This window comes from Mauremys mutica, chromosome 4 (genome assembly GCF_020497125.1).
Source record: "Mauremys mutica isolate MM-2020 ecotype Southern chromosome 4, ASM2049712v1, whole genome shotgun sequence".
NCBI classification, from domain to species: Eukaryota; Metazoa; Chordata; order Testudines; family Geoemydidae; genus Mauremys; species Mauremys mutica.
In genome coordinates, this window is record NC_059075.1 from 8814893 (window position 1) to 8959071 (window position 144179).

The 144179-nt window shown below is 42.7% G+C and overlaps 1 protein-coding gene across 3 annotated transcripts; it reads right to left on the reverse strand.

The window, feature by feature from the left end:
- Positions 1-4243: 4243 nt before the first annotated feature.
- DDHD1 (DDHD domain containing 1) lies at positions 4244-92942 on the reverse strand. 3 transcript variants are annotated; one of them, XM_045016363.1, is made up of 13 exons: positions 92270-92942; positions 77424-77597; positions 69834-69935; positions 63505-63633; positions 59512-59659; positions 39826-39932; positions 39438-39544; positions 25690-25952; positions 20788-20863; positions 15162-15311; positions 10176-10428; positions 8486-8680; positions 4244-5533 (listed from the first exon to the last, which is right to left on the reverse strand). In XM_045016363.1, exons 1-13 carry the CDS (start codon positions 92901-92903, stop codon positions 5352-5354), a joined length of 2520 nt encoding a protein of 839 aa, XP_044872298.1. In that variant the 5' UTR covers positions 92904-92942; the 3' UTR covers positions 4244-5351. The 3 variants fall into 3 exon arrangements, with proteins under 3 accessions (XP_044872298.1, XP_044872300.1, XP_044872299.1); XM_045016365.1 differs by lacking the exon at positions 92270-92942 and adding an exon at positions 87561-87606; XM_045016364.1 differs by lacking the exon at positions 69834-69935 and having other exon boundaries at positions 92270-92934.
- Positions 92943-144179: the final 51237 nt, after the last annotated feature.

Sequence of the window (144179 nt, forward strand, 5' to 3'; positions counted from 1 at the left end):
TTCAACAAAATCAATTTTAGGAAAGAAGAAATCTGGCACATAGGTAGCCATGAAGTATTTGAGTCCATGAATTTTGAAGACACAGGACATCCTCGAAGATACCACCATAATGCAAGCTACAATTCCAAGGCGCAAGCAGCCGCCAAAGGCACCAGGAGAGATTAATTTAAGAACCACAGGTCAGAGAGAACTTGTACTGGAGAATATACGTTGAAGACGGAGAGAGAAACTAAAAGGTTTAGTGTTGAGGAAAAAGAAGAGCTTTTTACAAACTCATCAAGTGAAGGGTGGGGCGGGGAGAAAAAGAAACAAGAGAAAGTAGGTCTGTTCAATAAGCTGGAACACAAAGATTCTAACATGGATGAGATTGTGAATTGCTTAAAAATCCTTTCACAAGAAAGAGAGAGGACAGGTATAGGAAAGAACGAAAATCTGCTCAGTATAGTTGTTGAAGAGTGCAGTTGGTAGGGTAATACCTGGAAAAATAATTCAGAAGCTCTAGATACAGCTCCCTGGGGTCTTAAGGCAAGTATGTAGCGAGCTTACTGAACTAGTGTCAGTTTTTGAAAAATCAGGGAAATACAGCAACCGAAGGGAGAGAATGGGAAGATGATTTTGTAAATTACCATCAGACAAATTAATGTCAATCCTAGTTAAATAAAGCAATGAAGAGGGGAGGTAAAAAAAAAGTGTCTAGCAATTAATGGAACCATGAGAATAAACAAAGAATAAATTTTGAGAGAAACTTGACTGCTTGTTTGAAAGTCACAAATTCAGTGGAAAAAAGACATTAAATAAATACGTTATTATACCTGACTTTAGTAAAACATTTCATATGGTGTCTCATCAATTCTTACTTGGCAAATAAATTCAAATTGACTTGGATTTGGGCAGTTACACTGACTGATGACTGGCTGAAGGAACAAATGGACAACAATAAATCGCAAGTGAGAAAGAGAGGCAGACCAGGAGAGTAATAAAAATATGAGAGCTAGGCCCAGTTTTGTCTAACCTCTTCATTAATGGAACCAGAAAAAGGACTAAACTAATCGGATGGTTTTGCAAGTAACAGGAAAGTGAAATAAAATAAAGGGATTTTGAGGTTAGACATATAGGCAGTAAAACCAGAAAGTAACAAAAGAAGAGCAATTGCCTAGTGTGGCCCAAGGAGGTAGAACTAGGAGAAAGGGATGGAATAGAGCAGTGGTCCCCAACCTTTTCACCTGGCGGGCACCAGACGAAGGGCCGTGGTGGTGGTAGAGCATCCGCCGAAATGCTGCCGAAATTCAGCGGCATTTCGGCGGATGCTCAACCTCTGGCCAGGACTGCGCCCACAGGTACTGTGTTGGGGACCCCTGGAATAGAGTAAAATAATATTTAAGCTGAATACCGGGAAAAATGACTTAACAGCAATGACAGTAGTGAAAGTCCTGTGGCCAGAGTAATTTAAAACTGACAGAGCTCTCCAGGACAGATTGCTGGAAACAGTCATGGATTGTTAGGGAGCTAGACATGACATGACATGTTAGTCAGAACAGGGCTTAAAACCTGCGGACTGGGGCATGCCTCACCTGAGACAAAGTCCCTACCAGGACAATAACTTACTAACTACACTACTTACTAACTACTGTAAACAAACTATTTACAAGACACTTAAAACTCAAAGAAAAGAGAGAAAGTTGCTAGGCAAGGGAAAAAGGTGCTCCGACCAATTGCCATGGGCAGTAAGAAGGAACTTATACCGATGCATGAGCACAGCACTCCGGATGGCACCACCGCCGACCCTACGGATACCGCTAAGGCAAAAATCTCTGAAGATTGTGTGCACACCCACGTGCACAGATTCCCAGCAGGTGAGGCAGCGCTTGAATCTCAGAGATCCTGGCATACCCCAGCAATGCCAGCAATGAGCCCCAAGGACAACCCCAGACAAAGGGGGAAAGGAGGAAGAGAAAAGATTAACAGAGGAATAAAAAAACATTGAATGACGTAAAAGAACTATAAAACTATACATAAAAGAGGAAATTCTAAATAACTAGAAGTAACAAATACTAGAGAAACCTAAGGCTAAGTTAAAGGTTAAGTTAGAAGTAGGCATGCTAGACACTCCATCTCAGGTCAAAGCAGCTGAGATGAAATTGAGGGCGGCTTGCCTGCACAGCTCTACGTATCCTTGGTGTGGGGCATGAGGATGTCTGGAGCGCATGCATGGGTTGAAAAGGCACTGCTACCAAATATCTGACTAAAGCCACGTGGACACATCTGGACATGGAGTACCCATAAGGACACTACTCGAAGACATGGTCTTCCAGAACAATGATGCCAGAGACAAATGCCTTTGAGGGCATAATTCCATTTTTAATTATGGTCCATGGGCCAGGGTAAAAATTTAGGATTATAAAACATCCTCAATCCACTGAGATAAATGGAAGGTTTTCACAAAGATCAAAATTAGAGCATAGCCTTTTGTAGGTATGATATCAATGGGAGACTACACCTCCTTTAAGACTCTTCTATTTCTGCCTCCCCATCCTCCATTTTCACCATCTTTTCTGTCTTTGTGTCTCTTCTCCTTTCTTCTCTCTAGCTATTACCAAATTCTTAGTCCCAATCTGTGGGCTTCCTTTCCAAATTCCACCAATAATATAAGCAATGAAATAGCTAATGCTCACATTAAAGTGTCTTCAGATTTAACACCCCAAGGGATGCACATCTCTCAGATGTCGTTTCATAGAATCAAAGGACTAGAAGGGACCTTGAGAGGTCATCTAGTCCAGTCCTCTGCTCTCATGGCAGGACTAAGTATTATTAAGACCATCCCTGACGGGTGTTTGTCTAACCTGCTATTAAAAATCTCCAATGATGGAGATTCCACAACCTCCCTAGACAACTTATTCCAGTGTTTTACCACCCTGACAGTTAGGAAGTTTTTCCTAATGTCCAACCTAAACTGCCCTTGATGCAATGTAAGCCCACTGTTTCTTTTCCTATCCTCAGAGGTTAAGGAGAACAATTTTTCATCCCCCTCCTTGTAACAACCTTTTATGTACTTGAAAACTGTTATCATGCCCCCTCTTAGTCTTTTCTCCGCACTAAACAAAACACAATTTTTTCAATCATCCCTTATAGGTCATGTTTTCTAGACCTTTAATCATTTTTTTTTGTTCTTATCTGGACTTTCCCCAATTTGTCCATATCTTTCCTGAAATGTGGCACCCAGAACTGGACACAATACTCCAGTTGAGGCCTAATCAGTGCAGAGTAGAGCAGAAGAATTACTTCTCATGTCTTACTTACAATAATCCTGCTAATATATCCCAGAATAATAATATATATTGGCAATAGTGTTATACTGTTGACTCTCATTTAGCTTATGATCTACTATGACCCCCAGATCCCTTTCTGCACTACTCCTTCCTAGGCAGTCATTTCCCATTTTGTATGTGTGCAACTAGTTGTTCCTTCCTAAGTGGAGCACTTTGCAGTTGCCCTTATAGAATTTCATCCTATTTACTTCAGACCATTTCTCCAGTTTGTCCAGATCATTTAAAATGTTAATCCTATCCTCCAATGCACTTCCAGCCTCTCCCAGCTTGATATCGTCCACAAACTTTATAAGTGTACTCTCTACGTCATTATCTAAATCATTGATGAAAATATTGAACAGAACTGGACCCTGAACTAATCCCTGCAGGACCCCACTTGGTGGCGTCCTTCCAACTTGACTGTGAACCACTGATAACTGGTCTCTGGGAACAGTTTTCCAACCAGTTATGCACTCACCTATAGTAGCTCCATCTAGGTTGTATTTCTCTAGTTTATGAGAAGGTCATATGAGACAGTATCAAAAGACTTATTAAAGTCAAGATATCTACCTCTTCAGGTTGTCTCCAGCCTCACGAAGACATTACTGCATTTGTTTACACTGGGTTTGCATCTGTTCGCAACCACCAAGGACCATTTTAAAAAAAAATATGCCATGTAGGTCACATGAACACATCATCTGGGTCCAGCACACAGGTCGTGTATTTGACACTTCTGCTCCAGAGCCTTAAAATTCTGTTTTATGATCCCAGAATTGACTAAGTGATTAATTTGAAGATTATTTCCTTTCTTCATAACGGTCCTCTTCTGGCTCCTTGGGAATTTGATCCAGCTACAACTGCAATCCTTTTACTGAAATCACATGATGAGGTCTGATTTTCATAAAATGAAACACTGAAAGAACTCTTTTGTTTGGCTTTTAATAAAAAGTATCACACTGTTTGCTTCTGAAATCAATTATGCAAATGCTTCTGAGCTCACCAAATTCATTTTAAGTTGCACTCTTTCTTCTCAATACATTATTGCACATATTTTCAGTAGCAGTAAATGGAATACACTTGGCTACTGCAAATTAAGTCTAATGAGAGGCCCAAAATAAGCCTTCAGTCATTTGAGAGACATGTGACCAAAAAGGCAGGGGGCCTATGAAAGAGGTTACTTACCTTTGAGAAGAATGTAACTAGTGTCATTTGTGTGAAACCACAAAGATTTATTTTTAATGAAAAAAATACTGAAAGTGTGCCACAGTGTCCATATATTCATTTGAATAGTACAAAGATATGTATATCTGAGAAAAAGTCTTAACACTGTAGAAAATAAATGTGGTTCTTAAATTAAGCCAAAAGAAACCAGTAAAAAAGTAATGTTTTGTACACTGGAATAAATGAAGCAATTAGTCAGAGGTAATAATAAATTATAATTACAGTATTTCAAATATTTGTTTCATGCTTTTTCAGCAGTTTCTAAACAAGTTATGTGTAATACACCCTTGAAGTCAGCAGTAAGAATGGTCTTTCAATGGAACTGTGGGTAATATCCTGTAGATTTCAATGAAGTCTTAGAAAAATGACACCAATGTTTATTATTTACTGGTACATAAAACATAGGAACATGGCAGTTTTAGGTTTGCATCTAACATATGTTTTGTTAATGAAAGTTAATTTAGTTTCAGTTGACTAATCTTTATATTTTAATGAACTAAACAGCAATTACGGTCATTAGCACATATGTCACCCAAACATATTGCACCAACAATGCTTATGTGATGCTACATGTTCTGGCTTGTTTATACAATCAAAATCATGAGAATTTGGAATAATTTTAGGTCTGCAAATGTGTAAAACGAAATGTTTTTAAATACAAATCATTTTTACTCTTTAAAAATGGGAAAAAATCCAAACATGCACTTAAACCTGAAACTTCCATGCCTTTGACACTACGTTTTAACAGTAAAATATCAGTTTTGTGCCATTTGTTGTAAAATTCCCACCCTCCTCAAAATAAAAAATAAAAAAAACCCCAAAAATTCAAACAGGGTCTAAATTTGATTTGTCAGCATCTTCTTGGTCCTGTTTATACATGAAGGTAAGAAGAAAGAGAGCAATATCCATAGATGACCAATATGCAGTGTGCGATGTTACTGCAGACCAGTATCTGCTCTCCACAAGACCTTCCCTGAGCTCAAAATCAATCCTGTGCTCCAGTTCCACTAGAAATGAAACAAAACAAAAACAGGAAGAGTTACTAGATCCATACTTTGACAAAAGGAAAACCACATGCTAATTCTTCTATCATTTGGTTTTGTTTCTACTTGCCTGTATATAAAAAGTACCCAATATTATTCCTGTGCTGAGGGTTTAGAGTGTTCTCTTGTTTTGTAATTTATATATATAAAATAACATTTATAATGTATGAAATTTCATCTATATATGCAATTACTACAAATAACACAATACTAATGGATAGACCACACAGAAAACACTGAAGATGTTGGAAAGAACAGTTTAACAACCTTATTCTTCATGTAACTAGCGGGAATTACTTGGCAAGTATCCTGATCTTTTCTTCTAAAAACAGGCTTAGGCCTAGATTTTCAACAGAGACTAGAGAGATACCGATAACTTAATTTTTAGGGGCCCAACTTAAGACACCTGGAAGGTTCTCAGATTTTCAGAAAGTATGGTGCATCCGCCCTTTGAAAATAAGGCTCCTTTAGGATGTCTCAAGTTAGGCACTGAAACAAATAAAGGAATCTGACAATTGCTGATGTCTGAAAATGTTCGCTTTAGTCCTAGTTTCTACACAGAAAGTCAGTCCTTTTAAGTTTCCAGATTTTTCCAAAATGTTTCAGCAGCTGCCCTTTTATTTCAACAACTGCTACTGTAATACCACATACATCAAAGCAGCCTTTACTGCACATTTAACTGGCTTAGTTGCTACTACAATTAACACAACTCATTTGTAGAGATTTTCTTAGCTCTAAAAGAGCAACCGCATGAAATGGATAAACTAAAATCCTAGTTAGCCACAAATGCCAAAAAACATACTGGGAAAAAATAGAATTGCTTGTCAAAGTCATTGGCTCAATGTTAAAAACTATATCACTCAAAATCTCCACAATCATGATGATGACGACAACGTTCAGGTAGGTATAGGGCAGTGGCTCAAACTTTTTTCTTTTACTGATGACCCCTTTCACATAGCAAGCCTCTGAGTGCGACCCCCCCCTTATAAATTAAAACCTTTTTTATATATTGAACACCATTATAAATGCTGGAGGCAAAGTGGGATTTGGGGTGGAGGTTGACAGATTGCAACCCCCCATGTAATAACCTCCCGACCCCCAGTTTGAGAGCCCCTGGTATAGGGCTTAATATTTTCAAACCAACATCTAACTGGTTTCCAAATACAGTAAAATCAGACGACTCTGGTTTCTCTGCAAGCAAACTGCTAAAACACTTCTATCTCTCGGTGATCCCACTATAGAACCTTGGGATACAAGCAAGATTCACACATATCCATGTAGCAGGCCTTTCAGAAGTTAACACTTCAGCCATGGATTGAGTCAGCCTGGCTGGGCTAAGGTGTGGGATCTCCATCTATGGAACACAACAGAGAGATACTGGGATTGGGTGGCAAGGCTGGAGTTGCTGAGTTTCCTGAAAAGAACCCCCCACTAGGATTTAACCACAATTACTGTTACTCCTCCATATTTTCCCTACGTTTAAAATTAAACCTCTGCCCTATATGATGAATGAGTCACTCAGATTATCTGTTGAAGCTAGCTCTTATCTAGAGCTAGAACTGTGATGTATCATGTGGATGCTACCATAAGATGCAGCACTGCTTATATTCTTGACTCAACTGTTACTACAGAGATAATTTAAGTTGCACCAGCCCAATTCAAAGACCATGTTGACCACAACACTTACATTTTTCAGAACAGGAAAAACAAAACTTCAGCTTTATCTTAATTCCAACATTAAAATTGTCAGAGTGAAACAACTGACTGCACATACAGAACTTGGACTTCCTATGATTACTTAAAGTCATCTCTTTGAACTTGACTGATTGGGCAGTACTGGGTATATGCATCTAGGGAAAACACCTTTGAGAAAGTGTGAAGTCAAAAAAGATGAAATAAGGAGTCACTGAAATTGTTGATTTCAGATTAGATTAAATCAGATTTTTTGACAGTAAATGCCTTGACAATAGAGTGATTGAAAAGTTTTGAAATTAATTTTATCAACATTTTGAATTTTGGCATAGGAAGTGCTGTCATTTTCATTAAAATGTTTGCTACATTTTTGTCCTGTATTTGGACCAGTTCTGCTAGGGACAAGGACTGTTTCTTTCTCTGTACTTTGTACATCACCAAACAGTATGTCTTAGTGCCAGACATATACTGGAGAATTTAAGAAAAAAATGCATTCTATTATAAATGAAACTAGATTTCTGAGGCAATTATGTTGATTTTTTCCAATGATATTTTAGAGAACATTGTAGCAGAGGATGGACAGTAGAACCTCAGCATTATGAACACCAGAGTTACGGACTGACCAGTCAACCACACACTCATTTGGAACCAGAAGTATGCAATCAGGCAGCAGCAGAGAAAAAATAAAAAGCAAGAAAACAAATACAGTACAGTACCGTGCTAAATGTAAACTACTAAAAAGATAAAGGGAAAGCAGCATTTTTCTCCTGCATAGTAAAGTTTCAAAGCTGTATTAAGTCAATGTTCAGTTGAAGTTTTGAAAGAACAACCATAAATGTTTTGTTCAGAGTTACGAACATTTCACAGTTACAATCTCCATTCCCAACGTGTTCGTAACTCTGAGGTTCTACTATACTAGCTAAAGTTCTGTGAAATATATGTACCATTTAAAGAGCAAATAAAAAAAAACAGATCAAAGAAATGTAAGTCTCTGGAAATAATTGAAAAATATTTAATGAATGGGAATGAACCCAGTTTTTATCATTATAATGCTACCCAGGAAACAATTTAAACAGGAGCATATGTGTTTTGTTATAACACACACATTTCCATGTCCCCCGCCCCCACAAGAAATGCATCGAAAGTCAACTTAAAAAATAGTCTCCATTTCCAAAAGAGAAGCCAGAAGATACAGCGAGCTGCTGTATGTAAAGGTACACTAACATGTGGGGTCAAGGAAGCCGGAGCTGCTGTGTGGGAAGGTCGGCGTTCCAACAGTAGAATGAATGGCAGCTGGCTTCTTGTCTTCGCCTTCTGTTCCCTCTTTTCCAGTCTCAGATGTTTGTGAAGTGGGTGCACTAGATCGGCCAAATCTTGAGAACAACATCCCTCCAAGGCCTTTCCCAATGCTAGCAGCTCCTGCATTCAGCACAAAACAGGACAGGCACCATGACTGTTAAATCATACCACAAATTAAAGTGGCTGTAACACCCATCAATTACAGCCGAATGACAGAGAAAGAAAAACACTACTCATGTTTTTCCAGGGTGGGAAAAACAGCTTATTTAAATTAACTCTACATTTTTTATCATATGACTCAAGTCTAGTGTACAATCAAGGCTATAATTCAGAAACTGTAGTCAGGGAAACAAAAATATGCAAGAACAGTTTTGGACCAATAAAATAAAATAAAATCCAATACTGAAAAGGTCTATTTTAATTCCTGTTTTACAGACAAATTCTTTTAAGATCTCATTCATTTTGCTACACAGTAGGTTTGGGTACTTCACAATAATTACAATCTAGTGAAAGAAGAATCACATTAGCATCTTTAATGAGAGGACACTCCTTTCATCAACTTCTAAGTCTCTCTAGAAATGGTGCAAGCATAAGAAGTGCTATATTATCATTGAAAGGGGATGATTATTGTTTGAGAATCACTGCATGAAAGTTTAAGATAATTTACAGATTCATAACCTTAAGAGTGAGAACATTTTCTCCTGACTTTGCTGCCATCCTGTGGCTATGTTAAAAAGCTACTTTCACAGTAAAATGAAGTTAAATACAAAGATCTTACATGGGAGGAAAACAAAAGCTGTGTAGTGAGATCTGTAAGATCTTGCTTAGAAGTATTATATAAATCAGACTAACTCCTTAAGAAGATAGGAAATAAAGATTTACTTGCTCACTAGGGAAGAAACTTAACAGCAGGTTACCTTGTTTAAACTTTGTTCAAGTTTTTTAGTATAAAACCCAAACAGCGTAGGCCCACACTGAGCAACGCTCTTAGGCACATACTTAACTTTAAGCACAAGAGTAACCGCATCAAAAGCAAAGAGACTGCTCATATGTTTAAAGTTAAGCTAGTGCTTAAGCTGGGTCAGGATGCTAAAGGACAATGAAGGGGACAGAAAAAAATTTCAGGTTAGAATTTTGCATCTGGAAATTCATGTTATATTAAGTTAAATGGAATCCGAACAGTTCTCATTACTAACCAAGGACCTTGCTGCCACTCACCAATACTGTGAAATGTGATTTTAATGCAAACATTTTAATTCTTCATGCTTCAAACTGACATTTGATTATTGGATACTGACTGACCCATCAGGATGTTAAATTAAACACGCAACAAATAAGATAGCAGTAGCAAAAAAATAACATTGGCTGAAGTATATATAAACATCCCATTCCCTTAAGTAAAAGTTTATTTGGATTTAAATTAGCACTGCACTTATGTTGTGGAAGTACAGGAAAGATACCATTACAGCACATTTATTGTTATGCCTTCAATATCACAAAGGAAAAAAATGAAGCTTTGTATGAAAATAGGGCTCTATTAACAATCAAAATGTTATTGCATGAAACCTAATTGCAAAATGTTATGTACATATGAAAAGACTTAATTAGCAGTTACCTAAAATACTTGCTTTGCCTATATTTGTTATTGACTCCCCATAATGGCGTCGAACCATGACTGGTGAAGTAGCTGGGCTTGGTATGGTTGGTATACTTTCACTCTCGGTGACTGAGGTAGGTTCTTTTGTTGGGTTGAGAAAGCTTGGCTTCATGTGCTCATAAGGTAGAGGGTTTGCAGTGTTGTACCAGTGGATCTGGACAGGTGAAATGTTGCTGTAGTGTTTCAAAATTAAAGGTTCTAGTCTATAGGCCTGCAAGAGAAATTCAAGAGAAGAAAATTCTGAGCAGTGAGACACTGAAAATTAAAATTTACTTACCAATATATAGCGCTCTTCATCCTCAAATTACTGAACAAACACTGATGATTCAGCCTCACAGTCCCCTGGGGATGAATGGATAAACGGCAGCAACCCCATTTTACAGGATAGATGCATACAAAAATTAAAATAACTTGCCCAAGACAATAGAGTGAGTCAGTGGGATAGTCAGAATTAGAACTCAGGAGTTCCTTGCTCCCAATCCCTGTCACTCTGTTAAGAACAGAAATCTTGCTACTTTGAAATAGTTGCAGCAAATTAATAGCCAGAAATTGACTAATGTTGAAAATACACTATGGTCATGTTTATTTTCATTTTCCTGGAAAACTGACTAGTTTCTTCACTGCTTATGCACATATCCTTGTATATTCCTCTGCAACACTGCTACTGCTATAGTCTTTCATCAGAAGTGAAAAGTACTGTTAATAGTAGGCTATTACAGTACAGCAAAAGACTTATCCTTTCTATATGGATAAACTGATTCTGCATTTCACAGCAAATCGTTAAAACTGGCTATTTAATTTTGCTCGCACAATCTGAACAAACCTGTTTATTATGCAAATGTGGAAACTGTAGATACAATTTAGGTAGTGAGCTTTGAAAGTCTGATGAGTAAGATAGAAGTTTTATTATACTTATTTTCAACAGAAGCCATTACTGGACAGTATAGGTGACAGCAAGTTTTACCACTTTTCTGGCATCTCCTTGTCACTCACCACTGAGACCTGGACTACACTGGGGAGAGGAAAGAGGGGCGACCTAAGTCGGTCTAAGTTACGCAACTTCAGCTATGAAAATAGCGTAGCTGAAGTCGACGTACTTAGAGCTACTTACTGTGGTGTCTTCACCGCAGTAGGTCGACTGTTGACCCTCCCCCTTCGACTCTGCCTACGTGTCTTGCTCCGGCGGAGTACCGGAGTCGACAGGAGAGCGCTTGGTGGTTGATTTATCAAGTCTACAGTAGATGTGATAAATTGACCCCTGCTGGATCAATCGCTCCAGAGGTAAGTGTAGACACGCCCTGAACAAAATCTAGGTAATTTTTAGGATAAAGAACAAATGATTGTAGGCTGGATCAAATGTGTGGGGAGTGGCCACACTAGCCTTTGAATTGGCACTCAATTAACTCAAGGTAAAAAAAAGTGTATTGTAGACATACTCAATGAGCAGCTTTTCTGTAGATGGGCTGAGGTGGGGAGAGAGAAATAAAAACTATGGCCCTAATTCAGCAAACCATTGAAATGTGTGATTAGTTCAACTGAACTTGAATTAGACCATTCCTGAGCTTACATGCTTTACTGAATTGGGGCCTATAGTGAGATAAAAGTAGTAGACTGGCATGGAGGGGTAAGTCGCAGTCCCATGACATTTTTTATAGTCAGACAATTCCAATATTCTTAACTCTTTCAGGGAGCAGAGATCTTGTCCTCCCTTTTGGGATATGTATTTGGCTAGGGCCAGATGACAGGATGGCATGTCCGTTCTCTAGGGCCCCTGTCACCAGGAGTTAAACAGCAGCTTTCTTTAAAATAAATCCTTCTTATATGGGTCACTCTGCAGCAGCAGTCAAATAAGCTAACAGAATGTTAGGAATGGCTAGCAAAGGGATAGTAAGACAGTAAATATAACGCCCCTATATAAATCCATGGTATGCCCACACCTTGAATACTGTGTGCAGTTCCTGTCTCCCCATCTCAAAAAATATACATTAAAATTGGAAAAGATACACAGAAGGGTAACAAAAATGATGAAGGGTAGAGAACGGCTTCCATATGAGGAGAGATTAAAAAGACTGGGACTGTTCAGCTTGGAAAAAAGACGACTAAGGGAGGATATGATAGATGTCTATAAAATCATGCATGGCATGGAGACAGTGAAAAGGGAAGTGTTGTTTAATCCCTCACATAACACAAGAACTAGGGGTCACCCAATGAATTTAATAGGCAGCAAGTTTAAAACAAACAAAAGGAAGTATTTCTTCACATGACACACTTGTTCCCAGGGAATGCTGCAAAGGCCAAAACTATAACTGTGATTAAAAAAGAATTTGGTAAGTTCATGGAGGATAGGTCCATCAATGGCTATAACCCAAGATAATTGGGGATGCAACCCCATGCTCTGGGTGTCCCTCAGCCTTTGACTGCCAGATCCTGGGACTAGATGACAGAGGATGGATCACTTGATAATTGCCCTGTTCTGTTCCGTTCATTCCCTTTGAAGCCTCTGGCATTGGCCACTGTCAGAAGACAGGATACTGGGCTAGATGGACCACTGGTCTGACCCAGCGTGGCCGTTCTTATGTTCTTACATAAAAAGATATTAGCTCATTAAAGCCTGTAACATACATGCGGCTAATGGAAAATTTCCAACTGAAATGATATGCAGTGTTATTGTAACCATTCTGCTGGAGGAGAAACAAGCTTTCAAGTCACATCGAGCCTTGATGTGCACTACATATTTACTTTGGTAGAACTACGTTGTCGCTCAGGGGTGTGGAAAAATCCACACCCCTAAGCAACATAGTTATACTCACCATAACCCCTCCTGGAGAGGTGGAGTTATTAAGCCGATGGCAGAGCTTTCTGCATCGGTGCAGCTGCACTGATGTAAATTTGTAGTGCAAACCTGTCCTCAGAGTATCCCAGCAATGAGGCAGTGAGTGGGAAGACTGCCTAGGATTGCTGAAGGAAGCACAACACCTGGAAGGAGCTAATCCCCAGGGCAGCCAGGAGAAGTGGACCTTGTGAGTGGACCCGTGACAATGAGGTACGTTACATGTTGTAGGACTTCCGGATCTTGAAAGGTGCGTTGTGGGGGATATTGATCATTGTAGCAGTGGAGCTATGTCTGCAAGTTTTGCATCTGTTCTGGCAGGGTCTGGTGCCGCTTTGAGTTGGCATGTCTTGGTCTGTGAGGAGCTTGTTTCTGATGATGAGCTTCGAGAGATTGGAGGGGAGGGGGTTGTTTGAAGAAAAATGGGTTCGGGAAAGATTTCATTCAAGATGGGGTCCCCATTGAGTCTGGATTGTAGTTTGAGGATACCCCCATATGGATTCCAGGATGGGGTGGTAGGTGACAACCAAGGGTGTGCAGTAGGAGGGGGTTTTATTTCTGTATTGAAACAGGTTCTCTTGGGTATTTGGGTGGCTCATTACCATGATGTGATCTACTTCTCTACAAGGACACTCCACCCTTTTTGTCCTATGACTACAGGGGCATTAACGGGCCATTTCACCTTGAATGGTCCCTTAGAATATGGGTTAACCACTTATGCTAAACAATCTGTTTAATCTTGTATTTAGCTGTGACACTGAGTACGTTTCCCAGCCCTGAAGAAGAACTCTATGTAGCTCGAAAGCTGGTCTCTCTCTCTCTCAACAGAAGTTAGTCCAATAAAAGATTACTTCACCCACCTTCTCTCTCCCCAACTGAAATTGTACTTTTGCATGCTAGTGGAAATATACTTTTGTATGCTGGTAGAATTCTCAGACTGTCTTAATAAATAACTCAGTTATTGTACATGGATAAAAGACTAGTTTTCAAAAAAGTCATTACCTATTGATCTGTGGGCATATCGATTTTTATTAAGGAGTTATATTCAGTATGACCCTTTCAGTTTTCTGTGCTTTCATAAAGTAGGAAAGTATTTTGCACCTTCTGAGTCCATGTAAAGAACGTTTCAATTTGTGAGAGGGTCAGAGTCAATTACAAATCTGATTGACCTCTTTTGAAAATAAAATGCCTAACGGAATTTGTACTGTCTGGCAAGTTAGAGATGTTGGACAGATTCTTAGAGGATGTAAATCAGCAACGCTCCATTGCAGTCAGATAATATTTGGCGCCAGGCTAAGTTAAAAAACGGCTAGCAACACTTCAATGATGTGGAAATAGAAGTTTTATCACAGAAGTCTTGAAGCTTTTAACTGGAAAGCGCAGCTTCTTTGTGAATGCAACATTGTATCATTAGTAGGCTTGGCAGTATTCAATTTTTTTCTACTTCTGACAATTAATATTTATTTTTTATTTTTAAGATGTTTTCTATTTTTAACCATTTTTATTTTTACAGTTGCTAGAAATGAAAGGGGGAAGGGATGGAGTTAGGGTAGCATTGATAGCAGGGCTACAGTGGGTTCCTAGTATTGACAGCTGGGCTGCAGAGGACTCCCTACATAGCTAAGGGGCCCCAGACACCCTGGCACAAGATGCAGGGGAGGATGCAAGGCCAGTGACACCCGATCCTTGCAGATATGCTGTTACTGACATTTTTTTCATCAATTTCATTTTCAGCTGAAATGAACATTTACCTAACCTTTACCAATTGAAATTGAATCCTACCAAGATTAATCATTAGTGATTAGTAGTGTTCAATTATGCATAAAAAAATCACTCTGTTACTGAGTAAACTATTTCCAAAGGAAGGATAAGAACTGCATAGGACATTATTGCATTTTCTAGTGATCATTTATTTTGCAATTACAAAACCTAAGACACTGGAAGATGACTGGCAGAAAGCTGTTCTGCAAAACCATGTTGCATGCAGAAACATACCTATGTTGATGCAAGTACTTTGAAGATCACTTCTTACATATTGTCTTTTATTGTCCTTCAGCACACTTTATTTAAAAATACTCTTGAGGTAAAAGCTTGTAACTGCAATAAAAACTCACCACTGGATCTGTTGGATGAAAAATGTTTAGCAACCGGTTACAAATAGTTCTGGGCAGAATGTGATCTTGACTTCCACTGTTTCCTGGACGGATGCCACGCAATGCCAAGAACACTGCTAATGGAGATCCCATACAGAAGAAATTCTCAACCTAAGGAGACATTTCATTTTATATTAATAGCTGGAGGAAATGTAGCTTTCTAACACACAGTGGGGTTTGGTTTAAATCTCAATGTCTCAACAGAGGGACTTCAGAAACATGTTATGAAGAACTAGTAGTAAGAGTGAAGAAGTCCACAATACATTACAGGTAAACTTTCCATCTCCCTTAAAGGTGATAAGAAATTTACATGTTATTGCACAATGTAAGACAAATTTTGGAAATCTGCAAACACTGTCTCAGTTCGATACTTCAACTGAAGGAGGCATATAAGTGTTACAGGGAGTGGGGTGAGGGAGCTGATTTTGAAGGATATTAAAGAAAAAATTATGAAGTTCATAATGCTGAAGTCTGATTTCTCATGAAATTGCAGGAAGCTTACCACAACTACTAAACTTCACTTTAAAGAAGTGCTCTGTGGCTGTTTCTGATACATAGACCATCAAGGAAGCAGAAAAGCAAGTTATATTGAAAATCAAGAACTACCTACATTACATTTGTAGTACTCACACACGCACACACACCAGTGTTATGCACAACCTCTTAAAAACATCTTAGGTTGAGTGAATGGTTTGGTACTTGTGAAAAGGTGCCAGTATCACACAGACTGGGAACTGTTACACACAGAATAGGTACAGTACAGTGGTAGTTTTGCAAGCTCCCCTCATATGGACCCAATCTACTGCAATCTTGTTCTGGAGGGACTGCCTCTGACATTGAGAGGGTAGTTCAGTCTCCACTGGCGATTTAAACTTGCAAACCTGTCCCCTGAGAACTGGGCTGAGACCACTAACTTGTCTGACATAAGGTCACTGAACATGCATCAGTGGTAACGACTTTTGGTCACTACCAACCTGGGCCGGGATTCAACATTGACCTAGAGGTGAATGGCTTCGTATCCCATTACCAATCCTCAGACTTCCAGTCCCCTAGAAACATCAAATGTAAAACTCTGTAGTCAAATATATTTTCACAAGTCAAAATTACTTTTCAACCTTTAGTATATTTTCTAATAAGAAAAATTCATTCTATCATTATCAGAACTTCATTGTAACTTTCCCGATAAGCTGGCAGTGCATTACAACAGAATCATTACTAGGGCAATACCATTTTGCGGACAAAAGAAATGGCTGCATTTTTATTAATCAAATATGCTGAATGCTTGGATTCTTGAAGCAACTGTTATATATCAGGCAGCATATGGAGCAAGACAGGGGAAATAATGGTCCATTTCATTCACCAGACTCCAGTGCTGCTTAAGAAATTCTTCCTCCTCTAAATTGGCCTTGGTAACACACTTCTGAGCAAGATTCTTTCTTCAACAGGAATGTTCTTTTCAAACTCCATTTTAATACAAGGACTTTATTTCTACAGCAACGCCAGCCATCTTGCAAGCCACAAAACATTATCTATATTACTGCTCCAGTCAATTACAGAGCAGATCTTCTCTTTTATAACCGAGCTTTGCATAGAATCCTGTATTTTCCTAATTGGATGAAAGCTTCATTTTATCTTCAATAGCAACAATAAAAATGCGGTGACCATTAAATACAGGAAGATTATCATTGCATAATCCTTTAAATCATACAAGTAGCTTCAACCCTGCCAATCTGACACACCTGCATTCAGGGTCTGTGCAATTCCTGTTTCAGAAAGGGGTATCATGAAAGCTACTGTGGCTGCCATGTGATACTTGATAGCTGATACTTAAAAAGGAGATTTCTCAGCTTAGGTGAAATGCAGACTAGACAAGTATTTGAAAAGGTAAATGGATCCAGTGATTACAAGACAGGAGGGTTTTTCCTGCTCCTTCAGGCCCATTGATAATGCATCACTGACAATGTCCAGGTGGACAAGGGCTTCCTTCTTGGGTCAGTGTTCTTTACTATATATTCTCCTATAGGAAGAAGTCTTTTGATGTGGTGTTCCGGCTAGGTAGATTGAAGACTTAATCAATTGTAGAGTGTATCCCATCTAATGGTTCTGATTAATACCAAAAAGTGAATCTCCACAGAATCAAGAGAGCCTTTCAGAAATGAAGTCCTTCAAACTGAGGAACTGCAGCCATTAGACTCTCGGCATTATCAAGCAGGTAGTTTATTTGGAAAGTTGCCATAAGATGATCTATTGAGGTCAGGAGGCCACAGTCTTTAAAAACTAGGTAACATTCATTTGGATAGGTCAGATATTGAAGCAGCGGTGGGGAATATTACCTATTTGTGTGAAACACAGCAGCAAGTTGTCAATGGCACAGTTTAATAACAGAAGCAACATTTATTTTTAATGTTGTGCTCCAAAGATAGATTATGATGACAGCTATGATTCAGAAGACAAACTGAATTACTGGGGAGGAATGATGCACAGGAAGCAGAGCTAAGCTACTTTAGCAACAAAACCCAAATCACCAACAATACCATTCAAGACTTTCTGTAATTCTTCCAGACTAGAAGAGCAGCTGAATGAGAGAATGAATGTGTGACAATGCACCTTTCAATGAGACAATGTCTGCAAGTGAAGGGGACACATGGGCATATTTACAGGTGAAATTCAAATGGGAGGGCAATGAAGATAACTGCAGCATATGTTTATATATTGCCTTTCATCCAGAAGGATTGCAAAGAACTTTACTGACTGAGGAAATACTCCAGTTGAGCACAAAACTGCAGCCACCTCTAGACTGTAGCTCATAGCCCTTTAACTGCATCAGAAACACCATGCAACTTTTGAGGACAAGAAATGAAGGGACAAAGCTAGCAGATTAGCATTACATGGGGAATTTAACTAGGCAGTTCTTGTAGCAACACTCTGCAGCAATTCAGAACAGAAGTCTGAAGACCTCCTTTTCTCTCAGATATGGCTGCATTTCAGTTGTACTCCTGGTAATTCATCAGTGTCTTTTCAACACCATTAACAGCTTTGGATAGATAGAGGATGCTGCTATACAAAAGTAGGAGTTCTAATATGTTGTAATTTGCCCAGGAAACCAGGGTTAACTGACCTTAAGAATCTTTGTGAAAAAAGTGTCACAGAATCCTGAAATAGCTTGGGTGATTGTGTTGACAAATACAGAGTTAAATAAACTAATCACTAGCTTTAGTATCAGGAAGTAATTGTGGTATGCCCCTCCTCTCTTCCACTTCTTAAAGGAAAATCCGTCTATCATGCTGTTATCTTTGACCACTGAAGCAAAAATGACAACTGACATGCCCCAATGCCATAGAGCGTCTAGCTTTCCCAGCATTTTTACATTCTTCAGATAAGAAACAGAATTCTTCCTTAGCCTCTTCTTCCTTTTCCACAGCTGTTGTCCCACAGAAAAGGCCAAAACGAGACTGCATCCCTAAACTTTACATGTCTGGTGAGATACTAGTAGAGTTCTGGCATTCAACTCCTGGTCCCCTCAGTGAGACCTACCATTCCTAGCCCTGAGAGTTTTAGCGAATCCTTCATTAGGGCTATCAGTGAGGAGGAAGTCTAAAGTCCTTAACTCCAAAGATCCTATTTTGGTGGCCATAATCTTGGCCGGGATGATGAGTTAGGAGCACTGACCAAAGACCCTCCAAATCTTCAGATTCTCGCCCCGCCCCCAAGAAGGAGCAGTTATATGCACCGCTTCCTTTCACATTAAATCACCAGGCAATGTAGTTTCTGGATTTCTTCCTGAACTTATCTTGACAGAGAAATGTGTCTATTTGCTCAAGGTCAAGCAACCATTTAAGTCTCACTTAAATAGGACTAGTGACTTTCCCTGATCTTAGGCACACTGGTGACCACAGTAGTGAGCACATTTTCCCATCAAAGTAGTACAGGCCCATTCAATCATATATGAAGGCCATATGTGACCACTATGACCATCTACTCTGATTGCCTGCCGGTCTTTTTTGGACAGGCCAAAGAATTTCATTCAGCAATTACTGCATCAAGCCCAATAACTCCTGGTTAAACTAGAGCATGATTAAAGGAATAGCTCTGTCTGTGTAGAAAGAGCCAAGACTTTGGTGGATGATATCTACAAAGCAGTTACTTGTCGCCACGTTAGTCACATACAACCAGCTGGACTAATATGCCGCTGTGAAGTTGTCCTTCAGTGGAAGCATCCTGTGAACTCTTCCTTTAGTAGAAGCATCTAGCTCTCATATATTTAAGGTAAGCCTCTCCTCCTCTTGAACTGCTCTCCATCAGAATGAAGGTACTCAGAAACTACAGTGACAGGCAACAATAGAAAACCCTTTGATACACTATTTAAGTCTATGGAAGATTTAGCAGGATGAGGAAGAGAGAGGATGTATGACAAGGGAAAATTACCTATGAGTAATTTGGTTTGTCATAGTTCTCTCCTCTTTCCCCACCCTACTTCCCTTGCTTTGTGCCCCTTCGTAGGGCTCTTGTTCTGAAAACATTCAGACTGAATGCAAGTGGATGAAGGACAAGTCTCAGAATTGAGGGGCGAAGGGTATCAGTCTATCTCCTGCTTCCCAACCGGTAGAGATAAAAGCATGATGTAGATTATGTTTTTTTAAAATGATAGTGAAGAGAAGAGGGTTAGGACAAACTGAATTACTAGTAAGTAATTTTTCCATTTGTCTATCATTTGATATTAACTTTAGTTACTAAGGCCCAGATTTTTAAAGCTATTTAGGCACGGCTCTGCTCAATGACGCAACGCTTCACTGAGATTTAGTCTTAAGTGTCTAAATCCCTTTAGAAAATGAGATTTAGGCTCCTAAATCTGCTACACATTGCATCGCTGAGCACAGCAATGCCTAAATACCTTTAAAAATCTGGGCCTATGAGTACAAAAGCAGTGACATCAGGAGGAAAAAATGATAATTTTAAAAACTCTGAACATTATAGGACTGTTAGCAAGTCTTGTGCAACCAACTGGAAAGCTGGGAATCACCTCTTTCCAATGGCATAAAGCTCCAGTAATTGGCTCTATTGGCTTATAAAATATCAGTCTAAACCTATCACTAAAAACTGCTTGTCCCGTGTCTCAGCAGGCCAGTGTAATCTGGGGGAAAATTCCACATTTGGAGGAAGTTCAGCCAGGTTTGAAGCTGTTCAGAGGTTTGGCATGTTAGAAGCAGTCCCAGGGCAAGATGGATTAGTGGGCAGAGTAGAGGTGAGACTGTCAAAGGTGCATGATAAATGCAAATTTACAAAATGGATTTCACCACCACATGTGGTATAAACAAAAATGTAATTAATATAATTCATATAAATAATATATAATATATATTTTAGATATAAATATATATTATAAATTTTAAATTAAAGAGCAACAATTAAATATATGAATGTATATTAATCCTTTTATATACATATGCGAATATTTTAAAAAAATCTATAAAAATTACCTCAGTACAATCAGAAAAAGAAGCTTGGGTAGAGCGTATTGAAAGCAAACTTTTATAGCAAACACAATAAATATTCATTCATTTAATAAAAATCCACTGAACATACATACCTTAAATTTTAAGGCAGGTGTTTTCGATATGGTTGATGCCTTTAATTCATGTAACCTTTCTTCTATCTCTCTCAATCTAGAAAAAAGGGGTGTCTTCATTAGGCATGGTGCATACAAAAAGCAGTTAGCCAATTTTTGAGGCTGTATGTTGTTTCTGTTCAGAGAAGGAATTGATGCAGGAGTCAGATATTTGTTTGACGCAGTCCTATTTATTTACAAAGAACATACACAAAGTTCTGTTTCCCTGAGCGCAGCAGGAATCAAGCAGCAGGAGAGTTTCTTCGCTCACAGTCCCAACCCTTTCTCAGCCAGAACTTTACCCCAAACCTCTCTCTCTCTCAGCTTTTCTCAGGGTCATGGAACACGTGCATCCCCGATTGTATCTTGGCTTCCTTCTCTATCTGCTTCTGTGGTTGTTTTGCTGCTTCTCCTCCCTCCCTGCCCCCAACTCACAGCTGCTATCAAAACGATCCCTCATTCCTGTGGTTATCAGACCCCAAGGAAACCTCTTGGACTGCATGGCCCAGCCACTGCCTGTATTTGAATGCAGTCTAGTCCATTGCTTCAGCTATCACTGGGGGCATTTAACTGTTGGCTTGTTTTGCATGAATGTAAGGTGGCTATCGTGGCCGCCAGATTTGCTCAATCCACAGCAGAACAATAGTATTACAAATTCTTTACAGAATAGAAGAAATGACTTTATTCAGTTTTCAAAATGTGTTTTATGAATCATAGAATTCAAGATCAGAAGGGACCATTATGATCATCTAGTCTGACCTCCTGCAAGATGCAGGCCACATAAGCCGATCCACCCACTCCTTAAGCAAGCGACCCCTGCCCCATGCTTCGGAGGAAGGCGAAAAACTTCCAGGGCCACTGCCAATCTACCCTGGAGGAAAATTCCTTCCCGACCCCAAATATGGCGGTCAGCTGAACCCCGAGCATGCGGGCAAGACTCTCCAGCCATACCCTCTGGAAAAAGGCTAACAATATCCTATCATTGACCCATTGTACTAATTACCAGTGTGGCACTTAATTGACCTATTGACTAAGCCCGTTATCCTATCATACCATCTCCTCCATAAACTTATCTAGCTTAATCTTAAAGTCATGGAGGTCCTTCGCCCCCACTGTTTCCTTCGGTAGGCTGTTCCAGAATTGCACTCCTCTGATGGTTAGAAACCTTGGTCTAATTTCAAGCCTAAATTTCCTGACTGACAATTTATATCCGTTTGTTCTCGTGTCCACATTAGCACTGAGCTGAAATAATTCCTCTCCTTCCCTGGTATTTATCCCTCTGATATATTTAAAGAGTGCAATCATATCTCCTCTTATCCTTCTTTTGGTTAAGGAAAACAAACCGAGCTCCTCAAGTCTCCTTTCATTCGACAGGCTTTCCATTCCTCGGATCATTCTAGTGGCCCTTCTTTGTACCCGTTCCAGTTTGAATTCATCCTTCTTAAACATGGGAGACCAAAACTGCATACAATACTCCAAATGAGGTCTTACCAACGCCTTATATAACGGGACTAGCACCTCCTTATCCCTACTAGAAATACCTTGCCTAATGCATCCCAAGACCGCATTAGCTTTTTTAACGGCCACATCACATTGCCTACTCATAGTCATCCTACGATCAACCAGGACTCCTAGGTCCGTCTCCTCCTCCGTTACTTCCAACTGGTTCTATAAAACATAGAACATATCTATTCTGCTGTGTATCAGTCTAACTAGCACCAAATGGGTTTTGGGGACTGGCGTTTACTGAAAAGTAGCGTTTTCAACAGTCCACATGTGTTCAAGAGTATGACTCAGTCATAGCAAAGAAATTGAATATTTATCTCCACCCATTACATATTAAGAGGTATCATATCCTGTAACCACACATGCCACTTATAGAACATTATACAGGTAAGTACAATTTAAAACATTTAAAAAAAAATCAATAGAAAAAACTATCAAACTACTCCGGGCACAAAAATTTTCACAAGCCCAATATTGCTTCAGAAAGATTAAAAACTTTGAAATCCTGCAGTTACAGAATGTACTTGTATGTTTTATAGAAGCATACATATTAGAGTCATACTGAACTGCATTAATAAAATTTAAAAATGGCTGTTTTCATTTATAAATGCATATGTTGCGTAACATTAGGATTAATAAAAGCAGCAAAGAGTCCTGTGGCACCTTATAGACTAACAGATGTATTGGAGCATGAGCTTTCATGGGTGAATACCCACTTTGTCGGAGCCATGCATCTCCAGTTACAGGTAAGTACTTTGAGATGTGTGGTCCCTATCTGTATTCCATTGAGGGTTACACAGGCACACCATGCGTCCAGAATTGGAGAAAGTAGCGTCTGCTGGAACTTGTTTAACTCTCTCAGATCTAAAACAGGCCTGAGACCCCACCTCCCTTTCCTTTCGGGATCAGGAAGTAACGGGAGTAAAACCACTTTCCTCTGAGCAACTGAAGGACTTCCTCTATAGCCCCCACAAGAAGAAGCTATTGTATCTCTCGCAAATAACACAGCTTTGAGAGAGAGGTCCCTGAAGAGGGATGGGGGAGGGGGGCTGGGAGGGGGGCTAGAAAGAAATTGAAGGGTGTATTCCACTTCCACCATGCTTAGAACACACTGAGCCATGGTGATGTGGACCCAAGCATGAAGGAAGTGGGATAGGCAATTTGCAAAAATCAGAGAAGGCAAAGATGGCACTCTTGGAACTGATACTCTGCTCTTGACCTATTCAACAAAATGCGTGCTAGGAGGATGCAGTCTGCCTTGATGAACCAGCAGCTGCAGGGGCAGAAGGTGAGGGTGGACTTTTTTTTTTTTTTTTTTAAAACGCCTATATCTTTTCTCCTTGGTGTGAGCTACAACTTCCAGAAATTGCTGGGTCTGATAAGGACAGAAGGACTTCCTCTTTGCCCTTGGAATATAAATCCTTAGGAATTTCAGAGTTACTCCGGAGTCCCTGAGACTATGCAGAGTGTCACCAATTTTTTTCCCGAGAAGAGTGATGACCCCTCAATGGGGAGGTCCTGGATTGTTTGTTGACGCTCTGAGAGGAGAACAAAGGATAGCATCCATGAGGACCATCACATGGTGATGATGGAGACCAGGCAACGAGTTGCAGAGTCAGATGCATCATGACCAGCCTGCAGAGCTGTTCTAGAAACTAACTTGCTCTCCTCCACCATCACCTGAAATTCTTGTTTCATATTGTCTGGGAGCTCACCCTTAAACTTCAAAATTGTATCCCACTGAGTAAAATCATAGTGCCCTAGCAGAGCTTGCTGGTTCACAACACAAAGGTGTAACGCTTCCATGGAATAAAGCTTCCTTCCAAACAAGTCTAGTTTTTTTGTGTCAATGCCTGGTGACCTTGCCTCTCCCTTATATTAACGGCAGATACTACCAGCAAGCCCTGAGAGGCAGGACTGTAAAAATGTTAAAACGCATGAGAGGGGATGTAGTATCTCCTCTCCGCTATCTTTGCAGTAGGTGGCAGGGACGATGGGGTCTGCCAAAAAACCTGAGTAGGCTCCAGAACAGACTCATTAATAGGCAGAGCTATCCTTGACAGATTCAACAAACGCCTCAAGAGTGGATGGTACCGGGAAAGTATTCTGGTCTTGTGGCACTGGAACCTGAGATGACAATAGTAAAGCTGGTACTGAACTGGGCTCTGGAGCCAACAAACTCCCATTCTGAGGCTTGTTCTGGAGAATGCCTCCTTTTTAAGCACACCTTTGAGTCCTTAGCAGAGGCTCAACTTCTGCACCTCTGATCTTGAGGTGCCCAGTACCAAGTCCTTAGATGACTTGTGTTACCTCTTCTTTGGCACCAGTGAAATTGATTTGTCTCTCAGTACAACCAAGGCCGGAGGAGCACTGCTGCCCGATACAGAGGCACTTTGTACCCAGATTGTGCAAGAAGGCTCCAATAAAGGATGTCCTTTTGGGATCGGGGCTTAAATGCCTTAGAGATACTGCATCTGTCACTAACATGAGCCTCCCCCAAGTACTTAAGGCAGCTGGACTGCAGGTCACTAATTAGTATTAGTTTTCCACAAGAGCAGCAGGGTTTCAAGCCCAAAGAATGAGGCATAACTCCAGTACACAGATAGGAGCTGGTGTCAAACCCCAACCCCAACCCCCCACCCCAAGTTAAGCTAAACTAAACACAAACTGCCCTATAAAAACAATGGGTGCTAATGACAGTAACCATGCCACCCCACAGGTACCGATAAGGGAAAACTCTCCCAACAACTGCACTAGACTGCACATACACCTATAATGGAAAGGACGTGTGCAATTCCTCAAAGGAGAACCTTTATTCCTCCTCCTCTCCCCAAACCTGAATAGGTTCAGAATACTTATTGTTCTTAAAAAAATAAAAAAACGTAAGTGCTAGAAACTCAGGAAATTCACAGCTAACATTCCAACACCAACTATAACTCCACCCTGCATCACTGCTCATTTCCCACCCATGGGCAGGTGCAGCCACAGATCTAGTTACTTTATAGGGGTAGAGTATTGTCAATAATGTCTTTGGAGGGCCTTGCATTATTGTCCCTTGCTGGAAGTGGTTCCCAAATTGATCTGCTGGCAATGAACAGACGATTCCTGCTGGCCAGTTGTTTGATTCTGGTACAGCATGCAGGATACGGGCTCAGAATTCCAGTCACTGATCCCAGCTCCCCTTACCTTTGACAGCTTCACTAATGTGTTTGTCCTGTGGTTAGAGAATTCCATGTACCATTGTTATTCAATGCCAGCACTGGCGCAACAGTGCCAGGCATTTCTGATAAAAGTAATGGTAAGCTCTGGAAAACTCCTAAAGAGTTTCATTTAGGGATGCAGATTTCTCCTTAATAATGAGAATGTGGAATACATTACCGTTGTTTAGTTATGTAAAGTTCTTCAAGCAAATGTTGCTCCTCATAGCTCATCCAACGGTCTTCAAGATCCTCCTCTTCCTTCTGCAGCAATTGTTCATACAGTCTTACTGGATTCCAGCCAGTCATTATGTCGTAAGTGATTACACATCCAAGGGAATGTGACACAATTGAGACTTTCCCTCCTTTTTCTTCAAACTCTGGATTCCGAGAACAGAACAGCATATATAACCGGTTCAGCTCCTGTTGAAGGCCTTTTACTAGCTGTTTTAAGAAAGAAAACATTGTGTTAAGATTTCATCATTATCTATTTAATCTCCCTGTTCCTGTTCTTACTACGAGTTCAAAGATGGGACTGCTTCATGGCAGTGTATGTGGCCATTCTAGTATGCACTAAATGTGACTCGAGAATTTTGCTTTATCAACGAGTAACTTAAAACTGTCCAAAAGGTAACCATTTATAAAAGAGAACTAATTAACCATGACTCTAAATCTCCTGTTTAAAAAAAAAGTTCTAAGGATTTTATTCTTAAATTTCTGACGTACTCTCTATCTTAACTCCATTTTAACTCAGTCCTCTGTCTGGGAATTTAGAGGGCTTTAGACATGTTTATGGGCATGTGCTAACAGTCAGGGAGCAGGGTCTCTATGGTGCTTTGGAACTCCAAATGGTCCCTGGGTCCACAAGATGCCATTCACGAGTTGTCCTACTTATCTACAGTTTGATTCATGTGTACCCTCTCAGCACAGGGCCCCAAGATACCTAAGGATTTGTTAAGATATGCAGCTTGTCCTGAAAATGTACAAGAGTCAGCAGAGAGGCACCCTTGACTGGGAACAGGAATTAAAGTATGGAATCTGTGAGAGGCCAAGAAGCAAGGAGAACAGCAGGATTCACTAAGGTTAGGGGAAATGTGGAGAGCTTAGTTATGTAGGCACTCTGACCTGGCAATAAGACACACTCTGTGCTCCTTAGGAGCTCTGTAAGACTACAGGAGTCATCCAGGTTCAGAACTGCCTTTGCTGGTGGACTGATGGTGATTCATGTGTACCCAGGGCATCACAACATAAATCCCCAAAGCACCCAAGTTTCGTATTAGCTGTAAGAAAGTAATTTTATAACAGTGCTCACAGAAACCGTGACTTCCAGAGACCTGTGTGACATTTCTGCCCTAGGTCTGGAGCTGTCAGCAGGCAGCACCGCAGCTCTCAGCCGCCAGGCAACAGGGGAGTCTCAGAGCTCTTAGCCGCTGGGCAACAGGGGGATCCTGCAGGCAGTGGGAGTCCCCTGCAGTTCCCAGCCACCCAGGGCAGTGCGGGACCCGCAGCAGCCAAGCTGTGGCGGGCAGACCCCACAGCTGCCCAGCCACTGTGGGTGCTGGACCCTCCACCCTCCCCATTTTGTCAGGGGTATTTTTAGTAAAAATCACGGACAGGTCACGGGCTTTTGTGAATTTTTGTTTATTTGCCCATGACTGGTCTCTGATTTTTCCTAAAAATATCCATGACAAAATCTGAGCCTTAAATCATGAATCTTTTGATTCTTCTCTCTCTGTGATCATCAAGACTTTCCCTTACTCCCCAAAATTGGGACCAATAAGTGCCATCGGCAAGGGGATGCTGTGCCACTTCATGTCCGTTTTGTGGAAGTGAAAAAAAGTGAAAATTTTGCCGCCTGCCTGTGGTTAGATGATAGACAGTGAGTACCATGCACAAACCAACTCAGATGGGACCCGGAAGTATTAACTACGATTCCCATGAGCATTCAATTGGTGTAAGAGTTTGAGATGCACCCAGCATATAGAAGAGACAAATATCTGAACACATCTCTTAAGAGGTTGGAGATGAGGAATTACAGCAGGCTCATAATCACCCATAAAACCAATACTGGTCCTTTTGGTGAGTGGGGGTTTAAAGGTTGACAGCAGCAGCAGAAGCATCCTAGGCTTCTGATTAAATATTTCCCAGTAGTGTCACTCATCTCAGTTCACGTATTTTGGTGAGTGGGGGTTTAAAGGTTGACAGCAGCAGCAGAAGCATCCTAGGCTTCTGATTAAATATTTCCCAGTAGTGTCACTCATCTCAGTTCACGTATTTTTCCAAAATCTGCTTGCAACATTTAGATTCCTTCATACACAATGTGATATTAAAGGACCAATTAAGACTGCATTAAAATTTTGCATGTTAGTAATGTGCCTCAATCATTTAACTATAACAGCTTTATTATGTAATCAATGCTTGTATAAAGATGTGTCACAGAAAAGTGCATTTACAACCACACCTGAGGCTGAGACTGTTTATTATTCTTTATATGGATTAATGACATATATGGTTATGGATTATTTAGAGCTCCTTGTGTTCAATAGTACTGATCAGCTTCAAGGGGTTTATGAAGATATTGTGTAAAAATCCAGAAAACATTTCTCCAAAATTGCTTCTAAGTTGCTGTAAGTATTACCTGATCTGATCAAAACTTTACTATTCTGCTCACTGCTTGGTTAAACTATGCCATAAATAACTCCTCTGAACACTGCTCTGTCACATTTCTCCTGCTACTGGGCATCTCTGCAATTAGCGTCATTTTCCTATTTTACCAAAAAGAATGAATAAAAAGCCCCACAAAAGGCAGAAAGAAGCTGTTTGGAAGAAAAGCACAAATGAGATAGGTGGAGCTGGCATCCACTGAATTTGAAATCCTCAAGGAGAGGATCAAAATTTTAACAATAATGCAGTATAGTCTACAAGCATGTATTGCAGTAGACTAATCCTTTGGTATTCCTAAAATGATGGTATATTCTTAATATGCTAGTTCAACTTATTACTTCTAGTCTGCTCTCAAATCCTATTTCCTAAGACAAGATGCATGGAGAAAACTTACCTTAGCAGAAATACTGACAACCACAGAGGTTAAGGAATGAGATCAAAATAAAAGCAGTTCTACATGTAAAACCCAACCCAGTCAGTAACTGAAGTGATGTTTCCAGAATTTGGCATAAGGGGTGGCCAAGAACATGCTTTCATTGAGGAGCAAGCACAGTAACACTCCCCATTCAGGGATGGCCTGGTATTTACCAGATGTAGGTTTTGCCAGGTAAAATCAAGGATTTTACGGCTCTGGGAAAAACTAGGTACTTCCAGTTTAAAGCATATTCCATTTTAAAAACTGTTGGTTAATGCACACCACATTACACTTAGTTTTAGTTACATATTCAAATTGTGGTTACATAAGGCAGTAGATTTGTAGATTAATTCAGGGCTGCACAAATAAAAAGTAAAACTGCACTGGGTGTAATACTAATATATGTAATTAGAATACTGAACACCAGAATGCCTGTATACATTTTGGTTTGGTATTTTCTCAAGGACTCATATTTCAGTTTTCAATATTATATAAACAAAAAGTCAAAAACATTTGATTATATGAAAACAACAACAATGCAGAGTTGTGGGCTTGAAGCATGCAGGAACCAGAAGCATGCGGAGTTGCAGATTACCACTCTAGGTCCATTTGGCCATGCAGCATTCTATAGCAGAAGACCAGCTTTGATGTAGTGGATAGACCGAGCCCAATCCCATTTTGAATGGATGTTTTCAAAATTTGAAAAAAGACTCGTTCTACACTCGCTCAACTTGCTGCATATTGATGCAATTATATTTCTCCGTTTCCTCGTTTAAACCTGGTGTAAGCCAGTATTTACCAGCATTCTGTCCTAAACTAGTTTTTCTCGAAGGAAACACCAATCCTGCCCATGCCCCCAAGATTGCTACTGGAATTTTAATTTAAAAAACAAAAGAGATGAAGAATTCATTTTTAACTTGCATTTTTCAAAATGCTGTTTTCTATGAATCGATACTGCATATAAATATGAATGGCAGCTGTGGTTACAAATGTTGGCAGAATGTTTCACTGCCAGACAGTAATCATTTAACATCCTCAGCTTCAAAACATTTAAAAAACATTAATGAATCCTTACAACAGCCTTGTGAAATAGGCAAGCATTATCTCAATTTCAAAGTAAGTTCTTTGAGGCTGGGACACTGCCTACTTTAATGTTTGTACTGAGTCGAATGCATTTTGGGTACTACTGAAAACAAAATAAATAACACTACAGATAAAGAAACTGATTCAGAGAGGGTTACCCAAGGGCACAGGAAAAAAAAATCAGCGTCAGAGATGGAATTAGAACTCAAGACTTCCCGCCTAACAATCCTGTGCTCAGATCACACCATTCCTACATGTTACATTTTTACTGGGATGGAAGAGACCTTCTGTGGAAGAAGAAAAACATAATTGGAACCCCCCCTTCATTTCAGGGACATCTGCATCGATTTTTGGGCATTTATGGCATTATATTATGAATTTCTCATTTTCTACAGATTTTGGGGTAGAAGAGGGTATGTTCCTGCCAAGCACATCTGAAGTATCCAGTTATCCACCTGACAGGATGCTTCTATCTAGTCTTTAAAATCATACTGTTATCAGAGAGTTAAACTAACACACCAAAATGTATGTATGATAGGAAAGAAACTCTGCACATGGACTTCTCAGCAGCTGTAACTTCAGAAGCAAAAGAGAGGCCTGATGACCAGATTACAAGGCTGTAATTCAACCTGATCAGCTGACAGAGACTGTTTCTAAACCCTAAATCACTGAATACCTAACCTATCTGCACAGTATAATTTACTACTATAGCTAAGATTTCCGGTCACCATTATCATTAAAGTGTCATGAATTAACTGAGTACCCAAATATTTTGCAGTTATAGTAAAACAAACAAACAAACTCACTCTCATTGCAGCTGTAAAGCACCATTTCTTTCCTCTAACTACACGGGTCTATAGCAGCATTAGGATTATATAACTGAATCTTTTGGTATTTAGTAAGAAAAAAAAGAAAAGAAAAAGCGGCTTACATTCTAAGTCCCAGCAAAGATATGATTTGGGTAATCAGTGTATGTCACAAAATTAAGATAATATTATTTAACCTTCAATAGCTTTCTCAATCTTAAAAGGACGAAATATTCTGGCCAGCAAAAGGAGAGCTTGGTCTGAGAAAATTCTTCATCTGGTTAAAGGTATTTTAACCCCACCAAATCAGTTTTGTCATTTTATCCTGTTATAAACCTCATCTCCTCTCTATAAAATGCATTCACTACAAACTCCTTTATGCTTCTTAAATCAATGGCCTTATTTTTTCATAGGCAATATCAAAAGTACTGCTTTAATTCTCCATTGACTTTCCTTTCCTAGACTGCTTTTTTAAAAATTCAGATACAAACAATTCATTAGCTACAACTACTAATAAATAACTGAATATTGGCCTGTGTTATACAGATCAGACTAAATGACCATAGTGTTCCTTCTGGCCGTGGAATCTATAAATGTTTCCAGCTAGGTTACTTCAAAATATTCTCTTCTCTACGAAGGTTAAATAAACCCAACTTTTTACCTTTTCCCTCACTAATGATTTAAAAAAAACCCCAATTTTAAAGACACTTAGATTTGGGGGTAATATTAACTCCCATGAGAATGGGAACAAAATTGAACACTGTTCTGTATGCTGCAGGCTTTATCAGTCTTTGTATCATCACTTTTTATATTTACAAAAGAGAGGTTAAAGCCTAGTGGTTTTCTTTGCTGACTTCTCGATTTTTTAAGCAATATATTTTTTGAAGTGCTGCTCTCCCTCTTCAATCACTGAAAAGTTAAATTAATATTTAGTGGCACAAAAATCTCAAATTGATGTTTCTTAAAAAATTAAACCCCAGGTTGTTTCAAATGTAACTGTAAGCTCTTCAAGGGCAAGAACCATGTATTCCTGTATTTATCCTAGCATAACGAAGCCCTGATTTTGATTGGGGCCTTTGAGTGTTACTGTAACACACACAAAAAAAAAATTAAAATACTTCAGTTGTTTGGGTTTCTTCCTTAGAGGGAATCCCTATCTTTCTTGTTTCTAGACAGAGTCAGCATAAACTCTCCAAGCACTTCATGGGTTATGCAGACCTGCAAGTGGCAAGGTCTGGGGGGCTGACGAGAAACTGTAAGCTGGGGGCTGGTGCAAGGTGGAATAAGGATTTACTCATTCAGGAAGTTACTGGGATTGCAGCAGGGGGTGCAAACAGCTAGCGTGCCTCAGTTTCCCTAGTGTGTCACAAAAGTATCTAGGTGGTGGGACAAGGGTGTATGATTGCTGCAGAGACCCCGAGAGGGCAGGTGTGACTGCCATATATCAGCCTGGACCTAGAAAGCCTGGACACTTTGTAACTTAGCAACTGATGGCCCAGAGGCTCACCCAATCTTGGGAGCCAGCCAGTTTTGACCAGCGGGAGAACCAAGGGCTGAAGAAAGAGTCCAGGTGATCCGTTTGCCCAGGAAAGAAACAAAGGACAGAGGAGGGGCAACTGAGCATGACAGAGGGTGGGCTGCTGGAAGCTGGTGAGTCTCCTGGGTTGGGACTCAGGAGGGAGAGCCCAGGGCTCTGGATCCCCTCCCACAAGATGGACTTTCCTGAAACTACTTTCTACTGACTGCCTACTTTCTGTGCTAACAAGCACTGTTCTACACTTCGTTCCAGACGACTAATAAACTGTTGCTTTACAATGCTGGCTGAGAATCTCTGCTGATTGTGAAGTTGGGGTGCATGGTCCCTTTGGGGGGCGTGTAAGGCCTCCCCAGGCATCCTATCCAGGTGGAATCACAGCAGGGAGCTCATGGTGTGAACAAGAGTGCTGAATGCTCTGAGGTCAGACCCAAGGAGGCCTGCCCTAGTGAGAGTGTGCCCTGAGAGGTAGTCACATTACAAGAGGGTCCTGTCTGAACTTCATTCAGAGCAGTTCTAGAGTACCGAGACTGTTCTCTGGTGACACTTACCAATGCAGAAGTGCATAAAGATGTCATTTGAAGCACCACAAAGGGCTTCCTCTGGCCCTGAAGCAAAGAATAGACCAAAAAGGCTAAGAGTGGGGACACATCCATGCTTCACCCTGCGTGTGATTGGAAATGGATCTGTTAGATCACTATCGACGCTAATTCTTCCAGCCATGCCTCCATGGAACTGCCAAATCAAGTTAATAAATTTGTCTGGACACCCAAATTTAGTGAGGAATTTCCAGAGGGCAGTGAGGTTGACTGCACTGAATACCTTGGTTAGATCTAGAAACATAATGTACAAAGGTTGGTGCTTTTTGCAACTTTTTCCCTGTAACTGCCGAATGATGAAAATCATGTCAGCAGTGCTCCGCTGAGCACAAAAGCCACACTGTGATGGAGATAGAATGTTGTTGATTTGGGTCACAAGACAGGTCAAGAGAAGCCATGCAAGAATCTTGCTGGCCACAGAGAGCAAAGATACACCGTGGTAGTTACCACAATTGCTTTCAGAGTCTTTACACTCTGAGATGTTGGCATCTTTCAGTTGCTGCAGAATAACTGCTTGAAGCTAGATGTAAGAAAAATTCAAAGAGCTTGTCAATGCAAAGATTTCCTCCATGTCTGAAAACCTTTGCTGGAATGGCATCAGGACTAGGGGATTTATTATTTTTCATTACTTGAACACATCGGCTCATGTGGGTGGATCGGCAAGTGCAGCAGATGCCGACAGTTTATAGATATTATTCAGAGACTCAACAGAAACGATTAAGTAGTCCAATAAGATGTTCAAGCCACTGTTGCTGTATAGCAGTATGATCTCTGATGAGAGATTCACCATCGGAACTTGTTAGCAGTGTCAAGGCATATCAGGCAGGGCCATACACATCTCTGACCACATCATAGAAACCGTTGGAGTCACCTTTATCAGCAAGGGCCTGTAGTCCCTCTGCTTTATGGTTAAACCACATATTTTGCATTTGAGTTTGTGTTGGCGTGTATTGCAAGCTGCCTTATATCTGGCCTTTTTCAACTCAGAGAACAGGTCAGCTAAAAGCACAGCATGTGCTCGTCGCTTTACATCTGAAAAATTCAATACATCAGGATCATTACTGTCAAACCAGTCTTCATGACAGCATCTCACATACCCAACACAATCCACAATGTTGTTATAGTGTCACGCAAGGATACCCATTCAGCAGATACATCATCACTGATTGTTGGAAAAGATGCAATGGTTTAGAAAAAACAGTAGTTAGCTGCGTTGAAAATTGTTCGATGATTGCCAGATCATTCAGCCAGGCAACACTTACATACTTGACAGAATTTTATGCATTTTCAACCAGATAGAGAGGGAGAGCTTTGCTCAAACAAGACCATGGTAAGTCCAACAATAAGCTCTGCGTAATACCCAAGTTATGTGCACATCTCGTAGATCCCACTGTCAGACAAATACACAGTCAATCAGATGCCAGTGAGCATCCAGGTCGTTTTATATTTGTTGAAGAGTCAGAAGACAGTATTTGTAATAACTAGATGGTGCTCGGTTAGTTTGCAAACTAAGGACAGAAAATAAAGTTCCAAGTTTTTCCCCATATATGGTTGCAACTGACATCCAAAATCTAGGTACATTTACAAACAAGCAAGAAACTTGACCTCACAGGATCAAGTTGCTAAAAGGTCATCAGCTTATATCTCATGACTGAGAGGGTAAATGCACTATGACCTTCATGAACCTGATTAAGGGCTTTCTACGTGCTCATGGAAAGCCATAATGACAGTCAGATAAAATTCAAGGGGAAAATATCTATAAACCAGACTGACAATCAAGCAGCTTGAATAGGTCCTGAGAAGCACATTAACACTCACACTGTGGTGTAGCCCCTTGAATCTGAATTGGAGGAATAAAGGCTGAGAGGATGTCACAAAGATAACTACAGGGCTTATCACATTGGACTAAAGTCTACACTGCCATTCAAGTCTCTCGACTTCTGACAGGGACATTCTATTCTGCTGCCCCTGTTTCACGGCCTTCTGATCCAACTTCAAGCCAGAGTTTTTTTTGCTCCCCCCCGCATCTAAATAGCACAGCTCCCTAAAGTACCACTGTTCTACTCCTCTCACCTCAAAAGAGCTGCTCTCTGCTGCGGAACACCTCATTCGGTTGAAATGTTGAGGCTGGCCAACTGAAAAATTCATTTTCAGAATCTTACTGTCTGCTACAGTCATTTGGGACTAAATTTAAGTATTTTGGTACAGGCACACCCAGTATACTGGCATATTACAAAGTTGAGAAGACATTCAAGGACAAGCAGATAAATTAAGTAGAAACGAAAAACCTGCATAGCAGTTCTTTAACTATTCGGTTCAGCAGACTAAGCAAACACAACATTGCATCAATCTCAGTTATCAGTATAAGTTAGAGCTTCTGGCTTCACAAACCTCTCACTTTTAAACACACAAAAACAAGTGCAAACTCTTGCTGCCAGATAGGCTGTGCAGTGTCAGGAGGCTTCAAAGGTAAACTTGACATCAGGAGGGCACTACAGAGAAGATATAGTCTAGACATCGAAAAGATTGGAAAATGGGTTCCTTTTCAGCATAGCCTCTTTAGGTACTCCAAGAACTACCTGTTAAAGATTATGCTATTGGTGTGATGTAGTTGGGAAATATTTCCTGAATACTCGAGGTTTCAAGTTCCAAAAATAACACAGAAGTTTCTCCCATTCAGGTCCATACGCTGAAATATTGATAACACTTAATCTTCATTTGAATAACCCCTTAAAATACAAAAGGATGTTAAAAAAAGAATATTAGCTATGAAGCCTGTCAAGACTTGTGCTAAACCATTGCATCTTTATAAACAGGGTTTTAATACAGTAATTTGCAAGATATTAATAATGCAAAGGTTGTTAATTTTTTCTTTGTTCAAAATTGCAAGAGTATAGCTATTAAATAATTATTACTGAATATTTAGATATGAAAATATCAAGTAATTTCAAGGAAGACTAGGGAATACCTGCACAAGGAATCTCCTGGATATGCAATCTGTGCATTTTAGTTTATTAATTGGCCTAGTAAAGCACATTATCTTCCATTTTCTATATAGTCTGCAGTCATCTTCCTCAGATCTCACTAAATACAGGCTGGAACGGCCAGACAGGAGACCTTCGAGAAAAACTTAGCTGGTCATCTGTCAGTAGGTGGCACATTTCCTTAAATACTGAACCAATGCCTAATATAGTGATAGGGGACACTTTCTTTGAAACATAACACAGATGTCTTAAACACGTAGTCAAATGGAGGTTTCATGAAATGTTCTGTTAGAATAGAGTTGTTAATCATGATATCCTGGCCAAATTTTAATTTGTTCAATTCTTCTGTAGTTTCAACTGGTTACAGTATTTTTCACTTCCTGGCCTAAGCTATTGGGAAATGTTGCTTTATGGTTTTGTTAAATAGCTGCAGCATTCAATCCTAGCAGTGGCTGCATTTCAATAGTGGGCAAAGTGATCCATATGCAGCTCCTACCAACTGTGGGTAGGTGTTGCAAGGCTTAATATAGAGAAAACGTTTTGATATCCCTGAATGAAATGTGCAAATTACTATTTATACTGTATTCAGAGGACATTTTTTGCCAAGAAAAATACATATAAATAATGTACAGATTACAATCAGCTTGGATAGTTTAAGTATAGTGCAGATCACTGAAATGAGCGTTTAACAAGAGAAGTTAGGTGACAAAATGCTAAATTTATATTGTGTCAATTAGTTTTTTTAATCTCTGTCAAAACCGTTTATTAAAGAAACACAAAGCTACTGTTACATGGTTGTGAAACTTAGAAACCCATTGAAATAATCTTCACACAAAGTCATACTACCATAAATGGACACCAAAGAGGAGAGTATTAAGGTAAGTGATGACTGTTCACATATTTGTAGGAGATACCTGCATATCACAACAAATTTTATCATAGTTTCCCACTATTTTCTACCTAATTTAAAACATTAATATATGCGAATAATATGCTACATGACTTATTCATACCAGCCAGCTATCCAGATAAAATCAGAAGCAACTTTTGGAGTTCTGCCACTGTGTTACAGAAAAATGCCAACTAATGTTGGAGGTGGAGGTCTTCTACCATGTTGTCATAGTATTCAACACCGCAATCCATCTACATTAGCAGTGTGTTTGTGTGCTGCTTCCTGATTGGGACTGAAGGTATGTTTATAGTGCAATTTGTGGGTGGGTGGGAGGGTGGGTAGGTATGTGTATGGGGCACATATAGACATAACCAAGCTAGCTTTAATCTAGCTAGCTTGGGTATCAATACCAGTGACATTGTGGCAGTGCAGGCTTCAGCCTGTGCTTGCCTATCGGAGTAACTACACAGGATCTGGGGTGGGCTTGTATAGTTTGCACCGAAGCCCATGTCTATGCATGCAGTAATTAATTCCCCTGTGTGCCCATGCCCCCAACCCCTCCACACTCTGCAGTGCAGACGTACCCTAAGTGACATGACTCCTCAATAAGTGAGAGGAGAGTGGAAATAAAATGGTGGCTACTGTTCATGAATCCATACGGTCAGTTTGCTTACAAGAAGGGTCAAAAGTTGGAAAGCAGCAGTTACACTAGTTCTACTCTGTTCTAAATGATGATGTAGATTTGCTAGGTAAAATAGCTGCTGCTTTCCTCCGCAGATAGGGCTGAACTGATCACTACTCATTGCTTAATCTACCTCACAGGGGCATAATGAGGTTTAATTAGTTGCTTGTAAAGTACCTTGAGATATTTGGATGAAAAGCATTAGAAGTGTGAGCTGCTTGAAGAGAAACCTCAGCAAACAGGAATGCTAATTCCAAACAGGAAGTGACCAAATGAATACAATGAAAACAGAAATATACAGCAAGGAGGCTAATTTAAGTTAGAATAAGTGCTCTGAACAAGGTATCACAAAACAGTGATATAGTAAAACATTTGCCAAAATACAGTTCTTTCAACAAGGTGCTCTGCTTGATAATATGCATCACAAGCTTACTGAAAACGAGCTAAAAGGATGAGACGGAACTAAAACACAAGGATCTTTCCTGTCATTATAGGTAAAGTGCAGTGTAATAAGTCAGGAAAGTAACAAATACTTTCCTCATGGATTATATTTTCTAAATGGACAACCAACCTAATTCTCAATTACTGAGGGACAACCTCCACTCATTGATACATTTTGCTTTCCATAACCAAATCTCTGTACAACTTTCCATGAGTGATGCACCCGAGTATTAGGATTCTAATATCTAAACTGTATTGTTAAATCTATTCACCTAAATTTGGGCTATTGCTGATTATGTACTCTTTGTATCTCATGACTTTTAAAAACTAACTTTATATATGTGGCTAATTTAAACCCTATACCCAGATGTAAAGACACTCTTTTCCCAACCTATGTATTATATATATTTTTAACATTAGCTTTAATAAAATTTTTAAAATTTGTTAAAAAATTAAGAGAGCTACAGAGTTTCTTAAAAAAATAATACTTTAAATATAACAAAAAGAATCAATCAAGAAGCTACGTTCTTCAGTGCCTAATGATATAGCCTACGGCAAAGCTCAACATGAGAATGTATAACAAAGTACAGAAATGTTTCTCCCCCAAATGTTTTTGTTTTGTTAAGAGTGGTTTAAAATAAAAGACATTTCAACATAGACAAGTGACAACTGATTACCTTTCTGACTCTTTTCCTGGGACAAAGAAAAGAATCTATACATTCTAATACTAAAAAGTGAAATCAGACAGAAGCAAGCGGCTCATAAATGGTGTTGATTAAAAATGGTCAGATACAAATTTCAGTACTGTTATTGGGATATATAATATAAACCACACTCAGCATATTACAAGGTTTGGAATTTTTAAAGATTATTTAGATGTTTGTCTTTACCATGCAGACAACTTTTTGTAGTACTCATAGAATCATAGAAGATTAGGGTTGAAGAGACCACTGGAGGTCATCTAGTCCAACTCCCTGCTCAAAGCAGGATCAACCTTAACTAAATCATCCCAGCCAGGGCTTTGTCAAGCTGGGCCTTAAAAACCAATAAGGAAGGAGATTCCACCACCTCCCTAGGTAACCCATTCCAGTGCTTCACCACCCTCCTAGTGAAATAGTTTTTCCTAATATCCAACCTAGACCTCCCCCACTGCAATTTGAGACCATTGGTCCTTGTTTGGTCATCTGCCACCACTGAGAACAGCCGAGCTCCATCCTCTTTGGAACCCCTGTTCAGGTAGTACTATCATGTTTGTCACTGAAAACCTACATTGCCACATCACAGACCACAGCGCACTGTGAAAGAACTCATCATATAAATGATTTTGCCATAATACAGGCCTTTTGTAAGTCTAACTAGTAGCTTCTTTTGTAAAACAATGGAATATCGAGTTTGAAGATATTCAAAGCAACTGTACACCTACAAAAATGACCTAAAAAAAATGCATCAAGGTTTCTGCCTTACCACACAGTGCAAGAGCCAGAGCTAGATGCCACAACCTTATTGCTGGAACCCATCCTTACCACCCTCCCTTTATTGTTTTGCTACCCCAGTGTTGCACCATGTCTGAAACTGCATTCTGCGCTCTAGGACAGAAACCCATTTGTGTTGTACAGGACCTAGCAAAATTCTGGGAGCTATTAATATTAACTAAACTGAACACAAAGATCGCCATATTTAACAAGTTTTTTTTATAGTGCATAGACACCCCAGAATGAGCCTTCCCTTTTTAGAAGAGGGTGTAAAATTTTGTTTAAATTCTGAAGTGCAGTTTCATTTCAGCCATTATTTGCCTTGCTCTAGAGCAAAAATACAAAAAACACACTTACTTCATCTCTATAAAGAGGACTTGTATAATACATTATATCCATTGCACTGCTGTTCAACATATCCCTTAAACCACGTACTTTATCAGGAGTAATGGAATCAACGGTGTCTAGAAAAAAGCGAGACTCAAGTGTTAGATTCAATGTCTTACAAGGTATATTGATGAATAAAATGTGGGAAAAAAATCCAGAATATAGCTACATACTTCTGAGAACACAATTACAAAATTATGATCAACTTAAAAGGAGTTAAGTACTGAAATTAACACTTCAAGTCAACCTAAGTGTCCACTTTTCTCATATTTGTCCCAAAGAGAAGAACTTTCTAATATAAATCACTATTTTGTTAACATTTGTGCATGCCTAAAAATGATATTTTCAGTGACTGTACCTCCATCAAGAGCAAGTTTTGATCTCCATTCAACAGGCAGAAACTCAACATGTGTTGCAAGATTGCAAAAGTACTTCTCTTCTATTTTTCTTGCAGTATCTCGCATCCTGAAAGAATTAAAATTGCTGTTAGCTAAGATTCAAGTTCCATCAAACAAAATTACAATATTTAAATTTAAAAGTTACCTTACGCACACAAATCAAACTTCTCAGTTACTTTTCAATTATTACAGTACACATTAATAAAAATATCATGCTTACTGTTACTTCTAAATAACATGTGACCTTAAAATGTACTGTACTAAGGTACTTAATTCTCATATAATGGAAAACTTTGTATATTAATTAACCAAGAGATAAACTCTTTGAAATTGCTATTGAATTCTATTAAAGCCGTGACCCAAAACCCATTAAAGCCAAAGGGAATCTTCCCATTAACTTCAATGGGTTTTGAATCAGGCCCAATGGTGCAATCCTGGCCTCAACTGAAGTCCAAGCTATTGATTTCAATGGGCTCTGGATTTCACCCAAGTGATTCGTCTTGTACATAAAGCAGCTAATTTAGATTTTTAAAATATGGCCATGAAAACAATTATCAGTTTGACTACATGTAGTCCAAAGAGGTAGACTGACGCTTTAGAAGTGAGATAGCTCTCAAGGGAGAGGTCAGAAGGCTTGAAAGACCTCAAAGCAAGCAATAGGAGCGTTTATTAGTATTCAACCTGGTGGCAACGGCTGCAAATAAACTAACTGTCCTTTAAAGCTTTCTTTTCTTTTTTTAAAGCACATTTGAGCATAGGCATTCATTGGCCTTATTTGAATTTCATTAATTTAAAAAAAAAATTCAAGTATTGAATGTGTCTCTGACTCCATATGTCATTTTTAGAGCTTTTTTAATCATTTCCCTTATTTAAAAAGGTCTCCCTCCTCTGCTGCTGTGTGAAAGACTCAAAAAACAAGGGAAGCTGGCTAACCACCTATAAAAAGGAGACAGTAAAAATATATAAAAATGCTATATAAGTAAAGGAAGTTATGTTTTTCTCTACTCTCTTTCAGTTATAGTAATCTTGGGTGTTCCTGACAACACTAGCAGGTAACAATTTTCAGAAAGATGTGTGATTTCTGTTGATGGTGTTACATTTTTTTTTAAAAGGAAAAACACACAAAAACTGGTTTTAAAAAGGCAGTAGTCCAGAGCTAAGAAGAGCCATTTCCAAAATGACTATTCCCCAATTACAGGCATCAGAGTTTATTCTGAAAAGAGGAAATGAGACTTAGTCCAGTGCCCCAACATGCATATCTCTTTTTTTAAAGCAAAGTCCTTTTACTGCCGTTAGCTGGAGTAGTATTATTACAGACTTGCTTTCAACTAGGCAATTTTAGGAAAAACATCCCATTGGTATTGAAGCTAGTGTAGAGAAGTCTGTCAATTTCCAGGTTCCCTCCCCCAGTTTTTTCTTTTTAAATCATCATATCAATTAACTAACGGTGAGACAGCCAGAAGTGGCTGGAATCCTGTCTACACTAGGGTACCCACACAGGAAATAGTGTTTCAGATGAACTGGTGGAAGTTGGTGAGAGATTTTTCTCCTCCTTAGGTTCTCTGGTGTACATATATTGTCTACCCTGGACACAACTTTACAATGGGAGTTTGTCATCTCTGCTTTGCAGGCATGCCTACAGATTTATGGGTAAGCTGCACTTGTGGAGTTAGAAGCAACTGCATCTAGTGGAACGAACATGCAGCAGGAAACCAGGTAATCCCAAATTCTATCCCAGCTCTGCCACTCGTTCACTATACACTGCCTGATTCAAAGCTCATTGAATTTGATGGAGAGATTCGAGGTGGCTTTGGGCAAGTCACTTCCATGTCTCTGTTTTAGTTTCCCCACTTCTAAAATACGAATCATACTCACCTCTCTCACTGGGAGGTTGTGAGGAGAAAGTAGGTGATGTTTGTGAGTGCTTTGAAAAATATATTCTCTACCAACATATTAATATTTGGACATTGTTTTTAAAAACAATTCCCTCCTCAAAAAGTACACATTATATCCCTCAGAAATCAAAGCTTTTAATCTTTTAGGCAGTTGAAGCTAACTATTCCATAAAATAGATATAAAACTTTATTTCATTTTGACTGAAAGGATTTTGATTTTTGAGGGAGGGAATGAAAGGAAGGGAAATGGCCCTTTTCATATTCATGTTAAAACTGCTGGGATGACCAAACGGCCCCCATTTTTAAAATCTGGGTTTGGTTGTACTCCTAGCCTCTTGATCCCCAGACCTATGGGATGGTAAGTGATTAAGAAGTACAGCAGCATGCTCAGCCCACATGAGAAGGAAATGGAGGAGTCTACTCAGCAAGAAAGTTCATTCAAAGGATAAAGAAGTGGTACTGACTGGCTTTGAAGGAAACCCCATTAGTCCTCCTCAGAAGGATGGTTCGGATATGAGTAGGGCTGCCAACTTTCTAATTGCACAGAACTGAACACCCCTGCCCCGCCTCTTCTCCAAGGCCCCTTCCCCACCCTCCACTGCTCGCTCTCCCCCACCCTCACTCACTTTCACCAGGCAGAGACAGGAGATTGGGGTTCGGGCTCCGGCTGAGGTTGTGGGCTCTGGGATGGGGCCAGACATGAGGGGCTCTGGGTTGGGGTGTGGGAGGTAGTTCAGGCTCTGGCTAGGGGTGTGGGCTCTGGGGTGGGGCAGAGGGTTGGGATGCAGGATGAGGTGCAGAGTGCGGGCTTTGGGAGGGAGTTTGGGTGCAGGAGGGGGCTCAGGGTTGGGGCAGGGTGCAGGCTTGGGGAGGGAGTTAGGGATGGGAGGGGGCTCTGGGCTGGGGCAGGGGGTTTGGGCTCCAGCTGGGGGTGTGGTCTCTGGGCTGGGGGGGGCAGGAGGGGACTCAGGGCTAGGGCAGGGGGTTGGGATGTGGGAAGGGGTTCAGGGTATGGGCTCCAGTTGGGTGGTGCTGACCTCAGGCGGCTCCCAAGTAGGCAGCGCAGTAGGGCTAAAGGCAGGCTCCCTGTGGAGGAGGGTGGAAACTGCCGGCATCCCCCTCTGGAGGGGCCAGGGCGCTCGTGGTGGGGGCAGTGCACGGAGCCCCCATGGCTGCCCCTGCACCTATGAGCTGGACAACTGCTACTGGTGGGAAAATGTGCCAGTTGCAGTTTTGCCACTATCCCGGCTGCTTCCGGGAGCCACAGGGAGCCTGCCTTAGCCCTGCTGCGCCGTCAGCTGGACTTTTAGCTGCCCAGTCAGCTGTGCTGATCTGAGCCACCAGGCTCCCCTTTTGATCAGGTGTTCCGGTCGAAAACTGGACACCTGGCAACCCTAGATATGAGGCCAAAAGAATAATGTGGTGGGGGTAAATAGAGCAACAGAAGAAAGAAAATCCTCAGATTTCCTGGGGACATCCTTAAGGGAAGGAGAAAGGCGGAGATACAGAATGACCACACAGAACAATACAAACACCTCAACCACAAACTGACCTAATGCTGGCAGGTAAAGAATCTACTATGACATTTATTACAAGATGGTACCAGAGAAACTCATTTGAGAGCCTAACTTTACCCCCATAGAATCTCCATTTTAGAGATTATCAAGAAGATAATGCAGGAAATTCAGTAAATATATTTATAACACCACCCTTAGCGAGCCACATGCGTAGCAAAACAAAACACTTGACTGAATAAAATAAGTTCACCATATAGTACAAGACACAGGAAAAGTTAAAAACTTTAAAATCTAAAGAGAAGTTCTTGGAAATACTAACACTCCTTAGGCAGAGACTAGGAAAATTCTTGCCTCTTCTAAGAAAAAGAGGCCAGTTTGTGGCGTACTACTAACATAAGTTCGAAAATACTAACATCAATATTGAACAGATTGCATCCTATAAGCTCCTAGCTTCAAACAACTGGTAAAAGCACAGAAGCACCAGACACGCAGAATGCACAGAATTCCACACAATAAGTACAAGAAGTTAGGATAGCAGAGAAACACCTTTGTGAAATAACTGGGTCCTAACAGTAGCCAGAGAAGGTAAAGGATTCATACAACGGTGGAAGTTGTAAATATAAAAAACAATACAATACAAATTATAAACAGGAATAAAATATTAACTGAAACAGTACATCAGAGTCCTTTCAGATTGGGATGATATGTCGTCAGATACTGCAGCCTTCTTTCTATCAATTAAGTTACTAACCTTTGTTGGGTTTTTAAAGATGTTTAGTTGTCTGATAAAATTCACCCAAAGCTTGGAAGGTTATGGGGCCACAAAAGTCAATCTCATCTCATCTCATGTATCCGTGGATCTCTTCTTTCTTTTCAGAAGCAATGGGGTATAGTCTAGGCAAATTGGAACCTTCACGTCATGGAATACTGAGTTCCCAGAGGCCCAGGCAGTGCGCAGGATTCTATTCCTGTTTGGAAGGGTTTGGCATATTACTAAAACCACCCTTGGGCAAGCTGATGAAGAGGATTTCCTGGTTAGTCTCCATTACAATCAATCATCGAAATTTGGAGAAGCAGCAGTCCACCCTAGCAACTCTATCAGCACTTCACCAAAAAAAATCCAACACCCCCACACTACTACTTTTTTTCATTTTTCTCAGGGACACCAACCAAGCACATTTTCTAGTTTGATATTTATTTCCGGATTTTTTTTTATTAAAACCTCTTTAAGACTGTGGAGACATTGCCCAGTTGCTAACAGCACAAGTCCAAACCTTTTGTCACAGTGGATTAAAGGTAAAATTTACAAAAGCAACTAAGTCCCATTTTCAAAAGAGACTTAGGCCTGGTCTACATTTAAAGACTAGATCGACCTAGCTAGGTCACTTTAAGGCTGTGAAAAATTCCATGCCCTGAACTCCATAGTAGGTCGACTTAACCCCCAGGGTGTAGACAGCTAAGTTGGCAGAAGAATTCTTCCATCGACCTAGCTACTGCATCTTGGAGAAACTGATTAACTACGTTGATGAAAAAACCCTTCTATTGATGTAGGAAGGGTCTACTCTGCAGTGCTACAGTAGCAGATGTAGCGTAGATATGCCTTCCAAGACTTTGGAGCCTAAGTCTCACTGAAAGTCGATAGGATTTATGCACATTTGTAATCATCATAAGTCAGTGGTCCACCTAACTCTCATTCTGGGTAATGAGGGCCAGTCCCTCAGTCACTGTAGAAGAGTTGGCTTAACATTTAAGAATGATAAACAAAGAAGGTACAACAATATCCTGTCAGTTTTAAGAAAATATTTACAGAAAGAATATGAAAAACTGACAAAATCAAAGCAAAACTACAATCTATTTATGTTATTACTTCCTCATATCTCTCATTTTGTATAAGGGCAGGTCCATACTCACCGCGCGAGTCGATGTGGTGAGTTCATCTTCTCGGAGTTCAAACTATCACGTCTAATCAAGACGCGATAGTTCGAACTCCCCCACACTCCGGTCGACTCCGGAACTCCACCATCGCGAACGGCGGTGGCGGAGTCGACCTTGGAGCCGCGGAGTTCGACCCGGCCGCGTCTGGACGGGTAAGTCAGTCGAACTAGGGTACTTCGAGTTCAGCTACGCTATTCGCGTAGCTGAACTTGCGTACCCTAGTTCGACCCCCACCCCCTTAGTGTAGACCAGGCCTAAGAGTATCCTGAATTTCTAGTTGGCAGTTTTTTAAATTTCCACTCTGCACATTTCAAATCATATTTGCAATCAAGTTCCTCAAAATGGGTTTAAGTATTTTCCAGTCAGATTATACACTGGCCATATCTGACTAAACATATTCATAAGTCACTAAAAATATTGCAAGCCAACTTATAAATACTGTTTTATTATTTTTTTCCATCCAGTAAGCATTCCTGTGCTATCCATCTCAATGTTTACAATACTAGGGCAAATACAGTCACACCTACAGGGAATCAAAAGGTCCTGCAATTGGACCCGGTCCCTACTCCCACTATCCCACAGCAGCAGCGTCACATAAGGTTTCTTCTGGCTATACAGTTCTCTCATACATTGAAACCACTTAGCAAACAGCTTATGCAATCAACACAAGGGTCCAATGGATAAAGAGGTTCATCTGCACAAACATCAATATACAGTGGCTTCCTGCTTTTTTGATCAATTTCATCCCTTTAATTTTGACCAAAATAAAAACGTTTGAGTTTCCTTACAGATAATCAGGGGTGTACATCAGGATGCATAACACAGGGTTTATAAAATTAACATATGAATAACTTTTGGGGATAGTCCTTTTATCATAAGGCTTCTTTGTGCTCCTCTGGTTCAATTTACTTAAGAATTTTAAGCTACTTTATTAGATAGCACCTCTCTGTAGCAAGGGACTGAATTAATAATACCAGACTGAAGTGATAAAAACTGATCCAAAACAACAGCAAGTGGAAATTTGTCTTCTTCCAATTACAAATAATCCGGTTACTGAAATTTTGATCATATTAAAGGGATAGCCTTCTTGTAAATCAAATTAGTGCAAGTGACTGTAGTTCTGCTATTTTAGGATTTATATAAAAAGAGAAAAGAATATTAAAAATGGATGCAATGCAGACCTTAAGAGACATTTTGTTACACAGATATCATTTTATGTATATAGAATGGTGTAATGAAAATAAATGTTTTGGGACAAGTCATGAATAAAATTACAATGCACTTTCATTCTGCTGCCTTTATTTCTGTGACTAAAATAATGAAATTATGATCCCTTAATTTAGCTGATGTGCATTAGTGACTTAAAAAATCTTTACCATTATCACTATGACTTTCTCTTTCATTACATTGTATTACAATTAGCTTCAGAGTTAGTATAGCCAGTTTACAGATACAATTTAATAGCTGATAACATAGAAAAAGTATAGTATCTGAAGAGCTGAAAACATCCAGAGTCATTAGTATCTACTCTTCTCTGCTAGTGCTTCAGTCTGAGATCATCTATAACTGAGAGAATAAATGGGTCCTTAACCCAACTCTCTCCAGATCAGAAAATATTAACACAGCAGTCAACTTCCCAGAGACTAGCCTGGTCTCTTAAAAACTTAAGAGACAGTGCAATGAAAGAATGGTCTCTTAGACACAGGAATGGGACAGAAGGCTAACATTGTATTCCTGGCTCTGCCACATGGTGACAGGGATGAATTAAGCTCTCAATACTTCATTTTACAAATCTGTACATTGGGAATAATACACTCTTTGTAAGATGTTGTTCTTGGGGGCAGGAGCTGCCTGTTTGTAATATGTGACTGGCACAGCTGGGGGCGTGGACTCTAGGCACTACCACAATACAAACAATAAATACTGCTACTAATACAAATAAACTTGTTATAAAAACTCAGGTGAACTACTTTTATAGTTCTTGTTCTACCATCTGAAGAATTCTTTACTGGTTGCCAGATGCAATTTTCAATTATTTTTTAATGGAAGGGATTCCAAAAAAAAGTCTTTTTAGCTGACACATCAATAAGCATTTACTTTGCTGGAGACATAGGTCCAAGTAATTTTCAGAATGATAAAAGTGGCAACACATACATCTTTGATCCCACCAGTCTTTAAAAGTCTCCTTCACTAATAGGTCACTCAACCACCTCAATTTGCAGAGATGAAATTTAACATCCTGAAACCTGAAGGCATAAGACTTCAGCAATACAGATATTCTAGAGACCCTAATCAACTTGTAATTTCCAGAAAAGCTTCTATTCACTAAGCACAACAAGTGAATGTGGAGGACTTGGCTCATCTGGTGCAGAGAGCACAATCTGAATCCTATTCAAGTGACCTTCCAAGGCATCCTGGAATTTTCTGATGGCAGGCTTCCACAAGGGATTGAACTGTAACTCTCCAAGTGACAGCATTACAGGCATTCAGTCCACAACTGGAAACAAAGGGAGAGCTGAAATTGACTATATCCAGTTTTACATGTATTAGGTTTTTTTTATTAGTAATTTTTCTCCCCACAGGTATTTTGGTCTCTTGGTAACTAAGACGTCCGGATTTACCATCTAAGATGCATCCCATATTTGCATATACAATTCTAACATATCTAGTTCTTGTCTCCTCCCCCTCCCCCCACTCGGGGAAATTATCCTTAATATACACTCTTCCCAGAAGTGGAGTCCAGATTAACAGATGTTTTCATTATGAGAAATTAAATTACAGACCAGGAGTACTTTTTCACTTTTTGGCAGCTGTTTTAAAATCAAAACATTAAAAAGCAGAGTTTGCACAGAAAGCTCCACTTACCAAAAAGTTTGAGCCCTACCCATTACCTAATTTTTTTTTATCAAGTAAGTTTGCTTCAATGCCACCTCCGAGATTCTTAGCATAGTACATTAGGTTCCTCTCATACAGCAGTTAAAGAGTACTTTTCAATTGTGGACACAAACTGACAGTGCAGGATAAACTGAACTTATGTGGCTAAAATTTAATGGGAAAATATATGTAACCTAAAATGCACCTGTTCATTCTTGATTTAATACATGGAGTTATGCATTAGATGTCTATAAAATAAAATCTACAATGCAAAATTTTAGGAAAACATTTAAAATTGTGGGAAACACTGTTCAGCACCAGCTGCAGTAGACATTCTAAGATGAACAGAATTTTTTATTAGTTACGTTAAGAGACTTTATTCAACTGTTATCATTTTTTCCCTCATTGCTACCAATTAGATCCTGCTAAGCTCTAGTAAAGCTAAAGTACTGAACGTTTCACTTAATTTACCCTGCAAGACCATCCCCAGTTGAGAACGTTAAAACAGCATTAGCCATTTGAATTCCTCAGGTAAAGATGAAAATTTAAGTGTAGCCACCAATGACAAACTATAAATAGGCAGTTAGCTGTGCCCTTATCAAAGCCAGACTACTGTCTATCAAAACCCCTTTCAAATCAGAGTCAAATAGGTAAAAGGAAAACTTAAAACTGCAACAGCAACTTTAATGCATTAAAGTTGTTTCAAGGATAGAAGAAACATATATGAGGTTCAAGATATCCCTTGGATCTAAGTAATTAACTGCTATCTACACTTGAACATTTACCAAAATAACAATTCCAGAAAATTTATTCTAGAATAGCTATTTCAGTAAAATTTCTGAACATAGACAAAAAAGGCCAGCAAAACTTTGATAAAGTTAAATTCAGGAATGAAGGTAATCTAGAGAGATTAGAAATATGGACAGAAAATATTTCAACTGAGAAAAAAATGCCAACTAGTATGCCAAGGAAAAATAATGCTTTAGACGAGCAAGAATAATTGTTTGCTTCAACAAAACTGAACAACACTATGAACAGGCATTAATCTAAAAGAACAAAACACAAAAACATCCATCCAAAGAGGCCCCAAAAAGCATGTAGGCAAATTAACAGGATATCAGAGATGCATTTTCTTCATTTAGGATTGTTCAAGATTCAAATCCCCAAAACAGTAAGGTTGGGTCACGGGGAATGCTGGGAGATCCAAAACCAGGTGGGATGCATTTTCCAGAAAGACAGTACTGAAGAATGGCTTTCCATTCTTACATTGTAAAGCTGCGTTAAACTGCAAATCAAAATGACCAATAAAATAAACTATGCCAGTGGTTCTCAAACTTCACTGCACCGTAACCCCCTTCTGACAACACAAATTACTACGTGACCCCAGGAGGGGGTAGTGAAGCCTGAGCTCACCCACACCGGGGGGACAAAAGCCAGAGTTCCACCACCTTGGGTGGACGAGCCAGCCCTGGGCGGCGGGCCTGTAACCGGAGCCCAGCTTCCCAGGACTGAAGAACTTGGGCTTGGGCCTGGGCCCTGGGCCCCAGCAAATCTAACGCCAACCCTGGCGACCCCATTAAAATGGGGTCGCAACCCACTTTGGGGTCCTGACCCACAGTTTGAGAACCACTGAACCATGCCAATACTCATCTATATGAGATTAGAAACCTAAGACATTTTCCTCCGTAAGCAATAAAGATCCACTCTGCTATGCTATCCAGACAGAACATAGTGCAGTATTTTGTTTATGTTAAGTAAGGTGAATAATTGTTCTAGCTGAGCAGGAAGTACTGTCCCTTCTTAAGATTAGTTTTGTAGCTAATATCAGCTTTGACAGGAACAGCTTGTGCCAGCTGCCACGCTACATTTAGACTATGGCTACACTTGCAAATTTGCAGCGCTGCAGCAGGGTGTGAAAAAACACCCTCTGCAGCGCTGCAAATTGCGGCGCTACAAAGCGCCAGTGTAGTCAAAGCCCCAGCGCTGGGAGCGCGGCTCCCAGCGCTGTCCGTTATTCCCCACAGGGAGCTGGAGTACGGACAGCGCTGGGAGAGCTTTCTCCCAGCGCTGGGGCTTTGACTACACTTAGCGCTTCAAAGCGCTGCCGCGGGAGAGCTTTGAAGCGCTAATGTAGCCATAGCCTCAGATAGGAAATGCGTTTAAATACTACAGTGAGGAAACAAAGTTAACAGATACATTATGCCACATCGTTCAGAAGTCTATTTCATTTGGAACTGCATTCCACTGACAGATCTATAGATCCTATCTACTTACAGGAAGACTCCCATCAGCAATGTATCTGAGCACCTCACAAACCACGACGAGATTGCACTGCATATTTTTATGCAATTAACAGATAAAGTTTAAAACCATACTTCATAAAGTAGAATTTTGTTTTGACCTTTGCAATGAACAGCACCTAACCAATGGTGATTTCTGTCAGAGCCTGTGACTTGAAGATAGAGCACGCTACAGGAGCCTTGGGCCAGGTCACTAGCCCATCCATAATGTCCTCCAACTGGGTCAGTGTGAGAACTGTGAAATTTTTAAAACGGAAATAAAAAAAAAATCTGTGCAGTAAGGCTGCATTTTTTTGCCATGAGCAGAGGTGTAGATTGTACATGACTTGGAAATAAATATACGAGATTCATAGAGAGGCACACCAGATACAGGCAAAAGTTACAGTTTATGCTTATGCCCAGATCACCCTCACAAAAGGTCAAACCCATAGGAGGGTACTCTAGGGCAGTAGTTCTCAACCAGGGGTCCAGGGCCCTCCAGCAGGTTTCGGGGGGCCTCCAAGCAGGGCCAGCATTAGACTCACTAGGGCCCGGGGCAGAAAGCCGAAGCCCAACTGCATGGAGCTGAAGCCCAGGTCTCTGAGCCCTGCCACCCAGGATGAAGCTGAAGCCTGAGCAGTGTAGCTTCGTGGAGGCCCCTGTGGCGTGAGGCCCCAGGCAGTTGCCCTGCTTGCTACCCCCTAATGCCAGCCCTGGCTTTTATATGCAGAAAACCAGTTATTGTGGCACAGGTGGGCCGTGGAGTTTTTATAGCATCGGAGGGGAGGGGGGAACCTCAGAAAGGAAAAGGTTGAGAACCTCTGCTCTAGGGGAAGAAATCCCCTTGTGGAGATCCCCAACATCAACCCATTCAAAAGAGGATGGTGTGGTACCTTTTCCCCCGACACTCCAAAAAACCCAAAAACAAAGAACACCTGTGGGGAACCACAAGGTTTGTGGCGCATCCAAGGAACAACTCCTCCCCAGCTTCACTGGAACCAGGCCCCCAGGGACATTTTATAGCTGCAGCAAATTCCTGATGCCCTGTTGGAAAATTTGTGGGAAATTATACAGTCTAAGTCTGTATTAGGCTCTCTGGTGATTTTCTGTAGGGCTGGAGAGAAAGAAAGAGACAGTGCATGTTTACACTCCCTTAAAAGTCTGGCCACTGACCTGCCCGTTTCTTCCCTGCACCCTCTCCCCAAACATACCCCAAACTCTACAGAGAGGCCTTCACCAGGTCTGGCGATGGATGGTGCCATGGAGGCCAATGAGCTCCCCATTCCATGCAGAAAGGGAAGATCAGCACATAGAGGTCCGATCCTCTATGCTGATCTAAGGGGCCTGATTTCTCCCTAAAGTAAGCATCGAGTATGGCTGCAGACACAGATTCCTTATTAAACCACACGTATTTAAAAGGAAAGGACACTGAACTATTTCTCCTCTACCCCCACCACACAGCTTGTTTTGGTCTTTAAAACTTGGAGAGCCTTAAAAATATTTCCTTTTCCATTCTATGTTTTTCCAACGGGCAACTTCTGATTTTCCCTACCCTCGTGTTTCTAATAGAGCACAAACCAAGGTAACTTATTTTGTTTATTTCCCTATTTGTGCAAAAGTATCAGCACAAAAGTGCACTGTGCTGCTAATATAGTTTGTGAAGTTAACTGTCATGCTGGTGTGGCAGATATTTCTTGAAGAAGTCACTACTTTGTTTTAAAAAAAAGTCTTTTCCCTGGAACATATCTGATAATACCCCACTGATAAATTTTAATCTACAGAAAAAAAGATTAAGCGACCCTTTAATTGCATATTGTCCAGGACAGACAGACTTTATCAACATGCAGTGTTATTGTAGCTGTGTCAGTCAGAGGATTTTAGAGAGACAATGTGGGTTAGGTAATTTATTTTATTGGACCAACTTCCATTAGTGAGAGAGACAAGCTTTTGAGCTACACAGAGCTCTTCTTCAAGTTTGGGAAAGGTACTCAGTGTCACAGCCAAATACAAGATTGAACAGATAGTTCAGCCTAAGTAGTTAGCACATATTGTAAGGGACCATTCAAGATGAAGTGGCCTATTAGCACCCCTCCAGTCACAGGACAAAAAGGACGCTTAGTGGGTTACAAATTGTTGTAACAAGACACAAATCCATATGGCTTTGTCTACACTACACAGCTTTTAGCAACATGGCTGTGTTGCTACAGCGCTGCTGCTAAAAGTTGTGCAGTGTAGTTGCTCTATGTCGGCTCTCCTGCTGACAAAAAACTTCCACCCTCAACAAGAGGAGTTAGCTTTGTTGGCAGGAGTGCACCATTCATGTTGGCATTTGCTGCGGCAAAACTTTTGTCTTTTTGGGGGAGGGGTTAACACCTCTGAAAGACAAAAGTTTTGTCAGTCAATTGCCAGTGGAGACATAGCCTAAGATTTTTAGACTCTAGCAAAGTTATGAATTTAAGCTCCCAGACTTGTTTTTTTGCAAGTGTTGTGCAGGTTTCCTTTGAGGATGAGGACTAATAAGTCAGATATAGAATGACTGTTTTGTGAAAGGCGTTCACCCAGAGGTGATAGGGTGTTTTTGTCTTTTATCGTTTTCATGAGTGAGTTCATTCGAGAGCATAGTGATTGTCTAGTTTCACCCATATTGTTGTTATTGGGGCATTTAGTGTACTGGATGAGGTACACCACATGTGTAGGACACATAGATCTTCAAAGGTGTGTTGTGGGGGGGTGTTGATCATTATTTCCACTGCTACATGTCTGCAGGTTTTGCATCTGTTGTTCTGGCAGGGTCTGCTGCTTTGAGTTGGTGTGTCCTGGTCTGTGAAAAGCTTGCTTCAGATGATGAGGTTGTGGGGTTGTTTGAAGGCCAGAAGAAGGGGTTCAGGAAAGATTTTTCAGGATCGGTCCCCATTGAGTATGGGTTGTAGTCTGGTGACATACTGTACCGGTTCCAATGTGGGGTGGTAGGTGACAGCCATGGGTGTGATGTCTCTACAAGGACACTCCACCAGAGAAGTAGATCACATCATGGAACAGGCCACTCAAATACCCTGAGAGAACCTGCTTCAATACAGAACTGAAACCCCCTCTTCTTCAAGGAGTATCCCTGTGAGTGCTCCACTTAAGGTGACTGTAGAGCAGTTCTCTCTGTGGAAGGAAGGGGCTTCGGAATTGCAATAGTAGCAGATGATAGAACCGCAAGTCCCAGTAGAGCGTCTAATGACAAGTGCTCCTCTATGGAGTAATGTTGTGTGAACATATGGTGGACACCCAGGTTGCTACTTTGCAGATGTCCATAGTAGGCACATTGTTGAGGAAAGCTATCGATGTAGACAGTGCTCTGGTGGAGTGTGTGCGGGTCCCCGGTGGGGGTTGTAGTTGCCGATGATAGCAAAAATCAATGCTGTTGGACATCTATTTCAACAGCCTTTGTTTGGATATGATCGTTAGATCCCCTAGATCGTTCCATAATGGAAAGAAATAACTTTGGTGATTTTCTGAAAGACTTTGTCCTTTCAATGTAAAAAGCTAGTGCCCTTTGGATGTCCAGGGTATGAAGCATTGCTTTTCATTTGTTCCCATGAGATTTTGGGAAGAACAGTGGGAGATGGATGGGTTGATTCAAATGCAATGCTGAAACTATTATAGGTAGGTAGGGTAACTTTGCTGTTGAAAAATACTGGATATGGCGGGTGTGCCATGAGGGCCCCAGCGCCACTACTCCTGGGGTGCATGTGAGAGCGACGAGGAAGGCCACCATCATCGAATGGTGGAGAAGTGGACACGTCACTAATGGTTCAAAAATGGTCCCCGTTAGGCACTGAAGCACCAGACTGAGGTTCTATGATGGGGTAGAGACCCTAGAGAAAGCATTTAGTGGTAAGGTGAACAAAGATTTAGAACTCATCCACATCGTTATGGAACACTGTGATTGCCATGAGGTGTACTCTGATCGAGCTCATTGAGAGATCAGATTTTTTGGAGTTCCAGTATGTAACCCAGCACCATTGGTAAAGGAGAAGTAGTGGCCATTGTTTGCTTATTTTGGCGCCATGCGTGGAATCTCTTCCATTTGCGCAGGTAGGTACACGCTGTTTAAAAGAATGTCCTTTACCTCCTCTGTGTGGGGAGTTACATCGAGTCTGCCTGGTAGGTGCCAGCAGAGATGCACACGGAAACCCCCCAAATGACAAGCTTGCAGGTGTTCACTGACAGAGACAGCCAAGTGCTCAACAACAACCCCTTATATGGGAACAATGGTCATGAGCGAGGGTAAACAAACAGGAGAAGGGAATTTAGCAGGGAAATTAGAGGGCAATTATTGGGCCGACGGAGACCAGAACTGCCCACCTGGGGATGGGGAGGGCTGATGATTACAATAAAGGGGAAATGCAAAAGGATCTCGGTGCTCTCTCCTCGTGATGTGGGGAAGGTAAGCGGGTGGTACAGCTATGCTTCTGCAGGGTGTAGTTGAGCTTCTGCTACAATAAACCGAGCCATAACTGAAGATGTTGGATAAAAGTAATAATTAATACATTTATGTTATGGGAAAATGTGAGAAAGAATGGCCCAGAGCAGACCCCAGATTTGGCCTGACCATTAGAAAGAAATATGCTTCTCAGCCTGCTGAGTCTGTGCTAATTGAAATATGCCTGTCAGTTTACAAAGTCTATGTTAATTGTAGAAACACATCCTGAGACAAAAAGTCTGTTCTAAAGTGATTAAGATTACCATTAAGGACAGCTGCTGTCACAACTGTTTTCCTGAACTCAGGAATAAGATCTGTTAACCCCCCACTCTTGCATTTTTATCTTGCTTGCTTTTCTTTTCATATTTAACAAATGGCATGAATAGGTTTATTGGAGTCTGTCATGCCCCAGTGATTTTAGAATGGTTATGTTAAAGAATGAATAGGTAATAAAATCTAGGTGTGATGAGAAGACTCACTTAGCATTTTTCCTAAGTCAAGAATGGGCCTCCATCCTCCAGTTTTTTTCTGGGTTAGAAAGTAATGGGAGTAGAAACTCTTCCCTCTGTGTTGTGTTGGTACTGGTTCTGCTGCTCTTAGGCATATGCAATGGTTTACCTCCTGTCATCATGGATGTTCATGAGTGGATTGGGAGGCTTAGGATAGTGTTGGCAGTATGCTGCCCATGGGTCCCAGTAAAGTCACTGTGGTGGAAATGGCATAGGTGGAGCATCCAGGGATGTCTGTACCATCCGTGAGTTTCAGGTCTGGGGTGGTATTCATGGTACTCTGGTGGAGCTGGTCTGATAGCTGGGTGAACAGGCAAGGAGTAATGGGAGGAGAGGACATGCTCTTCATCATCATCATCATCCACATTGCTGGATAAAGGAGGAGCTGTTCTGGGTGGTGTGGTAAACTGAGCGTGCCGGAGTAAGGTCGGTACCGAGGAGTGGAGATTATAGTGCTGAGGAGACCAGAAGATCTTTATGGCAGAGAAACTGCAGTACCAATGAGTGTGTTGTCAGTGGTACCGATGCCTTTACTGCGGTTGTCAGTGCCTTTACTGCGGTTGTCAGTGCCAAGGGTCGTGTGCTATGCGCTGTGGAGGCAGAAGGTGGTGCCATAGACTGTAGCCCAGCTGCTTGGTTCCACATGTTTGAGCAGCTCCAGAAGTGCTGAGGCAAGAATGGTAGGTTTTCCTGTAGTGTCTTTTTCCGAGTCAGCCCACTTAGGGTCTTTGGTTCACATGGTACCCATGATAATGGAGGTCCCGCTACCTCAGAGGTGGATAGTCTTCATGCAGTTGGTACCAATGGGGTCTGACAAGTCAGGAAATGTTTCTTTTTGGTAGACTCCCAAGGAGGGGAAGTTGGAGCAAGTTTCATTGTTGCCATTTTGGGGGAGTGCTCTTTCCTCTGAGAGAGAGGTGGGGAATCTCTGTGAGATGCCACCATTGGAGATTGGGGCCGAGGAGGGGTCCGTGATCCTGGACACAGAGACTTCTCCATCATGAGGAGTTTTAGCAGTAGGTCCCTTGCTCTCCTGGCATGAGCCTTGAGATTGTAGCAGTGGGAGCACTTTTGTGGTGTGTGTGTCTTGCCAAGGCAACGGACACACTGGGAGTGCCCATCAGACACCAGGATTGAAGATCAGCAAGTGAGGCACCGTTTAATACTCGGGGAGCTGGGCGTGCCCCTGAGTATAGGGTTTTTCCTGTGAGAGTAACTATACTATACTAAGGGGTATCTGAAATAAACTTAAATTCCTAAGAATTTTATTTTAAAGAAAGAATAAATGGAGAAGAGGTACGGTATTAAACTATTAACTAACTAGGCTAACTTTAGAACACTAGTTAGACTAAATGTAAAGTTCAGAGGCACTGCCAAATATTCTGTCTCAAGCCAAGGGCGGTAGAGAAGGAACTGAGGGAGGGTTGGTCACACAGCACTATGTAACTGCCTGAGATAGTGCAAGACAGGGACAGCACATGTGACACCCAACCAGGCACGGCTACTAAAAATCTCCAATTACAAGCGCAGGGGTGCAGATTCACCTAAAGTGGAGCACCCAAAGGGACACTCCTCAAAGAAGAATCTAAGGTTTCATATGTGTTGTTTTGGAGATTATCCCTGTCATTTTATCAAGGGCTACTGGTCTCTGCCCCTTTGTTTTACATTACTTGCTCTTGAACTTTTAACATGTAGGAGCAGGAAAGCACTAGAAGAGAATCAGGCTATGTCTACACTACAAATTACTTCAGTATAATTTACATCACTGAGGGGTGTGAATAATCCACACCCCTCAGTGATGTAAATTATGCCAACCTAAGCACCAGTGTGGACAGCACTACGTTGGCAGGAGAACTTCTCTTGATGACATAGCTACCGCCTCTGGCAGGAGTTATTAAGCAGACAATAGAGCTCTCTCCCGCCTGCTTAGAGTGTCTTCACCAGAAGCGCTACAGCGATGTAGCTGCATCGGTGCAGAAGCGCCGCTATAGCTGCTGTTGTGTAGACAGTCTCAGACCAGCACATTGCTGCTGTAAGACAACTTTTATCTTCTACAGTAGTTGAAATAAAAAGGTTTACTTGGTTTATGTGACTAGTACAGCAAGAAATCTCATCTATCCTAAGGAAACACCACAGAGTTGAATGATAATTTAAGTTAGCTGAACACTTAGATAACATACTAGAGTCCATTTCATAACTACAGCAATAGAGTTATTGATGTATCAGCACTGGATCTAGATTTTATTGAAGAATGTAAATGAAGGTTTACATAGTAGCTATCATTTATGAAGTCAGGTAAAAATACAGAACCTGATGCTGCACATACTTTCACATGTAATATTCTTGTTAGTAGTTCCACTGACTTTCGTGAAAACATCAGTGGAACTACTAATATGATTCAAGTTACTCACATGTGCTAAACTGTTTGCAGAATCACATCCATAACCTGAACCATCATCAGTTTTAAAGAACTGGTTAAACAAACACCTGTCAGGGATGGTCTCTGGGTATATTTAATCATGCTTCAGTGCAGGGGGCTGGACTCCTCTTGAGGTCCCTCTCAGCCTTATCTTTCTATGATTTTATGATTCTATTAAATGAAATTATTAAATCTTTACTATCAGTGTACCTGACAAATAGATAAATATAGTTTACCACCTCAACACTAAGACTGCACAACAATTTCTTCTGTTGTCTAGCAAAAAAATAAACAAAAGTTTGCCGGGCATGAGTTCTCCAAGTCCCAAGCATGGGTCTTCTCTACTCCCAACAGCCCTCTGGCATGGTGGTAACCTGGCTTCTGGAGAACAAGTGACTTCCTGTGCACTCCCATGCCCCATCAGCTCAAACTTGATAAAAAAATTATATCTGGGCATGCTAGCTAGACTATTAGACTAGCTAGGAAAACAAATGTTAAGGCTTCTGCTATTACATTTTAATGACCAAACTAGCTCTTCAAACTAAATGAAAACATTTAATAAGCAAACCAATCTTACACGCACCTCCTAAAAAGACTTATCTACTCAGATCTCACTAGGACACATCAGTATTTTATCGAGCTGCCACACAAGACAAATTAAAAACTGGATTTTCATTCTTAAAATGGATGAGGCACAACATACTCAGATGATCAAGTACACTTTTTTAAGAGACAAAATGCTGATAACCCTCTTACAGTAGATGATTTTAGGATCAGCCTTCATAGACCAGTGAAGAGTCATGAGCTTGGCTAACATACACCATAGCAAGTATGACTGTCAATGAGTGTGTATATATTTTAACATCTTCACAAATTCATAACATTCACTTATCAGTCTCATCAAAAGATGTTTAAGGAAAGGTTTGGTGGTCATTAGTAAGCTTTGGATATGTGTTTCTCTTTCCAGCAAATCTTTATACAGAATAAGTCAACCTCCACTCATACTTAAATAATCTTGGCCCTCTACTGTCAGAGTGACAATAGCCAGACTGACTCCTCATATTCCTTCCCCCCTCCAAGATACCTTTACACTCACCTACTATTCTGCCAGTCAAGGACAAGATGATATTCTCTCTGATTTGAAGCAAGGGAACATCTCTCCTTACCTGACCAAGTGAGCCACTGACCACCAGTTCTAGAAATCCTCTGCCCTGACCCCATATGGCGAAGGGTACTGGCCAGGACTAAAACAAACTAAAGGCCATGTCTGTATGTACAGTGCTGCAGCAGTGCAATGTGTCTGGTGAAGATGCTCTATGCAGACAGGCGAGAGCTCTCCTATCAGCATTAAAAAAAACCCATCGCTGCAAGCGGCATAAGCTATGTCGGTGGGAGAAGCGCTCCTGACAGAATAGCGCTGTGCACATGAACACTTATGTTGGCATAACTTATGTCGCTCGGGGGAAGGAATATTTACACCCAAGCAACATACGTTTTGCTAACATAGGCTGCAGTGCAGACACAGCTTTAAAATCTTGTGCTTCTTCCAGGCACTGCTCTAACTAGGCACAAAAGTTTAAACTTTAATGTGAAAAAAGCAATGAGCATTTCAAAAAATAAATGGCCCCAGAGAAAGGTATGTTTTACACTGAAGACTATGCTGTTATTTATAAGCTACTTGAATAATGTCAGCAGAGTCTTCATATTGACTTCAGAGTCACTATTGCACATATAATAAAGCACTCACATGGCTGTGTTTTTGATGATTCTTCCTTGGTCCATTTTCTGCCCAATACCATGCACAACAAACACAATGTGAGTAGTTTGCGATGGCTTGTCTTCTAATGTAGCTTCTTCTACATAGCCTCTATGAAGCCTTGTCCCACTACTTGAAGCTGTAGGAAAAAAACAATTACCCTGGATCACAATTATATTCCATGAAGTATGACACTTCCATATACATGGACAGAAGAGGTGCCTGCTTCAAACCAGAACATTTCAAATTATATTTTGCAAATAAAATACATTTTCAAAAATCAGCATTCATAATGCTGAGATTTTCAAAGTGGCCTAAGAGATCTGGATAAACAATTTCCATGACCCCTATCAGCCACCTATGGATTTACATGTCATTTCCAGTGAGGATTTTGCTAATTTCATAGCTGTTTTGGAAAATAACTTATAAGCAGCTGAATAATGCACTATCTATTTTGTAATACAGATAACTTTCTATATGCTTGAGTTATTAATCATTAAATTTTCTCATAGTTCCACAACACTCCTTCAGTGGTCAGTGTATATGTAAAGATTCTTGGCAAGATTATTTCTAAACAATGGGTGAGAAAGCATCATCAGCTTGATGGAGACAACTCCCTCTCTCTCATCCATGAGTACAGCTGTCCTAAAATTTCAATAGGACCATTTTCCATCAAAATTGAAACACTTGACATGATTTTGCCCATTTTGCTCACATTTTGTTTTAGAGGAAAACATGGAAAAATTCCTCTGAGAATGCTGAAATGTCTTGTTTCAACATTTTTTGAATGAAACTTTTCAATTTTGGTTTTGAATTTTTTTGTTTTATTATATAAAATAAAAAATAAATCAAAATAAAATGAGAACATTTTGATCAATCTGAAATGTTTCCCCCCCCCAACAACTTTTTTCAGAGAGAGAATTTCAAAATTTTGGGGATTTGTTCTGCATAGGAATGAAAATACATTTCAAAAATCTTGAAAACCTTTGGGAAACAAGTGTCTCATCAAGTGATCCATCCTCCATCACCCATTCCCAGTTTCTGGCAAAACCAAGGCTAGGGACACCCTGCCCATCCTGGCTAATAGCCATTGATGGACCAATCCTCCAGGAACTTATCTAGTTCTTTTTTGAACCCTGTTATAGTCTTGGCCTTCCCAACATCCTCTGGCAAGGAGTTCCACAGGTTGACTGTCGCTGTCTGAAAAAAAAAAAAACAACCAACAACTTCCTTTTGTTTGTTTTAAACCTGCTGCCCATTAATTTCATTTGGTGAGCCCTAGTTCTTGGGTTATGAGAAGGAGTAAATAACACTTCCTTATTTACTTTCTCCACACCAGTCATGATTTTATAGACCTCGATCATATCCCCCCCGTTAGTCGTCTCTTTTCCAAGCTAAGAAGTCCCAGTCTTTTTAATTTTTCCTCATATGGAAGCTGTTCCATACCCCAATCATTTTTGTTGCCCTTTTCAGAACCTTTTCCAATTCTAATGTATCTTTTTTGAGATGGGGCGATCATATCCACACGTAGTATTCAAGATGTGGGCCCAGGAACTCTGCAAACTCAGTCTATGGTTTGAAAAACTGCCTGAATTTTATTGCCAGCGGGATACATCGGGGCTATCTCACCCTCAGCTTTTGGAAGACCTATGTCTTGTTTTGGCTATCAGACATTAATAAGCAGAAGCATTAAAATGGAATGAGTCTGTATAAAAAGGATTAGTTCCAATACAGTAAGTTATTTTAAGAATACATACTGGTCTCCCTTTTTGCTAGGACTTCCACACAAAAATCACATCTGATGTGATATGCAAGTTTCCTCTCCAGCCTCTGTTACACCATTTGTACCCATGGTGTCTTTATTCTGTGACTGACTATCTCATAACATCACCACATGCCCTTGGAATCTCAAAAGCCTCATTTATTGTAAATTTTTCTTTGAAGGGCTCTCAGCAGAGATGCTCCATTGCGTGCCTGCAATGGCAAAATTGCAGATTGGTTTTAGCTAACATGACCATATTATGCTGACTTTGTATGTTATATATGGGCTGCCTGCAAAAAGGTGGACTGACTTTAAATTGACACAACTGATCTTTAAAATTATTAGTGGTGCTAGTGCTGGCTATATTTGACAACTGCTTTTACAGGCTAATACTGATGATTATCTACCATATCTTCCTCAACATTTTTAAAGATCACATTTTAAGCTTACAAGTGATGTGCTGGACTCTATAGTGTAAAACACAGACCCCTATAAAATTCAGCTCACTTTAATCACCTCACTTGTAAAAATATTTTGGGAAGAAAATATTTTGGGACTATAACCTCCCCTTCTAATCCACTTCAGCTACATATATATGTGTGCATATAAGCAAGCTCCCTTCATTTGTTTCTATGAGTTTGTATTTTAGCAGGGTATTTTACTATATTCCTGTATGTAGTTTTCTTTTGTTGTACAATGTCGTGTGGTATGGAAACAGGGCAGGAGCTGTTCCTGTGTTCCCTCCACAGGAGGTGGGGAGAGGCCGGGGAGATAGGGTCGGAAGAGTCTATAGCCACTTGAGCACACTCTTTGGGCCTTGCAGAACCTGGAACTGAACCTGTTATTCCTCAGTCTCAACAATCCTTTGCTGTCTAGCAAATAGCTGTGAAACCAACTGGCCAAGGGTGCGTTCATCCCCCTCTTGGGGCAGGTACATATAGAAGACAGAAGCCTTGCACCACTACCAGTTACTCCATCAGTTCAAGTGGTAGAGGATTGTGCTGTGAACCTTATTATCCCTGCTGATGGCCAGGTTGGGAATTAATATAGTTCCATACTATATATATTTTTTAAAAATATGAAATTACAGTAAAACACCTACATTAGGATGGCAGCTATGTTTATCCTCATCATTCAATGTGAGGCCCTATGCATTATTTACTGCACACCATCCAAAACCTGCACTTAGCACAGATCTAATTTCCCCAAGAGTTTTTCTATAGTGATCTCAAAATAACATCTTAGTTCATTAATGTTTGTAAAGAATGATCTTCACAACCGCTGAGAGAGGTGGGGACATTATCATCCCAATGCTACACTTAGGGGAGTGACGCACAGAGATTAAGGCCAAAATTGTTAACTAGTTTTGGTTGCCCAATCGGAGATGTGTAGGGTCTGATTTTTCAGTGTTCTTAGCATTTTATAGCACTTTGTGTGTTCAGAGCAGAGCTCCCACTGTCCTGAGTTGTAGTTAGGGACGCTCACCCCTTTTGTAAATCAGACCCCAGGCACCCAGAATGGAGGACACATGGTGGCCACCTGTGCACATTTTGGTTTAGGGACTCGCCCAGCATCATTAAGAACTCTGTGGCAGGGGCAGGGATAGAATCCAACTATCCAGGGCAGCATTCAACTGCCTTAACCTTTCTCTTTGTGCAATCCCCTGCCTCATTTCACTACACATCTTTCAACTTCTGCAACAAAATGAGGCAGGATACTATGGACAAAAGCCTCCCTTGCTATATAATCTTTACTCATCACCAGAGCAGATACATTCTGTACAGTGAATGAGGCAGGGCTCCAGTGGGAAAAAACAGTATGTGATCATGTAATTAAAGACCATTATAATGGCTGCATACTGGGGAGGGTCGACTTAAGGTTGCACAGACAACATTAATTCTGGCATTTCTTAGCTTCGGAATGCTCGACTTTGTAACCTTAATGCACTTTTTTAAGTTATATGAAACTGTATCAGAGTTATTCGGTAATAAGCTGCAGTAAACTGGTTTTATTCTTAATTACAAATGTGCACGACAACCTAACAGCGCCTTTGAGTTATTCTCCCACAAGAGTGCAATTGCAAAAATTAATTATGCATCAAACAAAAATTTCAGACTTGAAATTATGAATGGAACCTGGAATTTTCTTCTCACAGCATTAAGTAACAAACCATTAGAGCAATAATCTTTACAAAATTATTTACAAATGCTGAGACGTATTACCTTTGGAAAATCCCAACTTTTGCGTAACAGTTCTTGCAATTTTAGATGTTGTTGCATCACTGTAAAGATACACTTCATCTACACTGTGCCAGTCCACGTGGTTGCGACTCAACTTGAAACTATGAACAGCTGTAGCAAAAAGGAACAAACCTTTAATTTAAAAGTGTTAAAAAAAGATGGCTTTAAAAAGCCAAGTAAGAGATAGATGCACAAAGATATGACTGAACTCTACCTTTACAAATGGACTTAAGTTGAAACCTAAACATTTCTTCTTACCTTTATATTTTGGATCTACCAGTCCATATCAAATGGGTAGTTCCTTTTGGGAATCCTCCCACACACATACCCCTTTTGGGGGGTGGGGGGGGGAGAGGAGAAGGAGAGTAGGGAGGAGAGGCTCCCTAATGCAGAATACCCTCAGCTGAAAGGAAAACATGAATGCTCTCTCTCTCTCTCTCACACACACACACCCACCCCCAAATTGCCCAAGAGCAAAAAGGAAAATTGAGACCCATATCCACAAGGTGAAAGTGTTTGCTGAAAGCTGTACCACTGAGACACTAGGGGGGCTGTGGTGGATGCATCTCTCAAAATAATGCTTGAGTAAGTTGATGCAGTGGTAGGTGTACACTTGTGCTCATAATGTTACACTCATGCTATCTTTTTGTTCTGTTTGTACAGCTTGTAGGCACTATGGGGTAATACAAACAAATAATAATGCTAATAATGAACATTCTTTCCGGGCTCCATTACTAGCAACGAATGTTAACACATGCAGTTGTACTAAGTTTATGAATGTTTTATGCATTTTGTGGGCCAGCGATTGTAAGCTATTCTATTGGGTGTGGGGGAGGGTTATCACTGTTCCTCCAAGAACTGAAAGGGTGGAAAGACTTAGACTTACGAGGACCCCATGAGATAGAAAACATACCAGGATCCACCTATGTGTACAAAAAGCAATAAAAGTTCCTATATGCTTTTTCTGTAATGCTTTTAACCTAAGAATAAATGTATTTTGCTTTGTGAAAGCTGGCTGGTAATTAGTATACATCATTGCAGCCCTTGGAGACAGGTTAACCACAGTTGCTGGACCTGGGTCAGATCTGCTGGGGAAATCACAGAGAGATGCAGAGGGACTGCACCCTGAATCTGGAGAGGAAGAGCGACATGGGTCTCCATCTGAGAGAGGCAACAGCCAGGAAGCCCAAAACCTTGATGAAGACTAAGGGGTTGAGGTGGTGGTGGGGATCAAAGATGCAGTTAATCTGAAACTGGGATATATATAGTGGCAGTTATGACAGTGGGGAATTGCCAGTGAAGTGCCAACAGCAGCGAAAGCAAGTACTATAGAAGGGAAAAGCACAGAGAAAAGTCTCAGTCTTTTCAAGACAGGAACAGCAAAGAGAGAGATGGTAAAATGAGTTATGAACAGCTGAAAAAAGGTTGTCTAATTGAGATATGCAGAGAAAGGCAACTCATCTCTGAAGAAAGGACAAAGGCATAACTAGTCAACTTGCCATACTCTGGAGGACCAGAAAAAAGAATGATGGTCTAGGACGGTGGTGGGCAATCTGCGGTCCATCAGGGTAATCTGATTGCGTGCGTGAGACATTTTGCTGATATTGACCATCCGCAGGAATGGACCCCTGCAGCTCCCAGTGGCTGCAGTTCGCCGTTCCTGGCTAATGAGAGCTGCGGGAAGTGGCGGCCAGCACATCCCTGTGGCCTGCCATTTCCCACAGCTCATGCGGCCGCTGGGAGCTGCGGGAGGCCGTGCCTCAACATCATCAAAATGTCTCACGGCCCACAATCCGATTACCCTGATGGCTGCATGCAGACCACAGGTTGCCCACCACTGGTCTAGGATCACAGGGAACATCCAGCCCACTGTCAGAGTCTCCAGCAGGCGGGGAAAATCTTGGAGACACTAGAAGGGATCAGGGAAGAGGCTGACAGAGACAGTAGCCATGTTCCATCCAGACCGAATGCACCACTTCAGCAGAGATATGGGACAGATCTACAGTTAGAGCAAGAGAAGCTGGATGGGGACACTGTCTGGAAACCCCGCTGCTTGCTGGCAGGAAGCGAGAGAGAGCAGTCTGGGAGAAGCAGCATCAGCACAAGGGGGAGAGAAGGACAAGGAATGTCTACATGAGCTCGAAATGGAGAGACTGCGCCAGTAAAACACCGATCCAGTAGGTGGAACCAGACCCCACGTACCCAGTGGATGGCATAGACTCCAAATTATTTTCTCACTTTAGAGAAGAGAATGATATGAATGTGCTTCCAAATCCTTTTGAAATGGGATATGAATTGAACAAGGTGGGACACAAGGACATGGTATGGTGTCTGGCTCTGCTATTGTCAGGAAAGGCTTTAGACACTTTCACCCATTTGGACAGAGAGGGTGATAGAGATAATGGGCTCTATAAACAAGCTTTCTTGCAAAAGTTTAAATTGACCCCTCTCCCCCACGGGTACAGAAGTTCAGAAAACAGGGGATATGAACTATGATGAGGTTGCAACTTGGATTAGGGGTTATATCAGAAAATGGAGAACTGGTTGTGAGGTTACCACATGCAAGTGATTGATTTCCTTGTTTACACCAGGGATTTAGACTATCGAATAGGTACATGGAAGGATGAAATCAGAGTTAATTCCAGCCTAGACAAGGCCTAGATCTTGCGGTCCTATTCAAGGAAGATACATTTTATGGAGAGGCAAGAGCAATGGCCCTACGCCAAACAAGTACGATTTAGCAATGTCACGAATCCTCAACAAAGAGCCTGGCCTGAACTCAGGCAAAGCAGGTTTTTTATGACAGGTGAAGAGGTGTCCTCTATTTCCTCTTTGAGGCCACTGAAGAGGATTTCTTTCTGCTCTCATGAATTCATTCAGGGAAAGGTTGAACTATTATGCCTTGAACAATTACACTTCAGAGTTTAAGTCAATTACATTACAAGACAGCTACACTGAAATGAGCATTCATGCCCGTTCCTGCTGCATGACTTTTGGTCTCATTGTCAGAGTATGTGGGTATGCCACCTGATGATAAATTAAGTCAGCACAAAGGGGAGCAATGAATTAAAAGAGGATGAAAACATACCCACGATACAAAACTGCTCTACAGACAAATAAGTGAAACTATAGAGTTGCTTTGGATTGGTGATTCCAAAGCACAGAAAAATAAGTTTTAATCTGACACTAGACAAACAGAAGCACTAATATTTTTAAGTGGCAGAAAAACCAAAGAGGAGGTATGTGGATTTAGAGTGATCTTTGGCATGTGTAAAAGGCCACTTTATATAATCACTGAAATGATACTTCCATTTAAAGTTAGTCACTGTAATCTTAGGACTCCATGCTCACTTTGTTTCCAAGATCAGGGATGAGACCGTGTCCAAGGATCTCTGCTTGGAGTTGAGAAGGGAAAGGAGGGCTCCATGCCATACTTCTCCTTCATGACATCACAGAATTCCCTGTGTGCGGGCTGTGGCTCTGAGTTGGAAGGAGGTTAGGAGGACTGGGAACAGAGGCAGACAACTTTCCTATGTGTATCTGTGGAATTTTTCCCTCCCCAAAATCCATGATCACAGTAGTGTATATTTATTTCATACCAAGTCTGCAAGAACTGATGCTGCTTCCCAGTTCATGCTGTGGAACATCATACTGAAGTGAGTCCCTGGGGAAGCTGGGGATCAACTTGGAAATGTGGCCCCTGCAAACGCCATTATGTTCAGGCACTGTAGCAAGCTGGGATCTGGGTTAGGCAGCAGTGCAGTGGCAAGGCACCTGTTGTGGAAGTTCCTTGCTTTTGGTCAAATGGTGGCCTGGGCTGGCAGAATCCTTGACCTCTTCCTGGGACCAAACCCTGCCCTCCTAATGGCAGGATTCCACAGCAACTCCACAAGTTTCCATTAACCTACTTGGGTTATGGAGAATGGGGACCCCAACATTTACTGCTACATTATTCTCCAAAAAAGTATAGACTGAATGGCACCTTGTTTGCTTCCCAGCTGTCAAAGAGCAATTAAGAGCCACACATACATGTATTGTAAAAAGCAAGCAAAAAATGAAAATTTCTCTCTGCATATTTAGCATTGGATATAAAAAACTCATGTTAAAGATTGGGGCCTATTTTCGCCACGAGCAGCATGTAGAACTACCACTGACATTCACTAGAATTGTCTGAGTCCACCATGTGAAAATACAGTATATTCCCTTATGTCTGTTGAGTTCAAAGTTAAATACCTTTTAAATGAAATATTTGAAAAGCATCTGCTCATCTTGCACTTGCTAACCAGAACCAAAGCGTAAAATTTACTGCATTTTACTTCCGCAGCAAAAATCTACAAAAATCAACCCAGATAACTGCAATTCCTGAAGTGCTGTAGCAATTAATGTAACAATTGTGCAAAAAGGAAACGCTCTTTGGTCAGATCTAGTATCCAAAGGAGGACGACCCTTTAACAAATTTACTTTTAATCTTTATCTCTACATGTTCACACATTATATATTTATTTTTTAAAATGTTTCATTTTGGAACTTTTGTGGATAATAGTAACACAGGCTAAAATCTCTGCAGTTTTATTTTTAAAGAAACAAAAGCGTTGCCAATCAACCTAAAAAGACTACTGGTTCTTAAGTAAATAGGGCTGTTCTACATTGTTCACATTATTTACATTATACCTCAATTTATTCCTTGGCATATCAAGTTGTCAGTGTCACAATATACCACCTTAACATCCACTTTTAATTCAAATGCACTGAAGATCACAACTGCACATGCTTGAGTAAACCAAGTGTTACTATTAGAGTTATATTTCTTGTATATAAGTAAAAATGCAGGACAACAGTACAATTATTAAATGATTACAGATCCAATCCCACAAAGATTTACTCGTGCTTTATTTACTGAAGCAAGTAATCCCAAAAGACTTTTTGAAGTTAATAGGCCAACCTTTATGCTCCTCAGTTTCCCCATTTTTAACATGGGAATCCTTGCTTATCTTTGTAAAGAGCTTTGAGTCCCATTGATGAAAAGTGGTACACAAGAGCTAAATATGAACAGCTTGCTTTCAGAGATTTTCATTTTGGACTCAGTTAAGGAAAACACAATTAAACAAGTCAGAAGGGCAATATTTTTATGTGCCAAATGATATAGTCTTTTGGGTCAGACATACTTAAACACATCGATATCCAGGGTCACCCAGATCTAGGAGACTACTGGGACAAGTCACAATAACTTCACAGCTAACATCTAAATTTAAACTGTAGGTCTAGGGTGGGATTTTCAAACTCACTCAGTGTAGGGCTAACTCTGCTCCCCCTAAAGCCAACAGGATTTTACCATTGGCTTCAAAAGGAGCAGAATTAAGCCAATGCTGAGTGGGACTTTTGAAAACCTACCCCTAATCACTAATGGTTCTTCAGGATCCATCCTGTTTATGAAGTGCACTGATTTACATCATGTGAGTTCAATTACTTAAATTCCAAGTTTCTTTTTCTGAGGAATAATGTCCTGATACCATGTGCAACAGCCTACCCTTTCTCTTTCAATTGCCTGAAGCCTCACTTCAGATCAGTGCTGACTCCCATTGCAAAATATTAATTTAATAAAGAAAAACATACATACAGTGCAACTAAGTGAAAAAACACACAGAAATCTACATTTTAAAATGTCAAAAACAATTTAAAAAATGAGAAAGACACGATGCATGTTACACAAAAAAGTGATCACACAAAAAAGCAACCTCTTAATTCTATATAGTGTCAGCTTTTCTTTCCTTTAGCTCCTAGTTCTTCTAACAATTTATCTCTAGGTCATATCTACTTGTGATTGTAAGCTCTTTGGTGCAGGGACTCTGTCTCTCTGACTGAAAAGCTCCATACATACTAACAGTGCTGCAAAAATAAATAATGCTTAATTTTTTCATAATTGTCACAAACACTGTAACAAAGTGTTAGCACAAATATCCGACGAAGTGGGTATTCACCCACGAAAGCTCATGCTCCCAAACGTCTGTTAGTCTATAAGGTGCCACAGGATTCTTTGCTGCTTTTACAGATCCAGACTAACACGGCTACCCCTCTGATACTTGACACAAATATATTGTTAGTTTCTACTTTTCTCTAAGAGTCACAATGCTTCTACTTTTCCTCAAGATTCAAAATGCTTTTTCTTCCCCTTCCGAGGGAAGATGACATAAGTATGATGCAAGAACTGGAAGCACAGAGATCTAACACATTTCACTGAAATATACAAGCTACAATTTAAAGCTTCCTAAGCCAGGAGGAAACTACAAGAAAGAAATCTACAATTACTGTACCTTGGGAACGCTTTCGTTTAAGACATGCAGCATCTGTACTCTCCTTATATCCTCTCCATTTGAACAGAGAAGGGAGGGAGAAGGGAGGGAGGTGGTAGACAACTAAAAGTAAAAACACTGAGCTTCAAAGTAAAATTTAAAAAAGGGGCATCATTTCTCTTTTCATTAGTATCATTATCACTGAAATGAATGGTCAGATTTGGAAAATATTACTCAAAAATACTGCAAGCACATAATTTTTTTAAAATGGATTTTGTAATAAAAATGTCAATTCATCTTAGCCAAATGTTATTTCTTCAGTTCTCATAAAACAAACATTCATATCATCCTGGGTATGGCACATCTAACACCATCAGTAAAAGACAAACCATGCCACAATACGATTATCAACTCACTCAGTGCCTTTGCACTAGCATGTACAAAAACAAAATGTATATTCGTGCAATGGGTAGTATGCAGGAATCTTAAAGGTAATCTGTAAACAATAAAAAAGTTAGTAACTTCAAGGACAGCTACTGGATGCCTCCCTCAGTAGCATGAGGATATGGTCACCAGAAGTTAGGCTAAAATATCCCACTGTTTCCCTGTTTTGTAGGTCTGTAAACAGTTGCCTCTCACACAGTCAGCCCAGCATACACTCTGCTTGAGATATCCCTTCCATTCCTGAACAGCACTGGAGTTTTCTCATGGTGGTAAGGCAAGTCTGTCATTTTTGTAAGGTTTTCAATAGTCTTGTTTCATTCCTTCTAGGATATAAAGCAAGACTATTGAAAAGAAAACCCCGGGACTACTTTGCAACATTTGATGGACTTACCTTACCCTCATAAGGAGGCACCAGTGCTGTTCAGTTATGGAAGGGACACCCTGAGAGGAATGAAAGTTACAGTATCCCACCAGGCGGAAAGTTAGGTGATCTGGAAGAAACTGCTCTCTCACACCTGTGAAAAAGGAAAACAATAGTACCTTAAAGGTCAGTTTTGATTAACTGCTCTTGTATTTATTTGGGGCTTCCAGCAGCTAGTCTGAAAGTGAGGCTCTCCCCCAAAATTGACTGTGTAAAAATGGCATCTTCTTACTCAGTACAACTGTTCTGTGCATATTCATTCAGTCATATCTTCTTTCTTTAGTGACTAAGGGCCAGTCTATATGGTATCTCAGTCCACACTAGCTGGGGCGTAAATTCTAGTGCACACTAGTGTGTTGTGCACTAGTCGGTGTGGACCCTGCTAGCACACACTAAAAGTTCCCTACCACACGTTAACTTAGTACTGCTTGAACCAGGACTACATTAACTTGCACTAAGGAACTTTTAGTGAGTGCCAGCAGGATCCACAGGGGTCAGCAAATGTGCTAGATGCTGGTGTGCACTAGAATTTACACCCCAGTTAGTGGGGACAAGCCTTAAGGAATCTTTCCCTTTTATTAAAGAACCCTTTTAGCTCCAGAAAGCCAATATGCCTAAGAATATGTGATTAAATTCTGACAATGAAATGGATTCTCTATTCTGGTTCCTGAATCAACAAACTCACTACGTTACAACTGAAGGGACAGGTAAAACTTCCACAACCCTACTGAAAACAATGGGCCTCATTCCTCCTTTCACGTAGATCAGTATAAACTGGGAGGTCGTCCACTATTTGAAGAGTGTTACAGAAGTGTAAAGGGCTGCACTTGTGTAACTGAAGAGAGAATTTGATCTGTAGTCTGTCACTGCCTGGTGATTATACACTAGTCAGGAAATGCCTGGTTTTACTTTCCCAGGTTGAATTTGCCAGGCTGGCAATTAATCAAAAAATCCTCCTTTAAAAAAAATAAATTAGGGATGTCAAGTAATTAAAAATTTTTGATTAATCACACGATTAAAAAAAGTTAATCGTGATTAATCGTGCTGTTAATAATAGAATACCATTTATTTAGATATTTTTGGATGTTTTCTACATTTTCAAAGATAATGATTTCAATTACAACACAGAATACGAAGTGTATGTACAGTGCTCAGTTCATATTTTTTTATTACAAATATTTGCACTATAAAAAACAAAAGAAATAGTATTTTTCAATTCCCCCATTGCAAGTACTGTAGTGCAATCTCTTTATCATGAAAGCTGAATTTACAAATGTAGAGTTATGAAAAAAACTCAACCCTGCATTCAAAAATAAAACAATGTAAAACTTTAGAACCTGCAATTCCACTCAGTCCTACTTCTTGTTCAGCCAAGTTTGTTTACATTTGCAGGAGATAATGCTGCTTGCTTCTTGTTTACAATGTCACCTGAAAGTGAGAACAGGTGTTCTCATGGCACTGTTGTAGCCGGCATCACAAGATATTTACGTGCCAAATGCCCTAAAGAGTCACATGTTCCTTCATGCTTCAGCCACCATTCCAGAGGACATGTCCATGCTGATTAAGGGTTCTGCTCGATAACAATCCAGAACAGTGCAGACCGATGCAAGTTCATTTTCATTATTTGAGTCAGATGCCACCAGCAGAAGGTTGATTTTCTTTTTTTGGTGGTTCGGATTCTGTAGTTTCTGCATCGGACTGTTGCTCTTTAAGACTTCTGAAAGCATGCTCCACACCAAGTCCCTCTCAGATTATGGAAGGCACTTCAGATTCTTAAACCTTGGGTTGATGCTGTAGCTATCTTTAGAAATTTCACATTGGCATTTTCTTTGTGTTTTGTCAAATCTGCAGTGAAAGTGTTCTTAAAAGAAACAACATGTGCTGGGTCATCATCCAAGCCTGCTATAACATGAAATATATGGCAGAATGCAGGTAAAACAGAGCAGGGGACATACGATTCTCCCCCAAAGAATTCAGTCAAGTGTAATTAACACATTTTTTTTTAAATGAGTGTCATCAGAATGGAAGCATGTCCACTGGAATGGTGACCAAAGCATGAAGGGGCATACAAACGTTTAGCATATCTGGCATGTAAATACCTTGCAATGCCAGCTACAAAAGTGCCATGTGAACGCCTGTTCTCACTTTCAGGTGACGTAAATAATAAGCAGGCAGCATTATGTCCCATAAATGTACACAAACTTGTTTGTCTTCGCGATTGGCTGAAGAAGTAGTAGGACTGAGTGGACTTTTAGGCTCTAAAGTTTTACATTGTTTTGCTTTTGAGTGCAGTTATGTATCAAAAAACCCCCTACATTTGTAAGTTGCACTTTCATGATAAAGAGATTGCACTATAGTACAGTGACTCCTCACTTAAAGTCATCCTGGTTAACATTTTTTCGTTGTTACGTTGCTGACCAATTAGGGAACATGCTCGTTTAAAGTTGCACAATGTTCCCTTATAACTTTGTTTGGCAGCCGCCTGCTTTGTCCACTGCTTGCAGAAAGAGCAGCCCGTTGGAGCTAGCTGATGGGGGCTCAGAACCAGGGTGGACCGGCAGACCCCCATCAGCTCCCTGTGTGGCAGCCGGCCAGCAGGCTATCAATTGCCAGCAGTTCAACTGTCCTTCCCCACACTGCCATGTGCTGCTCCTGCCCTCTGCCTTGGAGCTGCTCCTGGGAGCCTCCTGCTTGCTGTGCAGAGGTGGGGTGGGGAAAGAGAAGGGCTAATATCAGGGTGTCCCCCTCCCCCCTGCTTACCCCATCTCCATAGAGCAGGAGGGACCATGACAGGGCTCAGGATGGAGGGAGCTTGCTGGCAGCAGCTGCTGTCTCAACGTGCTGATCTACTTAAAAAGGCAATGTACTTAGAGTGGGGTCAGCGTACTTAAAGGGGCAATGCAAATCTCTCGCTCACACACACACAGGGGTGTCTCTCTGTCTGCCATGCTGTCTCCCCTCCCTCCATTTGTGCTGCCTTGTACATTGTGAGGCTACATTAACAATGTGTTAACCCTTGAGGGCTCAGCCGAGTGCTAGTTCATCATTTAGCAGTAAGAGCAGCAAGAGTCCTGTGGCACCTTATAGATTAACCGATGTATTGGAGCATGAACTGTCGTGGGTGAATACCCGCTTCGTCGGATGCATGTAGTGGAAATTTTCAGGGGCAGGTATACATATGCAAGCAAGAAGCAGGCTAGAGAAAACGAGCTTAGTTCAATCAGGGAGGATGAAGCCCTCTTCTAGCAGTTGAGGCTGAGGTTGATGGTGGGGTGGAAGCTGTTGAAATCATGCTGGATTTTCCAGAAGGAGACCTGGAAAAATTCAATCTCCCTGGACACACAGTAGCAGATTTAAAGGTAGCCATCCTGCAGCAAAAAAACTTCAGGACCAGACTTCAAAGAGAAACTGCTGAGCACACAAGTGTGTGTGTGTCTTTTGTCTGGTGAAAAAAATTTCCCTGGAACCTAACCCCCACTATTTACATTAAGTCTTATGCGGAAATTGGATTCTCTTAACATCATTTTGCATAAACTCGCATTTTTCAGGAAAAACTACAACGTTAAGCGAGGAGTTACTGTATTTGTATGAGGTGAACTGAAAAATGTCATCATTTTTAAAATGCAACTATTAGTAATAATAATATTAAGTGAGCACTGTACACTTTGTATTCTGTGTTATAATTGAAATCAACATATTTGAAAATGTAGAAAAACATCCAAAATATGTAATAAATTTCACTTGGTATTCTATTGCTTAGCAGTGCAATTAAAACTGTGATTAATCAGAGTAAGTTTTTTTAATCATGATTAATTTTTTTGAGTTAATAGCATGAGTTAACTGTGATTAATCGACAGCCCTAAAAAAAAGTTTCTGATCTGATCAATCTGATCTGGATTTACTGACGCAAACAAACAAGGTAGCCCACAATGCAGTTTTTACAGAGTCAGTTATTGGAGTACAGCTGCATTTTAAACATGCAAGCGCATAACAAAAACAAATACATAGTAAGTGAAGGTTTCCAACATGAAACTCACTCAATTTCAAAAACAGTAAATTTCAAAATTCATTTAAATGAATAAGATCTATGCTAAACTACCTCAGAGTGATTTTCAGAGTGATTTTCTGACCTACGAAGAAAGGTTGAAGAAAAAAAAAACCAGGCGTGTTTAATCTGGAGAAGAGAAGATCAAAGGGGTACATGATAACAGTCTTCAAGTACGTAAAAGATTGTTACCAAGAGGAGGGTGATAAATTGTTCTCCTTCTCCATTGAGAACAGGACAAGGACTAACAAGCTTAAATTGCAGTAAGCAAGATTTAGGTTAGACATCAGGAAAAGTTTCCTAACTGCAAGGGTATTTAAGCACTGGAACAAATACCTAGCAAGATTGTGGAATATCGGTCATTGGCAGTTTTTAAGAGCAGGTAAGATAAACACCTATGAGGGAAGGTCTACATAATACTTCGTCCTGCCTCAATACAGGGGGTTGGACTAGATGACCTATTGAGGTTCCTTCCAGCCTTACATTTCTGTGATTCTAATTTATGAGGCTTAAGAAAGAAGGAAATCCCACCATGGGCAGGTTATTCCATTAGGGGGTTTCCTGCACCTCCCTCTAAAGCATCCAGTACTTGCCACTGCAAGAGACAGGAAACCTGACTAATGGACTATACCCTGATCTAGCAAAGCAATTCTTACTTGCCCAAGACCTAACATTGATATGTCTTAAAGGTCCTGCATAATTCATGGTTATTTTCCTTGATGGGGGATTGGAATCCAGGATCAGAACTAAGGAAAGGGATAACTTGACTTAGGCTTCCTCCTCCTACAGAGTGGGACATTCCCCTGAAGGGAAAACACAGAACTAAGAAAGACACTGATATGAGAGTAACACTTGGACTATGGCTCTAGGTATTATGCCCTTCACAACTGGTGCATATGGAACCCACTGCAATGACTTTCTGCAACACAGCAAATATGAATACATTTGCTCTCCTTGGCACTTTTTAGGGGGTTCACATCTACTGGGATTATTCATATCTAAAGAGAGAGAGAGCAGCATCACTTGGCAAATACTTAAGCAGTGTAATTCTACTCCAAGTGCTGCACTGGGGGATTGCAGAAAAATGGAGTGAGAAACATCTTATAAACTATTGGTTTATTTTCTACAGAGGATCAGCTGGGCAATGGCAACAGAAGAGAAGATGAAATGGTAGAGAGGCTGTGCCTCAGTCAGTAGGCTAAAAGATACCACAGGCTGTCCCAGGGTTTTCAAGCCAAATTAGGGAGAAAAAGTTGCCTCTAAAATGAAAGCAGTTAAAAGGAACTAAACAACTTCCTGACTACAGGGAGGGAGGGGGATTTCTGCCCTGAAATTCTTCAGCCTACAGTCACCTTCTGCATATGGCTGGGGCCAGCTCCAATAGTATAATCTGGATTACTGATGTCTGGTACACAAACAATGTGCTTTTTTTATAATATAGGTTAGTTTTTAAATATAGATTAATAGTCCATAGTATATGTTGTGAAAGTAATTGTCTCACTATTCTGCTATTAAATCTTTGCTGAGAATTTAGGACTTCTGTTGCTGATTTGTGTTAGCATCAGCAAATTTCTACAGTGCTCTCAATAAACAGTACAGCTATGAGTGATCATTAGAGGTCTAGTCTACCATCAGTTAGTATTAATGGGAGCTACATATGAGCCTTGAGAGGATAAAAGACTGCTTATTGTAGCACACTATTATATCAATTGTAGCAGACGTATATAAAACATTTAATGAATTTATACACAATATACCACTTTCCCAATTAACTACTCAGGGGAACACTTCCAAGCACAGGGCCACTTTCTGTAATTTCTGTCCAAAGTATTTTTAAATGTATATTTTAAAAAAAGTTTAACAGTAAAGTTGTCAAAAACAAAAAACCCTAAAGCCCTATTTAATTAATTTATATTTTGAAGCCCCTGTACTTGCAGTCCTTGGTTTAATGGGAACCTGACAAATAGTGGCAAGCAAGGACAAAAACTAGAAAGTTAAGAATACTGAATATTTGTTGTGCTGTACTTACCCAGAGCAACTGATTCTACTGTCGGTGGTAATTAGTTCAACAACAGTAATTTCAGCAGGGTGATCTTAAAAATGTGAAATGAGTTTGACTCACAACCTTGAGAAACATTAGCTCAGTGTTCTCAGCCTGGTCATTAAAATACAAGGATTTCCATCACAAAAGCAACACACACAATTTAATGCAACTGCAAACTACTCTGATAAAGTCCTGGATTGAGCCAGAATGAAAAAGGAAATATCTGATCTGTGAAAATGATGCTCCCTTCAGGGCAGAATTAAGGTAACTGGCTGGAATTTTAGAGCCAGTTTAGACTGAGGTCATCAGCACTTTTCTTGACCCATGGACAGAAAACTTTAGTTTCAAGTGAGACTTTCAGATGCAATAAAAAGCCACAACGTGAAATGAGGCAAAATGGGCATATGACAAGAAATTCACCCAGGAGTTTAGTTTTACATAGAATGCTGTGAATGGTACCATTTTTGTGATTCAGTAATAAATCCTAGAACCATCAAGCTACATTGAAAAATGGGAAAAGCAACCTGAGCAAATAATTGCTAGTCGCCATGCAAGATCACAGAATACACCAAACATTCATATTAATAGAAATCTGTTTCACAACCACAGTAATACAAACAAATAATAATGGTATGAACAGTCCAGGCAATATCTTACCCTCTTTCCCATCTACAGGTTTTGATACTTCCATATCGAAGTTCTCTTGCATTTGTTGGCCTCTGAAACAATTGAGATGTTCTTGTTCTATTAGATTACTTTCTTCTTCTTCTAATGGCTGCCATGTACCATCAATAAACCACTGCCCACGCATTACAGGGATTTTATCAGTTTCTAAAAAGCAAAACAGGAGGGATTTAGCATTCAACATACCAGAAATTGGTACTAAATAAGTAAAAGAATTTGAATTTTGTTACGTTTTGATGACAATCTAACGTCACAGTTGGAACCCTTAAAGTGGTAACTGCTGTTGACTTATTACTAAAAAGTAACCTTTCCTTTGGTGCCCAATTCAATATTTTTAAATAGTCCAATTTACATGCTGGCAAGAAGCTGATTTTTAGGGATTTCTTCAGTATGGAAGCCAGAGAGTCTATTAAAACATAAAACTGCATTCTCACTAAGGGCCAAATTTTTAGTCTCATTCCAAACTCTAAATATGCATGTAACTATTTGTATTTACAAAATGAATAGCTGGGCATTCATCTTCCTAGTTTGCACTCAAAACATCAGAGGCCTGTGCTGAAAGTTTGCACCCAAGTGTATCCTAATAGTCATTAGTGGCTGTTGCTCAATGTAAGTGGAGGATCTGCAGGTAGCAATCTGCAACCCCTTCCCATTTGCAAGCTAATATTATATTCAAAGTGAAAAAGTGCACACTGTAGTCAGAGGTGTCACCTTGAAGCATTTCAGTGGAGGACAAAGGAGTTGGTGGAGAAGTGGGAAGCAAAACGTGCATCCTCTCCCTCTCTCAAAATGAAGAGCTGGGACACTTTTACATAAAGGGCCCAGTGGGAGAACACAGTTTTTATTCCTTTATGACCATTGTGCTGTTCTCTCCTATTCCCAAATCATTCACCTTAAATCTCTCTTACCCTTTCATCACTCCTACACTCTCTCTCTTTCGGACACCTACACCTCCTCTACATCCAGGCTCAGGACTCTTCCTCCTCCTACCTCACACCCATCAACATCAAGCTCCAACACCCCACTCTCCCTCTGTTCAGAACGCGCCTTCTCCCCCCAACACACACACGCTTAATGGGGATGGAAAAGCAGGAAGAAAAGCTGAAAAGAGCATATTCTCCTTCCTCGTGGCTCAACTGATGTAGTGCCACAAAAGCCTATATTCCTGGCTCTGTGCCTCCTCCTTTTGTGCCTTCCATCTAATGTACTGCTGAGCCAGAAGTCCTTGGTGGAAGTCAGTTGTCCTGTAGTCATGGGGTTCGAGTAGACCACACCTCACCAGAAGTCCCTCAGAGGAACCTGGTGAGCCATTGATTTCTTACAAAAGGTAGGCTCTAAAGACGGGAGCTAAGAAAACAACTGGGGCATACATAGCATGTGTATATACAGCCAAACAAATTTAGACATGTTCTGTATGTCTGGGAGCTAAGAACGCTAGACAATGACAAGGCGTTTTTCAGAAGGAGACTAACAAAGAACTTGGCTTCATTATTGAAAAGAGCCAGGCCCCCCCAGAAAGAGAGATTTTTTGGGAGAATGGAGAAAGCAGTTCTCGTCTGGACAATTTGTCAACAGCTCGGGGGAAATGAAAAGAAACAAATGGAGGCACAGACAAGGAATGTAAGGTTATCACCACTAAGTTTTCCCCTTTGTCATTAGGAGTTCGAACAAACTGTAGTAAGGTCCTCTGCAGAACTTGCCCACATGAGAATAAGGCAGATGTTCTATATTTTATTCTTTGTTTTTACCAGTATTTTCTCCTTTTTGTTTACAAGATACTGCTTAGTTTTTCTGAGCTTTCCATCTAACAATACACACACTGCATAGAGGTATAATCCTTACAAGTTCATGGGAGAACCAAGAGGGCTAGAGCTCTCAAGCATTCTAATACAATCGCTATATAGCGCATACCTGTTTGCACTACACTGGAAAAGCTATTTGAAAAACATTTTCACAGGAGGTTCACCAGAGGGAGAAGCTGCTTCCAGAGCATCCTGAATGGCCACCACCTTCCTGTCTCCCTGTAGCAGGGACGTAACGGGAGGGGGAAAGGAAAGGGGAAGAAATGCAGCTACAGCCACTTTGGGAGCAGAGCTTCAACTGGTTCTGGAGCAGCTTGGTATAGCTGGGGTGGATGGGTGGTGATCCTGGGCTCTTGAGGCAGTCAGGGTACTAGGGTGGCCTGCAGTGTTAGGAGTGTGTGGGATAGCTTAGCACAGCTGGGGGGTGGGTAGAGCAGAGGGCCTGCAGCAGCTGGAGGATTAGTGACGGGAGCTTGTTGCAGGTGGCCTGGGAGGAGCCTAGGGCTACAGTTAGCTTCCCTCACTTGGTGCTGCCAGCTGCTGAAGACGCAACAAGATAAACCTCTTAAGATGCCTGCAGAATATGCATCACAGAGTCCACTAGTGGCTAGGAGAACTGCAGGTAGCTCTGTAAGGCAGCAACAACCCTGTAGGTCCCAATTCCTCACCACAGACAAAACTCCTTCCCAAAACTCAGGCTCCAGACAACACAGGCCTCGCTCACCCCCAGGTTCCCCCAGACGCTAGATATTCCCCCCCCAGTCCCAGCACACACTAGCTAAACCCCTTCCAGGGCTCCCCAAAAACTCCCCAACTGCTGATGCTCCCAAACGCTGCTCCCCTTCTCACCAGAGCCCAGCTCTCTCTGCTGCTTCCCATTCTGCCTCTCTGTCACCCGTTACGCATAGAGCACAGCTTGTGAGTCAAGGCAGGCAAGGCTGACAATGTCATTCAGAAAACAAAAGCAGCAGACAACTCAAAAAGTTTCATCAAACTTATGGTTGCACAGCTCAGAACAGTTATTCTGTGTAAGGATCAAAAGTTGCTACATCCGAGATATTTTGTGTGAGAGAGAGAAAGAGAGAGAGATTTGTGAGGAATCTGGTTAACTATAGGAAGACAAAAAAATGTGAGGAAAACAACAATTTCTAATTTTTAAACATCTGCTCTGCAAAAGATAGTAAATATTTCATTTGACATGCAAAATTCAGTTGTCCTATGAAAAGTTATTGTGCCATGTCTGGACTATAAATTCAGTCATTAAAAGTGTGAAATAAAGTTTGCATTTAAACAGGATCAAAAATGCCTTTAACTATGGAGTCACCAACCACCACCTCCACAATACAAGACTAGGGTGGGGAGCAAAAAGTGAATTTCAGCTAGTGGTGCCTCATGAAGCACTTATTCATTTTAAGCTGTGCTGTATTCCCCTATATTTTACACCTGTCAAATATATGTTTCATGATGGAATTAATTTGTACACACCCGGTAAGGCTGCAACAAAGGAATGTGTGGGGTAAAACTGAATTCACATGATGTGTGGGTGTTCATGAGAGAATACATTGTTGATCGAAACCAAGATGCAACTATTCCACGCATAAATCTTTACAAGAAATTCTTTTCAATTCTTCACTAAGTACTCTGATTAGATTACACTCCTTCCATAGCTTCTTAAAACTGTACATACTTTAAAGCTGTCATCAGAACAAGTGATTCCAAATTTTACATTACAGATTAAATAACTAAAACACCTGCTTTCAATTTTTAAGGACCCCAAATTTTTCAACTGTAATTTTCCTGCCCACAAATCTTCAAAACCTAAATTTTAAAATAAAAAGTTTAATTTTAACATTTTCAAACCCTTCCTGACAGAATTTCTCTTGGGGGTGCTTTGCTGCTGCTGGCTGTAACATTCAACAGCAGTACCCAGGCTATTGATGGGGCAGTGTCCCCCTCACAGAATCTTAGTCAAGAAGGTGAGACTAGTTTTGAACAGCCAACATTTGATTTTAAAAAGTTGTTAAGGTGGCTTAATTTTGAAGGAAACCAACCATATTTCAGGTTCCATGTATGGAACGGGCATGAGTTCATGTGAGAGTGTAACATTAAGTAAATATTCTATCTAAAAACACGTACAGACCCAAAGATGCTTTTTTGGTAGAGTAGGATTGTTGACTATGATTAGAGTAATTACATTCTGCCTCCCTAAAGACCCAGTGAAGTTTCAAATGGAAGCAGTATGCTTCCTTTCTTCCTCTAAACTGCTGTGCAATACAGCTATACCCATACTACCCTGAGCTGTAATCTTGTCAGATTTCACAAGGTTTGGTCAGTACTTCAGTGAGAGACCTGGAATGAAAATCGAGATGGTACAGGAAATCAGTCAGTAAGTGGCAGTTTTCCTTCCGTGTCTGTAATGACATTATCCTACCACTGTATTAGGGAACACTGACTTTCAGATGAGAAACAACCAACCTGGTGAACATTTTTGATCACTGAATATTCTAAGGGACTTCTCACAAAAGTAGAATGTTTGGTAAAGCTGATGTGAACAGTTTTTCATTAACATTTGTATTTAAATTTTCTTCACTGATACACCCATTACTGTAGTATAAGAAATGTTTAGACATGGACTTTAGTCCTGGTCAAATTCTAGTATGGATTATGATGTTCTACTAACCTAAAATCTCCCTGCACTTTCAGTTATACACCACAGTCTTAATTTCCTGCCTTTAAACTAGAGTGTAATAAATCCTGGATACTGCTAATCAGTGGTCATGTTCTGCTCCCAAAGACTGCATTTCAGTAGCGAGTGGAGGATTAAGCAATTACGTTGGGTCAATTAGAGGACCAAAGGAGGTAAGGTTGGGAAAACATTTTTGATCGGCTCTAATGGTCTTGGCGAGGCTGTGACTATGTCTTAGAGCTACGCTCCTGGCTCTGAATGCCAGAGTTCCTGGATTGAAATTCCATGGATGCTTTGGTTGCTGGGATACATCTAATTCCCCTTTAATTGTGGTTTGTGTTATGAAGTAGATCAGATTAGATGATCAAAAGCTACCTGTCTTGCCTCAAAAATCTATGAAATGTCTAGAAAGTTTTGTAAATTGCACTTAAAAATTAGGATAGGCACAAAAAAATTAAATAAAAAAAAAGTTTAGTTTTCACCTATGTATGGTGAAATCCCAAAACTTCCATTTCAACCTCATAATTGTTTCAAGTGAATTCTTCATCTTAATTTTTTTACTTTCACAGAGGGAGGAAGGGAGAGGGGGGCCTGACGCCATGTACCTAGAACCACCCACGACACTGTTTTTGCCCCATCAGGCATTGGGATCTCAACCCAGAATTCCAATGGGCAGCGGAGCCTGCGGGATAGCTACCCACAGTGCAATGCTCCGGAAGTTGACGCTAGCCTCAGTACTGTGGATGCAGTCCGCCGACTTAATGCACTTAGAGCATTTTGTGTGGGGACACACACAATCGACTGTATAAAAATGATTTCTAAAAAACGACTTCTATAAATTCGACCTGATTTCGTAGTGTAGACATACCCTTAGACACTTGAAAATTTCAACCTACAATTTCTACTATATTATCTGGATATGCTGCCTGTACTGTATGTACATTTTAGCCCCAATTTCCTTGGAAAATTAAACCCTTAATGTTATTTAGTATCTAACTTACACTATAAAATTAACTAATTTTGTGGCAGAAATCTTCATTTCTGGAACTTCCTGATTTTGATGTATTATTGTCTCAGTCTTAGCACTGAATCAATGCTTTTTCTGTCACATTTAATGTTTTACTCCTTTGCTTGCTGTTGGTGAAGGTTTACTAATTTTGTTGCTTTGCTTTACTTTTTGTCCCCAAAATTTTGATTCATATAGAGGTATTTCCCTTGACTTCTTGACTTCCCCAACTTTTACATATATAATCTATAGTTTGCAATGACTCAGGTGTCAAGATATCAATATGCTTGGCTGGTTATTCATTTGCATGGTGTGTATATACAAGATCTTTAAAAATAAATTTCAATGCCAGACATGACAAGTGGAAGAAAAAGGTTACAAACCAGAAAGTATTTTGTTCTAATTATTCACATAAGTTTTACTAGTCTTATAAAAAACAGTTTAAGCACAAGAAATTAAACTGCACAAAAAATTACTCAATTTCATTCTTTCATAGACAGACTTTTCTTCTGGAAGGAGTTGTAAGAACGCTCTCACTGCAGGGAGTATGTTCATTTTAATGTAACAGTAAGACCTCCGTTTTGATATATAGTTGTTTTAAAATCATTACACGAAAATCAATTTTTAAATCATACAGCACTTGAGACCATTACTCCTTGTTCTGTCATCTGGTATCACTGAGAACAGTCTAGATCCATCCTCTTTGGAACCCCCTTCCAGTTAGTTGAAAGCAGCTATCAAATCCCCCCTCACTCTTCTCTTCTGCAAACTAAATAATCCCAGTTCCTTTAGCCTATCCTCATAAGTCATGTGATCCAGCCCCCTAATCATTTTTGTTGCCCTCCGCTGGACTCTTCCCAATTTTTCCACATCCTTCTTGTAGTGTGGGGCCCAAAACTGGACACAATACTCCAGATGAAGCCTCACCAATGTTGAATAGAGGGGAATGATCACGTCCCTCAATCTGCTGGCAATGCCCCTACTTATACAGCCCAAAATGCCATTAGCCTTCTTGGCAACAAGGGCACATTGTCGACTCATATCCAGCTTCTCATCCACTGTAACCCCAGGTCCTTTTCTGCAGAACTGCTGCCTAGCCATTCGGTCTCTAGTCTGTAGCAGTGAATGGGATTCTTCCATTCTAAGTACAGGACTCTGCACTTGTGCTTGTTGAACCTCATCAGGTTTCTTTTGGCCCAATCCTCTAATTTGTCTAGGTCCCTCTTCAGCCTATCCCTACCCTCCAGCGTATCTACCACTCCGCCCAGGTTAGTGTCATCTGCAAACTTGCTGAGAGTGCAGTCCACGCCGTCCTCCAGATCATTAATGATGTTGAACAAAACCAGCCCCAGGACCGACCCTTGGGGCACTCCGCTTGATACTGGCTGCCAACTAGACATGGAGCCATTGATCACTACCCACTGAGCCCGATCTAGCCAGCTTTCTATCTACCTTATGGTCCATCAAGCCCATACTTCTTTAACTTGCCGGCAAGAATACTGTGGGAGACTATATCAAAAGCTTTGCTAAAGTCAAGGAATAACACCCACTGCTTTCCCCTCATCCACAGACCCAGTTATCTCCTCATAGAAGGCAATTAGGTTAGTCAGGCATGACTTGCCCTTGGTGAGTCCATGCTGACTGTTCCTGATCACTTTTCTCTCCTCTAAATGCTTCAGAATTGATTCCTTGAGGACCTGCTCCATGATTTTTCCAGGTACTGGGGTGAGGCTGACTGGCCTGTAGTTCCCCAGATCCTCCTCCTTCCCTTTTTAGGAGATGGGCACTACATTAGCCTTTTTCCAGTCATCTAGGACCTCCCCCGATCACCATGAGTTTTCAAAGATAATGGACAGTGGCTCTGCAATCATATTGGCAGAGTCAGCCTGTAGATGGATTGAGGCATTGCAAGGTGAACTGAATCATGCTTTGTGATGATCAACATTAGAGGAGGAAAGAATCTGCTGCTTGGATACAGAGCACTGCTAGTGAGCAGGTATGCCCTACCTGTGGATAGGACTGTCAAAGAACTCATTGGCGCACACACCATGCTCTGAAAAGAGCGATGGTGCCATTGAATCCAGACTTGGAAGAGCATAAAAATATGCCTTAGTCACATGCACATTCTGAATAATAGTAGGGAATTTAGTACTTAGAAGTGAGACAACTACATAAGTTATTTCCACCACCAGCATTCTATGGATAGAATAAACATGTCTTAGAACCCCTTCCCCCATCAACCTCTTCAAATCCAGGGAAAAGACCTGCATTCTTTCAAACAACAGTAGGCAGAGGCTAACTGAACCTGACAAATAGATATCCTTTTCTAATATCTAACATCGCGATTCACAAAAGGTACATAAAACATGTCCTTAACTTTAAGCATTGACTTCAAAGGGACTTAAGCACAAGCATATCCTTAACTATAAGCTTAAGCGCCTTCGTAACTGGGGACCTAAAATGGGACTTTGCGAGCAAACTACACCACAGGGCAGAGTAGCAATGGACAATAGATTAATAGTCTAAGTGAGAAGGTTTCTGAAATGTGAATGCCTATTTAACTCCATTAAAAAAAATTCAGATCCTCCATATGGAGACCAAAACCCTTCCTGAAACATTAATGAACAAGAAAATAAGAGTTATGTCCGTCCCGCTCTTCTGTTTGTTTTTCTTCACACCTCTAGATTCTCTCCTCCCTCTTCTGTCAAGGACACAGAAGTTTCCCATTTGCTTTCCTCCTCTAACCCTCCCACTTGCTCCAGTCACCACATGCTGATCTCCCTGGTGTCAACTCTCATCTCCACCCTTATCCATCTCCTTAGCCTCTTACTCTCCACTGGTTCTTTCCCTTCGTCATATAAGCATACTTTATTCTCTCCCATCTTAAAAACTCACTCTTACCCCCTTGTCTTTCCAACTATTGCCTCATCTCCAAGCTCAGTGAATGCATTGTCTGCAATAACTGTCTGGAATTCCTCTCTTCCAGTACCATCCTAGAACCTCTTCAATCGGGTGTCAGCCCGTTACACTCCACCAAAACAGTTCTTCCCAAAATCTCTAATGACCTTTTCCTGCTAATGCTCTGAACCAGTCATCTCCATTAGCCAAGACAGTCAGGGACACAATCCCATGATCTGGGTTTCCCTAAACCTCCAACTGCCAAAAGCTGAGACTGAACAACAGGGAATGGATCACTTAAAATTGCCTGGTTCTGTTCATTCTCCCTGAAGCATCTGGCACTGGCCACTATCAGACAGGATACTGGCCTAGATGGATCGTTGGTATGACTCAATGTGGCGGTTCTTATAATCCAAGGTGTTATTGGTTACAGGTAAGGGAAAGTTTGGGATTTTTGTTTTAATATGAATTTATACTTGACAACATTCCTGAAATTTAAACTTTTAGCCAACACATTTCAATTTTATTTTTACAGAAAAATTTACAAATAAATTACTTGTGCAATTACATATTAAAGAAAAAGAAGGGAACAAGAGTTGCAAGGACTGAATATTAATATTGACTGCAGCTATACAGTCAGGTTTCAATATGTCTGTAGGATAAATATAAAATAAAAGAATTAAAGTTAGCAAGTAGAAGGAAGTGATAAGGCCAGAAGGAATAAAGTACGGAGGATACCTGGTTCAAATAAGATAAGGGGATGTTTCTAAAAAGAAGGCCTCTGACCAATAGGGATGACTGCAGATGGTTTTAAATAAAACAGAATCTGTCTTAAAATGAGCCAACACGGTCCTTCCTTAGCCCACACAGCAATGTTAAAGCCTACATGAACTCACGTGCAATGGGAAAACTGCTGGACAGCAAGAATGAGGGGAGGAAAGGCCTTGGGAAGAAGGAGGTTGTAAATCTTATCAGGATTAATACTGGAAATAAGGGTGAACTGTCTCAATTTGGGTTTTAGCTGAAGTCAATAACTGGCAATGACATCACTTGTTTGTTAAAGGGTATAAAAAGTAAGCTCTTAAAGGATTCATTGCTAATACCTGCCTCACCACATTGGAGCCGACCAATAAGGGTCTAAGCACCCCTGGGTTTAGCCTGTTTGAAAGTATCTAGATCAAATGATTCAAAATGTTTTGTTACTGCTTGGATGCAGTAAATTGCTTATTATTTAGGCTTTTTAGGCATGTTTAGAGCAATTGTATAAGTTAGACTTTGGATTTAATAAGAATTTGTGGTTAAATTAGTGTTTGGTGGTTTCCCATATTAATAATTTGAATTATTAATAATTCCAGCAACTTCCAATAATTTATTTTGTGTTATTTGCTTCTCTCCTACATTTGCACAGTTTAAATCACTATACTATCAAGCAATTAAGCTATTAGCAAATATCTGTTTAGAGCACTGGTCTCCACTAGCAGAGATCGGAAAGCTTTCATCCCTCAGAATGAGTCCAGTCTTACTACTTTGTAATACTTCAAGCCTGTATTTGATAATTGCTGCACCTGGATAATTGCACCAAACTATTAATACTGCGCAGAATGGTCTCTCAACAGAAAGGATATGTTTTTACCAAAGGGTATACTACCTACTGGTAACCCAGCCAAATAAAATTCTAATAAGGATTAAACAGCATTAATGTGGAACTGAAAGGTTACCTGCAAAAGGAAAAAAATGGAATTCTACCATTTTGCTGATGTGTGATATACAAAGGCTGCCAGAAAGACTTTTTTCCTGCTTGAAAAACAAAGGCTTCTCTTCTGTCTTTTTCCTGGCAATCTTCTTTGGAGTCTAGAGAACCTGAGTATGAATTTTCAAAGGCCTTAATTGAAGACGCAGGGCATAATCTTTAACCTAGACATCCCCCCCCCCAATTGTTTGTTCAGGCATTTGAGGTAAAAAAAACCAACAAAACAAAGTAAAAAAAATGGATTTTAATGAGTGAAGAAAAATTTCCTTCTTAGTTCCACAAGCTTCTCCTTGGTATTTGTGATGACATAGTCCTTTTAGCTCTGCAGTTGTCCATACAATCCTCCAGGAAAGACTGGGTAAATGAGACCTGAATTTCTAGTACAAAAAGAGAAGCTTAAAAATAGGTTCTCTCTCTCGCTCAAAAAAAAAAATTATGAACATTTCAGACTCTTGCCATATATTGCACATCAGCAAAAAAAAAGGAGGAACAGTGCCAAAGGGTTTCTTCTTTGTAGGTCAACTTTAAGGGAAGTGGAAGTATTATATCCCTCTTAAAATATAAGCAGTATTCTCATGCGCAGGTAGGTAATGTCCAAAGGGGTGGGGAAAAAAGAACATTTTGTTTTTATCTCAACAACAAAATTTTTGGCTCAAGTTATAAATTTCTATTGATAGATGTCAGTTTACAGGATGGACAACGCTGACATGCAGTTAGAATTCAAAATAAAGAACATTCTGAGAACTAGAGTTAGCAGCAGCAGAAGGGGATTGATTTATGAGAACAGATTAAAAAACTAAATATGTGTAACTTGGCTAAGTGACTACCTAAAGGGGAAGAGAGATAAAGACAAAATGCCAGTCTGAAATTAAGAATAGGAAAACTAGGCTATCAGGATAAACCTTCCTGTCACCACTATGATTAGGCTGTAGAACAGTCTGACTTGCAAAGGAAGGAGAAGAAACGATATTGCCTGGGATTTTGAAAACTAAACTGAGTAAAACTATAGAAAAATTTACTGTAGGAAGAGTCTTGCATTGGCAAGGGGATGGATTGGATGATCTAACAGTCATAGAACTCAGATGGAAGAGACCTATGAATTATTGCTTTTTGTAATCAAATATTCATTGCCATGTCAATGGAAGAGACAGGGAATGAAACGTCAAGTTACATATTTATCTAGGAGGCCTCCTCCAGTAACTTTACTGATTTGCATGGCACCCTTGCTAGGTTTGCAATATTCATTAAATAAATCTCCATTCACTGGGTAAAGATAACATTCTCAATAATTAATTTCTTCAAGCTGTAACTCAATCTAGTGGTTCTGATGTTATAATTGACTCCTCAGATAGATCTAGGATATCTGAAGACTTCTAGTAAGGAAATATTTTAGCAAGCATAAAGTTTTAATCAAGTCCTTCCTGCCACTTGGGCAATACATTTCATTGATTAATGAACTGTCAGTGTTCATTACTATAGGGCCTGATCTACACTACAGAGTTAGGTCAAGGTAAGGCAGCTTATGTTGACCTAATTATACCAGTGTCTACATTACAGCCTTGCTCCAGCAGATGCAAGTGTCTTACTACAGCGGCATAATTCCACCTGCCTGAGAGGCGTAGGACTTATGTCAGTGTATTTAGAGCAATGCAGTGTCTGTGTAGACACTGCTTAAATTAGCTGTAGGCTGTCATTCTTGTTAATTTCAAGGATCCTGCTGGAGCTTTGAAATTGACAAGAAAAACTGGTAGGGTTCCTGCTGTGAACCTTGCTGAGCTCACAGCTGGGGCTGTAACCCAGAGGCAAATGGGGGGGCTCCAGCTCTGAGCCCAGCTACTGTCCAGGCTCTCAGCTCCCCATTGGGATCCCAGCTACGCCCCCCCAAGCTCTCAGCTCCCCACCGGAGACCGACAGCAGAAACAGAGCAGTAGGCATCAGTGCATCACACAGCAAAGTGACGCAGGCTTGCTGGGGCTGGACAGGCTGCCCCACTTGGTAGGGACAATGAAGGACTCAGAAGTAGGAGGAAGATGAGACCCCATACTGGGGCAAAGAGAGGAGGAAATGTGAGAGTAAAGAGGGGGAGCTAGAGTAACAGATGATCAGAGGGAGGTACCTGAAATACCAGAGGCTCTGTTTATCCATAATCCAACCCTGGTAAGGTCAAGCATCCATCATCAATCTTCTCAGTACTATGAGTTTATTTTATCTCTTGTACAGTGCTGCATTAGGTACTGGCATCTAGGAATCTCTCCTTTCAAACCTCAGAAATCCCTCTCTCTGAGCAGCATGTTATTATTTAAAACATCTGTTACTCAGACTTAATGAGACTGAATCTGCTTCCAAAATGGACAAAGCACAGGATCAAGAAATTAAATCTTTAAACTGCTGGTATGCACGGTCTCCTGCCCCATCTCACAGCTGTGTGTACTTGCTCCTGTTCTGCCCCCCTGGCACAGTTGCTAGAGGGAAGAGAGCAGCTTTCCCCATTCTCAGGGTGACTTGCATAGTCTCCTCCTTGCAACCAGGGGCCAACTGTGTCCGTTACCCATTCTCCCATGGCACAAGTGCCAAGGTTGTGGTAGGTGGGGAGAGATGAGAAGAGGAAGTCTTCTCTGCCTGCTGCTGGGCAAAGAGGAACAGAGAATATGAGGGATCTTCATGGTCTTCTCCTCATCACCTGGTACATCTCTAGTCTGTCTACATAGCATTTTGGAGTAAGCCTCCCAACCCCAGGTCAACAGACCTGGGGCTAGCAGGACTCATGCTAGTACTCTAAAAAAAACAGCTGTATAGACAACACTTTCAAGTTGTAGCTTGGGCTGGCGTTTGGGCTATGAAGCGTAGGGAGCTGTCTATACTGCTATGATCAGAACACAAGTGCAAGCCCCATTAGCTCCAAATCTATCAACCCAGACTGGGAGGCTCGCTGTTGTGTAGACATAGCCTCAAAGGCCCAGAATGAAGGGGAAGGAAAAGGACGTGTCTCCCAGTTCCCAAATAAACTATATTTGCTCCCCACTCCTTTGCCCATTCCACCAGGGCTCAGGCTGCATGGGGACCAAGAGCAGTGCCCCCTATGTTGTGCTTCTTCCACTACAGCTCTGTGTCTGTGTGTGGGGGGAATGATCTGAAAGAGTAGATAAACCCTACTGCTCCAGTGACCTGCATGGGCAATACCCTCCATGCTCACCCCCATAGGATGTACAGGGAGAATAGAAAGCAGGTGATTCCCCCAGTCTCCAGGGGATCTGCACTGCCTCTCGAACCTGTTCTGTCCAGGATGTGTGTGGGTGGGGGTGCCCTCAAGTACACAAATGAGCCTGATAGCCTCCCTTCCACACATTCGCACCCAGGTGGGGCCTGAGGGAGGGGGGGCAAGGGATAACCAGGTGCTTGCTCCTTCCTGGGAGCTCTCCAGAGTAGGTGTTGGCCATCTGGGTGGGGAGTGACAGGGACAAAGGGGAGGCAGGTGTCTATTCATTTTCAGAGGCTCTCCTGGGCAGGTGCCCACCCGAGCAGAGACTGAGGGGGGCAGGGGCTGAAAGGGATGGGGGGAGGGCAGGGGCTGAGGAGGGTGCAAGGGCCTGCTTCTGCACAGGGTCTCTCTGGGGCTGGTCCTCTGCCTGGGTCTGAGGTAGGCAGGGCCTGAGGGAGACGGGGGGGGGGGCAGAGGGGAACAAGGGGGGCAGGTGGCCATCCCCCCCAGCAGGACCTGAGGGGGACAAGTGGCCATCCCCCCCCCCCGGCAGGACCTGAGGGGGACAAGGGGGGAGCAGGTGGCTGGCTATCCCCCCCCCGCGGGACCTGAGGGGAACAAAGGGGGGGGGCAGGTGGCCAGATAGCCACACCCCCCGCCACGGGACCTGAGAGGAACAGGTGGGGGGGGGGAAGCAGGTGGCTGGCTCTCCCCCACCCCAAGCGGGACCTGAGGAGAACAAGGGGGGAGAGGTAGCCAGCTCTCCCCCCCCATCAGGGCAAGACCTGAGGGGAACAAGGGGGGGCAGGTAGCCGGCTTCCCACCCCGCCCCCCGGCAGGACCTGGAGGGGAACAAGAGGGGGCAGGTGGCCGGCTCCCCCCCCCGGTAGGACGCGAAGGGAACAAGGGGAGGGCCGGGGGCACAGGTGGCCGGCTCCCCCCCCCGGCGGGACCCGAGGGGAACAAGGGGGGGCGGGGGGGCAGGTGGCCGGCTCCCCCCCCCGGCGGGACCCGAGAGGAACGAGGGCAGGGGGGCAGGTGGCTCCCCCACCCCAAGTGGGACCTGAGGAGAACAAGGGGGGAGAGGTAGCCAGCTCTCCTCCCCGCCAGGGCAAGACCTGAGGGGAACAAGGGGGGGCAGGTAGCCGGCTTCCCACCCCGCCCCCCGGCAGGACCTGGGGGGGAACAAGAGGGGGCAGGTGGCCGGCTCCCCCCCGCCGGTAGGACCCGAGGGGAACAAGGGAGGGCGGGGGGGCAGGTGGCCGGCTCCCCCCCCCCCCGGCAGGACCCGAGGGGAACAAGGGGGGGTCAGGGGGCCGGCTCCCCCCCCCCCGCCCCGGCGGGACCCGAAGGGAACAAGGGGAGGGCAGGGGGGCAGGGGGCCAGCTCCCCCCCCGAGGCGGGACCCGAAGGGAACAAGGGGAGGGCAGGGGGGCAGGTGGCCGGCTCCCCCCCCCCCGAGGCGGGCTCTCACTCACGCTGCCAGTAGACCGGGTAGCACTCGGCGCTGCTCACATCCACCTCGTAGAGCCCGCCGCGCACGCAGACGGGCGGGCCGGGGCCGTCGCCGGGCCCCAGGGCGCGGTAGGCCAGCTCGAGGCGCAGCGAGTCGTAGCCGATGAAGGGCTTCCAGCTCTTCCTGTCCTCGCGGTAGAGCCAGCGCACCTCCTCGGGACCCAGCTCCCGCACCACCTCGTAGCGGGGCCGCCCGCCGCCGCCGTCCGCCGAGCGCGGCCGCTTCCGCTCGGGCAGCGCGCTGGCCGCCAGGGAGAAGCCGCTGCCGCCGCTCTCGCTGCTGGCCAGCCCGGCGCCCTCGCTGCCCTCGCCGCCCGTGGAGTAGCGCAGCGACGTGCCGGACTCGGCCGAGTCGAACTCGTAGCCGCCGCCGGCCTCGTCGCTCAGGCTGGGCTCGCGGCGGCGGGCGGCGGCGGCGGGCTCGCCCTCGGAGGAGGAGGACGAGAGCGCCGGGCGCAGCGGCGGGAGGTGCTCCGGGCCCCGCGCCCCGTCCTCGCCCGCCGTCCCCCGGGCCGAGTGCTCGTAGCAGCAGCCGTAGCCGGCGTCGTTGCCCAGCTGCCAGGGGCCGTGCGGCGGGCCGGGCTCGGGGGACTCCATGCCGCGCACGGGGCAGCTGCCTCCGCCCGCGCCCCCCCCGGCCCCCGCTCACACCCGGCCCCGGCTGCCGCAGCCGGCTCCAGCCCAGCGGGGCGGCGCGGCGGCAGCGTCACGCACGCGGGGGCGGTGCAACCCTGCCCTCTGCCGGGGGGGGACGGGGGGAGACCGGCCATGTGACCCCCCCCCGAGCACCTACTGACTAACGGGGGGGGAGACCGGCCATGTGACCCCCCAGCACCTACTGACTAACGGGGGGGGGGAGACCGGCCATGTGACCCCCCCCCCAGCACCTACTGACTAACGGGCGGGGGGGGGGGGGGGACCGGCCACGTGACCCCCCAACACCTACTGACTAACGGGCGGGGGGGGGGATCGGCCATGTGACCCCTCCTAGTCCTTACTGACTAGCGGGGGGCAAATCGGCCATGTGACCCCTCCCAGTCCTTACTGACTAGCGGGGGGGGGGGAATCGGCCATGTGACCCCCCCAGTCCCTACTGACTAATGGGTGGGGGAGAGACCAGCCCTGTGACCCCCTCCCCAGCACCTACTGCCTAATGAGGGGACCAGCCCAGTGGCCCTCGCAGCTGCCTACTGCCGAAAGGGAGGGGGGGGAATGGCCTTGTGACCCCCCATCCACTACTACCTAACGGGAGGGAGCAGGCCATGTGAGCCCCCCCAGCCAACTACTGCGTAATGGGGGTTGGGGGAGACCGGCCAGGTCCACCTACTGCCTAAGGGAGGGGGCAGCACTCATGTATGTGACCCACACACCCATGCCTCCATCTACCTTATTCCTACTTGGGGTGTGGGGGGAGTACTGGCTATAAATCCTATTGCCTAACAGGGGGATCAGGTACCAGCCGTGTGCGTGACCGCCCTACTGCTGCCTAACCTGGGACGGGGGTTACCAGCGATGGGTATCCATCCACCCTGCTGCCTCCTTGGTTAGTGAATATCAGTGCCACCTCCCCCACCTTACTGCCTAGGGGGGATAGATGTGCAGCAAGTACCAGCCAGTTGTATGACTTCCCCCCCATAATACGGAAGAACAGGTAACAGCCATTTGTCTGACACCCCCAATCTTGCTGTTTAACTGGGAGTGGTGTGCACGGTACCAGCTTGGCTGGGTACAAGTCTATCAGGGGAGGTGGGTTTTCACTTGGCATAGTGTGAATCAAAGAGAATCCAGTAACCATAAGCTTGGCAGAATTCAATTTTTATTTATTTTTTCAATTTTGCTGGATAGTATCACTTGTCTATTATTAAGCATTTTAATATTTTTTTATTTATTTAATTTTTCACAGTTGCAGGACATCATGGGCAAATCAGACAATTATTTAATGACAGTAAGCGCTGGGATTCAAAAAGTTAGTTTTATAACCATTAAAACACAAATTGTTAATATGCGTGTCAAAATATACAGAGTAAATATCCTTTAAATAAACTCTAATAAGTTCTCAAGCAGCATATTTCTTACCTTACCTATCTGTAAATTTTGATAATTATCAATTAAATTTTGTTTTCTGTTTGTGTGTTTGGTGAAATTGATATTTACCAACATTTGCTGATAAAAATCAAATCCTTCCAAGCCTAAGTAAACAAAATGGGCACCTGTGACGGGTTGGACTCCCCCTTCTGGGATGCCACCTGATGTACTGGGATTTCACTGAGCCTGCCTGCTCCATTAGCCTGGGCTCCCTAAGAAACATAAGAATGGCCATACTTGGTCAGACCAAAGGTCCATCCAGCTCAGTATCCTGTCTACCGACAGCGGCCAATACCAAGTGATCTCTCTCCTGCCATCCATCCCTCTCCCTGTTTTTCTGAATTAGGCTCTCCAGCCTCTGGCAGCACACACACAGAGGTAGGGACGCACCAGCTGTAGAATCTCAGTCTGCAAACAGCTCTCTATGAGAAGACACAGCGAGGAAAAGGCCCAGCACTCAAGTGCAGCTCCCCTCTGGAAAGTACACCCCACATAATATTGTCTTGCACTGTAGAGAAATCTATACAACGTAAGCTCATAAATTCGCCCCCTCCCTCAATGTGGAGAAAGATATGCACAATTTCTTGTCTCTTCCCACCCCCATTATAAATTGCACAAACTGGGTTTAATAATCAACAAAAACAAGTTTATTAACTATAAAAGGCAGATTTTAAGTGGTCATAAGAGATAGCAAACAGAGCAAGGCAGATTACTAAGCAAATAAAACAAAACATGCATACTAAGCTTAAGATCTTAAAGATCAGGTCAGTTCCTTTGTCTGTCCAGGTACTTTCAGCATTCTCTCTACTTGAGTGGGAAGGCAGTGAAGGGAGAGACCTGTTTGCCTTACGCCCCAACCTTAAATACGATTTACATAAGGTGGGAACCTTTTGTTTCCCGGTCTTGACCCCCCCCCTCCACCTTTTAGTGGAAAATTACTAGAAGTCCAAGATGGTGTTTAGTGTTTAGTTTACCAGGTGACAGGACCACTTGACCTAGTAGTGTCACAGCTATGTCCCAGGACGCCTCTCAGGAAGGAGAGAGATTAGTATCTTAAAAGTCTTATTGTTTCTTCCTAATGGCCCATCAAGGCTGAGGGTCTGTTGTCTGGTGGGTGTCTCCTAAATACACACACAGTTGTAATTGTTACATAGTCAATATTCCTAACTTTAGATACAGAAAAGAAACATGCATACAAATTGGATAATCACATTCAGTAAATTATAACCTTTCCGATGATACCTTACAAGACCCAGCTTACATAAAATATATCTGTTATGCCATATCCATAAGCATATTTCCATAAAGAATATGGGATGTAACATCACAGCACCATCTCTCTCCTCCATATCCATCTCCTGAACGGTAAGGGGGATTACAGTACAGAGGGTAAGATCTCGCTCCAAAGGAGCTGGATCCTAGATCTGTCAGGCAGTCTCATGCTGTATTATTGATATAGCACCAGACGTGTTAGTTACTTTACAGACGTGTAGAAAGGCAATGCTGGAGGGATTTTTAAAAACTATGTTCGTGTAGGTATTGTTTTCCTTAATCATTACAATTATAGTACCAAAAAGACACAGCACACAAGTCCTTTAATTCATTAATAATACTTTGCATTTCTATAGCACCATCTACTCAAGGATCTCCGCGCTCTTCACTAACATTAGTGAATTTAGTCTCACAGCAGTTCTGTGCCAGATCATTCTCATTTTACCGATGGGAAAACAGAGGCACAGACAGGTAAAGCATTGTACATATAAGAAGTCAGTGGCAACACCTGGAGTAAAATGCAAAGTACAAAATCCCTCCAGCATTAGATTATGAGCAAGGCCATAGCACTGAGGTGTGTCATTCAATTTCCCTTCAGCCATGGTCTTCTTGGAGACTACATTGCCCAGAAATTGGCTTCATGCAACAAGGAGTGGGGTGGACCCTAGGGCCTGTAGTCCACTCCAAGTAGAGCCCCACTTTGAATGTGTGGGGAAGGGCCTTGCTGGGATAACCAAGCAAGCATGGGAAGAATATTGGGAGTATGATGGTTGGGTCATTAAGGTGGGAACCTGACAACAGCTTGGGAAATCTCAGATGAATCGTCATCACTACCTTATCCTTGTGTACTCTGGTATAAAGCAGACAGTTACTAGAGCTGAGAGATTGCCCACTCTATGAGCTGGAAACATCATCACAAGGAAAAAGATTTTCCACTTAAGACAGGTACCGAGCACCTCAAAGGTTCTGTCACATGATGCACGTTGGCATAGTCAAGGGTTTTGGTAGAACATAAGAATGGCCATGCTGGGTCAGACCAAAGGTCCATCTAGCCCAGAATCCTGTCTTCTGACAATGGCCAATGCCAGGTGCCCAAGAGGGAATGAACAGAACAGGCAATCGCCAAGTGATCCATCCCTGCCGCCTACTCCCAGCCTCTGGCAAACAGAGGCTAGGGACACCATCCCTGCCCATCTTGACTAATAGCTGTTGATTGACCTATCCTCCATGAATTTGTTTAGTTGTTTTTGAACCCTGTGATAGTCTTGGTCTTCAAACATCCTCTGGCAAAGAGCTCACAGGGTTAACTGTGCATGGTTTGAAGAAATACTTCTTTTCATTTGTTTTAAACCTGCTGCCTAATAATTTCATTTGGTGACCCCTAGTTCTTGTGTTTTGAGACAGAGTAAATAACACTTCCTTATTTACTTTCTCTACCCCAATCATGATTTTATAGACCTCAATCATATTCCCCCCCCCTTAGTCATCTCTTTTCTAAGCTAAAAAGTCCCAGTCTTATTAATCTCTCCACATATGGAAACTGTTCCATACCCCTAATCATTTTTGTTGCCCTTTTCTGAACCTCTTCCAATTCCAATGTATCTTTTTTGAGATGGGGCGACCACATCTGCACACAGTATTCAAGATGTGGGCATACCATGGATTTACATAGTGGCAATATGATATTTTCTGTCCTATTATCTATCCCTTTCTTAACGATTCCCACCATTCTGTTAGCAAAGAAACCACAAGAACTCTTTATTAAAGAAGGAGAGAAAGGCTTTTATCTAAATTATACGCACATAAAGGAATACATGTAAAAATACACATTTATGCATGGTATTTTTAAAGCAATGCCTTATTTATTACTAAATGTCATTTATATAATACAGAGGTAATATCACCTCTCCACTGCTCAATAGTTCCTTGTTTATTCATCCAGGGATCCTGTTAGCTCATTTTGCCACAGCATTGCACTGGAAGTTCACATTCAGTTAGCTATGTACAGGGACCCCCGAGTCCTTTTCAAAGACGTTGTTTTAGAGCATACAGTGCCTAATCCAGTAAATATAGCCTGTGTTCTTAGTTCCTAGATGTATGACCTTGCACTTGGCTGTTAAAACTCATGGTGTCTGATTGAGCCCAGCTTACCAACTGATTTGCGTTGCCCTGTATCAAGGACCTGTCTTCATAATTATTTGCCACACACCAGGCTTTGCTTTCAAAGCCAACTAGGGAATGAATTTAATTTGAATGGAAGTTGTTGTGTTTAAATCGAGCCAGTTTTGAAAATCTCAACCAAAGTTGAGATCAATCTCAACCAAAGATCCATCAATGGCTATTGACCAAGATGGTTAGGGATGCAACCCCGTGCTCTGGGTGTCCCTAGTCTCTGACTGCCAGAAGCTGGGAGTGGACAACAGGGGATGGATCACTTGGCTGCCTGTTCTTTTCATTCTCTCTGAAGCACCTGGCACCGGCCACTGTCGGCAGACAGGATACTGGGCTAGATGGACCATCGGTCTGACCCAGTATGGCCGTTCTTATGTTCTTGATCTACTAACTTCCACTGAATACCTTTGAGGCAGGAGAGGTGGAAGCACCCTAAAAGTGGGGGGCTGCAGGTGCCAAAACCATGACTTCACCCCCCTTCCCCATGTCACCCCCAAGGCCCCATCCGTCGCTCATCCTTATAGCCCGTAAAAAGTGAGAGGGGGCATAGCCCCCTGGCCCGCCTGTTCTGGCGCCCCTGCTCTGAGGATCTGCTCTGTATGGATTTTATATCTTTTTCCAGATCAGAGATAAAGTCAGATAAGAATAGCATTGGGCAAAAAATTGGGGCCTGCAGGACCCCACTACAAGCACCCTTTACTCATTGATGATTCCCCTTTCACAATTACATTTTGAGATCTAACATTTAACCCATTTACTATGTGCCATGCTGATTTTGTACAGTCCTGAATTCATAATCAGAACGCTGTGCAGTGTTAAGTCAACACATCTACTTTTACCCAACCACACCTGTAATTTTATCAAAGAACAATATTAAGTTTATTTGACAAGACCTGTTTCCCAAGAAACCATGTTGACTGGCATTGATTATATTTCTGTTCTCTAATTCTTTATTGCTTGATATCAGCCATTCCATTATTTAGTCCAGGACTGATGTCAGGCTAACTAACCTGTAATTATTTGAGTCACCCCATTTATCTTGTTTAAATAGTAGCTTTCTTCTAGTCCTCTGAAACTTCCCTCTTTTCCAAGATTTATTTAAAATGAATCATCTAGCTAGAGAGCCAACTCCTTTCAAACTTTGGAATGCAAGTTATCTAGACCTCCTGATTTAAAAATGTTTAACTTAGCACTCCTGTTTAACATCCCCCTTAGATGCTGTTTGAAGATGAAGTATTTCATCATCATTATACCACAAAGGTACAGCACGCAACTTTGTTCCAAATACAGATGGGAAATATTTCTCAAACACTGCTGCTTTTTCAGCATCACACCTATCCAAATATATTTCAGGCATTGAGGGCATTATTAATTAGAACCCACTCAAACACTGTTCATCAAATTAAGCAGAGCTCTGAAAAAGCTGCAGAACTTTGCTTACAGCAGGAAACCCGCCGCAAAGGGAATTTTAACCTGCCTAGCTGTTTTAAAAGGGATTGTCGCACATATCGGTTAGCTGGGTTAAACATCCCCCGTGAGAGAGTTTTGTGGTGTTGGCAAAGCTGTGAAGCTTGTTTCTTTTCTGACGTTCCAGTAGATAATCCTGTATAGTTGTTTCAAGGTCAGTTGTGTCTTTCACTAGAGCTGAAATGTTCTTTCAAAAGTACGTCTTGAAATTCTTTTCCTCTCAGCTGCAAACAGCAGAAGAAGAATAGTTCATAGGGTCTTTCATTTAAAGGGAAGAATAGGGCAATAGAGGGTCACATACATGAGTTCATATACTATACCTAGCAATGCAATGTTTTGTGTAAACGGTATGTGCTCTTATGTTGCTATTCCATAGCAAATAAAGAAGGGAAAACAAAATAACAAATCCTGTCATAAATACTTACCCTTTTAGGCCCCGATCCTGCAAAGACCTATGCACGTGCTTAACTTTACACATGTAAGTAATCCCACCTGTGCTTCATCAGAGAGGAACTTGTAGTCATCCGCAGACAGAGCGCTGACTAAGGCTGCAGCAGGAAGGGTGGAACGAGTAGCTGCACTGCTCACATGACCTCAGCTCTCGCCCACCCCCCTGTATATCCCCACCTGCTCCTCCAGAACTGACAAAGGGTGTATATTTTTGGCAATTGTACTGGGCAGCGTTACAGTTGGATGAAATGTGTACATTGGGGTGATGGTGTGCGATGAAGGATTATGTGGCAATGGTGAACTGTACCCAAACATGCAAATATGGGTACATGTCAGTGCATACATGTTTTGGATGCAGAATGCCCCCCCCCCCTTTATTAAAACTATGCCTGGCTGTGATGGGGCCTGGGCCTCAAACGCTCCCCTTGCAGGAGCATAACATGGTCCTGTGAGCGTTCTGCCTCAGTTTGCTGCCCCTCCCCCCACATCCAGTGGCCTATCCAGCCATAAGATCAGCATAACCTGCCAGCCAGGTGATCTCTAAGTGTCTGACCCCTTCCAAGGGAAAACAAAATCCCAAAAGTTACAAAACAAAGGAATCTTCCATCCCGCCAGGCTCTCCCTCCAGGCCCTCTTCCTGTACACAATTGTCCAACATTACACCACTGCACCCCTCAGACAGATAGTTTGGGTTCAGTCTCTATAGCCCGGATCCACAAAGGCACTTAGGTGCCTAAATCCCAGACTCAGGCTCCACTGTGATTCACAGAACTCCTGCCTAAACTCCCTCGGTGCTTAAGTTTCTGCCTCTGGGCACATGCGCTGCTACTTCCCAATAGGCTTCTGGATGCTTATCGCCCACCTACGCTCCAGAATGATCCACAAAGAGGCAGGCCATTCGTCCGGTTTTAAGCCAGTCTTTTTTGGGTGGTTTGTCTCCCGTCCAGTACTGAGACAAAATTGGACGTGATTTTGGCTGGTGTCCGATGGGGGACACCACTTGGAAGAGCACATTGCTCCATCCCCACCCGTGTGACCTCACCCGCACTGTGGCGGGGCCTGATCCAGTAGGCGTGCTCAGAGCAATGCCCACAGCTAGGGCTGTGAATTTCATTCCTTGCCAACCACTAGAAGCATGAGGACTGTGCTGAGAAAAACAGGTGCAGACCTTTGGGGAAATAGAAAGGTGATGTCATCTATATAGTATATAAAATAAACAATGAAAGGCAGAGAAGGAAAGAGCAATCCCACTCGCACACGTGTTCACATGCTCAACTATTAGTCCTATGGTTGACCTTGATATTAGGAGGCCTGGTTTGTATACCAACTTCCCCATATCAGTTGATGAATTTGTACAGTACCTAGACACAGATTGTCAAGTATCAGAGGGGGAGCCGTGTGAGTCTGGATCTGTAAAAGCAGCAAAGAGTCTTGTGGCACCTTATAGACTAACAGACGTTTTGGAGCATGAGCTTTCGTGGGTGAATACCCACTTCGTCGGATGCATGTGACGAAGTGGGTATTCACCATGAAAGCTCATGCTCCAAAACGTCTGTTAGTCTATAAGGTGCCACAAGACTCTTTGCTGCTTTTATAGACACAGATTGCAGAGGATGGAACTGTGGTGAAGAGGGATGGGGGAGGGAAGCAGCCATGACTTATTAAATTCGTGGATTCATATAAATGTATAGGTCAGGCTATGCCTGCTACTGTAAGGAGAGTACACGGTACTACCTGTGTCTCATCAAACCCACTGCCTTGTGGCTAAGGGAGCAACCCCTGACAGAAAAGCCCCACTGCCTTGTTGGTGAATTCGGAGAATGCAAGGCTCTGAGAGTAAACTCAGGCAGAAAATCTGGAGTGGAGCCCCAAAGGCGGTTAGGTACTAACTAGGGCTGTTGATTAGTTGCAATTAAGTCACGCGATTAACTAACAAAAATTAATCAAAATTAATGGCAGTTTTAATTGCACTGTTAAACAACAGAATACCAGTTGAAATTTCTTAAATATTTTGGATGTTTGTCTACATTTTCATATATATTGTATTCTGTGTTATAGTTGAAATCAAAGTGTATATTATTTTTTATTACAAATATTTGTACTGTAAAATGACAAACAAAAGAAATAGTATTTTTCAATTCACCTCATACAAGTACTGTCGTGCAATCTCTTTGTCATGAAAGTGCAATTTACAAATTTAGATTTTTTTTGTTACATAACTGCACTCAGAAACAAAACAATGTAAAACTTCAGAGCCTACAAGTCCACTCAGGCCTACTTCTTGTTTAGCCAATTGCTCAGACAAACAAGGTTGGTTACATTTACAGGAGATAATGCTGCCCTCTTCTTATTTACAATGTCACTAGAAAGTGAGAACAGGCATTTGCATAGCACTTTTGTAGCCGGCATTGCAAGATCTTTCTTTATGTGCCAGATATGCTAAACATTTGTCTGCCTCTTCATGCTTCATCCACCATTCCAGAGGACATGCTTCCATGCTGATGACACTCATTAAAAAAATAATGTGTTAATTAAATTTGTGACTGAATTCCTTGGAGGAGAATTGTATGTCCCCCTTGTACGGGGAGACTTTGGCAAACCAGTAAAGTGCCTAAAACCACTATGGCTTATTGTTAAAGGCGGCCTAATCAGCAAGCTGTAAATTGGCTATTCAGCAATCTCAGCTTGACCAAGGCAGGAGGGGAGGGAGTTTTGGGTGCCACAGAAAGGGCAGCTTGACCCCTACATCCTTTCTGATAAGAATTGTTTGAAGTTGCTGATATGTTCCAGGAATGTCTATTGGAGTCTCAAGGCTGCAGACTCTGGAAAAACCCATATCTGGTTAATCAATAATCAGAAGGAACTTCTTCCTCCATCATTGAAATGCTTACTTAACAAGGTTTCTTTAAGGGACATGTCATTCTATTACTAATGTATAAATAAGGGGGAAAAGCTTGAGATAGTGGGACTCATTTGGGGACTCTTCGGGACTGGTCTCTCCCTCTGGGTGCATCTTGTGTTCCTCACCGGCAGACGGGCTGCCTCTGTGCCACTTGAGAGCCACACTCAGCTTCGGTAATTATCAAGGGTTGGGGGTGTTTTACTAAACTTGTTGCAGATGTGTGTAAGTGCTTGAGACTAAGTAAAGGTTTAGCTTTAAGTGAAAGTACTCTCGTGTTGTCCTGTTTGTGCCAGCCATCTATCGGTTGGACGGCCGTGTCTCCCCTGATTTATTTCCTGACACCTCCTTGCACAGAGTAAAAGTTACCAAGAGCTTTGGGTTGCAAGAACCCTGGGTAACACCCTGCTCTGTTTTACCCACATTCTGCCATATAATTCATGTTATAGCAGTCTCAGATGATGACCCAGCACGTTGTTCATTCTAAGAACACTTTCACAGAAGATTTCACAAAACGCAAAGAAGGTACCAATGTGAGATTTCTAAAGATAGCTACAGAGCTTGACCCAAGGTTTAAGAATCTGAAGTGCCTTCCAAAATCTGAGAAGGACGAAGTGTGGAGCATTCTTTCAGAAGTCTTAAAAGAGCAACACTCCAGTGCAGAAACTTCAGTACCCGAACCACCAAAAAAAGAAAATCAACCTTCTGCTGGTGCCATCTGACTCAAATAATGAAAATGAACTTGCATCGGTCTGCACTGCTTTGGATTGTTATCGAGCAGAACCCGTCATCAGTATGGATGCATGTTCCCTGGAATGGTGGTTGAAGCATGAAGGGACATATGAATCTTTAGTGCATCTGGCACATATATATCTTGTGACACCGGCTACAACAGTGCCACGAGAATGCCTGTTCTCACATTCAGGTGACATTGTAAACAAGAAGCGGGCAGCATTATCTCCTGCAAATGTAAACAAACTTGTTTGTCTGAGCGATTGGCTGAGGAAGAAGTAGGACAGAGTGGACTTGCAGGCACTAAAATTTTACATTGTTTCATTTTTGAATGCAGTTTTTTTTGTACATAATTCTACATTTCTAAGTTCAGCTTTCATGATAAAGAGATTGCACTACAGTACTTGTACTAGGTGAATTGAAAAATACTCTCTTTTGTTTTTTTTCAGTGCAAATATTTGTAATAAAAATAAATATAAAGTGAGCCCTGTACACTTTGTATTCTGTATTGAAATCAATATATTTGAAAATGTAGAAAACATCTAAAAATATTTAAATGGCAGTCTATTATTAACAGTGCGATTAATTGCGATTAATTTTTTTAATTGCTTGACAGCTCTAGTATTAACATCTTAGTATCTTTCCGGCAACTCCTGTTGTGGATCAGGTACCACATATATTGGTTCTTCTTCTCTTCTGGATTTTACTGGTGATGCAAGGAGGGGGGTCCTATTCATGGGCAACTCAGGGCCTCCATATCATCTGTCCAGGCTTGTGCCCTGGAGAGGTACTCCAGCTTTCTTTACCTTTCAGGGGTGCAAACCCATGGTCTTTCGAGACTGACGGCTGCCTACTACTGCTAATATAAATGTAGAGCTGGAAAAGCGTGACCGGGAATTTTTAATGGCAGATACAGAAGGCCTGAGCTGGCATATTGAAAGGAGGCAGGTAAAGATTATAAAGAAACAAAATTAAAGTCCAAAATTACTTATTTCGAGAGGCCTGCTGACATAAAACTGAACAGAGGGAAGGTTCTGCAGCCTCCTGGGGCTGTGTCAGAGATCAGAACTACTGGGGAGCTTGGGAATGAAATCAGGGCACGAATGAAGAGATTTTTCAGAGCCATGTCCCAGAGTCATGGCCAGAGAATCAGCATCCTAAGGGGACACAGGTACTTTTTCAAGTATAACTTCAGCAACGGTTGTGTGTGTCCCAGGACCTGAAACTTTGGCTCCACCAGGGAATCGGAAACCACTATCAATAAGGTACTGGGTGAAATCCTGTCCTTGCTCATATCTTTGGGAATTTTGCCATTGATTTCAGTGGGGCCAGAATTTCATCAACTGTATGCAGTTAGTCTTCCTTCTCTCATGTCTCTATTATTTTCAATTGATCAGAATGACTGGGAATGGATTTCTGGCCCAATCTTAACATGGATGCTATGTATGATGAAACCTTTAATAGCAGGGACAGTGTAATGCTCCCGTGGTAACTGTATACCCTATCCCAGGAAAGGACAGTAGCAAAGGATGTTGGACATTGCAACCCTCATTCAGAAACATACTTAAGAATGTAGCCAACTTTAAGCATGGAAATAATCCCCCTGACTTCAGTGAGGACGACTCATGTGTTTAACGACAGGCCTGTCCTTAAATATCTTGTTGAATGGGAGACACCAGCCCTTGCATGTATCGCAGATTTTTAACCAACCTTTTCCAAAACCAGCCTTCAGGAACAGCTAATGATATTTAAGTGAAATATGGGATCATATTTGTTTAGCAGACACTGGCAAATTGGGAATGTTTTACAGTTAAGACAATGATTCGTTTTTATTGGTTAACATGGGACAGCTATAGTGTAGTTACAGCACATCAAAATGCAAAGGAGGATGTCTGCAGAGGTGCTGTATTATCATAATGCACAAGGTCACACTGCGTTGTCAGTCTACCCGGAGCTATTCCATAGGTCAGGTGACAGTGAGGACCTGACTTAGACTCGAGTTATCAGTATAACCCATTGTAGTAATAACACTAAGTGCTTTCAACCCAAGATTGGTGATTTCTACAAGTTCCAGAACACCCCGATTCTGCTCTTTGTTGAATATTCCAGCTAGCTTGGTCCGTTTCCATTGCAGGATTTATTCTAATTTACCTTTAAAAAATAATGACTTTAATGCCATTTCTAGTTAGTGGATTGAGCTTTAGCTTTACATGGCTAAGCAGGACATAAGGTCACTTGGTCAATAAGCACTGGGCCAGGTATGCATTAGGCAGGATACGTCCTCAGTATGTATGGCAAAGAGCTATTACAATAAGAAAGTGCATTGCAATAAAGCTCAAGGAACGGCCTCAGAGGTTAAGCCCCTGCCAATTAAGCTAATTAACTCTCACTGTATCCAGGATATCCACGTCAGGTAATGCAGTTCCTAAGTATAAAGTACAGTTTGGCAAGCCGACAAAACAGCTGTCTCTGTGGGAACCCCCCTAGCAACTCTCTTATGTAAGAAGTCTTCAGAGGGGTTTCCTCTCCATGTCTCTTCAGCAGTATACAGCAGGGGTGGCCAAACTGTGGCTCACACTGGTGGGGGGAGCACAGGACCTCTGCCTTGCAGAGGGTGGTGGAGTAGGAGCTTCTGCCCACCGGGGAAGGGGGGTCTTGGGGCTTCAGCCCCATGGGGAGCCCCTGCCAGGGCTCTGGGCTTCAGCAGGAGTGGGGCTGCAGCCTCGAGCCCTGGTAGGTGTGCCCCAGCTCTCAAGCTTCTGAAGATGGTCGTACATGGCTGAGAGGATCAGTAAATGTGGCCACCCCGAGTATACAGTCTCCTAAGTGCGGAGCATGCGCTTTACCTGTCAGAGGTTTGCATTTAACCTTCACCATAAAAATCTAATCCAAACAACTACATTGATACAGCGCTTCTGCATGGTAAGACATGGTGGTGTTTCCAACATCATCTTCCTTGGACACATTAAGTATATTTATTTTCACAGCTACTCATGGAATCAGCCAAAGCACGCCCATACACTCTTGAGAAGCTGTATGGAGGGCGAAGGTGGAATCTTTTATAGGATCTATTTTTATTCATTATGTTCAAATTCAGATGGCCGGCACAAGGCCTAAGGGCTTCTTTAAGTCCCAGGTTACCAGCTCCCTCTCTTCCAAGCTTAGAATTAGACTTTTACAGCCACTTTTTTTAAAGGAGACCTTGCAGGTGCAGTTGTCTGCGTGTCCATGAGCAGAAGCAGGCAGATAAGGCAGCAGAAAGCCAAGGTGCTTAGTCTTCAAGATGAGCCTTTTTGAAATACTTAGAATTCCTTGCATGGGTGATGCAAAGACAAATGAAAGTGCACAGCATGTGTTCCAGCATACAGTATATACAGGGATGTGGCAAAGTTCATTCCCTTGATAGTTAAGAGATGCCAGAGCTAGCCCGGCCTGCAGTTGTCACTGGCATAATCTCAAAGACCAAAGATAGCTGCAATTAGAACCAGTGTTTTGAAGTTCTTGGGCTAACATCTATCAGAAATGTTAGTCTGGGGTTTTCGTTCGTTAAGTGAATAATTTCTCTGGTCTCCTCTGCATATCAAGCTGTTTGGATTTTATCTTCCTAAGGAACGTCTCTAGACTGGATCCTGAGTCAGAAAGGGAAAATGAAATGCATCCTTGTGCAGCATGTTGTTTCTTTAAGCCCAGAGCGATGTGAACAAGTAACCGAGACTACTTTAATGTATGGAAAAAGTCAGCTATATATAGCAAGTCTCGGGAACTGCATCTCCCTGACATTTCATTCTGTAGTGCTGTCAGTGTAACAGCTGAAATCCTAATGGCGTTTAATTGTTTTCAAGCTTCAAAACTGCTCTTGTACAACAATCTGATTTGCAAGTGACAGAACTAATTTATTTCAAATGCACTGTTTCCTCTTTTGTGACTGCCCAGCAGGCTCCGCTGGGAATATCTGCGAAAACCAGAGAATGCAAAGCTTTTCTGTGACTCTTGAGGACGGATGGATAGATATTATATTATTGTTACTATTCATTTAGAGTCCCCATCCAAGACCCAGCCCTATATTGCCAGGTGCTGTACAAACACACAGTAAGAGACAGTCACTGCCCCAAGCTAAATAGACTAGACCAAGGATGGGAAGTGCTATTATCCCCATTTTACAGATAGGGCACTGAGGCTAAAACTCAGCTCCTCCAAGGTATTTAGGTGCTCAACTCCCATTGGTTTCAATGGGAGTTGGGTGCCTAAATACCTTGGAGGATCTGGACTTAAGTGACTTGCCCAAGCCCGTACAGGGAATCTGGAGATGAACCCAGGAAGCAACTCCACTGAAGCTGCAGTGCAAGGACTTCTCAGGCCAGCGTCTGCCCTTGCAAACCCTCTTAAAGAGGAAGGCGGGTCCCTGCCATTGAGGTAGCTACATAAGAAAGGGAATGTAGCCTGAGGCTGTATTACTTTTTCCTGGGGAGTTTTGGGGAGCCAGTGGGAGAGATGATGCATGTCTCCCTGCAGCCCTGCTCCTGGCCTACCGACTCTTCCCCTGCCCCTACCATCCTCCACCTGGTTGGTTGCCCAGAGAAGGACAATGTTGCCATGGAACTGGCTCCCTAGTCCTGCCATGTGGGGAAGGGGAGACCCATGCATGCAGGGGACTCCTTACCCAGATCAGCGGGGCATGAGTGGACCAAAGAGAGCAATGAGGAAGTTGGGAACATACTTAAGTATAGAAAAGTTGGCTGTATTTGTGTGTTAGATAAGTACGGACGGAATGTTAATTAATAAAAAGCTACCAGATGTTAAAGTAACTGGCATACGAGCATGGATGGCATGTGCACCCCTCGTTCGAGGAGGCTAGCTGCCTGCCCCAGCTTTTCTGCCCGAGGCCCCACCCCTTTTTGCCCATGGTCCAACCCCTGCTCTTGCCGGCCGGCCTACCAGAGCAGCCCTGAACCCCAGCCAGTGCCTGGAGCAGCCCCGGCCGGCCTGCCGGCTCCTGCAGCAGGCCGGAGGAGCACTGGCTGGGCAGCCAGGGCTGAGCCCTGCCATGGCCTGGCCCCGGGTCTGCAGTGGGGAGCATTAGCTGAGGTTTGTGGAGGCTTAGCCTCCCCCAGCCTCCATTATCCGCTGTCCATGCCTACAAGCCTTTTTGGAATTTGCCAGCTTTTCCATAGCATGAGAATCCCAAACTTTTGTAATGCACCTGCTCAGTGAAGGTGAATCCGGATGTGTACGTTCTGCACTGAGCAGAAAATGCTGTAGTCATCGGACACTTCAACTTCTTGCCCTTGTGCAAGTCCAACAGGGTACATCAAGGTGAGACTAGCAACCCTGGCCTCACCATTTCAGAAGGGGATTTTCCCCTTCTACCTCACCAACTTCCAGTTTAGGGCATAAGCCCCAGACAGAACATTACCTAGGGAAATGCATCCCCGCCAACACTTGCCCACTAGTGCATTCTTCCTCTCATTTAGTTTCTCCACAGTGAAGTGGCACTGACAAAAATTTAGTGATTGTGTTATAAGATGTGAAGTAAACATATAGATTTTGTTAATAAATTTAATGACAGACAGCCAAAAATTACTCAGGTCTTGCACATCAAATTCTCACTGTAATTCAGGACTCCTTTTTAGGAATCAATGAGGAGAAGAGGAGGAGGAGGAGGAGAAGACACCTGAGCACTTATTGTTCTTCCATCACTGGAATTTTTTTTTTTCTGATTCAGTCAATGGTTTAAAGCCTTCATCTGCAAGGTGGGAAAGAACGAGATTCATATATAAACAATGAGGATATGAAACTGCCTCATAATCTTTGCTCTATACACAGAAGGAGGCTTATTTTCAATTAGAGAATTGCATTACTCAGATAGCTAATTTCCCCAAGGTCAGCAACCACAGATTAAAGTTTTTTGCTTTAGGTAAAACTCATCAGACCTCAGCCAATTTAATCAAAAGCGTTGTGATCATATGTCTTGGATCCGGCTTTTGTGCTTTATAAGACCATGAAGAATATTACTTAGCCAAATGTCACGGAAGAGGCTCTGTTCTTTCTTTTTGTGCTATCTGAGCCAAATTCTGCAAAGTGCTGAGTGCTTCCTGCAAAGTAAGTGGGAGCTGAGAGTGCTCAACATCTCGCAGGACCAGCCCTTTCTGAATACTCTTTTGGAAGGATATAGCTGGCACACCAACATCTGGGGCAGTGAGCCGGCGGGGGCGTGAATCTTGCAGCAAGCTCAGCATGGGCATAGGGGTCCGCCCACGCAGAGCTTACCGCATGAAAAATGTAGGCAGCTCTCTCCAAAAATCATCAAAGAGCCGGCGTGAGCATCAAGCTCCTCCGTTCCCTGCAAGCAAATACAATTAATGCCGGGCAGTGCGCAGAGCAGGGGCATCAGTGTGAATTACACAACTTGGCAGATGCATCGCATTTTCAATAACGTTTATGTTCTAGCACACCTTGTGCTTCCCTGCAGAGCTGTTGGAAACAGGTTTCACGCCGTCTCTCTCGCCAACAGAAGTTGGTCCAATAAAAGATAGTACATCACCCACCTGGTCTCTCTCTTGTAGGGTGACATCAGAGAGCATTATCTTCCTGGAGCTGACACAGGTTAGGAGTTTCTTCATTGTACATGGAGAGGACCCTGGATAGATGATTCCAGGGGTGTGCACAAGGGGGGACAATCCGGGCATGCCCCCCCAGTAATCGTTGGCGACACAGAATCCTCCAGCTCTAGGAGGGGAGGGGAGAGCGAGCTTCCTCCATCCCGGGCCTTGGCGGGGGCACAGAACGTGCCCCTCCAAAAGGGGTCAAATTTAAATTCCTGCGCATGCCACTGATGGCTGATTCTTACAAGACATTGTTTGTTCTTTGTTTCATCACTTATGGGAACCAATGTACACAAAGAGCTTTTGTGTACTTTATAGATGAACCTAACTCAGTTAAACTTGCAAACCAAATGTCGTTGAGAAAGGGGAAATGGCTGGTTCGTCTACCTTCATCTGTGAGTGCCATTAAAAGACAGGCTGAGAGTTGTACCCATACAACATTATTGGGGGGGCATGCCCCTGGTTGTCCCCCATTGTGCACACCAAGAGAAGGTCCCACCAAACTGCCAGTACATCATCCCCGCTAGTAAGCTGCAGGGATATTACCATTTGTAGTGCAGTAGCAGCCCTCAGTCATGGACCAGAACACCATTGTTCAAACACAGAACAAAATCCATCTAAGAGCTAACCCCTGATATCATCTCACTGAGTTCGTTTTCGATTTCTAGGCCCATTACTAGAACTGCCGCTCTGTCATTTTTAATGTTGACCCCTCCTAGGGCCAGATTCAGTAGTAGGTTCTGGCACTTTGTGTTGTTCCTGCAGTGCAAAGCTGCTGTAAACCCAGCTGAACGGGTTGGAGTTGGTTGAGCAGTGGAAAGTAGGCAGAATGCGCTACTGAATCTAACCTCTCCTCTTCCCAGAGCAGGGGAACAGAAAGAATTGGCTACCCAGTACTTTCAGATACAAGTGGGGAAATCACTTATCACCACAATGCAGATCTGTTGTCATTTGCCTGGCACCGTGACTTGGGTAAGAATGGTGTCCCTAGCCTCTGTTCGTCAGAGGATGGAGATGGATGGCAGGAGAGAGATCACTTGATCATTGCCTGTTAGGTTCACTCCCTCTGGGGCACCTGGCATTGGCCACTGTCGGTAGACAGATACTGGGCTAGATGGACCTTTGGTCTGACCCGGTACGGCCTTTCTTATGTTCTTATGACTGGTCTACACTGAAAAGTTAGGTCAACCCAGCTAAGGCACTCAGGGATGTGAAAAATCCACACCTCCGAGAGATGTAGTTAGGCTGACCTAATCCCCAGTGTAGACGGTGCTAGGACAATGGAAGAATTCTTCCATCAACCTAGCTACCACCTGTTGTGGAGCTGACTTCAGTACAGCGACGGGAGAACCCCTCCTGTCCCTGTAGTGAGTACTTACACTGAAGCGCTACAGCAGCTGTGCCAGTGTCTCGTTTTAAGTGTAGACACAGCCTAAGCCTGTCACACGTGGGAATCTGAGTAATACTGACCAGTGGTTATAGGGAGTGATTCTGGGTTGCCTTAGAAGTCAAAGCAGCCAGGTGTTGTCCCACTCTGCTCCAGTCCTAATATAGGAAACACCCATGAAATATGATCTAAATTCTACTGTTTCTTGGGCTTTATTAATAATTTAAGGCCAGATTCTGATCTCCTGTATGCCAGCATAAATCCAGAACACAACTCAACTGAAACCAGTTCTTGCAATTTACACTCACGAAACCGAAGTCAGAATTTGGACTTGAAGGGCCAGATTTCAAAAGTGCTCAGGGCCAGTTTTTTTCACGGCCCAGCCTCCACAACTGGCTTTGCAGACCACCTTTGCAGAAGTGCTTAGAGCCCACCCACCATTCCCCCTCAGCACTCATTCTTCTGAGCATTTTTGAAAGTCTGGCCACTTACTTTGGGGGCCTGATCCAAAGTGCCGTGAGGACAATGAGAATTATTCCACTGACTTCAATGGGCTTTGGATCGGGTCCTTGGCCTTTGGATCGGGCATAAATCAGAGCTGGGCTTTAAAAAAAATTTTTTGGCTTTAAATGGCAACACATGCAAACATCCACATGAGCTTCCTTTAAGCATAGCTGTCCGTATGGTCCCATCTGATCCTGTTTCCCTCTTGCCTTTTATATTCTTGAGTTGGAGAGACTATCTGGCTACCCGGATGAGTCAGCAAAAGAGCTCTACAGCTGATGCAGGGTCCTAGAACTAGACACTATGGAATTGTCTGCAGAATATTCCCTGTTAACAACGGCTACATAGGTGGTGAGCTATGTTGTCGGCACTGCTCATCTAGGTGAAATCATGTTCCTATCACTGTCACCTCATCCTCCCTCCCCACCTCTGACTGGTTTATCTGATCACCCCGTGCATCTTGTTATTAAGCGACATTGTAAGCTTTTTAGGGCCAGGCTTATCTTTCCTTACATACAAACAGGGCCTGATTTGAGTAGTGCTGAGCACCCACAAGTCCAGCTAAAATCCATGGGAACTGCTGCACACACCCTGGAAATTCAGGACCTACATAAATAATAGTGGCGATGTAGCACAGAATTATGCAGGGCACTCCTCCTATTTACCTCCTGAAAAAGGTGTGAAGTGAATATGCTACCTGATTTTATTTTTCCTCTTGGCATGTCCACATTTACACTGGTGCAATCAAAGATTTTAAATAACTCAGTATGCATACAGTATAGCTCATTGTATAACCAGGGATTTTTTTTTCACTCAGAGAAGCAACTAGAGTTGCTGATAGCTTTCTTTGACAGGTAACAAACCTTGTGGGTAGGGGGGAAGTGGTAGATGAAGTTTATCTTGACTTTAATAAGGCTTTTGATACTCTTACATGACCTTCTCATACACAAACTAGGGAAATACAACATAGGTGGGTGAATAACTGGTTGGAAAATTGTTCCCAGAGAGTAGTTATCAGTGGTTCACAGTCATGCTGGAAGGGCATAACGAGTGGGGTCCTGCAGGGATCAGTTCTGGGTCTAGTTCTGTTCAATATCTTCATCAATGATTTAGATAATGACGTAGAGAGTACACTTATAAAGTTTGTGGGCGATATCAAGCTGGGAGGGGTTGCAAGTGTGTTAGAGGATAGTATTAAAATTCAAAATGATCTAGACAAACTGGAGAAATGGTTTGAAGTAAATAGGATGAAATTCAATAAGGACAAATGCAAAGTACTCCACTTAGTAAGGCACAATCAGTTGCACACATACAAAATGGGAAATGACTGCCTAGGAAGGAGTACTGCAGAAAGGCAGCTGGGGTCATGAGCTAAGTATGAGTCAACAGTGTAACACAGTTGCAAAAGAAGCGAACATCATTCTGGGATGTAGTAGCAGGAGTGTTGTAAGCAAGACACGAGAAGTAATTCTTCAACTCTACTCCATGTTGATTAGATTTCAACTGGAGTATTGTGTCCAGTTTTGGGCACCACATTTCAGGAAAGATGTGGACAAATTGGAGAAACTCCAGAGAAGAGCTACAAAAATGATTAACGGTCTAGAAAACAGACTTGTGAGGAAAGATTGGAAAAAAATGGGTTTGTTTAGTCTGGAGAAGAGAAGACTGAGGGGGGATGTGGTAACAGTTTTCAAGTACATAAAAGGTTGTTACAAGGAGGAGGGAGAAAAATTGCTCTCTTTAATCTCTGAAGATAGGACAAGAAGCAATGGGCTTAAACTGCAGCAAGGGAGGTTTAGGGTGGACTTAATGAAAAACTTCCTAACTGTCAGGGTAAGGACTGGAATAAATTACTTAGGGAGGTTGTGGAATCTCCATCATTGGAGGATTTTAAGAGCAGGTCAAACATCTGTCAGGGATGGTCTAGATAATATTTAGTCCTGCCATGAGTGCAGGGGACTGGACTAGAAGACCTCTCGAGATCCCTTCCAGTCCTATACTTCTATGATAATTGTGATTCATAGATTTTAAGCCCCAAAGGCACCATTCTGACAATCTAATCTGACCTCCCGCATAGCACAAACCACAGAAATTCACCAGTGATTCCTGCCTCAAGGTTAATAATGTGTGATTGCACTAGAGCACAAGGCTTCCGGACATGGAGACTCTTTCTCTAGGAGGCTCTTTCTACAGCACAACTTTTAACCAAGTTTGTAACAGTCAGTGGCACATTTGGCCCCACATTATTATTATTTATGACATCATTATTTGTATTACTGTTGCACCAAGAGGCCCCATTGTGCTAGGTGCTGTACAAACCCATTGTAAGAGACAGCCCGTGCTCCAAGCAGCTTCCAGCTTAGTGTGCGTGTGTGGTAGGACAAGTGCAGTAAGCGGTAGAGTAACAGTGACAGGAAACACGTGGCCATACACACCAGCCATTTCCCCATCCAGCATTGCAGTTAAGAATGTGCTTAACTTTAATCATGAGTACTCACACACTTGCCCTACACACACATGCCCCATTAACTTTATTAAGAGGTTTATATGGGAAAGGAGATGAGGCAGGAAATCCTGGTCCCATTGAAATCAATGGCAAAACTCCCGTTAACTTCAATGGAGCCAGAATGTCACCCTAGGACTCTAGACCAAATCCTGCAAGTTAGTCTGTGCCGGGGACCCCTGAGCCTGTGCAGAGCCCCATTGACTTTAATGGAACTCTACATGGGTTCAGGGATCTGCTCGCATGAACCAAGTTTGCAGGGGTGGATCCAAAATGCTGAGGAAAAAGCCAAAACATTTAATGTTTTCTAACTCAAAGACATTGATTTTGTGACATGGTGTATTCCACTGACTTTCCGGTCACCATTAAGAAAATAAAGATAAGAACATAAGTATGGACATACTGGATCAGACCAATGGTACCTGTCTTCCATCGGTGGCCAGTGCCAAATGCTTCAGAGGGAATGAACGAACATGGCAATTATCAAGAGATCCATCCCCTGTCATCCCATCCCCACTTCTGGCAGTCAGAGGTTTAGGGACACAGAACATGGGTTGCATCCCTGACCATCTTAGCTAGCAGCCCGTAATGGACCTATCTTCCATGAATTTATCTCATTCTTTTAACTCAGTTATAGTTGGCCTTCACAACATCCCCTGGCAAGGAGTTCCACAGGTTGACTGTGCTTTGTGTGAAGAAATACTTCCTTTTGTTTGTTTTAAACTTGCTGCCTATTAATTTCATTGGCTGACTCCTGGTTCTTGTGTTATGTGAAGGAGTAAATAACACTTCCTTATTCACTTTTTCCACGCCAGTCACAATTTTATAGACCTCTATCATATTCCCTCTTAGTAATCTCTTTTCCAACCTGAAAAGTTCCAGCCTTGTTAATGACTCCTCATACAGAAGTGGTTTGTATCCTTAATCATTTTTGTTGCCCTTCTCTGTACCTTTTTCAATTTTAATTTTTTTTTTGAGATGGGGTGACCAGAAAACTGCACACAGTGTTCAAGATGTGGGCGTACCATGGATTTATATAGTGGCATTATGCTATTTTCTGTATTACCTACCCCTTTGCTAACAGTTCCTAACACTCTTTGCTTTCTTGACTGCCGCTGCACATTGAGCATTTGTTTTCAGAGAGCTATTCACAATGACCCCAAGATCTCTTTCTTGAGTGTTAACAGCTAGGGCAGGTCTACACTACAAACTTACATCAGTGCAGCTGCACCAATGCAGCACCTCTGGTGAAGAAACTCTGAGCCACTGGTTTAATAACTCTACCTCTGCGAGAGGCAGCAGCTGTGTTGGCAGGAGCAGCTCTCTCATCGACATAACGCTGGCTACATGGGGGCTTAAGGTCGTTGCTCAGGGGTCTGGATTTTTCACACCCCTGAGCGATGTAGTTATACTGAGGTACGTATATATTGTAGACCAAGCCCTTATTTCGATTCCATCATTTTGTATGCATAATTTGGATTAGGTTTTCCAATATGTATTACTTTGCATTTATCATAATTGCCTAATTATACCTTTACACTTGACTTGACAGAGTTTATGCTCCTTTCTATTGTCCTCAGTAGGATTTGACTTCCAGTTTTTAAAGGATGCATTTTTGCCTCTAACTGCATCTTTTATTTTGTTGTTGGCACTTTTTTGGTCCTCTTACTATGTTTTTTTTTTAATTTGATTTGAGACTATTATGGTGTTTTTAAAAAGATTCCATGCAGCTTTCAGGCATATCACTTTTGTGACTTGTACCTTTTAAATTTCTTTTTAGCTTCCTCATTTTTGCATAGTTCCCCTTTCTGAAGTTGGTGGACTTCTTTGGTATCCCCCCACCCAACAAGGTTGTTACATTTAATTATATTATGGTGACTATTACTCAGCGGCTCAGCTATATTCAGCTCTTGGATCAGATCCTGTATTCCACTTAGGATTAAATCAAGAATTGCCTTTCCCTTTGTGGGTTCCAGGACTAGCTGCTCCAAGAAGCAGTCATTTATGGTGTCTAGCCACCTGCCTACAATCCCATAGGTCTGTATAAGCTGTTTACTGGATAGGAGTCAGAGAAAGAACTGTTTGAATCAACTTGTATTAAACCTGTTAAAGCTTGTCACTAAATATTGCTTTAAATCTATTGGAGTTTTTCAAGCGTGACACGCAATATTTAAAAAAAATAGATTTAAGAATTTCCTGCTTCTGTTGGTTGGAAATATTGGCTTTCGGACATTGAATGCACTGGCGAGAAGGATCAACAATGTGATTTTTTTTCAAACAGTCTGTGATTATAAGCCATGAACTGTGATATTTTCCACCAGAGTCATCCCATGAAAATTGTTTCCCAGGATTCAAGCCATTAATAATCCTAGGAAAATATTATTAGCAGGATTCTCTAATGAAGGTGTAGTAGAAAGAAAGTATAAGGGATTAATAAGCTTTATCTGACCACCAGATGGCATCTGGAGTCTGATAATTATTGTACATACACAGTAGCTACTGCAGAAAAGTAAATAATTTGCCAATTCAGTTTTAAATAGCACAAGACAAGAATCCACACCTGGGAATAAGAACCTGCAACATTTCAGCTCTGAACAATTTTTTTTCTGTTCAGTTTGAATGAGCTACAAAACATTTGACTACCTGCAATCCTGCAGCCATTTCTTGACTAATCAGTATCAAATAAATTATTTAACCTATTTAATCCCCATTGATATGAAAATAGTTGTGCATCTGGTCTAACACAGTTTTGATCTATCCTCATCTGACACCAAATTATACATGGGACCTCTAGCCAACCTCCCTTGTCCTGTCAACAATTGCCCCCATGATTTCCAGAGCAAATTCTTATTTGCTATTAAATTGCTTTATTTTTAAAATGCTGTTTCTGTGGATTGTTACGTAGATGTGTTCCACCCCAGAAGTGACTACATTTCAGTAAAGTGATCCCTATATATCCCTTCCCTTCTGTACAGGGGCATTGGAAGGTATAATTATTTGGGTGCCAGTACTGCATCGCTTTAACACATGAGTAACTTCACTCTTGAGAGTGGTCCCAATTGAAGTCAATAGGACTATTCATGCAAACAAAGTCAGACACCTGCGTAAGTGTTTGCAGGATGAGGGCCTGAATGTTTGTAAAGCTCTTCAAGATCATCAGCTGGAAGGTGCTATAAGTATAAATTATCACATTAATATTGACATAGTGTGATTGCAAAGGGAAAATTGGAGTGTAGAGCAAGAATTAGTATCAGCAGAGGAAAATAATTAATAAACATTTAATTGCACACAGAGTTTATACAGATAGACTCTATGTGCAATTAAATGTTTATTAATTATTTTCCTCTGCTGATATTAATTAATTTATATATATGCAGCCTGGGAATACTATTGCTTACATAATGGCAAATATTTTGTTACGTACATATTGCATTGTGCTCTTGAGCAATCTGTAGGATGTGCAATTTTTACTGTCAACCTTTGGTAATTCCTATTATAGGACATACCCTTAAAGCCTGTTTTTTGTAAGCATTTAACACGTAGCACTTGGTGTCAGTTATATTAAATAGTAATGTCCTAGGCTCTATCACATGTAAGGCATTTGAAACCCATTGAGCATACCTATAATTTATTGCAAAAATTGATATAGCAATACAAACGAGGAGGCCTGGTAGCCTACAAAAGGGAGAGTGGGTATGAAGGGAACTATTTGCCAAAGAAGCCTGCGTGTAGAGCTTTAAATAAGAAAGCATTTGAGCAATTAGTGTCTTCCTAGGAGATGTGCAAAGCTCAACAATTTCTGGAAGGTTTTGTAGTCAAGACAAAAGTTCAGATTATTCCCAGAAATTTCAGAATCCACTTAAAAATAAAGATTTTTGAACACTTCCTGTTTCCCTTTCTTCTCTCGCATGTATTATTTGTGTCACAGTAGCACCTAGAAGTCTCGACTGGGATGAGGGTCCCACTGCGTTAGGCGCTGTACAGACACATAGTAGCAGACAGTCTCTGCCCCAAGGAGTTTACAGTAAGTAGATAAGGCAATGGGTTGGAGGGAAATCAAAGATACTGGAAGGTAAAATGACTCATCCAAGATCACAGAGCAGGTCAGAGTCAGGAATAAACTCATGTTGCTCAGATCCCAGATACGAACTCACTCTGCTGTTGCTTCCGAAGACAAAAGAATGTAACCTCCCCAGTCCCCACCTCTGCCAGCCTGTTTTTCTTCCAACCTTTTGCTTTCATATTTCATTAAAAGTAGTGTTACATCTCCTAGCCGGGGAGCTTGAGCTTCCTGCAGTATCGGGTGCTGATTCTGGGCCATACCGACATACAACACAGAGGTACTGGGGAAATGGTGTAGAATAAAGGGTTAAGAGCTGTCTGCCATGGAACAAGGAACAAGTTATCTGCCATGGAAAAATTGCCACAATAAGCTGGGTATCTCTTGGGTGGATTCCTCATGTGAAATGAAATCTACAATAGCTCCAGGCAAACTTATATATCAAGCTTTCCTCCTTAACAGGATAGGCTCTTTACATAGGATGTGGTGAACATGCCCAGACGTTGGCTTCAGGACAGTCTTTTAGATGCTTTTCTCTGATCTAGTGTGAATTGTTTACAAAGGTCTGAACCAAGTTAAAACTGAAGTGTGGGCCAGCTCAGAAAATTCCTGGGTCTGTTAGGTAATATTATACAGCTGCTATTCTGAGACCTGATCCAAAGAGCACAGAAGTCAGTGGGCATCTTTCCACTGATATCCATGAGCACTGCATTGGAGTGGATGCATTTGGAAGAATTCTTCAAATATTTTAACTTGACATGGGCTGAAGCAGCCGTGTTGGATCCAGTTTAGGGTTTTGGGATTCAAGCCCAGTTCAGGACTAGGCTTTGGTGTGGTAGTTGATTATTATTTATGACTTAGGAGAATCCAAATTATGCTCGACACTATCCACATACACAGGAGGAAGAGACAGTCCCTGCCACACAAACTTACCATACAAGGCCCTAATCTTGAAAGCTGTTTCACCTCCCTGGACTCTCATGCCTGCGAGGAGCTCTACTGAAGTCCATAGGGCTCCAATAGGCACAGGGATTGGCCAGAGTAGATCTGCTTGCAGGGTCAAAGACTAAGAAGCCAAACAATGCTGTGACACACTGTACCTCAAAGTGGCGGCCTGGCACCCACATATTCACCGCTGTGATATTATGATGATAGGTTTTGTACAAAGTATGCCTAGTGAGGTATCATTTTGTAAGACTTGATCTGTTGAACATTAATATCCCTTTGCATTGTATGTACTATCATGGTAGGTGAACTTATAAAGTATTGCTGTAAGTGTTACTGAAATATGTTGCGAGCTTGGGAACACCCACAACCAGCCTTTCAGTTACAACAAAGGAGTAGCCATCAATAGGCAGACAGTGTTAATGGCTCATCACAGAATGTCACGGTTGGAAGAGACCTCAGGAGGTCATCTAGTCCAACCCCCTGCTCAAAGCAGGACCAATCCCCATCAATAAAAGAATCCACTATCCCAGAGGTTCCTTAGAGAAGGCACATATGCAATGGAGACAGCATGACCCCCACATCACAGCAAAGATCTTTCCAGCAAGCTGGAAGAAAGTATAAAAGAGGGGAAGTGACATTATCACTTGGCCTCTCCTGACCTCTTCCCCCAGCTCAACACCTGGAATCACATCTGGAAGACAAAGGCTTTGAACTGGGGAAATTTGGTCCCAGGCTAGAAAGGGAGTCTAGCCTGTGTATTGAGGAACTGTAACCTGCTTGTACCATCTGTCAGGGTAAGAAAAGGTGTTAGAGTCAACTCTTGCTTAAACTAAAAGTTTAGGATTTAGAATGCATGTTTACTTTGTATTTTCTGAAGGTAACTATCACTGACCCTTATGCTTACCACCTAGAATCACTTAAGATTGATCTTTCTGTATCTAACAAGGTCCTCTGCCTGCCCCTCTTCCTGGGGCCCACTGGATGCCCCAATAAAGCTCAGAGAGGCTTCTAGTTCTACAGCACCCGGGGCTTTATTTACACCCTGTTCTCCCACCACCAGTGATATACTATATACAGAGCTCGCAGGCCTTACCATCTCCTCTCCTACACCGAGTCTGCCCTCAGCCTGGAGACTGGCCTTCCCCTGGCCATTCCCCCTTCTTCTGGCTGCCAGCCAGCCTTTATAGCCCTTGAACCCGCAGGTGCAGCCAGTTCTAAAGGCCAGGCACCAGACTTCTCCCCAGCTCCAATCTATTTCCCCTGATTGGGGCTGGTTGAGCAGGGGCTAATTAGGTGCCTTTGCACCAGCACCCTGCTACACAGTAGTTAAACTTATTTTAATGTTTCATCCTTACCAGTGAGTTTTTCTGAAGTGCTCCTCTGTTCAGGTTACAAAGGCTGGTGCATGTCCACTTTCCTATGAAGAAGTAACGAACTAAGTAATGAACTTAAACTGGTCAGGTTTGTGACCAGTGCAAGATGGTACAGTCCCGGGGTGCAAGACTGGGGAGTTGGGGGGAATTGGCTGGAGCCTCCCTATTGAAGGTTCATGAGTGGCTGGGAGATCATTCATGCAACACAGTTGGGTGTGTCTCTACTTGTGGATGGCTGTGTAAGTGCAGTGCCTATCAGAAGTTCATAGCTTGACATCAGCATCACAGTGCGAGAGGCCACTCCGGTTGGCAGGTTTGGGAGGGCTCAGTGGTCCAACAGTCCAGGTTGCCTCCCGGGGACCCCGTCACAAAGGCACAAATGCACAAGGTGAGGAAAGAGGGATTTAAGGGAGGAGGGGAGTGGTCTTGCAGAATATTTCACAGGGCACTATGGGGAAAAGCTTGAATATGGTTGTAAAAGAAGCAGATAAAGGGTAGTCAAGGCTAGCATCATTAGCAGAGGGGGATGGGAGCAACACAATAAGACACAAGAGGAGAGAAGTAGAGAAGGGCAGAGCTGTGAAGAGACGTGGATAAGAGGCAGCCAGAAGATGGATTCAAAAACAAGGTCAGAGCGATGGGCCAGGAAGATGAGTTTAGCAGATGCATTTTGAATGGAGAGAAGCGGGGAAAGAGGTGCTTATCAGAGCAGCCAGAGAGTAGGAGGCTGCTGGAATTGAAAGGACATGATGGGATCCTGAATGAGATCGAAATAAAAGGTCAGATTCGAGATAGCACCAAAATCTCATGAGCCACACTAGATCTGACCCAGAACTAAAACAATCATGGTGGGTTCAAAGGTCAGAAATCCATCATAAGGTACGCAAAGTCCTGGTCTTAGGCCATTTTAATCTTAACTGAACTAAGATCAAATAAATAATTCATTTGGGCAAATATTTGCAGGGACTTCATCATCATCATCATCATCATATGAATTTGTCTGGTTTCGGGTTGCTGAAATGGTCAAAAAACAGGATCAGTTTTGTTATCATTTTTAAAGTTCTCTACAATATTTTGCATGAATTTCTTTCTTCTTTTGCTGCTAACGTGACAGCAAAAAGATGTGGCAAATTTGTCATGCCTCTTGTTTGAAATTTGAGATGGATTTGCTGGTTGTGATTAGTGCTGATATATATATATATATATATATATATATATATCAGTTAAAAATGTTGACCCAAAATTTTTAAACTCTTACCAGACAAAATATTTAAGGAGATATTTTCATTGAAAATTCCCCCGTTTGAGTTAAAATTTGAAATTTTAATAATAATTTGGTCAACATTTTGAAAATTTATTACCATCTTTAGCTGTGGCCGGTCACAAGTTATTGCTCTTTGTTTTCTGACTGACTGTACCTAGCCTATGTGATCAGCAAGGCTAGCAGAAACCATCTTGATTCACTTCCACAGAGGTTAATGGCAGCCATGTTTGCCCAAGAGTTTCCATAGCAATTACTCACATGGGACTTTATGGAATCTGTTGCTTTTCAGTCCCTACAAACTGGTGGCAGCAGCAGGGACTAGTTCTGTGCTGTACCTTGCTTCATTGAGGGGAACACGGCTTGCTTATCATCTCCCACTCATTTAACACTATCGGGAATTTGAGGGTGGCAGTAACCTTGCCTTGTAGCTCTCCAGAGACACTGGAGGGAAGAGCTGAAGACAGGAGGAAGTTAGCAGTCAACAAGTCATTCTTCACAGAGGCACCAGCCAGAGGTGACGGAGATGTTGGGCTGGGCTGAGGGGGAGATGTCCCACGGTTACAGGATGGAGGGGATTCGAGTGAAGACAGAAGATCTCACACAGATTTGCATAGTTCAGATATGCCTAGTTTAGGTTCTGCTGAGGTTCCCCATCTCTAATATGACTATGGTGAGGCAGTCATAGGCGGAGTTTGGGGGGACATGGGGGCATTGTCCCCCCCCCAAACTGCAAGCCTCAGGCAGACAGCCTGAGGGTGCAATGCAATGAGTTCTGCAGAGGAGACAGGAGACATGCTGCTCCCAGCTTGTGCCCCTCAGAATTTTGTTTATGAACAGAGTGCTTAACAGGTGATTAAGATAAGAAAGGGCTGTTAGGATGTTTCCTAAAGTTACATGATCTGTTCCAAGCTTAGTGAACTGTAATCCGAAGAAGTGAGCTGTAGCTCACGAAAGCTCATGCTACAATAAATTTGTTAGTCTTTAAGGTGCCACAAGTGCTCCTGTTCTTTTTGCGGATACAGACTAACACGGCTGCTACTCTGAAACCTGTAAAAAGTAAGTTGCCTAAATGATAGAAAGTAATTGTAGGTTTTTCTACAATTGTTTCAGTTGTTGTATTCAAGAGGTGGTATCTTTCTTTGTGAAGAGAACTGATTGTTTAGACAAAAGAAATGCAGTAGATCTAAGGTATTTGATACAGTTCCACATGAGAAATTAGTAGTTAAATTGGAGAAGATGGGGATTAATATGAGAACTGAAAGGTGGATAAGGAACTGGTTAAAAGGAAGAAGGAATTCTTCCGCTCTACTCTGCGCTGATTAGGCCTCAGCTGGAGTATTGTGTCCAGTTCTGGGTGCCACAATTCAGGAAAGATGTGACAAATTGGAGAAAGTCCAGAGAAGAGCAACAAAAATGATTAAAGATCCAGAAAACATGACCTATGAGGGAAGATTGGTGGCGGGGGGGAGAAAGGGTTTGTTTAGTCTGGAAAAGAGAAGACTGCGAGGGGACATGAAAACAGTTTTCAAATACATAAAAGGTTGTTACAAGGAGGAGGGAGAAAAATTGTTCTTCTTAACCTCTGAGGATAGGACAAGTGGCAATGGGCTTAAATTGCAGCAAGGGAGGTTTAGGTTGGACATTAGGAAAAAACCTCCTGTCAGAGTGGTTCAGCACTGGAATAAATTGCCTAGGGAGGTTATGGAATCTCCATCATTGGAGATTTTAAAGAGCAGGTTGGACAAACACCTGTCAGGAATGGTCTAGATAATACTTAGTCCTGCCATGAGTGCAGGGGCCTGGACTAGATGACCTCTTGAGATCCCATCTAGTTCTATGATTCTACATCAGGTCATACTGAAAAGTGCAGTGGTTCTCAACCAGGGGTACACATACCCCTGGGGGTACGCAGAGGTCTTCCAGGGATACATCAACTCATCTAAATATTTGCCTAGTTTTACAACAAGCTACATAAAAAGCACTAGCAAAGTCAGTACAAACTAAAATTTCATACAGATAATGACTTGTTTATATTGCTCTATATACTATACACTGAAATGTATGTACAATATTTATATTCCAATTGATTTATTTTATAATTCTATGATAAAAGTGAGAAAGTAGGCATTTTTTCAATAACAGTGTGCTGTGACACTTGTATTTTTATGTCTGATTGTGAAAGCAAGTAGTTTTTAAGTGAAGTGTAACTTGGGGGTACGCGAGACAAATCAGACTCCCGAAAGGGGTACAGTAGCCTGGAAAGGTTGAGAGCCATTGATCTAGAGGAAGGTTACTAGTTGAGTTCCTCAGGGACTGGTCTTGGGACCAATCTTATTTAACATTTTTATTACTGACCGTGGCACAAAAAGTGGGAGTGTGCTAATAAAATTTGCAGATGACACAAAGTTGGGAGGTATTGCCAATACAGAGGAGGACCAGAATATCATACAAGATCTGGATGATCTTGTAAACTGGAGTAATAGAAATCAGATGAAATTTAATAGTGCAAAGTCATGCATTTAGGGGCTAACAATGAGAATTTTTGCTGGGGACCTATCAGTTGGAAGCGATAGAGGAGGAGAAAGATCTGGGTGTATTGGTTGATCTCAGGATGACTATGAGCCGTCAATGTGATGCAGCCATGAAAAAGGCTAATGTGGCCCTGGAGTACATCAGGTGAGGTATTTCCAGTAGAGACAGGGAAGTGTTAGTGTCATTATACAAGGCACTGGTGAGACCTCATCTGGAGCAATGTGTGAAATTCTGGTCTCCCATGTTTAACAAAGATGAATTCAAACTGGAACAGGTGCAGAGAAGGGCCACTAGGATGATCTGAGGAATGGAAAACCTACCTTATGAAAGGAGACTCAAAGAGATTGGTTTGTGGCCAGGCACAGAATTTCCCCCCCCTCCACCTCTCCCACTGCGCTGCCCCATTGACCTGACTGGAGCTGACCTCCCCTTTACCCTCCCAAATATAGAAGTCAAATTACACCTGTGGTGAGACTCTATATGTTTTTGGCTATGGTGAAGCTGATGTACTGTGGGCGCTTATTAGCTGTGTATGAGAGTATGGAGGTTCTCATGGTTTGTGTTTTCCCCCCTTTGTAGCCATAGTTGCTGGGTACAGAAAGAAGAGGAGGTGACTGTTTTTGTTGAGAATTCACAAATGGCTTTAGGGCTCAGTGGGCAAATAGCTGGGGACGGGGGTGGATGGGGGGAAGGGCAGGATCCCAATGTTAGGGCCCAGCCTGGAACTCAGTGGGACTGTCTTGCGAGGTGGGAAGGGAAGCAGTGGGATCTGGGATTCAGGAGCAGCAGGGTAGAGGCTGGAGGGGAAGCCGAAGGAGGGGGAATGCGAGCAGCACACAACATCCAAGGACTCTCAATTACCAGCATCTTGTGTATGCCTAGAAATACAATCAGCACAGCTGGTCAGGAATTTTTCATCAAAATATTTTTTTCAGCAGAAAATGTGCTTTCCATAAAATCCAGTTGTCCACAGGAAAATGTCAATTTTGCCAATTTTTTTTTTTTTGGTATTTTCTGTCAGAAAAATTATTACAACATGTTTTGTTTGGGGTTGTGTTGACATTAATCTGTGTTCTGCAGGGCCTCTTGCCCCTCTTCTCCCTTGGGCTCTTTCGTTTTTACTCTGAGCTCACCCATGCAAAGCTCTTGGGACTGCAACATCAGTCTCATGTGCCTATGGCCAAGTGAAAAGGACTTTAGGATGCAGCCTACAGCTAACTCTGTATAGCTGCGCCATAGCCCAAAGTTAATGGGAGCCTTTCCACTATGCCGTGGGCTTTGGACTGGCCCTCACACAGCCTGAGATTTCGGGTATAAAGAGTATTGTTAATTAAGAAAGTGCCTGGCTGCAGGTCCCACCGTCCTCCACAATGCTGGGCAAACGGGTCCCACTTAGTAAAATGAAGAGGAGTGAAATAAACCTTTCGCCCCTAACCACATTTCCTTCATCTTCTTTGTCCGTTTTGGGGAAAATCTGCTTTTGCTTTTTCCTCCCTCTGCATGGCTACGTCAGGAGAAAGCGTTAGCAATAAATGGGAGCTAGTGCAAGATCGGTCATAGGGAACGACAATGGAGCGAGACGCTCCCGTCTCTGCCTGATGGATCATCCCTGCCCCCTCCTGGACGTTTGGGAGAACTTGGGAGATTTCTCCCCAGGAAAAGGGGATTAAGATGAATTTTCTTTCAAATCTATTTCAACAGTCGAGAATTTAGCTAAGCATTAAACGGATTAATTTTTTTTGCCTGGATGCAGCCTTTTGATTATGCAGCCGCTGTAATGAACTCAACGTGGTGGTTTCCGATTTGGCCTTATAGCGTTTGGCAAGAAGCCTTCACCTGAATATGAGCCCTGCTGAATCCAGATTTGATTCCTCTCACTTGGCATTGCTTTCCCGCCTGCTGATGGAAGATTTAAAGGAATAATAAAAAAAACCCTTGCATCTGAAATGCTGCCAGAAAACATCAACGTGCTTTCAGGCTGCCATCTATTGTGCAACGCAAGCCTCTTAAGATTTAATATTTCTAAAATGGCAGTGCACCTGCTTGCAAGAAAAACTACCTTGTCACTTGATGACATGTTTTGTTAAATCACTTATTTTTTTGTATTTATTAGCTTCATAATGTGGATTTCCCCCTCCCTCTGGTTTCTATATTGAATAACACTTCCTCCTAGAATTACAGCTCATAATAACATGATGCATTTACCAAGATGCCTCAGTTCTTGGTCATTCACAAATGAACGACTTCTATTTATGGTCAGAGCTTAAATGATTTTTGGCGATCCTGGCCTAGTCCTCAGAGCATTGCATCCTGCTGTACAAAAGCACTGCTAAACCCAACTTGGCATGCTTTGGAATTATGCCGGTGCGCTAAAGGTCAAGTTGATTAACCCTTGAGATTCAATACCCCTTGTCTAACTGAAGAGGGCACTCCTGTCAGGTCAAAGTTAGTCCCACTCGGTTGCTACAAAGTAAGGTTTGTTTTGCTGATTGGGGAGAGCTTAAAAAAAAAGGATACGTTTCCAACTCAACAGGTGCCTTGCAAAGCACTGGAATCTGACACGTTGCTGTGCTTTGTGCGTGTCTCAAGTGGGGAAGGAAATCTCCCAGTGCAAAAGTGTATTTCTGAGCACATGGCACCCTTTCACTTTGTGTCCACGTGTGGGATCAAAGTGTGGCTCTGTAATAACCACTAGCCAGTCTCCTTCTGCATAGAAATATGCAGCGAAGTCACATCAACTACGTCACACTCTCCCATTTACAACCTGCCACTGGCTCCTTCCCTGCAGACAAAAACTGTTTGTCTTTGCCTAAAAGGCCCTTCTGAGCTCAGCCCTGCCATACCTATTGTCAAGCCATCCAGCCCAGCCTGCACCCCGCTGCTAATGCCAGCCTTCGTCGCCCACCAGTCCAACTGTCCCTCAAGTTCCTCCACATTTTCTCCAGTGCATAAAGGGCAACCGGGAGGGGGGCTCTCCCTATGACTCTCCATAATATCGCTACATCATCCTGCTTCAGACCCCAACCTCTGCTGCAGATCCTAAAGAGCACTTGACAACGATGGGCACTGCTGCCTTGTAATGCCAGCTAGGATCATTTCACTCTTGCCTTCCCTGACCCACCAAGTACTTTCTCTTATTATATGTGCACACAATGCCTGGCACAAAAGGTGGCGGCTAGGGCCTCCCAGTGCTGCTGAAATGCAAATAAATAAGTATCTCCACTTTGTGTCAAAATTCCCATCTTCAGCGTGGCCACTACAAACAGCAGAATTCCCCTGGGCTAGAGATGCCCATCAGTAAGAGGGGTTTGTGCCAGCCTGTGTGTATAGTGGAGGGGGATTTTCCACACTTGGGCTTTGGAAGCAGGAACACTGGATGGCTCTAGCTGCTCCAGTTTAGAAAAGCTCCCTGAGGCTTCCAGGGGCACTGGAGAGAGGAATTTTGAAGCCAAGAGGACTGCTGGCTGTTGTACAATTGAATTCTTCCTACCCAGAAATCTTTCCCAGCGGTTGCCATGGCATCTGAACACCTCACAATCATAGAGTTTAAGGCCAGAAGGGAACAGCAGACCATCAAGCCTGACCTGTGTATCAGACCATCCACCACAGCCAACAACCAAAGTACGACACCATTAGACCAACGTATTACATCCCTCAGAGACTAATACAGGCAGCGAACAGGAGAGACTGAGGTGCACCAATACCTGAGCCTCCTCCAGCGGCAGGGAATTGATTAAGTGAGATATACCCAGATGATCCAAGCCAGTGCCCTGCACCCCATGCTGCAGAGGAGAATATTTATCCCCCGTGAGGTAGAAGAGTACTTTTACAGTTGGGGAACTAAGACCATTAAGAGACTTACTCAGGATCACAGGGGGAATCCATACAGAGCAAGGAACTGATCTCCAGCCCCGCAACTTCCAAACTAAAGCTCTAATCACCAAGCCATTCTTCCTCTAGATTTACAAGCAACTAACTGCAGTGTAGACATACCCCAAGAGGCCTGGGTGTGCTCCTGTTGCTGCACTAAGTCCTGTTTCTGTGCCATTTGCCCGTGTGATGTATACAAATAGGGATTATAATGGGAACAACACCTTTACTTTTACCTGAAACTTATGCTGGGGGGTGGCTGGCACTCTGAGGTGAAAGACAGGGTGCACTAAGCCACCTGTTCTCTCCACGACTTCTAAATAGGTTATTGAATAATCTGAGAATCTAAGACACTTTGTCAATGTTTATCCTGCCGGCATATAACAGATCAGCTTTAGTAAATTAGGCTCTGCACTGCAATTGGCAAGCAACGTCTGATTGTTCCAATCAAGCCTTGCCAAATGTTCTAATTTATGCAGAGTACATCTGCTGTCCTGACTAGCAAATCGGCTATTCACTGGAATGTTTAACTCTGTTGGTTGCTGGTTAATTAGCAACACCCTCAAGAACAAATCCAATCCACGCTGATACTTGATCTGCCATATGATGGTGCAGCTAAAGGCCACCAATCAGATTCTGGCTAATGCAGGGAAAGGGGCATGACCTTCTGATCCCGCCGCATGGGCTCATGTGAACTCTGTTCCCATTGGCCAAAGCTTTCCCACTGGAAAACTCCCTTCGTAATCAACACCCACCCTTATTGTGCCCCAAACCAGTCTTACCCACAGAGCTCAGCACACTCTATTTTTGCTAGGAGTAGAGTGATTTGCCTGCATACAGGACCATTGTTTGGGCCAGGCGTCCACATACACATAAGTGTGTATTGGTGAGACCGGCGCCCACTTACTCCATGGCCATGGCTTGGCTTTGTCCTTCACTGCCAATCGCCAATGCTCTGCTAAGAACTCCCCCTGCCATTCTGCAGCCAGGGGGCAGCATGGAGCAGGCCACTTCCACTCATGGGAGAGGAGACATGCACGTCTTCACAGAACGATTTCACTCCATGCCTTTACATTTTCCCCATAAACCTCATGTAATTGAAACGGATCCAACATTGGTTAGCAGTCACCGTTTTTTTTTTAAACTGTTGTAGTAAAATAAAAAGACAGCACCAAGTATCACTATGATGGTGTAAGCAAGGGATAGCTCAGTGGTTTGAGCACTGGCCTGCTAAACCCAGGGTTGTGAGTTCAATCCTTGAGGGGGCCACTTAGGGATCTAGGGCAAAAATTGGTCCTGCTAGTGAAGGCAGGGGGCTGGACTTGATGACCTTTCAAGGTCCCTTCCAGTTCTAGGAGATTGGTATATCTCCAATTATTACTATAAGCACTCACTTGATTTGGGAGTTTGCTTTCCTAGATGAAATTGTGGGAGTTAGTACAGACACTGGCTTGACGGGTAAATCAATGCATCTCTTTCATTTCAGAGGAATCCAATTCAGCCGAAGCTTCTGGTTGATCCTAATTCTATGGGATATGCCAAGACTCCTTTGTAATGGCAGCAAGCTTGGCCATTGAATGCAAACAGTGTTTAAGATAAAACAACGAGGAGTCCTTGTGGCACCTAAGAGCCTAACACATTTATTTGGGCATAAGCTTTCATGGGCTAAACCCCACTTCATCAGATGCATGGAGTGAAAAATACAGTAAGCAATATATACACACACACACACACATATGAAAAGATGGGAGTTACCTTACCAAGTGGGGGGTCAGTGCTAACGAGACCAATTCAATTAAGGTGGAAGTGGCCTATTCTCAACAGTTGATTACTTTTGTAGTGCTAACGAGGCCAATGCAATCAAAATGGACGCCGTGTTTAAGATGTATTTCCTCTAACCCCAGAGTAATCCTGAGTTATCCCCTAATTTCTGAATGGGCCTGAGCCAAAGCCCACTGAAGTCAATGGGAATCTTTACAATTACTTCAGCTGCTTTGAATCAGGCCCTGTTTGTTCAAACAATAATGGGCAAAAAAATCTCATCTCCTGCCTTACTGATCTTGCTTTTGAATAGATACCATGATTCTCGTCTTAGAGTGGTTGTGCCCCAATGACTGCATATTTTCAGTGTGAAGCTATCGATCATAATTCAGACTATGACAGCCTTGTTCTCGCTTTAATGGGAAATTATTACAACTATAGCTGTACAATGTGGCTGTTAACTAACCATAACCCATGTTTTTGTTGTAGTGATTTATGATTTAGTTATGTGGGCGCTTTCAGAATACTATCAGATTTAAGATTTTGTTATGTGATCTTTCTGAATGTTATCAGATTTCATTTTTTCACACATATCTTAGTGGCTTTTCTGTTATTAGGCTTTGCTGCAACATCAATCATTTGAAGTTTAAGCACTGGTAAATTTGACTTTACAGTTTATCAGATCAGAAGTAAAAAGGCAGAGAAAACAGGCTCATTCTGAATTAATGAGCAGGGTAATCTGTTTCTCATAACCAGCAACAAAACACTACATAAATGGAAAGCCGTTCTCTGGTTGTATGAGGACATAACAAACGGTCATAAAATTTATGAATCTATCAAACAATGCAAACAGTGGCATAGATTTGTTCACTGAAAAATCACAAGCAGCTTTAAAAGCTAGAAATCATGGACAATTCAGTCTAATTAACAGTGAAGTTGTGTGTGTGAACCTATTTGAATAAACGTTTAAGTAAAAAAAAGGTCCATTTCTAGTTATAAAGAGAATTATAACCACAGTAATAATGCTATATAGAAGAAATGTGTATATCATGAACAAGGAATATATAAATCAAATGGACAGTCCCAAGGTCTGCAGTGAACAAGGTCTAGCTGCCAACTATGGAGTCCTATGAGGGACAAAACAGACCAGAAGGCCATGCCTAAACTTATTTTGGTTTATGCTGTTCTTTGCAAAGATAGCTCCATGAGCTAAAACCAGATAACATTTATTTATACTCTAGAAGAGGCATTAAAAACACTGGTAAGACTTTGACATAACCTAACAAACTCGAGCAAGATTGAAATGTACCATGCTGCGTCCTCCAACACCGAGGCATAACAGGACACATGAAGAAAGTGGCTAAGGGATACGCCATTGTTCCCAAGCGGTGGGAAGACATACAAGGTCAGGTCCTCAGCTTCTGTAAATGGAGACAAATTGGCTACATTGTTGAGGTGAACCATGGTACATTTCAGCTTTCATTGTGAAGTTCTTCACTTGTATTGATTGGTGTTCCAGCTGCACTGAATTTTTTAATTTCTGGTTTGGTGGATGAGTTTCCTTCTTTGAGATAACCTGCAAACATGAAATTTGGAGACTTACCTAACTTTTTTGGGTATTTGCAGAGCACTTTGAGGATGGAAAGTGTTACAGAAGTGATACAAGTAATAAATGACAAGAAGAAATCTTATTAGAGGTGAATGTATGGACTAAAATTTGTCTGATACTGCATCAGAGGACTTACAGGTTGATCATGATTTCCCCTGCATCACATGCTTGTAAAACGTGTGCAATGTCCTCCTCTAGTCTCTATAGAAGATAACAGCCCGCTACTGCTGTCAAGCTAATAGAACTATTTGTTTAGCGCTAATGGGAAAGGGCCATGCTTTGGTGCTGAAGGTCCTTGTTTTAATTTATAGGCTAACATCCCAAAAGGATGCAGGGTTCCACTGGGAGTGGAGGGCACTCAGCACCCTGGCAGGATCTGGCCCAAAGGATTGGACGGCTGTCAGCTCCTGACAACTGGAGCTAACTGGATGGGTCAGACAGAGGCAGGCAGGCAGTAGCACTGATTACAGCCCAGGATTATAACCATAATGCAGTTATACTGGAACAGAACACAATGGGACCAGGCTACACTGGTACCGAGGGACTGAACTGCTCAATTACCTTGACTGCAATGTGTCCAGAAATGAGATGTCAGAGGCTTGGTGACTTTCCTTCAAAGAAGCTCATGGAGACACGTGAAGCGTGGCCTGAATGCAAGTCCCTGCTCCTACTCTGAGGCATGATAACTGTAGTTACATTCTCAGATTGCTAATGAGAGAGAAGTCACAGCTGCCAGGGAAGCCGCCAGCACGCATCACCTGCAATGGTTACGGCAGCATAAACACAGGGAGCTGATGTAAAGAAATGTTTATCTGCCCACGCTCCCTCACAGGGTCACGAAGAAACCTTAGTAACCAATGACATATGCCAGGGAGCAGCAGGGATGGATCAGAAGGGGCTGCAGGGACTCTCTTCCCTTCCCCATGCACTGAAGATTGGGAGCCTGCTATGGAAAAGGCAGTTTGGTTGGACAATGTCATTTAAGGTGTTGGAATGAACCATCCCACCAAGGTGCCAGGGAATGAACACCTGCATTAGCTCTGTTTCTCTCTGGGGGACAGGCAAAGAGGGAAAGGGTGGGTGTCACCTGCTCCCAGACAGGCTGCAGCTTTTCTTCTGGAAGGAACCGAATGACAGCTAACATGCTACAAAGGAGAAACACAGCTCTGCAGTCAGCTGGCCAGCGCCATTAGAATGAACGTGGGTGAAAACTTTATAGATCAACAAAAGATAACAATCACAGCCCAGGTGCCCCCTCCTTGCTAGGTGAATACGAAGGAAGCATCTAGGTCTGAATTCCACCTCAGCCTCATGCACACAGCTCCCACTGACTTTCAGGGCATGCATAGCAGAATGGCAGAATTTTGCGGCTAATGTTTAAAAACATTTTTCTACATAGGCACCCTGTGACACCCCCTACCCCATGCGACACCCTATACTCCACGTTCAGCCCTTTTATATGGTTAGGATATGTTTTGTATAAAGTCTGCCCTGTGAGGTATCATTTGAAAGCTCAATCTGCTGAGCATCATTGTCCTACTAAGGGGCGTGTGACGTCGCTGTATGTAAAATTATGGTATTTTGCTATAGGATTGTTACTGAAGTATATTGTCATTCTGGGTGGTGCCCACAAAGTACTTTCTTAGAGACAAAGGCCAGTAAGGTGCTAAAAAACCATTGCTGGTTTAATGGGTGTGACTTCGCACTCCATAATGCTTTATGGGAATGTGCTTATGAATGTCTATATGACATAACTGGAATATGTTTTATGCTACACATGCCATGCAACACATCTCTGTAAAGGTTAAGATCTACTGAATACTTTCCTCCTATTTGTATGCACGTATCATTTTTGTATTCGAAGTTATGAATATTGGCTATGTACTTGTTTAATTTTAAAGCCTCAGTGAAGCAGCTGGTCAGCTTCCTGAGAAAAGACTATTCTCAGTAAGTGTCCAGTCAAGAAAACCTTAAGCCAACAATGAACTTAGAGAAGCCAATCCACATCTGAGCTTTCCCAGGAATGTGGCTTGGCTGGTAAGGAACTCAGTCATGCATGGACATGTGACTTGCCCATGTGATTCCAAAACGCCAGTTATCAGTGTAAACAAATCCAGTCCACACTGTTACCTGTAAAAGTTCTCAGGCTGGCAATCCCAAAAGGTAATCTTTGAAAGCAAAGTCTTCCAAAGAGGGGAGGGATAGCTTAGTGGTTTGAGCATTAGCCTGCTAAACCCATGGTTGTGAGCTCAATCCTTGAGGGGGCCATTTCAGGATCTGGGGCAAAAATCTGCCTGGGGATTGGTCCTGCTTTGAGCAGGGGGTTGGACTAGATGACCTCCTGAGGTCCCTTCCAATCCTGATATTCTATGAAAGAGTGTGACAATGTAGTCTGTTCAACACTTTCTTTGGCTAAAGGGATTATGCCAAACCCACTCAAGGCCTTGTCGGAGAAAAACTCAGTTCTCGCTTTCTGTTTGGGTGCAGCAAAATCAAATACTTTATTCTTTCTCTAGTAATTACAATAGAGGGAGGGAGTGTCCTAGGAAACAGGGTTGCCCCTTGTCCCGGACAGGTCTCTCTCAATTGGTAAACAATTACAACAAGCATTTATACCTTTGTTACAGACAATAGCTAGCAATCATGGAGACAGTAAAAGAGAAACAATTGCATTTGTTTATACATAAGCCTTTCTGCTATCTTATTTGTCTCACTACTAGAAAAAGCAAGACTGCATATTTGGTTATCTGAATTGCAAGGTCGTAATAACTTTTTACACAGTTCACTCTGTCTCACATTATCTTGCTTCTACAAATCTCACGTCATTAGGGTCACAGCTAGCCTAACTCATGCTAACTAACTGACATGCATTAAGATCCCTTCAAATCCTTGTTAAGTATTTCCTTGCTTCCACAGCCTCCAGCTTGGACAACATTTTATAGCAACTTTCACTTTGGGTGGGGAAGTCATCCAGTGTTGGGAGGATAACTTTTCTCTCACAACTGCTTCATTAAGTCTTTTAAGATCCACATAAGTTTGTATTTTTCCATTTTGCTTTATAACTAGTATAATTAACTGAGATGCCAATGTCTATTGTTAAGGTTAATGCTATTGCTAAATATGTTCCTGGGAAAAATCTGAGAGTAGCTGACACTTTTTCACAGAGCCCAGCATTGCACTCAACCACCCATGAGCTCAGAGATGATGTAAAAGCAGATGTGGATGCTGTGGACACATCAGAAAAGAGACTAGTCAAGCTACAAAAAGCAAACTCGACAGACATACAACTTTGGGAAGTTTTAAATTACATTGAGGGGTGTCTGGCCCAAGCATCTAAAGGACACTAAGGAAGTGACAAGAGACTACTTTGCGGTGTGTGGACAATTGAGCAATTAAACAGACTTATGATTAAAAGGAATTGTATTGTAATTCCAAATGGAATGAGAGGAGAAATCCTAAACCTCATCCATGAAAGGGCATCAAGGATTAACACAATGCTGTGAACAGGCCAACCAGTCAACGTCCCCTGCCTCTATGGGAACCGACAGTGAGGCAAGTCCACATGGCTCTCCCATTGAGAATGTTTTGTTCAGTTTTGGCCATTATCTTTGAAAACTCCTGGTGATCAAGGGAGGTCCTGGATGATTGGAAAAAGGCAAATATAGTGCCCATCTTTAAAAAAGGGAAGAAGGAGAATCCGGGGAACTATAGACCGGTCAGCCTCACCTCAGTCCCTGGAAAAATCATGGAGCTGGTCCTCAAGGAATCCATTTTGAAGCACTTGGAGGAGAGGAAGGTGATTAGGAATAGTCAACATGGATTCACCTAGGGCAAATCATGCCTGAACAACCTGACTGCCTTCTATATGAGATAACTGGCTCTGTGGATATGGGGAAAGTGGTGGATGTGATATATCTTGACTTTAGCAAAGTTTTTGATATGGTTTCCCACAGTATTCTTGCCAGCAAGTTAAAAAAGTATGGATTGGATGAATGGACTATTAGGTGGATAGAAAGCTAGCTAGATTGTCGGGCTCAACGGGTAGTGATCAATGGCTCGATGTCTAGCTGGCAGCCGGTATCAAGCGGAGTGCCCCAGGGGTCGGTCCTGGGGCCAGTTTTGTTCAACATCTTTATTAATGATCTGGATGATGGGATGGATTGCACCCTCACCAAGTTTTCGGATGACATTAAGCTGGGGGGAGAGGTAAATATGCTGGAGGGTAGGGATAGGGTCCAGAGTGACCTAGACAAATTGGAGGATTGGGCCAAACAAAGACAAGTGGTTCAACAAGGACAAGTGCAGAGTCCTGCACTTAGGATGGAAGAATCCCATGCACTGTTACAGGCTGGGGACCAACTGGCTAAGTGGCTGTTTTGCAGAAAAGGACCTGGGGAGTTACAGTGGATGAGAAGCTGGATGTGAGTCAACAGTGTGCCCTTGTTGCCAAGAAGGCTAACGGCATATTGGGCTGTATTAGTAGGTACATTGCCAGCAGATTGAGGGAAGTGCTTATTCTCCTCTATTTGGCACTGATGAGGCCATATCTGGAGTATTGTGTCCAGTTTTGGGCCCCCCACAACAGAAAGGATGTGGACAAATTGGAGAGAGTCAAGCGGAGGGCAACGAAAATTATCAGGGGGTTGGGGCACATGACTTACGAGGAGAGGCTGAGGGAACTGGGCTTATTTAGTCTGCAGAAGAGAAGAGTGAGGGGGGGATTTGATAGCAGCCTTCAGCTACCTAAAAGGGGGTTCCAAAGAGGATGGAGCTAGGCTGTTGTCAGTGGTGGCAGATGACAGAACAAGAAGCAATGGTCTCAAGTTGCAGTGGGGGAGGTTTAGGTTGAATATTAGGAAACACTATTTCACTAGGAGGGTGGTGAAACACTGGAATGGGTTACCTAGGGAGGTGGTGGAATCTCCATCCTTCGAGGTTTTTAAGGCCCGGCTTGACAAAGTCCTGGCTGGGATGATTTAGTTGGGGATTGGTCCTGCTTTGAGCAGGGGGTTGGACTAGATGACCTCCTGAGGTCTCTTCCAACCCTAATCTTCTGTGAGTCTATGATGTTTGTGCAGAATTCTGAACTAAGATTATTCTCTTCTGGTCACAGTTTGGGAAACCAGTAAGAGCCCAGTCCAGTTAGGATAAGGGCAGTCAGATTCAGTGCTGCCAGATCCATAGTAGGTTGAAATATGACTTGTAATGGCTAATAAAACAATAATGAAATGGGTGGCGGAGGGTGTTGAGGGTTCAGGACCCTACAGCAGTTTTAGAGAGGCCCAGGCTGACTCTGAAAGCTTCAACCTGGACTTCAGAAATCAGCCAGCTAAACTTTAAATAAAAAAACTGGGAAGGTTGAAAGAGCAGGTCTCTGCATCTCTTCTATTGCTGTCTGCCTGGGCAGCAGAGGTTCCTCTTTAAAGAACCACATCAAGAAGTTTCCTTGTCCCTTTTCCAATTCCTTCCTTCCATTTGCCCCCCTACACCCCCATTCCTTCCTCTCTTCCCATCACTTCCTCCAACACTCCTCTTGTCTCCTGACTCCACTACTTTCCTCTCCTTCTCCACTGGATGATACTCGGTCAGACATCTATGGCTGCATTGTGGGCCATGTAGGGATGAGGTGCAGCAGCAGCAGCTTCTATAGACATTGGGCCTGAAATAGGCACAATGGACACCCTATGGCTCCTCTGTGCTAGCTCCCCCTGGGAAGGGGGAGTGTCTGGAAGATGTAGGTTCAGAATAACCAACTCTGTGCCACCCCTAGAAGGAGCCCAGGTGCAGGGAGGATGGTGGAGGCATTCCTGGAGTATTCCTATGTCCTGTCTATTAACACCTGCTGGAACAGCTGAAGGTATACGCTGCAGGTGGGAGTGATCCTCCCAGCCCAAGCAGACAGACTCACGGTAGCCTGGCTCAAGCTAGCGCACTTAAAATAGCAGTGTGGAGATCCTGACTCTTGCAGAGACTCAGGCTAGCCACCCAAGCACAGATCCCGGGGGTGAGATGGGCTCAAGAACCTACGCGCTGGCCGCCAAAGCCACAACGGCCACACTGTTATTTTTAGAGCACTAGCTTGAGCTGAGCTGGTGCTAGTCTGTCTACCTGGGCTGGGAGAATTGGTTCCATCTGCAGTGTAGACATAGCCTTAGATGGGGCTACAGGCAGGTGGGTTCAGATTAGAGCAGCCCAGTGGCTGATCTAAGTTGTGCTGAGGGGTGACCTGGCCCCCCAGCAAAGGGAAGATGCAAAGAAGGAGTTAGCCTCTTCACCTCCCTGCCCGGCCGCCACTCACCCCTACAGCATCAACTTCCCCTCTGCCGGGTGGGTGCTCGCCTGAACCCCGCCTCTTCCCGCCCAAGCATCCGCCCTCGCTCCACCCCATTCTACCCCCTTCCCTCAAGTCCCTGCCCCTGCCCTGCCTCTTCTCCACCTCCTCCCTTGAGCACGTTGCATCCCCGCTCCTCCCCCCTCCTTCCTGGAAAGTGCTAAGCGCCACCAAACAGCTGTTAGGCGCCGGGAAGTGCTGGGAGTGGGGGGAGGAGCTGGGACATGGCGCACTGGGGTAAAGGGGGGAGAAAGAGGTGAGGAGGGGGGAGCTTGGCTGCAATTTTCCCCCTTTGGGTGCTTCAACCCTGGAGCACCCACGGAGTCGGCACCTCCTTCCCGCTCGCCTCCTTACCTGAATATCGGGACAAATGGCTTCCCGATCGTACATTGATCGGGATGTGGGACAAAGGGTTAACTATCGGGACATCTGGTCACCCTCCAGGTGCACTTGATTGCAATATTTCAGCACCACTTTCAATACAGTTATTTTATTGCTGGGGGTGGGAGGGGCATGTTGTTGTTTTTTTACTGGATGGAGTCTCTAGGTTGGGCCTTTACAAGAGTTACAATTGCTTCCTTGCTCTCCCTTTCCTCTTGGGTGAGTTAGGGGGTGAGTAATCAACTACTGCCAGTGATGGCCAGTGATGACTCAGCTGAGCTGGCCAGTGCTCAGGGGCTGGGTAGATTCCAGCTCTGCCTGCTCCCAGCCCTTCTGTGCACGCTGCTGCAGGGGCACTGGGCAAAAAGCAGCCTGCTGGAGCCTGTTTTGGGTCAGACCCCTAGAGTGTGAGCATGCCCCTCTTCCCTGGCTCGCTCCTGCATTCATTGCTGTCCATGACAACCCCCGCAGAGTGAAATCCTGGCCCCATTGGTGCCAAGGGGACTTTTGCTGCTGATTTTGAGGGGGCCAGGATTTCACCCCATAGACTGCACCAAGTAGAGGATTGGGTCCCTCAGTGGAGTTCAATGTCGGCAGCATGCACGTTCCCCCCACGCATGTTTTTATCCCCCACTGCTGCTACGTCTCAGAGCCTGCCCTTCCCGCTCTGGTTGGTGGTGGTGCCGAAGGCCGGGTCCTGCGGCGCAGTGCACAAGCAGTGGAAAATTAGAGCCGTACTGTGAAAAGGCAATGTTAATATTCAAGTCTCAAAATCTGCTCGGAGGTCAAGTATCTGCTGCCTTTGCCAGTAAAAAGAACCCAGATGTTTTTCTATTTATTTAGGCAACCTTTCCGAATGCAGGTTAGTAAGCTAAAAACTTTACATTCGTAACGTTCAGGATCCCTGTTTGAAAAGTCCCAGGCATAAAATACATGCTGTGAAACAGAAGGTCAGGGTGCCGAAGTGATTTAAGAGCCTTCGTTTCGACTAAAGAATTTTGATGGGGTCTGTGCATTTGTTGGGTTTCTGGATTCTAATATCAATGAGAGAATTAAATCATTATATTAAAACATCAAAACCCTAATGCTTTGTTTTTATTGGCAAGGGCCAAAATGAGCTAATTCAAATGCCATGAAATATCAATCTTTTTTTTCGCTGATGAATAATAAGACCTCTGGCCGCTCATGATAGTAAATTTCATAATGTCAGTGATTCCAGCAGTTTGAATCCTAAACATGAAGAAATGTGTTTTACCACCCCCTCTCCCCCCCTTTCTTTCTGTACTACTGTCAGGAAGTTTTGTGGCAAATAAGCCAAAATACATAGATTAGAGCATATCATTCACATATGCCATATGGATGCCAAAGTATGAATACCCACAGCAAACCTCCTCTCCCAGGTGGTCTGAATTTGCTTATAGCTGGGTCCTGTAAGCAGATTTAATATTTCATAAGCACTACTCCATCTCATGCCTACATTATTGACACCACATGGATGTCAGGAAATTGGTTCTTTCTGGGAACAGTTTGCAGAAATATGCAGCCTGTCAGCTCCTTTCTCCTGGGGTACATTAACAGAGAGGCTCACGATTACAAGTAATGAACCTTCGCCAGATGTCTGCAGCCACTCAGCTCCAACTTTATCTTCGACGTACGAGATGGATTGGACAAGATGGATTATTTGTGGATATAATATAACAACTTTGCAAAAAAAAAAAAAGTGGAATTCCCAATTATTGCAATAGAGGCTAAGTATTCAGTAGTGGAGGAATGCTGGGGCTTATCCTCTGTATAAACAAAAACAACCAAAGAGGAAATAAGTTCTGGCATTTCCCCTTCTTGAAACAACAAATGTTCCCATGCTGTTTTAATTCTTCCTCTTTACGATACCATTTATGTTACACACATTAAAGTTAAGTCATGTCTTTAATACGATGGAACCTGGAAGTGAGATTTAGAAAGAAAGGAGCTGGGCTTCTTAGCTTCATTCCATACTTGGAGAGCACAGAACGCCCCCCCAGAGAGGATGGGCTCTACCAAAGCAAACAATTTTAATTGTCATCTTCCATGGAAAACTGAATCCAGTCATCCCCCACTGAAGCGAGTGCCAACATACTTCTCTATATATGGCTGGATGCTTATTTTAGCAAATTGGCTGCATGAAAAAGGGAAGTTTCTTGGGTAAAAATCTGCCTACAAATGATGCATAGGCTTCTTGGGTTATAAATTCTGAGCTGGCTATTTCAAGGCCTGCATAAAGTAATTGGGACAAATCTGTTTCCCTTTGAATTTGATTAAGAGTGATAATTCCATACTAATACTCTCTTAAGGCGGACTTGTCAGGCTTGGCTGAATGGCTGCTGCATTATCTTGCAGTTAAATCACCGGTCTCTTGGTACCCTAGTTGTAAGACTGGGCTCTCCTTTGGGAAGTATTTGTTCATCTTCAAGGGCTGTGCGACAGCACTGTTTGATGTGGACCGTCAAGAGAAAATTACTGCACTCCAGATGTTACGGTTTAACTCGAAATGTTTGTACATAGGGATTTCCTTGGTCGTTGAAGAGAAGAGAATCAAAACAGACTCAGTCACTCATGCGTCTATTTCTAGCACACACTTTGCTCTGATAGGCTTTAGGAGGAGGATTTCGAGAGACGCTTTTATAAACAGGCATTTCTTTTCCAAGGAGGAGTTTTGTTTATCGGGCAACATGCAGAGCAGACCTTTTCAAGACTAACATTTTGTTAAAAAGGGAACTGTTGATTTAAACCATCATCCGTGCCCCCCCGCAGCCTCGCCCCTGCCTCTCCCCCTCAGCACTAACTGATCTCCCTGTTTCACCAGGACCAGAGAGTAAAGAGGGAAATTCTCTTCACTACCCCTCAGAGCAGCCAGTGGTGGGGACATGTGTGTCCCGTGTCAAAGGCTGACCGCTGCCCACATGCGCAGGAGCATGACTGAGCCAACATGATTTAGGCTCAGTCCGGGTCAACCACAGGAAGAGGGATTCTAGCAGCATGAGCCAGACACAGAATCACGCTACTGACACCAACCGATGCGAACCGGGAATTCCTTCTCCAGTGGAGAAAAGGCCTAAAAGTCTCTCTGCCTTCTCAGCGGAGCCCTACACATGTACAGCCCCGTTCGGCGGCCACCGAAGTCAGTGTCAAGCCTCCTGCCAACCTCAGTCAGACAATTACGGGCCCTCCTAGGTCACCCTACAGTGAGCTTATACTGGTGCCGTGTGCTAGATAGCCCCACAAACAAACCAGAAAGCAAAGTGTGCAAAGCAAAGGGGAGTTCCAAAACTATACACCCCCCCTACAAGCCTTCTGCCACACACTCTGAATAGAACAGGGGAGTCCTTTAACCCTTCACAGGCCTACAGGCAAGGACACGTCCCTGCAAGGCTACTTGTATCCGTAAGGGTTTGCCCAAAGTCCGTCAACAGCAATTCCAGCGGGTTCAAATGGGCCCCGTGCCTATAAAGCCCCTTGCAGCCTTGCTCTCATGCAGACCAATGCCTCCTTTAGCCCCGCTGCCTCCCCATCATCTCCAGCTGGCCAAGGGGATGTCTCTCATCTATCTCTGCCCAGCCCGATTTCGCTTTGGGGCACTGCACGAATGTTTTATAATATTAATGATCTCAGTGGGGAGTTCCACTTGGCCAGTAGGGGGAGCCAGCCTCCCCCCTCCAATCGGCTCTCAACGCTAACAAGCCCAAGCTAGTGATGGGGAACCTTTGGAAGGTTTGGGGTGCAGAGGCATCTGGAGTTTGAATGGTAGCAGGTGGAGTCTCCTCCATGTGAGCTGCCGACCCTGGATAACCCCATCCCTCCAAGCGTTTGATCTTTAGGGGGCAGGGAAGTCCAGCTGCTTTCTTGTGATGTGTCTGGGGGGAGTAGGCAGGGCCAGTCCCAGCTCTGCAGAGGGTAGCTCCCTCTTCTGCCCCCTGCGATTCTGTGTCTCCCCAACTGCTCCTCCCGATCCCCATCCCCTTTTCATCCTCTCTCTTTCTTTACCACACCTGCCTAGCCAGACTGCTAGCCAGGGAGGCTGCTACTGCCCCCTAACACAAGTGCCTTTTAAATGCAATGTAACAGGTGCATTGCTTTATGCCTTTATCACGTGATTATTGTGGGAACGTAGGCAGAGTCACTGTGAACTAGTACAACTAGGGACTAGTGGATACACTCCATGAGCCCTGCAAACCATGTCGGTCTCAGACTGCCAATATGAAATTCAGCCAGGTCACTGAGCTCAGATGCTAAGAATTCACCCCATCAGCAGACTGATATGAACGAAAGTCAAATGTTTTGCGTGGTGTTTGGTTCCTCTGCATTAAGGACACGCACATTAACATAAGTGCAGCAGAGAGGCACTGCTACCACCCCAGACCCTTTCAGTCGTCCCCAGAGCCCTGGGAAAGCGGCGGTGGGGCTCCGGGGGCTATTTAAAGGCTCCAGGGCTGCAGCAGCCACTAACCCCCAGCCCTTAAAATAGCCGCCGGAGCCCTGCCACCTCCTCCCCAGGGCTCCAGCACCAGGGCTCCGGGGACTATTTAAAGGGTCCGGGGCTCCGGTAGCCGCTACTGCACTGGGCCCTTTAAATCATCCCCGGAGCCTGCTGGAGCCCTGGGGTGGCTGTGGCGGGGCTCAGGCGATGATTTAAAGGGCCAGAGGCTCGGCCGGTGCTGCCGCCCCAGGCCCTTTAACTTGCTGCTGGAGCACCGCCGCCGCTACCCCAGGGCTCTGGGGACGATTTAAAGGGCCCGGGGTGGTAGCGGCAGCCGGAGCCCAGGGCCCTTTAAAACACTGCCCGAGCCTCCAGCTGCTGCTGCTACCCCGGGGCTCTGGCAGCGCGGCTCGGGTGGCGATTTAAAGGGCTCAGGGCTCCCACTGCTGCTACCCTCCAGGGCCCTTTAAATCACCACCCGAACCCCGTTGCTGGAGCCCTGGGGTAGCAGCAGTGGGGCTCCAGTGGTGATTTAAAGGGCCAGGGGCTCCCGGCTGCCGCTACTACAGAGGAGCCCTGGGCCCTCCGAAGGTGATTTAAAGTGCCTGGGGCTCTGTTGCGGTAGCAGCAGCTGGGGCCCCAGGCTTTTTAAATCACCCCAGGGCTCCCAGCCTCTGCAGCTGGTAGCTCGGGGGTGATTTAAAGGGCCCAGGGCTCCCAGCTGCTGCTACCACAGCCCCAGCCCCGGGCCCTTTAAATCCTGATTTAAAGTGCCCAGGGATTTAAAGGCCCCGCCTCTTCCGGTAGAGGCCCCACCCCCTCCCAAGGACTCCAGAGTACTGGTAAGTCCTTTAAGTTACTTTCACCCCTGGTCCAAAGGAATCTGTAGCAAGCCGAACAGTAATTGTTCTCAACTAGCAGAACTTTTTGGCTAGACCGGCTGTCCTACCAAAGGATTTGCCAGCACGTTTTGTGCATAAGACTTGCTTGTTTCCAGGTACCTGGTGTCTCTCCGCTCAGACTTTGGGGAAGAATAAAAGCTGGGGTGGGAGGAAATAACTGAGGGGGTTTGTGGGAGGCAGACCAATTGTAGGGAGTACGGTGATGTGGTGGAGGGAATGAAGAAGATTCATCAGGTTCCTACTGGTTCTAGATGGACAACCAGGCTTTGGAACAGAGCAATGGGTCTCTCAGGCTACTGGCCCTCCAGATGAAACC

Bases quoted from the DNA above. Each gene is read 5' to 3' on its own strand.
- DDHD1 (XM_045016363.1), bottom strand. From the start codon at position 92,903: ATGGAGTCCCCCGAGCCCGGCCCGCCGCACGGCCCCTGGCAGCTGGGC. The intron at 25,953-39,437 runs GTAAGTGTGTTT...TTCTTAAAACAG, and splicing joins GTCCTCTTTATAGAGATGAA to CTAGTAAAAGGCCTTCAACA. The intron at 10,429-15,161 runs GTGAGTTTTTAT...TTTCTCTTGCAG, and splicing joins TTCATCCAACAGATCCAGTG to GCCTATAGACTAGAACCTTT.